We start from the raw sequence: 122,321 nt of genomic DNA, 5'->3' as shown, positions 1-122,321 counted from the left end.
AATTTGCTAAAAATGCGGACATTCAGGAAATTTGTGGTTCTGGACCTCTGGTTATTTATGGCATTTTGTCCACCCTATATGACTTTTGTAGAGTTATCTTTTTCCATGTATGCACGCAAGATAATAGATTTGCACATCTTTTAGCAAAAAATGTCATAAGTATTGATAATTTTTTTGCTTGAATTGTAGAAAATTCTTGTTTCTTAGAACAAACTCTTCTTTAAGATGTAATTTCTCTTTCTTTATCTTAATGAAATTCATAGTCTTCACATAAATAAATAATAAAAAAACAAGTAAACCCAATATTATTACCTTTAAAACTTCATATATTCAACCCATATGTTTTGGTTATTTTCTGATTTTTATTTTATGATATTTGTGATCTTTTTTTTTTTTTTTCTCTCTTCTTTTTTCTTTTTTGCTGATAAAGGTGAAACATCTACCAATGCAATTTTAATAATATTTTAAAATATTTCATCTCATTTTTTATTATTAACATTGAGATATTACGAGAAGCCAAAAATATTTAAATCCATGCTATAAGGATTAACCAACTTTTATCTTTGACTTATTTATTTTCATTGATTTATTTTGTTTATAAAATAAACTGAACAAAAATAATTGTACCTAGAAAAAAAAATACAGTTCTAAAAACTATACATAAGACAAATAATAAGCTAAATCGAACAAACTCTTAAAGTTCAAACTAATTATGCAACCAACTATTCTATGGCAAAACCACAATTTGCATGGACGGCCATACTTTAATATCAAAATATAATTAAATTATATACATACACACATACATATATATATATATATATATATATATATATATGAAAATTTTATGGTTTCTATGAAATGAATTATAACATTTTAAGTTTGTATTGAAAAATTGTATTATAATACTCACTTAACTTATGAAATTAGTTTGACATTTTTATTGTTTCTATAATATAGTTATTGCTTTTTTTTTTTACATAATTTTTGCTTCTTCGAAGTTTCAACCACTTAAATTTTTGAATTTAAGAGAAGTATATATTTATTTTAATGGAGAACTCATAACTTTGGAGGGTCAAAAACAAAAAATTAAATTTAGTTTTATTAATATCAAGAATTAGCAATTTTTTCAAAAGATGGGGCATTAGCTATCACTTTCATTACTATAAATAATAAATGAGCCATCGCTTCCTCGACTACTAGTCAAAAAGAGCATATTTATGTGTAGATGAAGGCATGCATTCTAATGCTATTCCTACCCGTCTTAACACAAATTTTCCTTCCATGACTTTTATAAATTTATTAATAAATAAGTTTTTTTATTAATAATAATAATAATAATAATTAACTTTTTTTTAAGTGCTGTCTTGTTGTCTCCCACCGCCTGAAAGTGAAGGCGCAAAACAACCAAAATCAATGATGGCTGAAATAACTTTTATTTAATTTTGTAGAATTGAATCGTCCAAATATATGAAGAGTAATTTACATTCATAATATTTTTACAAAAATTTCATAAATCATGATACGCCCGACCAAAATGGTAATCGTCCACAGAAGGCAAGATAGGGACGATCTTGATAAAATCGTCCCAAGAGAGAAGGTCGTCGCTCAAACATCCGGACACTCGTCCCTACCCTTCGCGAAGCGGTTACAAGACATTAATCAACCTTCAGACCGTTGGGAATGGCAGCTCATCATTAACACCCAACAAAGACGTTACCAGGCTAGATTAAAGCCTCCATCAAGACTCCACCAACGGCTAGAAGAAAGGACCTACAAACACACATATAAAAGAGCTAAACCCCGAGAGGGGCAGGGTAAGAAAACACTCTAGAAAATAACTCCCATTGTTCTCCTTTGTCAATCTTACTGACTTTGGCATCGGAGACCTTTTTGCAGGCACAACGCCGGCAGACTACCTCCTTTCGTTCGTTCACGAGTTGCAGAAGATTGGTCTGGCGAGGAACGGTTTCATCTGGACGATCATAAATCAACTGACGATCGAATCATCATCAGTTTGGCGCCGTCTGTGGGAACGGCGATAAACATAATCTGTCCCCAGTCCAAATGGAATCTAGTACAAACCCAGACCCTGCTGCGCTGGCCCTACAAGTTCAGTCGCTGTCAGCAACCGTGGAAGAACTCACAAGACAGAACCAAGAAATGAAACAACGACTACTACAAGAAAGCAATCGTGCGGATAGGGGAGACGATGAAGACAGCAACAGAAGGCGGACAAGCACTCCAGAAGAAGCAAGTTCGGACCTATTGAGAGAAATGAGGAAAGAGATGGACGAGCTAAGAAACGCCATAAAAGGAAAGACGGACCAAAGTTTGGAGAGAATCGTCCGGAAGACGGATTCGCCCTTTACCATAGCTGTCCAAGAGTGCCCTGTACCCTCCAAATTCCGTCTACCACAACTAGAACCTTTCGACGGGCTGAAAGACCCCTTGGATCACCTGAATACCTTCAGGACGACCTTAGGCCTCCAACAGCCACCTGACGAGATCTTCTGTCGCTCATTCCCTACGACCCTCAAAGGAGCAGCCAGGGAATGGTTCAACAAGTTGCCAACATCCTCCATCGACAATTTCGAACAGTTGAGCAACTCCTTTGTCCGTCACTTCGTGGGGGGGCAGCGACCAAAGAGAACTGCCGACCACTTACTTACCATCAAACAAGGAGAGAAGGAACCACTGAGGTCCTACGTGACACGCTTCACCCGAGGAATGTTGGAAATAGATGAGACGGATGACAAGGTACATCTCACAACCTTCAAAGCAGGATTGAAGTCCAGGGATTTTGTAGCATCCTTGGCAAAAAATCCCCCTAAGACGATGGCCGAGACACTGTTAAAGGCTCAGAAGTACATGAACGCGGAGGAAGCTCTGGCAGCTATTGATGGAGCAGATAAGAGCAGGGAAAAGAAGAAGGAAAAGGAGGACGATCGAAGAGGGCTAAAACGAGAACGTCATGACAGGAGAAATGACGACCGAAGAAGGGACGATAAAAACCCTCGTTCGTCAAAGTTCACCCCGCTGGCGATGTCCGTAGATCAAATTCTAACAGAAATAAGGGACGAACCATCCCTAAAGTGGCCAAAACCACTCCAGTCAGCACCTGGATTACGCGATAAAAGGAAATACTGCCGTTTCCATAAAGATCATGGGCACTACACAGAGGACTGCAGGGACCTGAAAGAGCAGATTGAAGAGCTCATCCGTAATGGGAAGCTACAACAGTATGTAAAAAGGGGGGATTTCAGCAGGTACGGACAGAAGAGCCAGCCAGTGAATGCACGAAGAGACGAAGATCGCCACCAACCTCGTCCACAGAATGCGCTAGGGGAAATAAAAACCATCGCCGGGGGACCAACTGCCGGAGGGTCATTCAAGTCTCTCAGGAAGTCATACCAAAGACAGGTAAACAGCGTCCACAGTGTACCACCGTCAAAGCAAAGACGCACCAGTGAAGACTTGCATTTTTCTGAGGAGGAGGCCAGAAGTGTGAAGCAGCCCCATGATGATCCACTCGTCATTATGATCATGATCGAGGGGTTCAACACGCGAAGAGTCCTGGTCGACAGCGGAAGTTCTGCAGATATAATCTATCTTCCTGCTTTCCAACAACTAAAGCTGGACCCAAAAAGACTTCGTCCTTTTGAGTCTCCCCTAGTCAGCTTCAGCGGAGACAAAGTGTACCCCAGAGGAATCACGACGTTAACAGTTACAGCCGGGTCATATCCCCTTCAGGTAACCAACCAGCACAATTTTCTAATAGTAGACTCACCATCGTCCTACAATGTGATCATTGGCAGACCAATGCTTAATCGTTGGAAAGCTGCTATCTCCACATACTGCCTAAAGGTGAAGTTCCCAACAGAGCATGGAATCGGGGAGATTAAGGGTGATCAAGTGCTGGCCAGAGAATGCTACCATGCCGTCCTGGCCTCAAAGGAAAACCATACGTGGACGATTGAGGAGAAGACGCCAGAAATTATGGAGAAACTTGAAACGATAGATCTGGCGGAAGGGAACCCTCCAAGGACGACCCAAATAGGGACGAGCATGAGCCAAAAGACGAAAGACGAAATCGTCAGCTTTCTGAAGAGCAACCTCGACATTTTCGCCTGGAGTCACAGGGATATGCCAGGAATCCCAGCAAGCCTCATCCAGCACCATCTGAATGTTGATCCCGAAAAGAAACCTGTCCAGCAGAAAAGGAGAGTATTTGCTCCCGAGCGAAATAAGGCAGTAATGGACGAGGTAAATAAGTTGCTTGCAGCAAAATTTATCCGAGAAGTTCACTATCCAGAATGGTTGGCCAACGTAGTCATGGTCAAAAAGTCAAATGGGAAGTGGAGGATGTGTGTCGACTTTACAGACCTGAACCAAGCATGCCCAAAAGATAGCTTCCCGCTGCCCAGAATCGACCAGCTAGTAGACTCCACAGCAGGACACAAACTTCTCACATTTATGGACGCGTTTTCAGGGTATAACCAGATACAGATGGCCGAAGAAGACCAAGAGAAGACCGCTTTTATCACCAGCCAGGGACTCTACTGCTATCGAGTCATGCCCTTTGGGCTCAAAAATGCAGGGGCCACCTACCAAAGATTGGTGAATCAGATGTTCGAGAAGCAAATCGGGAGAAATGTGGAGGTTTACGTTGATGATATGCTCGTCAAGAGCAAGGAAGAAGAAAACCATCTGGACGACCTCAGAGAGACGTTCAACACTCTCAGACGATATAGCATGAAACTAAACCCGTCCAAATGTGCCTTTGGGGTTTCCTCGGGAAAGTTTCTCGGGTTTGTAGTATCGCAGAGAGGGATTGAAGCAAATCCCGAGAAGGTCAGGGCCATCCTGGAAATGTCCTCACCCAGGACGGTCAAAGAAGTGCAGTCCCTGACAGGGAGAATTGCGGCCCTCAACCGGTTCGTCTCGAAGGCAACGGACAAATGCCTTCCGTTCTTCAAAACTTTGAAGAAAGCGTTTTCATGGACGGAGGAATGCGAAGCGGCCTTCCAAGAGCTAAAAAGTTATCTTAGCAACCCGCCCCTCCTGAGCCCGTCCAAAGAAGGTGAAGAGCTATTCCTGTACTTAGCCGTCTCAGCCACAGCTGTCAGCGCGGCATTGATTAGAGAAGATGGTGGTTTACAACTTCCTGTGTATTACGTTAGCCAGGCCTTCCAGGGCGCCGAGGCACGGTACCCGCGTATGGAAAAGATCACCTTCGCCCTGATTATGGCCTCAAGGAAACTCCGTCCGTATTTTCAAGCCAATCCCATCGTCGTGATGACGGATCAGCCCATTAAAAAGGCAATGAACAAACCAGAAGCAGCAGGAAGAATGGTGCAGTGGGCAGTCGAGCTCAGCCAGTTCGACATAAAGTATCGTCCAAGGGTGGCAATAAAAGCACAGGCACTAGCAGATTTTATAGCAGAGTTCACCGTCCCTGAAAACGTAGAGAACATCTGGACGGTTAATACTGATGGATCGTCCACCCAACACGAAGGCGGAGCTGGCATCGTCCTCACTTCTCCCGAAAAGAATGTTATCAAGTATGGAGTCCAACTTAAGTTCCCGGTGACCAATAATGAAGCAGAATATGAGGCACTGCTGGCAGGGTTAAGAGTGGCTCGAGCACTAGGAGCTGAGAATGTTGTGCTCAGGAGCGATTCTCAACTCGTCATTGGACAAGTAAGAGGAGAGTACGAGGCAAAGGAAACAAGGATGCAGAAATACCTCAAGCTGACAAACCAATTGATCAGTGCCTTCAAATACGCAGAGTTCATCCAAATCCCCAGAGAACAGAACACAGAAGCTGATGAGGTGGCCCGAAGTGCCTCAATGGACAGTGGAGGTAAGAAGTCCGATTGGAGGATGGAAGAACAGAACCATCCCAGCATACTGGAACTTCAGATTTCCACCGTCCACACAGACAGTGGATGGACGAATCCGATAATCACCTTCCTTCAAGAAGGACGACTACCGGATGATCCAGAGGAAGCTAAAAAGATCAGAAAACGAGCAGCCAGATTCACGATACTTAATGACGAACTTTATAAAAGAGGCTACTCTCAGCCATATTTGAGATGTGTGGAAAAGGAGGAAGCCAGGTACATCCTTGAAGAAGTGCATGGTGGGATCTGCGGAGATCACGCGGGGGCAAAGTCTCTCGCCAGAAACATCATGAGAGCTGGCTACTTTTGGCCAACAATGCAACAAGACGCAGCCGACTTTGTGAAGACGTGTGACAGTTGCCAGAGGTATGGGAATGTTCAAAGGCTCCCCGGAGAGAAGATGACCACAATATCATCTCCCTGGCCATTTGCGCAATGGGGGATCGACATCATGGGTCCCTTACCTCAGGCAAAGAGACAGGTGAAGTTCCTGCTCGTCGCCATCGACTACTTCACAAAATGGGTGGAGGCAGAAGCTCTGGCGACAATCACCGAAGCAAAGGTACAAAATTTTGTTTGGAAAAATATTGTTTGCAGGTTTGGAATACCAAGGACGATCATATCAGACAACGGTCGTCAGTTCGACAGCCAAAGCTTCAGGTCATTTTGCTCGAACTTAGGTATCAAAAATAAGTATTCATCGCCAGGGCATCCCCAGGCCAATGGACAGACGGAAGTAACCAACCGGACCCTGCTGAAGATCATCAAGTCCCGATTGGTGGGGGCAAAAGGAATGTGGCCTGAGGAACTGCCAGGCGCCCTATGGGCATACAGGACGACAGCACGGACACCAACTGGAGAAACACCATTCAGTCTAACATATGGCACAGAAGCAGTCATACCAGTCGAGGTTGGTCTCACAATCTTGAGGAGGGAATTTTTTGACGAACAAACCAATGAGAACCAATTGAAGGAAAACTTAGACAGCCTGGACGAGATCAGAGATCAGGCAGCTGAGAAAATGGCGAAGTACCAGCAGAAGATAGCAGAATATTATAATCAAAGAGTGAAGCTAAGAAGATTCAACATTGGTGACCTCGTCCTTAGAAAAGTCACCCCTGCCACAAAGGACCCAGCACATGGTAAGTTGGGACCGTCCTGGGAAGGACCCTACAGAGTCGTCCATTATTCGCGTCAGGGCAGCTATCACCTGGAGGATTCAGAAGGGAAAAGACTACCTCGTCCATGGAACGTTGAGCATCTAAAGAGGTATTACGAAAAGGAACCATAAACTTCATTGTAAAACCAATTTGATACTTCTATCTTATGTAAGCAATTGTTCGAGTTATGAGTATTATCCAGCATCCTTTGAATATTATCGAGCAAGTCATTCGTCACTGTTTCCAAAGATAAGCACAGGAGATCGTCCCTAAAAAAAAAAAAAAAAAAAAGCTTAATGACGATAAAATTCCTTAAATGGATGTACATCGTCCCTAAAAAGCTTAATGGCGATAAAATTCCTTAAATGGATGTACATCGTCCCTAAAAAGCTTAATGACGATAAAATTCCTTAAATGGATGTACATCGTCCCTAAAAAGCTTAATGGCGATAAAATTCCTTAAATGGATGTACATCGTCCCTAAAAAGCTTAATGGCGATAAAATTCCTTAAATGGATGTACATCGTCCCTAAAAAGCTTAATGACGATAAAATTCCTTAAATGGATGTACATCGTCCCTAAAAAGCTTAATGACGATAAAATTCCTTAAATGGATGTACATCGTCCCTAAAAAGCTTAATGGCGATAAAATTCCTTAAATGGATGTACATCGTCCCTAAAAAGCTTAATGACGATAAAATTCCTTAAATAGATGTACCTCGTTCCTAAAAAGCTTAATGGCGACAAAATTCCTTAAATGGATGTACATCGTCCCTAAAAAGCTTAATGACCATGAAACTCCTGAAATGGACGTACATGGCTTAGTAACGATAATGGATGTGCGTCGACCTTGAAAGCTAAATTACGTCCTCAATGGATACAAATCATGAACGAAATTACGTCGTCTAAAAAATAATGACGGCAAAATTCTTTGGACGAAGTACATCGAAGCACCACGACGACAAAAGTTCCTTAAAGAGATGGACGTCGCCTCTAGGGCTAAATTCCCTCGATGTCCATGTACATCACACAACATGGCCTCATCTGTACAAGAGGGACAAACCCTTCAAAGTGATCAACACGATTTTATCCATACAGGACGACCAGAAAGTCAGGTAATGAGGAAACATTTCCAAAAATCAAATGAGCAAGCACAAACATTTATAAATTCAAACATAAAGTTAAATTGTTCAAAAAGGGGCCCCAAAAACAGGAGGGGCATCCAAACAACTACTGTTCTTCACTTGGTGCATAAAAATAAAAAAAAATAAAAAAAAATATGGAAATTTCCTTAAGGCAAACTAGGCTGAAGGGGGAATTTCATCGTCCTGGGTAGCCTGAGGTGGTTCAACGCTGGTTGACACTCCTGTTTGAGCCGCCTCGTCCTCCTCAATCTCCTTGTCAACGGCTTCAAAGTCCAGATCGTCAAGGCTCACGGCAGGACCATGCTTGGCGAGATACCGTCGCAGCAGCTCGAACCCTTTAAAGTACCATTGGAAGAGAAGGGTGTTGTATTCTTCAGAAGATTGGAAGGCAGTGACGGCTTTGGCTACTGCAACCTTCATCTTCTGAGCAGCCGTCGCTATAAGTTCGTCCTTCTGCTTCACGGTTTGTCTCTCAGAATCCAGCTGCTCCGTCAGCACGCGGACTTGCTCCTTAGAAGCGTTGAGAGAATCCATAGTTGTGATCAAGTCCTTGCGCAAACCAGAAGCTTCAGCCTCCAAAGCGTCTACCTTCGAGTTGGCCACGACGGCCTTCTCCTCATTTGCCAGGTACTGAGTGGTGATGTGCATGGTCTCCCCCAACACCTATGGACGAATACAAAGTTAATAAAAGTTAGCTCAATAAAAAAAAACAACAAAGATGAAAAACGAAGAAAAAAAAAAACAACAAGATGTATGACGATTCACCTGCACGAGTTTGTGGACGTGGCGGCTCACCATCTCGTGTGAAGGAATGCTCGTAACTTCCCTCATCTCAGCAGGGGTAAAGAGCTCGGTAGCACGGTCCATGGCCGTCCCTGCATCTGACCAAACGCTGGCATCAGCTTTCCCTTTTCCTTTGCTAGCAGCTTTCTGCTTCTTCGAGGGACGAGCAACCTCCTCGATTGAGACTCCAGGAGATGCAACCAGACCTTCGTCCAGATCAAGGGTAGGTGTGGACGACCCTCTCTCCACTACCTCTTTCTCCTTCTCCCTGTCTGTGATCCTCAGCCGCTTCTGGCCTATGCTGGAAAGGGGCTCATTCTTTTTGCCCTTGATTTTAGCATACATCTCCTTGTTGAATTTTGACGTCATTTCTACCAAGGACAAATAAAAAAAAAAGAGGCGTAAGGACGAGTAAAAAGAATGCCAGCAAACGCAAAGAAAAAGCGTGAAGTGCAACTTACGTTTTCTCTCTTCACGGTCAAGAGTACTGAGAACGTAAAGTGAAGGTTCTGGCCCCAGGCAGTGACGAGCCAAGGTTCGCGGATCAATCAGCTCTCCAAAATCTTCTATCGTCCTGGCGTATTCAAGAGCAGCCTGCACTCGCTTGGCAAACCTGGCCTCTAGCTCCGGACGGTCTTTCACTGCAAAAGGACGACGTCAAGACACAAGCAAAAAAAAAAAAAAAAAAAAAAAAAAAAAAAAAAAGGGCCCAACAACATTGGGAGACACGCACCAATCAACGGGGTCTCCCATCGTCGCAGCAACCTAGGAACATTCCCCCACAGATCGTCGGGCAGCGTCTCCCAACCGTCCCCAGATACAAAGAAGTATCTTGACTTCCAGTAGCAAAAGGACGACGGAAGGTCAGCTACCAGACGGGCCTTCCTAGACCAAGGGACGAACTCGTAGTACCCAAACTCCCTGGACTCTTTCAGACGATACAAGTAGACAAACTCATTAACTGAGATCATATCCCCGTCAGCAATGGTCGTCCAGATCACCATGCAACTAATCACTATTCTCCAAGAGTTAGGCATAATTTGCCCCGGTGCAAGGTTAAAATGGTAAAGAAGCTCCATTATGAATGGATGGACGGGGAATCGGAGGCCACACGAAAAAGCTGCCTCGTAAAAGCAAACCTCTCCGTGGGCAAAGGCACAAGCTTTTTCCCCCTTCCTGGGTAGACGAGCCTTAGTTCCCTCTGGAAATTGAAATCTGTCCTTAAACTTACTAAAAACCTCAACTTTTAAGGAGCAATTTTCCTTCAGGGCATGAAATCGACGGGCCGTCGCCGGAACAGGGGAATGGGAGGACGAAGGAACACGGGAAGGAGTGGTGGTTATAGCGACGATCCCGGTCTCTTCCTCAACCACATTTGAGGACGAACCCCTCTCTATATCACCTAACCCTTCCTCTAAACCCAAATTTTCCCCTCTTAGTTGCCCTCTAATAGACCGAAACCAAGCCTGAGACTCCAACAGAAGGGGGTATAAAACACCCAATGCCGAACCTAACCCAGAACCCCTATTAACAAATTCCTCCACCACAGGGTACGAACCGGCGAGGGAAGGCGCACCCAATAGGTCACCAGAAAGCTCTACCAAGGAACCTAGGCGGGCAAGAAGAAAGGCTACGGAAGGGAAGCTACGCCTAACTTCGAAGGTGTCCACCATTAAAGGAGAGAAAAAGAAAAAGAACTAACCCCACCACTCAGTGAGAGGAGAAACCAGTACAGAAAAGGAAAAAGAATTCAAGCGACACAAATGCAAGGGTAAACTGAAAAGGAAAGAAAAGCGTAAAATGGGGTGGGCGTACCTGGAAGTTAGGAAGAAAACTGAGGAGTTGAGGAGCAAAATACGCGTAGGAGAGAACAACTGCACAGACAATGGAGAAATGGAAAAAGGAAAAACCAAAAGAGATCAAACGTTTCTGCCTTGGAAAGTGCGGGAAAACTGAAAAGACACTCACCGGAAACGAGGCACTCCTACCAGTAGAAACCAAACACGTGGCGCTAAGAGGATTCATGGCCGCCACTACGCAATCAATGCGGAGCAGAATTCCAAGCGCCATTACTGAAAAATAAATGAATAAAAAATGAATGGTCATAACAAACTCTTCATATTCCTATAATCGTCCAAATAATGAACGACCATGGAATAGGGGGCAACTGATACGCCCGACCAAAATGGTAATCGTCCACAGAAGGCAAGATAGGGACGATCTTGATAAAATCGTCCCAAGAGAGAAGGTCGTCGCTCAAACATCCGGACACTCGTCCCTACCCTTCGCGAAGCGGTTACAAGACATTAATCAACCTTCAGACCGTTGGGAATGGCAGCTCATCATTAACACCCAACAAAGACGTTACCAGGCTAGATTAAAGCCTCCATCAAGACTCCACCAACGGCTAGAAGAAAGGACCTACAAACACACATATAAAAGAGCTAAACCCCGAGAGGGGCAGGGTAAGAAAACACTCTAGAAAATAACTCCCATTGTTCTCCTTTGTCAATCTTACTGACTTTGGCATCGGAGACCTTTTTGCAGGCACAACGCCGGCAGACTACCTCCTTTCGTTCGTTCACGAGTTGCAGAAGATTGGTCTGGCGAGGAACGGTTTCATCTGGACGATCATAAATCAACTGACGATCGAATCATCATCAAATCATAACAAATTTTCGTTAAAAAAATTGTTATTGATTGATAAAAAAATAATGTCATTCACAATGAATGGTAATCTCATATTAAAATTAATAATAACCTAACACTTAAAATTTATTATGAAAATATTATTAACGTAACATTACTCGTAAATCAATGTCAAGGGCTCCAATCCAGGGAAAATACTTGGATACTTCCGGAACAGATTAAATGGCTAAAATGTATTCTAACTTCTAAGCATTTATAGCCATTTGGTCCAGTAAATGTCAAGAGCTTCATAGCCTAGTTATTACATGGCTGTACTGTTTCCTATACGAGGATAATCCAACATTTGGGCATGTGTAGCCATTTGGTCTGGTCGTTTTGATCGTCCCTGTGGGCTGTGTCCTTATGTCCAGAGACAAGATGAAGTTACAGGACAAGGTCCCATTGTTACAATTTGGCAGAACGGACCATAAAAGATGAGATTAAATAATGAATTTGATAGTTAATGGTGCAGTAGGTAGTGCCTTGGGTCCCCTTAGATCACTCAAATATTGGTCCTTAGACGGATTAATTTTGTTACTGTGATGCTCCGTAAACAATATTTTTCGCAACGAACTTTATAATGATTGAGTGTTACAGTCAAGATAAGAATCATATCAATTATGATTATTATCCTGACTCACAAGTGATACAACTTTATATGTGGTTATGTACAGTTAAAAAATTTGTCGTCTAAAATGCTGCGAGTCTAGAGTTATTGACATGTTAGTCACTTATCGGCAGAAAAGTGACATTTACTGACATGTTCTAGTTACTTAACCCAAAATAACTGTCACTTTTGCTTTCGCTTTCCCTACTGCACACTGGACCCTTTTCTTTAATTTTCACTTATTGCGAGAATAGCTGCTTCTTTTTTGTCTTTATTTATGTGGGTTTAAATACTGTTTATTTTACTAAAAATTAAAAATAATAAAAAAATAATTTTTGATTATTGTTTACTTTTAAAATTAGCGAAACTACAATATTGGTCCCTGAAGTTTACCCTGTGTGTGCAATTGGTCCCTCAAGTTTGAAACAAGCATAATTAGTCCCTTAAGTTTTAAAACTGAGCTGTATTAATCTTTTTACTAACCGTTGTTAACGGTGTTACTTATGTGGCTAATGAAATAATGACTTGGCATTTTTTTTAATGATGTGACATGTTTTTAATTAAAAAATTACAATCTAAATTAAAAACGTAAGAAAAAATATTCACAATCGGTACCAAATTAAAAACCCACAACGAGAGAGAAGAGGAGAGAGGGAAGAAACCAAGCTCTAGCCGCCGCCTAAACTCCCACGCCCTAGCCGCCGCCGGCAATAGCACAAGTCATAGCTGCCGCCAGCGATAGCACTAGCCCTAGCAGCCGCCGGCAACAGCCACTAATCCACCTCCCTTCTCCTCTCGCATAACCACTTTCCTGCCTTCGTCCTTCCATCTCAGGTATTACACTTTTTCCTGTAAGATTTGTTTTCCCGTGTTTGTATCTATGTTAGATTCAAAATATGAAATTCGGTACGAGAAACATCCAATGTTGTAATTGTAATGTGTTGGGTTTTTTTAACAAGGAAAAAAAAGCTGCAAATTCGGTGTTTTTTTTTAGGTTTAGAAGTTGAATATATGAAACCCCGGGTTAGAATCAGTTCAATGTTGGAATATTTAAATGGGTTTAAAAAAAAATGCAAATTGTATTAGTTTGGAAGGTTCTGATTGATTAGTTCATGTGTTTGAGAATCCAAAAAAAAAAAAAAAAAAAAAAAACCCAACCTTAATGTTGTTTTTAAAACCCAAGTGCATACAATTTTATATTTTTCCACTTTATTGAAATTATAAAGTGTAGGACCTATATGTGTCATGTAGGTCAGAAAGTTTATTTTTAAATAAATCTATACACATTTTAGTACCACATCTCAGTAATGGTGGACCCATTTGTGTTTGTAAGTCAAATAATATCACACAAGGAGAAGGAGTAGGACCACATATTGTTTATTGTTTAAATGTTGTATTCATGCATAGTATTAGTTAGAATTTTATGGCCTGCATACATAAAAAATAACTTCACAGCTCAAATGATGATTTTTTATTTTATTTTTTAATTTGTATTCAAATTGTAGAGTAACTTTTTAAAAATAATCCAGCCCTTTCCTATGAGAAGGAGTAGGACCACATATTGTTTATTGTTTAAATGTTGTATTCATGCATAGTATTAGTTAGAATTTTATGGCCTGCATACATAAAAAATAACTTCACAGCTCAAATAATGATTTTTTATTTTATTGTTTAATTTGTATTCAAATTGTAGAGTAACTTTTTAAAAATAATCCAGCCCTTTCCTATGTCTATTTTTAATGGTAAATTCCTTGCTCTTGTTGTAGGGATGGATGACTTTGACTTCACAATCACCCTTTATTATTGGGGGAAGATTAAGAATAATCCATACAGATACGAAGGAGGGGAGGTAAAGATATATGAAGATAATAATTATGATGAAATGTCACTTGTTGAGATATGGAATAAGGCCAAAATTTTTGGGTATGGTGAAAATGATGTATTTATGTATAGAGTGCCTACTATGCCATTTGCAGGTGGTTTAAAACCTTTGGAGAATGATGTTGATGTAATGAACATGGTGAAGTGTATTAGGGGTTATAATGAAGTGGAAGTGTATGTTATGTTCTTGGATGATTATGAGAATGCTATTGGTAGTGAGGGAGATGGGGAAGATGGTGATAATGAGGGGGGTAATCTTGATGAGGGAGATAAGGTAGATGGAGCTGTTAGTGAAGAGGATAGTGCTCATAGGGTTCATTTTGGGTGTAGTGAAAGTGATGACGATGATATGTTTGCACAGTATATTAGCAGTGGTGAAATAGCCTCCAAAGTAAAAGGCTTACTTGATGAGACCTTGTGTCTTAGAAAAGATAAGCAGGTGAAACTCAAAGAGGGGAGAAAGGGAAAGGTTAGTGCATGTGGGATTAGTCCTAGTAGGGTTGGTGGCAGTGGGGTTGATCCTAGTGGTGTTGGTCAGAGCGAGGTTGGTGCAAGTGGTGTTGGTCCTATTGGGATTGATGCAAGAGGTGTTGATCCTACACGGGTTGATGCAAGTGGGGTTAATCCTAATGCAAGTGCGCTTGTTGCATTTGGAGTTGATAGAGATGAAGATAAGTGGGAGTCAGAGACATCTGCAAGTCTGGTTAGTTCATCTGATGATGAAACTAGGCCTAGGTATCCTCAATACCATCCACCAAAATCCTTCTCTGAGGTGCACTTTGAACTTGAGATGCAGTTTGCCACCAAAAAGGACGTCATGGATGCTATCAAACTTTACTCTATTTTCAAAGGGGTTCCAGTAAAGTTTAAAAAAAATGACAAAGTAAGGGTAAGAGTAAAAGTAAAATGCACAGATAGATGTCCTTTTGAGTTGTATTGTGGAAAGATGAAAGATGAAAGATGAAGATACTTGGATAGTGAAGAAATTGAATCCAGAACATAATTATGGGAGGCGATTTAGGAATAGATTCGCATCTTCAAATTGGCTTGGGAAGCATCTAGTGGATGATGTGAGGAGTGACCCAAATGTGAAGATGTCCGTTATTAAAGACCGAGTTGTAAATAAGTTTAAGGCTCATATTAGTAGGTATCAAGCATCTAAAGCAAAAGGTAGGGCTAAAGAATTAGTGCATGGAACTTTTACAGAACAATATGCCCAATTGGGGGATTATCGTGAAGAATTGTTGAGAAGTAACCCTGGGTCTACTATACTAATTTCTACCAATAGACCTCAACCACACTTGCAACCGAAATTTGAGAGATTATATGTATGTTTGGATGCTTGTAAGAAAGGCTTTTTAGTTGCTTGTAGGCCTTTCATTGGTGTTGATGGATGTCATTTGAAGGGTGAGTATCCAGGACAGATCTTGACAGCAGTTGGCAAGGATGGCAATAATGGTGTTTACCCAATTGCATTTGCCGTGATTGAGGCAGAAACAAAGGACTCATGGACATGGTTCATGAAAAGGTTGCTTGATGATATTGGAAGTTTAAGGGATGAAGGGTGGACCTTCATGTCTGACCAGCAAAAGGTGAATTGAAGTTTCATTTTATTTTATTCTTTAAATTTGGATGATGTACCTTGCTATAAATTCACACCAAATTAATTATATTCTAATACATCCAATAATTTTGTATTTTATGTCTTTGTTGTAGGGATTAACACAAATGTTTGATGAGCTCATGCCAGGTGTGGACCATCGATTTTGTGTTCGAAATCTATATAATAACTTTAGTAAGGATCATAAGGGTAAGCTACTAAAGGATCGCTTGTGGATAGCTGCTAGGGCCACTAACATGTCTGAGTTTCAATTTGAAATGGGGAAGATCAAGAAGTTAAACATAAAGGCATGGGAATGGTTGGTTGGAAAGGAACCTAGGTTTTGGACCAAAGCAGCTTTTAGAAGGTATCCCAGGTGTGATGCATTAACTAACAATGGATGTGAAAATTTTAATTCTCAAATATTGGAGTATAGGGATAAACCAATAATCACTATGTTGGAGGAGATTAGATTGCATCTGATGGCTTATTATATTAAGAAGAAGGAGAAAATGACAAGGCATCATGGTCCTATATGTCCTAGAATCCAGAACAAGTTAGAGATTGAAAAAATTAATAGTACAGATTGGATTCCAGTTTGGTATGGGGATAGCAATGAGTCAAAGTTTGAAGTATCAAAATTGCCTAACAAGTATGTAGTTGACATAAAGCAATGTACATACTCATGTGGATCATGGGACCTAACTGGGATTCCTTGTGCATATTCTATAGCTGCATTGGGATATATGGGTCACACAATTGAAGATTATGTGCATCATTGCTATAGTATGGAGTCCTTAGCCCAGAAAAATGGGTCATGTGTATACCCTATTAATGGTCCCAAGTTATGGCCACAAAGTGGTAGAGAAACCATACTCTCTCCTAAAAAAATAAGACAAGGGGGAAGGCCTAAAAAGAAGAGAAAGAAGGAACTTAATGAGCTAAACAATCCATATAAGATGAAGAGGGGAATTGGTCATGTTAAATGCAGCCAATGTGGGAAAGTAGGCCATAACAAGAGAAGGTGCAATCCCGCTACGAATAAATCAGCAACTCAAGCTAGCAAACAACAAAGAGTAAGGCTTGAAATAAATAGAATTTTTTTCCCCTTGTTGATAATGCACTACCTAATTGTGATATAACATTTACAGGTAAGAAAGCCAAATGTAACAACTCAGAGTTTGGAAGACCAAGATCATGGGACGTCTTCAAGCCATGTAGAACCTACTAATGAGGCAGCACATCCATCACAAATAAGCCATGAAGCACATGCAAATCAACATATTGAAAAACTACCTGTGAGTTATTGCCTCAAATGAAAACAAGTACATATTCATATTAGTTTGTCTCATATGAAAACAAGAAACCACATATTTCTATGGAATTTAATACAACACAAAGTTATTACATATTTCAGATTAGGACAGGAAAAGTCACAACACAAAGTCAGCCAGCACCCCAATGTGAAGGAGTGCATCGAATTCAACTAGCATCTCAGGTTATGATCATTACATCTATATGTTACAACCAAATTGCCTATGTTGTTTCTACTAGATTAATATCCTTGTGCACTTTCTCAGGTTAGACACAAAGAAGTTACAAGAAGTTACAATTTTGGACTGTCAACGGAGACAATGGCTACTGTAAGTGAGACATCCAGAAGAATTACAAAGTTTTATATGAACGCACAATTACAGAAGTGAACAAGATTTTTTGTGGATAAATGGGCAGAAGTGAATAAGATTTTTTGTGGTCATTTATTGGAAACCTGTCAAATTATGGAGATTTTAGTATTGCTTATAGAATCAGAACTTTGGAGAAAGATTATGCTCAAAACTGGAAATTCTTTGGGATGAATGATTTGTTAAGTTTTTCCTTTAGTATTGGTGGAAACCATAAATAAATTGATTAATCAATCACATTGAGATCTGAGAGACCTATGGTGTTTTGAGTAATTGCGTTACTGTATGTCTAAGAATTGTAGGCAAGAGACTTTGAGTAATTGCATAACTCTTACATGTTATGGTTTTGTGGGATGAATGTGAGTCTTTAACTCTTTTGTATATTGTCATACCTTTTTCTTGAAAGATTCGTGCATAATCTCTTTGTTCATTCCTTCACATGCTCTGGAAAATACACCACTTTCTACATTTATAACAACTTAGTTTTGACTCTTTTAAGGCTGAGTTGAAGTTTAGAATGTTACATGAAACTGATTTGATATATATATATATATATATATATGCCAGCAACAAGTTATGCTTACAGGTTTCCATGCCATTGGAAATGCCTGACATCTTAACAACGATAAATAGCAAGATTATGAAGCATAGAGTGGGTGCAGGGACAATTTCATGGCTGCACTCAAAGCTGGAACTTTTCAAGTATACTTTACCAGCCTATCTTGGAAAGAATTAGAATCTAGCCTCAATTGTGTAGGTATGATTCAAATAATATATCTAAGAAGCAAATAAAACTGAGCTGCCAAGGTGGTGCTAGGTTTTAGCAGTTGCAGCAGCTTTTGTCATTTGGTCATGTTACTAGTATTATCTATATAATCTATAGGAGCCAAAGACGCTTGAGGTTTTTTGGACTTCATAAAATTTTGTCACCTTGCTTTGGAGGCTTTACAATTTTCCACATCAACATTAATAATTTATTAATACTAACAAATCACAACTATCTATCTATCTATCAAAACAAATCACAATTACATACTAGATCGATGATGAATTAATGAACCATCATTATTTCCAGTGAAAAGAATTAAAGAAAAGAAGAGTACATCTATGAATCTGCTTGTAGAACACTCCAAAACTATAAATTTAATATTTGCACCCTATATCCCACAACTAATGTACATCCCTGTAGCGGTAGCATCTCCAAGTCTTTGAACAACTACATCTATGCATAGCATATGCTCAGAGAGTGTATTGATGAGCTTTGCTATTAACCCTTTATGTGTGTAGCATCCAATTAATGTAGTATAAGTCACCCATTGAAACAATGTCTTCCTATAACAGATGGCATGTTCTAAAGCCATGCTTTCTCCTCAGACCAAAGCCATGACTTCTGAATTTACATAAACACAACCAGCTGCCAAAATTTTGAACACCAACTAAGAATTTTCCAGAACATAAGAGGAAAACAAAGAATGTGATACATAATTTCAAAACCAAGAAGTTATCAACATATTGATAGAAATCTGTCATGCCAACATGTGATCAATATGTACAAATAACTAAAAAAATACAAGGAAGTGATCCAAGCTAAAAACAAATGGAATGATTTCCTAAATCTTCATTCATCTGTTTAACATAAAATTTAGCATTAGAAAGAAAAAAAAAATCTCATTTCATTAAATCACTTGATGTATTCATATTAAAAATCACGCCTGCAATTTGCTTAATCAACAACTTCATATGTAGGTCTCTTTTAGATATTGTTCACTACGAATTGCCTACAATCTCTCTCTATTCATGTGCGTAATCTAATTTCTTCGTGTAGCACAAAGAAAGCACATATGTTTTCTCTCCCACACTCTCTCCTAGCATATATATTTACATTTCATCTAAAGAACTATAGAATCAACCAACACATCTGAGACATTAAACACTTTTCATTGATAAGACAGGCAACAAAGGATCAAAAAAGTCAATACACACCGAGTTCATAGTAGAAGTCATCCCTTATTTTTATTTATTTTTTTTTTATTTTTTTTCTGATTCTCAAACACATGAACTAATCAATCAGAACCTTCCAAACTAATACAATTTGCATTTTTTTTTAAACCCATTTAAATATTCCAACATTGAACTGATTCTAACCCGAGTTTTCATATATTCAACTTCTAAACCTAAAAAAGAACACCAAATTTGTAGCTTTTTTTTCCTTGTTAAAAAAACCCAACACATTACAATTACAATGTTGGATGTTTCTCATACCGAATTTCATATTTTGAATCTAACATAGATACAAATACGGGAAAAAAAATCTTATAGGAAAAAGTGTAATACCTGAGATGGGAGGACGAAGGCAGGAAATTGGTTATGCGAGAGGAGAAGGGAGGTGGGTCAGTGGCTGTCACCGACAGCTGCTAGGGCAGTGGCTGTTGCCAGCGGCTGCTAGGGCTGGTGCTGTCACCGGCGGTAGCTATGACTTGTGCTATTGCCGGCGGCGGCTAGGGCGTGGGAGTTTAGATGGCGGCTAGAGCTTGGTTTCTTCCCTCTCTCCCCTTCTCCCTCGTTGTGGGTTTTTAATTTGGTACCGGTTGTGAATATTTTTTCTTACGTTTTAATTTAGATTGTAATTTTTTAATTAAAAACATGCCACATCATTAAAAAAAATGCCAAGTCATTATTTCATTAACCACATAAGTAACACCGTTAACAATGGTTAGTAAAAGGATAAATACAGCTCAGTTTTAAAACTTAAGGGACTAATTGTGCTCGCTTCAAACTTGAGGGACCAATTGCGTACACAGGGTAAACTTCAGGGACTAATATTGTAGTTTCGCCTTTAAAATTACTGTTCATTTACCTATTTGCACGATTCATGTTCCATGAACAATGTAAGAGATGCTGAGCTAAAAAAAAAAAGGCAAACGCAACAGGACGCAAACGCCAATCCAAACAAAGCTTTTGTCTTCTACTAATAAGTGTAAGTTTGGATTGCGTTCCAAGCACATCACGTTTGGTGTTTGTGTTCAGTAGCTGGATCCCATATACTATTCATAGAACATATGTGTACGAAAAAAATACAAATTATGCATCATTTAAAAAAATGTTCATGGGACCCACAGTCACTATTTATTATTTAAAAATTATTTTGCTACAATCTTTTCAACAATAAGTTTTCAATTTTCAGTAATAAGCGGTATACAAACAGACCTTAATTCTCATTAGCATACAAAGCCTTTGTAGCCTATAAAATAAATATAGTTTATAATAAGTCATAAATTAACATAGAAAAAGTAATAAATAGGAAAATCTGAGAATACTTTATTTTATATATATATATATATATATATGTATATATTAAAAGAATTCAGAAAGTTAGTTATTGTTTTTTTCCTGTCAAAAATACCCTTAAATTAATTAACCAACAACTTAAAAATGGGGTTAAAATAGTAAATTGGAAAAAGAAAGTTAGTTATTGTTTTTTTTACTGTCAAAAATACCCCTACCTAAAACTTAAAAATGGGGTTAAAATAGTAAATTGACAAAAATAATAAATTCCTACTTTTACGTTAAAATGCCTTCTTGCTTCTAATAAACTCCTACTTTTACGTTGATTTTAATTCCTACTTCTACTCACTATCTTCCTACAAAATAGGATTACTCTTTTGTTAGTTTTAAAACTCCTCCAATCTACAAAACGCACTCCGCGTTTTTTTTTTTTTTTTTTACTTCATCACAATGTATTTGTTTCTTCTGTCTTTTTTTTTTTTTTTTCAATTTTTTTTTAAAATTTCATTACACCCTTAGTTTTTTTTTTTTTTTTTTTGGATTAGAAAAAGTAGAAATTCCAAATTATAATAAATGTAAATTATTAATGTTTACCCAAAAAATAGAAGAGCCTCTGGTGCTCAGATGCTAGTATATTTTATGTGCATCAAATGTCTTTTTTGAAAATATTAGCACGTGTCGGTTGAGTTACAAAACTTTTGAATACACTGTTTTATTTAATAATTAAAAAAAAAAAACCTATAATTACCTTTCTGATCTGTTCTTCTCTTCTTCAAGGCTTTCAGGGACCCTTCATCACTATTTGAAATTAATTAAACCTAACACTTAATAATGTCTTCAACTAACCCAAAAAAAAAAAAAAAATCACAACTTTTGTATAAGATCGTATAATAATAACCAACTAACTTTGGACCCCCCCCCCCCCCCCCCCGCCGCCGCCCCTCCCTCCAAACTCTTTTTAATGAATAAAGCCTCCTTTATTTATTTATTTATTTATTTGAAAATATATAGACCTCTATCATTAAATCAGAAAAATAACTTATGGTGTTGTTAATGTTTTGCTGGGGCTTGTTTAAGCAGTGCCTTAAACCAAGAGGTCTTTTTTTTCCCTAGCTGGTTAGTCAAAATTTCACCTCAAATTTAGTTAAATGGCCTTTTTTTTTTCTACTTTTGCCACATGCTTTCTTAAAATAAAATAAAAAAAAAAAAAAAATTCACACTCAATAGACTCTTTATTTGTTCTCTATTTTATTTAAATGTCTATTTATTCTTTCTTTTTTTATACACATTACACACGCAAGCACTTTCTCATTTTCTCCTTTTTCATTTCTTAGTTGGATTCTCCCATTCAACTCATTATCTTATACATTTTATATATAAAATATGTCATCCCTCTCATATTATATATGGTCCACAATTGTATGAGATCCATATAGTGTGAGAATGATGATGTTATGTTAGATGCATTAGATACCTTCTTTCTTCCTTGTCATTTCTCTTTCACTCGTGATGGCACAAGGATGAGGATCTATTGACTTCAAAGGCTAGTAGGTGGAATGGGTTTGATGGTAGCTTAATGGAGCTCGAATGGCACAGAGATAAGACCTTGGTACCTCTCGGTCTTCATGTGACTAGGAGGACTACTAGTCTCACTAAAGATTAAGAAGCTTGCCCTCTCTCACCACCACGCACCCTTAGCATGATGGTTACTCCACAAGTATAAATGCTTGTGGGGTGTGAGAGACAAGAGTTGGAGTTCAAGTTTTCAAAAAGGAGCTTCACACGCTTATACAATTATATTAGTCTAAAGTAGAATTCTATTTTAGAGTAAAAAAAAAAGAGCTTGCCCTCTCCTATGCTCCTTTCAAGTCATCCTAAAGTGAATGATTGAAGTTTTGGATCTTTGAATTGTATGGTGAATTCAAATCCGGACATTCGTCCAATATATATATATATATATATATATATATATATATATATATATATATATATATATTTTTTTTTTTTCTTTTTTTTTCTTTTTTGAGTTCAATAATGTTAATATGTTTGACTTTTGTTGTAAAATTTGTATGTACAAATATAATCTTTTGAATGTAGATTAGAAATTGAGTTTGTTGTTTGTTGATTTAGATAATTTGGAGTTCCGATTAGTATATTTGATTTGGGTGAGGGGGTGGGGGGTTGAAATGATTGTTTAATTAGAAGAATTGGTGCTGATGAAGGTAAAGAAAGTACAAGAGAGAGAAAAGGTTACCAGCAAAACAAAAATAACAAAAATATGATGCTTAAGCTAAAGTGACAAATGGAATTTTTCCTACCTTTAGTCACAATTAATTAGGTGACACATAATTGGTGTATCTTAAAGCCACAGATTACCTTTAGTCACATAATATCAATAGTGATATTTTACTAATTATTATGGATGAGCTCATAAGATAATTTTTCTAATGTGAGAGTAGTATTTTACCAATCACTCACAGCCACAGGCTTGTGAGAAGCGCACTTCATAGGACAAATGCATAAGATATTGTTCACCCAAAAAAAAAAATGCTTGGGGTATTTTTTTTCTCATGTGGGAGTGATATTTTACTAATCGTCCACAGGCTTATGAGAAGCATGCTCCATAAGACTGGCGCAAAAGATAATTTTTCTTGAAAGTTATATTTTACTCATCACAATCTAATTTGAAATTTTTAGTGCCTATAGTACTATCACTAAGTATGTAACAACAGGAGAAAACCTTTTATTTTTTATTTTGCTGAATTTGAGAGATTGTACCGTTGCAAATTGGAGATGTATAATGACACTTTATTATTTTAAAATGAAAACATGCTATATATTAATTTTTCTTCCATTGCGATCATAAGCCATAAAGAAATTGTATTGTGAAATATGATGTTGTATTGATCATTTAATCTAGAATTTTTTTTTTTTTTTTTTTTTTTTTTTTTTTTTTTGAGAAACGAAAGGCGTGCAACACGAGAAATTGTGGACACATCACAGCAGTATTTTATGTTGGGCTAGCTTTCATTTCTTTTTCTTTTTTCTTTTTTTGAAAGCGGCTAGCTTTCATTTCATATCTTTTCATGTTTATGAAAAAGTAAACAATAAATAAAGATTTCCATCAAAAAAAAAAAAAACAATAAATAAAGATAACTTTTTTCACTCATTGTAATTTGTACATAACAAAAAATGTAATCAATAATGGTTCCAATTGTAATATATCATATCATCGGTTATGAAAGCTATTGTAATTGCATCCCTAATTAATATTACTCAGGTGAGCTAATAATCTACATTTTCAAAATCTTAGAATAAACAAGCCAGTTATACTTTTTTTAGTCCCCCAAAATGAATAGGATTTTATAAATCAAACACAAGATGGAGGGGGAAATTTTTTTTTTTTGGTTGGAAGGCGAGGAGGGGTTCAGAATATCATCGATAATAAATGAGATGCTTAATGCATAGCACAAAGTATTCTTTAATTCATAGCGTGCATTGATTTTATTTTTATTTTTTTAAAACTTATTTAGTTTGAAAATTTTAGGCTTAAATGCAAATTTAATCCTTTAAATTTCAAATTTATTCAATTAAAATTTTTTGTCAAATTTTATATGCAATTAAATGAAAAACATATTTTTTTCAAAAAAAAAAAAAAAAAAAAATCTCGTGTGAAAAAATCTATAAGATATTTTTATTAATTTTATAGATTATTTTCATGTGAGAAAAATATTTTTTTAATGGCAATTTGTTTTAAAGAAAAATTAGAACTTAGAGAAGTCAATTGAACCAATTGAATAAATTTGAAACTTAGGGAACTCAATTGGACCAAAGTAAACTATAATGAATTTCAATCAAATTTAGAGAGTACAATTTGCATTTTAGCCAAAATTTTACTTGAAAAAAAAGAAAAAGAAAAAGAAAGTAGAACTTCAAAAATTGTAATTAGTCAAAGTAACAACAAAATGAGTTAGAGAAGCCTAGAGTTCAAATATATTCTCCCCTAACTAACCCTTTTATATATATATATATATATATATATATTAAAAGATCATAGGGCATTGCACAGTTGTGCCCATTGCATTCATAAAGGATAGTTATTAATCCCTATTCTCATCCCATATCAGCCGCCAAACTAAGATTTCATTTTTGGGTCCAAATCATAAAAATAAAATAAAAAATTCACTGTTCAAGAATGAGGAATATATTAAGGTTGTAGGATACATTTATGTATGAAAAATAAAACTAGCATCCATGAACATTAACAAAATATAAATAAAAGATGGCACAAAACAATATTTCAACTAAATCATTTATCAAAATGAAACTCAACGTTGTTTTAAATCCCAAAGATCATCTATATGATTGAGACTTGAGAGACTAGCAGGGTCTAGCACTTATTTCGGCCCTCTACTTACATAGTAAACAAAAGCTCTTACTCAAATGATGATTGAAATTTGAGAGACTAGCAGGGTCTATCACTTACGTCGGCCTTTTTATGTACATGGTAAACAAAAGCTCTTACTCAGATGAGTGAACCCGGGTTATAAAATATATGTCAGGTTAGACAGAGCAAGAATATTGCAAGTAAAGGTAACATTGAACGGAATTGCGGGACTACTAAATACATGTTACTATGTTAGGTTAGGTGTAACAAAAATATTATGACTAAAGGAAACATTGAATGGAATTGAAGGCATAGTCTCAGTAAAAAAGAATTGAACAACAGTTAACAAAGTCACATAGAAGAGCTGGCCTAGGACAAATAGGAACAAAGCAAAATCATATCAGGACAGCTGAGATTTTTAAGGAATTATAGTTAGTGTTTTGTAGGAAACTGGTTAGAAAGTAGTACAGAATATAGGGTTCCTTTTTTCTTTTTCTTATTATTATTTTGGATAAACTATGTATTCGGTCCCTAACATTTACATTATATGTCAATTTGGTCTATGACCTTTCAAATGTGTTAATTTGGTCCCTAATCTTTTAGTATCGTGTCAAAATAGTCTCTACCGTTAAATGATGGATGAAAAGTGCTGATGTGGCTAACAGCCAAATAAAAAATCATTTTTATGCCACATCAAATGACATGAGTAATGCCACATGGAATAAAAAATAAAACTCAAAAAATTTGGTCGCAAGAATCTGCTTTAAATGTTAAAATTATAAATAAATAAAAAAATCATTTGAATCCCAAACACCCTTCAAACCAAAACCCATGACAACCCTTCACCTCTACTGCTTTTCAAACCCTAAGAAAAGGGTCACCATGTAGTTGAGACTTTGGCATCAAATGACAACCCTTCACCCCTACTGCTTTTCAAACCCTAGGAAAAGGGTCACTATGTAGTTGAGACTTTGGCATCAAATAAAGCTGTACAAATAGCATGGATGACGGGTGCAAGAAAGTAAGGAATTGTTTAAGGAGATGAGGATGGAGGCTCAAGGTATTCATGCCTCTATCGCCAAACCCGCTCACACTGTCGCCTTATTTTCACTCCCATATTTTAGTTGTGTACACCACATCGTCATTGTCTTTACAGCTTGCATCGTCATTGGGCTTAATGCGTTGTCCCTGTTGGGATGCTAATTGGATTGAGCATCAACGCTAGCTAGTAGTTCCCTTGCTTTGTTGCCCAAAGCAAAGGACGAAATTGGTCATAAAATTGCATATTTTAAATTTGAGTCATTTTCCTAGTAGATCAACAAGGAAGAATGTTTTTCCTTGGTTTTGAAAAGTGGTGTAGGAGATGGGTTGCCGGGGGTCTTGATTTGAAGAGTGTTTGGGGTTCAAATGATTTTTTGTTTGGATGCTGAGAAAGTGATGAGAATATTCTAGAATTATTTTACTTTATTTTATTTTTTTAATTTTTAAAGCACATTGTAATTTAATATGCTGGAGTATTTGATATTTCAACAAATTCTTAATTTTATTTTTTATTCCGTATAGCATTATGCATGTCATTTGATGTAGCATAAATATGATTTTTTATTTGGGCTGTTAGCCACATAAACATTTTTCTTTCATCTTTCATTTAACGGCAATGACTATTTTAACATAATACTAAAAGATTAGGGACCAAATTGACACATTTGAAAGGTCAGGGACCAAATTGACATATGATCTAAAGGTTAGGAACTAAAATGTAGTTTATCCTATTATTTTTTTTCTTTTGATATAACGAAATATACGGTTTCTAAGGGTGAAAAGGGATCATAGGACTTGGGATGAAATAAAGGGGGAAAACTAAGATTTAAATTATTGTTCCAAGGATGTGAACGGTAACCATAAACGGCCTTTTAGCTCTTTATGGGGGTATTTGAGGTTGTTTCAAGGATGTCCCAAGGCAGTGAGGCTGCCTCTTCAGCTTGAGACCCAATTTTCCTAGCAATTGGAATCTCAAGTAATATTCTATGTCAAGAGCCATTTGAAATGCATTTTCCACACTATCAACAGATTGTCTAAACATATCCCTTGGTATATTAGCTCTTAAACCAATCTTAAATCAAATTAGTGTTTGGCAAGGCTCTTCAACAACTTTACCCTGGTCTTACCTTAAAAAGAAGAAGAAGAAAAAATTCAAAAAAAAAAAAAAAAAAAAAAAAAAAAAAAAAAAAAACCCTAGCTTTTAACTCATCAAATCATGATGATAGCATAATCTTCTCTCAAAGTTTAAACTTCATCTCTTGACATGTACCTATGGTGATTGCCCCAATCTCCTTATATTGTTTTCAACACCAAACCACCGCAGTTTTGCCAAGCCTACAAGCTTTTTTTTTTTTTTGATAGGTAAGATAAAGTTTAAGAAAAAAATACTACTTCATGGAAAGGAACATGCGATAGCCAAAAACATACAGTAAAGACTCAAGACAATGCACAAGAACAAAGGGAACAAAGGGAATCTATAAACATCGGGAGAGAGTCACTAGATGCGAGTCCCCAAGCCTACAAGCTTTACTCTCCTGTCATCTGCCAATTCAATGGGTACTATACCCATTGAGTGCTACAAGATCTAATTCCTTTTAAAAAGAAGGTGGTTTGAACCATATGATATAGCTGGTGACATCACAAAGAATGTTAAGATGGAACTTTAAAATTTCAAAGGTATGGTTGGTTATTTTCAGATAGTATTTTGATATGATCAGAGAGTAAGGTTTGCTAAGATGGTGCTTGTATGCCTGAGAAAAGTGTGGTGGCCGATTGTGTTGGAAACGATATGGGGAGATTGAGACAACCACCCATAGACACAAGGCGAGATATGAAGGAAAAACTTTGAGAGAAGTATATGCCATCTAATTAGTGTGATAAGTAGTGTTAACAACTTGCTAACTTGAAACAAGGCAACATGTCAATGCCTGAGTATACACAAATTGTTAAGGAGCCTTGCCAAACACTAGCTCAATTTAAGATAGGGATGATATACAAAGGGAGATGCTTCGACAATCTATTTCTAGTGTGGAACATGCATTCCAAGTGGCCCTTGACATGGAGGAGTACTTGACATATCCAATTGCAAGAAAAATTAGGTCTCAAGCCCCATGGAAGCAACATTTAATAAATCCGTTGAATTGCCAAAAATAAAATAAAAAATTGGTTCTCAACCTTGGGAGGCAGTATTTAAGAAATTAGTGGAGGCAAACTATGGTGATAAGGCTTCATTGTCACAAATGTTTAAGCAGTCGAATGGGTCAAAACCATCTTTTATTGGACTACTATCTTCATTCTAAAAGAGTTGTGAATTTAGTTGATCCGTCAAATGCTTATTTAAGAAATGGCAATGCCTTTTGTACCTCAAAGGGAAGGATAATTGTAATGAAATTTGAGCAAAGCTACAATCTTGCAGCATAATATCCGTTTGATAAGTACTATAATTTTATTGATACAAAAACTAGAGCAAGTATACAGGAGTATACAACAGGGGATTATACAATGAATCACACAAACTACATAAATATATCAAATCAATAACAGACTATCTTGCAGCATAATACATCCGAATTGGGTTGCAGGAAATCCAACAAAACCAGGCCATTTTCTTATGCACATTGTAGCTTAAAAAGATTCAATTTTTCATTACACAGAAAAAGTAAGTCATGCCCATATCACAAAAACGTTCCCCATAAAATAAAATCCCATTAATCTGATAATATCTTCCACTTAACTAATTCCACCACATAAAACTTCACTATTAAAATTTCCCAAATAAAATTTAACCCAAAACAAAACCCTAATTCTACAGAGTTAAAATCAAAGACATATAATCAACAATCAATCCCATGAATTGGAAACCAAATACACATCGAACAGTAAATACGAAACTCATCCACATACAATAAACAAAAACCCTAAAATTTCAATTCAGTGTCCACATACAAGAAACAAAAACCCTAGATTTCAATTTTTCCAGAAAATAAGACAGCGTATAAGGGTACAAAGTACTACTTATCTTTGGTGGAGACACCATACTTTTCCTGAAGCTTGGTAATCTCGTCCTCCTTCTTCTTGTGATCGAACTTCTTGCTCATCTTGGCTTGCTGGTAGTACAGCACGATGAGGTAGCGGTTGGCGACGTTGAAGCCGGAGAGGTGATCGACGGCGGTCTTGGCGTCGTAGATGTCCTCGTAGACGACGAAGGCGGTGCCGCGAGTGTCCTTGCTCGTGCCGACTCGGATCTGCCGAATGGCGCCGTACTTGCCGAATATGTCGTACATCTCTTCGCTCGATATGTTGAACGGCAGGTTCCGAACGTAGAGTACGCGGTTCACCTCCGGTGGTAGCCGCGTGTTTCCCTTGCGAAGGCTTATGCTCGCCATTGTTGGTTGCTTGGTTTTTCGTTTCTGGCCTTCTCTGGCTCAAGACTCAGAGAGTGGAGAAGTGTTTGTAGGATTTGGATTTTTTTTTGCTTCTTTATATGTAGCAATTGGGCTTTGGAGTTGGACCCAATCATAACCGACATACTAAAGGGTCCACTAAGTCTAACCAGCTTTTTGTTTTTTTGTTTTTTTGAGAATTTTAAAAAATTGTTAGAGTGGGGCGATCAGTGTAACTTCCTTACTTAAGCGTAAGACCTACACCCATATTACCGTCTCCAATAAATGCATGTTGGCTCAAGTCTTACCACTAGGGCAACCAATTAATTGTTCATAAATTGATAATATATCACAAATAGTGTGTTCTATTTAACTCAATCGATACCCAAGAGTCTCTTAGCCTAATTGATTGCCACTTGGCATTTCCTAGTGTTCCAATGGAGTCCATCTCACATTATAATTGTAAATTTATTATAAAAAAATTAAAAAAAAATAGTTTAACTGATAAAGTCTCTTGTTATTAAATAAGAGACATAAGTTTAAATCTCAATTACACCCAAAACCAATTGATACCTTGATCAAATAATAAAGAGAAATGATCACGAAACAAACGTCATATGTTGACATTCTATTGTATCTATAAAAATAAAATAAAAAATAAAAAGCTATGTCACGAATCACCCAAAAAAAAAAAATCAAGGATTCATTTATTAGATGGTTGAAGTCCACCAATTATATTCATTGTCACATTAATTTGTAACTTTTATGTTGTAAAAGTTCTAATACCTTTAACATTTCCTTTTTAATTTATAGGTTATATTAGGTTGACATAGACACAAATCGTTTAATAAACATTTATGGCTTAATTTGAAGATGACTCATTTCAACCCATTTTAAAACTAGACCCAAAATGAAACTTACACTAAACATTAACCTACAAAAATTCAATCATGTTCACTAGTTGTGTCAAATATTATCAACCTTATTCATAAAAGAATCAACCCAAAAATTTTGGAGTATCATACTTGATGAGATGAGTTCCCTTCAATTACAGTACATAATCTCTACATTTTAGTAATTATCCAATGCCTCTAGGAGTACAACGACATAGTACTCTCTTCTTTCACATGATACTAGATCATACTAATTAAATTCATGATGAAATCTATTATTCACGTGAGATGAGTGAGTATTGTGTTACTCTATACTTCAAGAGTACCTGATAATTTTTCACCATAGAGTCTTGGTCCACTCATGATCCTCATATGAGATGGATCTTGGAATTGAGATAAAGATCCTCTCCATTTGTCTTTGAAAGAGAAATGATCAACTTAATAGTAAAGTTTTCAAAAATTTACTCTTTGTTTGATAAATTGAGAATTTAAATAATGTGGAACCATGTACATAATTAAATCTCTAAAAGACATGTGGGCACCACACCTATAGGGCCCACATGTCAATGAAAAATAAGTCTCATGTGCCAGACTCACGAGATACCATCGGCCTTATTACATGTGTCTTGTTGTAAGAGTTTCTGTACTTTCTAGTAAAAAAAATTGTAAATAGATTTTTTTTTTTGTGTGAAAATAAACCTTTTCCTTTAATTAAAAATTATTTGAAATCTCTCTCTCTATATATATATTATTTATTTATTTATTGTGTGTGTGACAAACATTAATATACTTATTCAATGATTTCTTGGCTGTTAAGAATCTTAAGATCTAAGTTTGGTCATTTATCTATTTATTGGACATCTGACAATTAAACAAATAGTTCTAACAGATCTCATGCAACTGCATTGGCTGTCTAGCTACAATTTTATTGGCTTTGGATCTCTCTCTCTCTGTTGCCTCGTACTTACCAAGAGTTTCTAACTGAAATTGCGTTATGTGAATGGCTAAAAATAAAATTGATGTTTATTCTGCCCAATAACACCATGCCATGTTGTAGAGCAACTTTCAGTATTTCTCTCTGCATAACACACGCATTTTATAAAAATAGAGTTTGTGAAAACTATAATACCAAGCAATACAATCTGTGCCAATCCCTCTACCTTCTCCTCTGGACTCGACAATGAGTGATCGGAAGGAGGTACGCCCCAAAATTATCTTCAAAAGCTAAAAACACAAAAACATATCTTTTTCCCTTTTGTTTGAGTTTCTGATTGCTAAGTTTTCAACCAGCATTTATTTATTTATTTTTTTCTTTTTTTAATGATCTATTAGGCTAGTTTGTGTCTCTTGCTTGTTGTAGCATATTTTGGCAATATTCACATCGAAGGCTCTTTTGATCATCTTAAAGAATAATGATTATCGCACGTTCATTATTTTATTCTCTATACATATTCTCTCTGAAATCGTGTCCATTAAAATTAAAACCTGTGTTATAATTTTTTTCTTGTTGTCAAGGTGGTGTTTCTTGTTGTTAAATCAGTGTGTATTCATGTAAGTGTGATGCTTTTCATGTCAAATCCATTTACACCACTACAAAATATTGATAAAGCCTTCACATGTAATGTAAACATGCCTTTTTTTTTTTTTTTTTTTTTTTTTAAATTTTCAGATCATTTTTTTTACTTTAACCCCATTTTAAGGGGTTTCCTGCCATTTTCATCTTCAATTTCTGTGATGACACCCATTTTCATGCAGGCAATTCATTAAAATGAAAATCATCTCTCTCTCTCTCTCTCTCTCTCTCTCTCTGTGCATGAGATGAACGTTGTATTCCATTTTATTTGCTCTAAGATTGAAACAAAATGCCTACTTATTAATCTGAAGAAAGAAGGGTATTGATAAATCAAAGCATATAAACATGTTTTCTTCTCTTCTTTTCTTTTTGAAAATTTTGGCATGCGGGGACAAAAATGCTATTTTTGGGTAAATATTTAGGATTTACAAGAAAATATACATAGAAAGCAACATTGTATCTTGGTGACATTACCCATAGAATTTGAGTTCAAATCCTTCGTCCACACTTACTGACAGCTTATTTAACTTTTTGTTGAAAGTGTGTTAAAATATATTTGTATTTTGAAAATGTAAGAAAAAGTAAAATTTTAAAAAACAGTACATAAAAGCTAAAATCCAAACTTCTAAGCTCTGGCCAAGCTGTACATAAGACTATTTAAGCCCCACTTGCTCTGACTAGTAACATGCCTCTTCATCTTCATGAAGCGGTTGTCAAACCACATTTAATTGTTTTAGCAATACAACAAGAGTTACAAAATGAGTTGCATTTTAAATTGCTATTTTTATCTTCTTTTTGTCTTCATTTTTATGAATGTAAAGGGAAGGAGGGAGGGAGGGAAGATGGTGGTGGGTATGGTCTTTACCACCACACCAAAGCAGGTGTGGTGCTCAGTATTGAAAACAATCTTCTAACTTTTAAGTCTTCACTGATTAAGAAACAATCTCCTAATTCATCTAAATGTGTACCAATCCTACTTTTGTAAATTTTGTCTTCATTAAGCCAGTTTCCTATTCAATGTCATATTGTCACTATGACTATTTGTATCTGAATTGTTTCTTATTTTTGCTCAATGTTGTATTTATGTTTGTTATAATGTAATTTTATTTTGACAAACAATATTTAGCAATTGAGGACCAATTCTTCTTGATCAGGTAGTAAAAGTTCTCTTAAGACCAATACAATCTCAAGATGGCATACAAATTGTTTTTTAAAGAAGTTTTTTTTTTTTTTTTTTTTTTAATGTTAGAAGAAATTTTTCTATAATTACAATATGTATTGGTCAATGTGCGTTGACCAAGGGGATGTTGACCAATGCAATCTCAAGATGACATACAAATTGTTTTAGGATTGGGATTGAGGGCAAAACTCACTTGGTACAATTACCCCTCTCCACTCACATATTGTTTTTACTACTTTCACTTTTTAACCTTTTCTCACTTTTTTAATTCAATAATTGCAATTGAAAGTTGCTTTTTTGAACTCTCAATCTCAATCATGAGTTATTGCACTTGATCTTGCTCCTTGTTTTTAAAGAAGAAATTGCTTTGTAATTGCAATATCAACATGATGCTCATTGATAGCCTTGTTGCTCATATGAGTTTCTTTCCTATATAAGATATATTGACTATTTAGATATTCTCCATTTGCAGAAGAATGGCTGGTTGTCTGTGACTGTTCCTGAATTTGGAGGATGGGATAAAAAGGCCCCAGTTTCTCCCAACTATTCAGTGGTATTTTCTCAAGCTCGAGCTAATAGAAAGCATCTGAAGACAGACTTGAGTGACTTGAGATCAAACCTTGAAAATGAAAGAGAGCTCATTAATGCTAATCATCATCATCATCATCATCAGGATGATCCGGTTATGGTGAGTCTCCATTTTACTGAATCAAAGTTATAGAATGATCTTTCTTTTCCACATAGGTAATTATAGAATGATTGTTATTTAGTCTTTCTTTTTCACTATCACTCATTGCAAAGGGAATATGTTTTCTTACTTGGGCAAATACCATACTCACATCCCAAAATGAAAATATGATACTCACCTTGTTTTGGTCCATATGGTCAAAGCACATGGATCATTACATTGGTAGAGTATGCCCTCACAAAGCAAATAAATTGTGAAAATGACATAAAATGATCCAGAATTTATACCATTACTCATCTCCGTTAATCTAAAGCAATAATGGAGCAAAGGAATGTAGGAAATAATTGATTAAACTCTGTGTTTCATCTAAGGTTGTTCATAAATCAATTTGGCAACTACCGAACAAAAATGGTAAAAAGAGAAGGCTATATTTAGAGAGACAGTTTCGCTTAGTGTGTAAATAATTGCCAGAAAATTGAAACTGGTTACTTGGTGAAATACAAAGAATAATAAAATATTTTCCCATTTCCTCTGCTCATTAATGCACAATAACAAAAATGAATAGTAGAGATGGACAGAGGATTCAAATTGAAACTGTTTCATAAGTTTGAGACTTTAATTGGCAACAATAAAATCATGGTACTGATGCAACCTCACATTCTTCTTTCTGATCATTCTATTTGTATTGCCATGCAGAGGAAAAAGAAGATTCTGACCTACATCAATTGCTGCATTAGGCCTTGATTTCTAAGAACACAAGCCTTTCAATCTTGTACCATCAAACTAAATTTTGGGTTCTGGCCTATAAATTTATAGATGGCACCAGTTCTAATTTATATTTTTCTTCAAAAAAATCTGTAAGTGTGCTATATATGTTATATGCTATGTAATCTAAGTGTGCTACATAAGCCAGATTCCCATGCTTATAGTTCTTCAGATTTGGCAAAATAAAGAAATGAAATCAGAATATAAGAAAATTAGAAACAGTGATATTAGAGTTCCATTAATTGTACACCCATAGATATACATTTCGCTCTGTGAGGTGATGCTAGTAGAATGTTCTCATTTATTTTTCTTTTATTCAAACTCAAGGCCATATATACTTGAGTATTGTGTATTCTTAACCCTCCAGGCAATAAGAAAGTAAAAAGATCATAAAAATGATAGAAAGTGAAATTTAATCTGTGGATTTAAATCGCTTTACTGGAGCTTGGAGGGAAGACAGGTATTTAGCATCTCCCTTGTCAATTCCATTAAATAGATAACTGAAAGGTGGCATTTCTACATACTTTCCAGAACCAGGAACAACCTTCAGCTCATCATTTTCCCAAACAATTCTTCCGCCAGCAATTGTCACTTCAACCTTTCCCTAAGAGAACAAATATGAACTTTTAGAAACCTTAAATAAAATGGCAAAGTTTAGGAGGATATATGAATGTGCATGCTCTCACAGTGAGAGAGAGGGGACTCTGAAATTTTACAAATTCAAGCAAATATGGACCAGTTAATTGTGACCAAAGAAGTTCTGATGGGAGTGCAAAATATACAGAATTATGTAAGGAAAAGATGGTCTGCAAGAATTAATAACCAAGTTGAAGTGTAGTTAAAAATTATGGTTGACAAGACTAAATATTAGATAGTTTTTTAAACTGCAATTTCTAGTGGTATATGCATACATATACATTCATTTATAGTAGTAATTGTTGAACGTTGCAATGGCATGACTTTGCAGTCATGTTTCTGCATTAGGAAGTAAAAAAAATAAAGACAAATGGATATGCTTAAACCACCAAATAAGCAAAGATTGCCCCAATATCAATGAAAATACAGAAATATGTAAAACATATGTTAAGTTTTAATCCATATCTCATGGTAACTGATCATGAAATAAGCTTTGGTCCTTACATGGTATAAGAAATGGCAGTGGGGACTGAGGAATTATAAAAGTAACATTATTGTCTTATTATAGTTCTTTTGTTTTCTTTGGCCAAATTATACAGTAATTAACCCAAGCTCTCCTACTTATTATAAAGGAGGAAACCAACTCTTGACTAGCAAAGCTCGTGGTTACTCTCATTGGCTAACCCATTGAATAATATGGAATCTATAAAAGATCCCTTAACACAATCAAATTTAATGGTCATATCATATCCCTTTAATAAGTTTTTCAAAATTCAAGCATCTTCATTTCACATCAATGCAAGTGAATCTGCCAACACTCTGCACCCTCACATGACAGCATAATTTTTCAATTAAACCAAAAATCAAATTAGAAACATCAATCATCTCATCTTAACTAAGTTACATTCATCCATTCATTCTAGAACCTTTTTTTTTTCTTATTTTTAGGGGACAACTGAAAAGCATTAGGTGGTAAGATTACTTGCAAAGGTTTCAGAAACACAATCTGTACATGCATATAGCCCTATCTATATTGTTGAAAGTTGCCATGTCCATGACAGACAAACAACTGCGTATTTGTCCACAGATTATAGCCCACTGGCCATGCCTTCATAAGCACAAACCCATTATTTTAGGATTGTTCAATAATTGAAAATTTGGCATGTCAGACATTTAAAGATGTGGCAATCATGCCACTGGTGCCCAACACTCATTCAAAAACTCAAAAGAATTTCAGAGCTACGTTTTTTTCAAACTTCAGCAATTCTCATTGTGATATGCTCAGCAGTATTACGAGTGTGTTACACATTTTGTCTAGTAACTCAACATAATAATTACTTTCATCACCTTCTTACCATTTATTCTTCTTTTGCATGCAAAAATATATTTCAAAATACAATAAGAAATATGTGATATGTTCAATACTATCAAGTCACAAGGACAGGTATAAGGCTGTTTTGTGAGTTGCTGTGTCTACAAATGATAGGTGCAAATAAAATATGAATCAAACTGATATTAGATCTTTCACACATTACAATTGCTAACCTATTTCATAATGCATTCGTTATCAACAGATCAACTACATTAAAGATACAAATATTACCTTTCCTCTCCTTCCCTCGTAAACATTTGTATCTGATCTAGAGTGGTGGGACTTTGCAGTTATTTCAAAGCTCGAGTTTGGGTTGAGTATGATTATATCTGCATCAGATCCAGGAAAAATCGCTCCTTTCCTTGGATATATATTGAAAATTCTAGCACTGAAAAAATTGCAGATGGTGAGATAACTTGACATATGTCAGAAAGCTTAAGTGGGGATTAGATCATAAAATGCATAATCCCACACATACTCATTCAGTTTTCTTACATTATCTAAATAGCCAGAGAGCATACCATTCTGTGCTTGTTATCTGAACATAATCAGTGGCAGAAATTTGTCCAGATTCCTGCATGAATACACAAATCTGAGAAAAGGAGCAATTTCTAGAATAGCTTCTAATTCAAGCTGAATATTTTGAAGGAATGAGCAAGAAATCCATTGCAACTTACCACCATTATATCCCATACCAAATGCATTCTCTCCTCAATACCTAAAAATTACCAATTGCCACAGAGAAGCATTACAAAGTAGAATAGCATAAATTGGCCCCAAATAATGACTCAGAACCATACATAAATTCAAAAATTGCAGGGAACAAAATACATGATTACCATTTACACCATTTGGAATTTTTCGGAAATCATCAATCCCTAGAGCTTTCTGTGTAGAATTATAGGTAGCATGATCAGTTCCTACAAGCTGCGAAATGAAAAGGTTTCATGAGAAACAAGTTCAAAGATCTCCATAAACCAATATATTAAAGGTCACGGCTTAGGCAATCTGACAATCAAAAGAAAATATTCTGAATCCAAGGATATATAGTCTGCTAGTAGCACCTAGTTATAAGCCAAAATTTTGGAGACTGCATGTGTATTAAACAGATAAGAACACCAATATTCTTCCTGGCAGACTTTCTTAACTTTCATATTACTTAATAAACAAAATGATCACATATGTCTTTCAGGTCCTAGAAGTTATGGTTGCACTATCTTCTCTAATGATGAGGTAGAAACCTGCAAAATTCCTGTCGAAAGGGCAGCTTGAAGAGCCTTGTCATGTCCAGATGCCCTAATAGGGGGACTCATGACAAACCTGAAACAAGTAAGATCATATTGTTTGAATTTCTTAAAGCTGAATAAATCTATCACAAGAATGAAAAAACAATAAAAACAAAACAAAAATGAAAGTAAAATGGGTTCTTGCTTTGCTGCAGTGACGAAGTCAGGATCCCAAAGCCCAGATTCATCAAGGGCTAACCCAGAAACTATTGGCTCTCCAATAACCCTCTGCCCTGCAGTTTAAACACGAGTAATTAATCTTCTTTAAACAATAAATCATCTAGAGCAAAGAAAAAGCATCAGGAGATCAGCATTAATAAGTTTTAGAACTGAAAGCCAACATATCGTATTTCTCTGCCTGTTTGAGTGAATGTCTATATCAGTGTCTGTGTCTGTATTTCTCATTTCTTTCAACTTCAGCCTTTCTGGCCATATTGAGGAGGCTGATTCTGGTATGTTAACAGCCGGTGTTAAACTTGTAGTCACATCCTATGACAATTATCTTTGGTGTTTTAGATTAATATTTTGTTAAGGGAAGATTGCAGAGAATGTTACCCATAGGATTAAAAAAAAGTGAATGAAATAGAGAAAATTTGGAGTATTGTGTGATTGTAAAAAACTCATAAAGTAAGGAAAAAATTTTAGGACTGCTATAAGGTTAGATATAATCTAAGGTGCAGATGTTGGCCAATTGAAAAGCCATGTCGACAAATGAGAGTAATAAGATGGTGATAAGTGGTAACAAAAGGAAAAGTAGGAATAAAAATGAAGAAATTCTTAAGAGGGTGGAGGTAGTGGCACCAATCTAGGATAATTTGAAGGAAAGTAATATCAAGTGGTCTGATCACTTTCAGAAAAGCTATGTTGGCACTGATGGGAAAAAAATTATTTAACTTGAGTGTTGTGAAAAGGGCTAAAAGAAATGAAAGTGCAAGTTTGTCAAAGATTTAAATGAAATATATGGCTTCAAACAAGGTTGAATGGCCAGAAGTTTAGCAGAGCACAATTAATTGAATATTTAAGTTATTTGGGACTTATTGCAATATTTGCACCATTCGATAACATTGTAATTAAAGAACTAGTTCATTATTAAGGCACTCGTGATTTATTAAAAGAAATGGATCCATGGTCAAGAGGGTGTATAACTCCTAATTCCATTTCCTTCTATCCAAATCTATGGTAAACACTTATCTACACTCATCTCAACTTGTATCACCCTATGAGGTTGTCATAGGACATGAATAGCATCTTGAAGTTTGCCAATATAAGCATCCCTTAACTTTGAAAATCAAGGATTTGAATTAATGAGCTATTATTAGGTCCTCCTAAATAGCATTGATTCATCATAAACATTTCATTTCAATTGGAATTTGGTTAGCAATAAAGAAAGAGAAATCTTGGTTCAATTCTCCACCTTAACAACAGGGGAAATAAATTGATCAAAGAAGTTCCTGTGGGTCGAAGTGGAACAACAACTGAACCTCTCTCAGCAACATGCTATGGGGTGGCAGTCCTGCTTATGGGATCAAATCAATGCGTTCAGGAAATATTTGAAAGTGGGCTTGTGAGAGCATCCATGAGGCTGAAATAAAGTCAGCAGAATATGTACAGGTGATATCATGGCTTCTTCTAGAGAACTCTATGGGTATTTTTTTCATCATTATTAGGGCTATTTTATGCAACCAACAAGCTGCAACGGAAAATAACACTAGCCCATAATGCTGTAGGTTCCTAACTAGGATGTTTAGTGGAGGAATTTTAATTTTGGATATAGCATTCACATCATATACCAAGCTTATCTTTCTTTGTAGAAAGCTATCTTAAGACCAACTATCTCTAAAATGATAAAACCTATCTTGTCTCTTCTTCTCCTTGCAGCCAAAGCGTAAAGTTAAATCTTTAATTTATCATGTACATCTTCTCTATCTCAAAATTCAGTTGGAATGTTCCTCTATAGTGCTATTAAAGAATCAAAATCTATATATTTAAAAAAAAAAAACCTGGTTTTTTTTTTTTTTTTTTCAATTTTCTTATAATTGTTTTTAACATTTATTTTGTTTCATCTTCCCACTACTTCTTCAATCTTTCTCCCTCCCTTACCATTTCATCTCCCCACTACTTCTTCAATCTTTCTCCCTCCCTTACCTTTTCATCTCCTCACTACCCTCTACATTAATATCATTTTTCCTCTTTCCCTTCATCTTCCTTTATTTTTGTCTCTTTTTATTCACACTCTCTTACTATAAATTTGTCACTATCTCTTCTATTCTATGCATAGTTTTCCCTCACAAAAAAAAAGGTTCTCTCTCTCTCTCTCTCTCTCTCTCTCTCTCTCTCTAAATTTTTTGGTGGATTTTTTTTTTATTTTTCTTGCATCTCTACTTTAGGTTGATAATTTTTTATATTCTTTAAAACTTTATTTTGGGTTAATGCGATTTAGTTTTGTTTTTTAAATTGTGATTTTGTTTTGTTTTTTAAATTGTTGTTGTTTTTTTTTTTTTTTTTTTTTTAATTTTATATATATATATATATATATTCTCTTTGATTGTTAAATGTTATCCTATTGCGTTCTAAAGAATTAAGTATAACATATAAAAATATAATATTATTCTATTATATAGCATGATTTGGATAATTTGGTATTTATTCTGTTACATAGCATAATTTTTTATAGTGCTCAATTTAGATGTTAAACTATGAGACTTTACTAATTTTTGTTTATTTTCTAATCCTTTGTGGTGGACAAAATACTCTTAATAGTTGTATTAGAAGTACTCTATAATGTCATTTATTTAAAGAAAAGTAAAGGTTAGCCAAACGAAAATAATTGGATAGGTGACAAATTTTAACTTTTGCAATTTTATTTTTATTATTAATATTTTATAACAATGCATGTATAGAAATTTAATTCTTAGATTTTGCTAATAATTTTTTATTTGATAATATGTTTTGGGCGGCCGAAATTATAATTTCTACAAAGAAAATAACCTTAATAGATTATCAAAAACAAAATTTTATCCTAATATTGGTTCAATTAATCATTGTTAAGTTTTATTAATTTTTTTTAGTTTACGTTTTTTTGGTGTTTTGGATTGTTCCTATATTACATTTATGATTGTTCCTATAATAAATAAAAATATAATTACGAAAGGCATTACTCATTATTAGATTAGTTTAAATTGTAAAAAAAAAAATTAATAAAACCACCATAAAAATAATTATCATGCACAACGTGCGGGTTCGCAGCTAGTGTATTATAAAAGTGAAACCAAAAAGGACCAAATAATTGTATTAAATCTTCATAATCCTGTTGTCTGTTCTTGCTCTTTTGAACATTGTGGGATGCAATAAGTTTGAGGCTATCAGATTCCAACTAAGGGGAACTGTGTTACTAATGCTCAATCCAAAATTTATAATTGCTATAAGAATTAGCCTCTTCTCCTACTTGTATTATATTTCTATGAGGTAAGAAAAGATTCCAATATTAATTACATATGATTCTCCATAATTGTAGCTTAATTCTGCCATCAAATAAATTTATAAAATCAAATAAAATTTAAAGATAAGATAGTTAAAGACCTTGTTTTCTTGCTGTAGCTATTTCTTCCATAGCATCAATGCTCATTACATGAACCACATAGAGAGGAGTATTCACAAAACCTGCCAAACGAATTGCCCGAGAAGTTGCCTCTCCTTCCAGCTGTAAAGGTATTAAAGCCAAATCATGCAAGGAGAATCTCTTCAAAGATATTCATGGTACATCGATATTTTTCCATTAGACATTTAAGTAAGAAAATAGCTTCCATGGTACATATATATATATATATATTTACAGAACATAATTCTAAAAGTTACCATGGGGGGTCTCGAAAGAGCATGCCCCTCTGGACCAATAATGCCAAGTTCTATCATTCTTTTCTGTCCTTCATATACAGCATCTCCATTTTCCGCATGGACCATAGCCAAAGCACCAAGGGACTTGCACTTCTTCAATCCTTCTAATAGAATCTCATCATTAATCATTACTGCCCCCTTGTATGCCATGAAGAACTTGAAAGAGTTTATACCTATAAGTTGGCACATACATGAAAACTTAAACAGATTTCACATGAAATGGACAAAAAGGAAATTAAAGAAGAGTTCACAAAGGTCCAATGTAAGATAAAATCCGTAAAATACAAACAGAAGATATAAGAAAAGCAACCTTTTTCCTTAACCATGATTTCCATTTCTTTTGAAACAACTTCATCCCATTTTGTAATTGTCATATGGAAACCATAATCCATGCAAGATTTTTTTGCTTTCTTTTTATAGGCTTCTAAACCTGCTGTTAAACTATCACGGACTGGAAAAACAAAGTCAATATGCATTGTTGTTCCACCAGCTAATGCTGCTGCCTGACCACTGAAGAAGTCATCAATTGACTCCAAACCCCTATGCTCAACAGCTAGGTGCGTGTGAGGATCAATTCCGCCTGTTGAGGTAACAAATGTAGTCGTAGAATATATCAGGATCAGATCTACCTAATTACTAATCAGTTTTGCAAATGGAAATGAACAAAGCAATTAAACTCAGATAAAATAAACAGGAAACCCAAATGATAGCTTATGATTGTTAATAATAATTCTTGTCTTTGAGAGCATGTGTGCAAACAGACTGAAGAATAAAAAGAGGACCTATTGCCAACATGCAGGGACTATAACTCAACAAGATGGACCCCACCAAGGTTGAATGCAATGCTCGTCGACCAGATATTATTGATCCAACTCAAGAGTATGGCAATAGGGACATTGTGTATCTAGAAGCCTATTTACCATGAGGTTCAAAATAAATACAACAAAGGAGAAATAGTCTGCCTCTGCCATTTGGATTGCAGACTGTATGGCTTTATTCTGAAACTGTAAATGTCATTGAAAAGAAGTAATACATAGTAGTATACTTGGGTTCCAAATGTTCTCACCATACTCCTTTTTCTTCACTAGCATAGTCAAAAGAGTGAAAACACATACTGATCTATTCAGTAATTATAATATGAAAAACTAACCTGGCATGACAAATTTTCCAGTGGCATCAAGCACAGTAACATCATCTCCAACCTGCAAAGGGCAATCAAATGTGTCAGATGTAAATCAAACAATAGAAAGCATAAAATAAAAGATAAAAAAGGAAACATAAAGGATTAACAACAGGCCAAAATAATGAAAGGGGTAAGGAAACCCAGAACCAATAAAAGGGCATATATGTATGTAACAAAGGGTATTTATTGCAAAATTAACACATTTTCTGTAAGATATAGAATATATAAAATCAACTTTTAACCGTGTTCTTGTGAATGGAAAAGCAATGTGTTGATAACGCACAGTAGCTTGAAATCTTACTCTGGTAGAAACCTAGAGCTACGGTGCGCTAGAAATGGTTTATAATGGTAGAACTTTTTCAGAACCCCATAAAGGATGAATTCCTTTTTTTTTTCTTTTTTTTTTTTTATAAGCACGAATTCTTATTTTATAGTATACCAAAAGTGTGGTTCTACAAGGGCAATTGTCAAATATCTGGGCATGGTTGGCTGAACTAACCAGTATGATTTTTAATGCAATGTGTCTGCAACCTTTTTCAAAATTAATTACCCTGAACTCCTAACAATGCCCCCCTAATAAATTAAATAATTAAATTTAAATTCCAAGAAATTCAAAACTGTTTGATGATCAAATATTAGCCTTAATTATTGTCACGTATATACAAGTGTTTTAAGTTTTAGCAGTAAAATAATTAGTTCCACTTCGCACATATACAAGTTCGGTAATCTTCGCCCTTGTATATTACCTTGAAGTAACGAAACAATTAACAAACTTCTTGGTTTTTATTTGATTGAATAATTTGTAACAATCTTGCTTCCCTTCTATTCCATAATTACCATTACAATCACATGCATTATCCGCAATACCAAAATGATAGAATTGCCAAAGCATTAAATTGGTTTAAGACATGCATACATACACCATAAAAATAACACAATCTCTCCATATATTCCCTTACATCTCACACAAGAATCTTGTGGATGTCCTTGGAACTCTTAATGTCATCATAAGGATATCCTATAAGAATTTACCATAGAAGCAGTGCATTAATCCAGCTCATCCCACACCTAAAACCCACAACATGCCCCCAAAGTGTATGTCTCACTATTGCAAACCACTACAGCAGTTTCCCTAAGGAAATTTGATTATGTGTAGTGTGTACAAACTTTTATAGGACCTAAGTTTCTTAACTGAAGAAGGTAAAAACCGCCTTCCAGTCTACCAACTGGTATTTAAACTCAATTCCCAAACATTCCAAACAAGTTTTTATTATACTTTTCTAGGCTGTTAGCCAACAATATATGCATCAGGAAAATAGAAAAAAAGTAAGGAGGAGAGCTCAATAATGTTTACTTTTTACTTAATAAGAGTGGCTCTGCCCCATTTAGGCAGATATTATTTAGTTCATACAGCCAACATCCTCTTTATCCCCTCTAATGCCAAATTCCACAAGCGTAGGACATAATTGAAGGGCCCTGAGGTTAAGTCCAAATATAACATACAGAACAAACCCCATTCAATGTCTAACAGCCCTTTACCAATGTGATTGTGATATGATCCAATTCCACCATTGATGACACCAGCCTCTCATCAGTTAACAACAAATCACACAATTTATACTAATTCAAAACAAAGTATAAATTAGATTTACTAGATTACAAAATTTCATGAAAGAGAATACCCTGATATTAGGCTTCACAGCAATGATGATCCCATCTTCCACATAAACATCAGCAACCTCCTCTTTATGAGCATTCACAACAGTTCCCCCCTTTATCAATATCTTCGACGACGAAGATGAAATCCCACATCCCGGTTCACCATACTCAATCCCAGCATCACAAAACTGAAACAAAATTTTTCAAAAAATTAACAATTAAGGAAAATATTAGACAACATATTCATTTCCTCTGACACTACCACTAACATAAAACTACAGTTTGGTTACAAAAGAAAAAACCCAGAAAGGAAAAAAAGAACAAAGTCATATTTTTGTTTGCTTTTTTCTATTTTTTATTATTGCATATAAGTGATCGGCATGTTCAACCTCATCTCTTTCTGAATAAAAGCACAGTTGGCTTGAGCAGTATTTCACTTTAATGAAACTAAAACAAGTAAACCATAAAGATCAAAAGGAAGCAAGTTTTATCTTTTCTTTTCTGTTCCTTGGTTTTCTCAACAACCCAGAAATTTTTTTTGGCTGAAGAAAAAGAAAAGTTGAAATGGAACAGGGTATAGAGATGAGAGTTGAAGAAGATGTAACTACCTGGTTTGATTCAGAAACGGAAGAGAAGGTGAAGAGAAGTAGAAGAAGAAGAAGGAGTGGTTTGGTTTTGGAGCTCAACTCCATGGCTGATATTCTGAGAGTCTCAGACTCAAGACTGACTGAGCTCTATAAGTTCAACGAACAATACTTTTCAATGAACCAAGCCGAAGATTAAATAAATAAACAAACATGCTTTCAATGTCTTTTTTTTTTTTTGAAAGATGCTTTCAATGTTTTCTTATTTTAAGGATAAAGAAATTGAATGCAACTACTACACCTAAAAAGGTATGTATATTACAAAGATTCTCTCTTTTTTTTAATGAACACAAAGGTTATCTTATTGACTTTAAGCGGGTTGTGAGCTTCGATATACTTTAGAAATCTCATGAATTTCCAAGGTTGATCACGTTTGCATGTGTACTCTCCTTTCATAAATAAAAAAAAAAAAAAAGTATGTGTACTCTCCTTACTTGATAATTAAATTTTTTTTTTTTGATAGATAATGTTTGATTCCGTTTATATATTGGCTCAGCCACCAATTTTTGTAAATAATATGGTTGAGACCTGATATTATATGCGTGATGTGCCTCACTGATTACTAGTTACTATCAGAAATAAACGGTGTGACTAATATAAAAACAAAATAAAATATGAAGGATTAAAATGAAAATTTTGAAACATAAAAGTTAATTTGAAAATAATCTCAAACTTTTAAATGCCAAAAAAGTGGGTTTTTTTTTTTTTTGCCAAATATTTACTTTAAAAAAAAAAAAGTATTGAGAAAGCTTCTACCCAAATTTATTTAGTTATGTAACACATTTTTGAAACCCAAGTCCTAATTACGGTAAACTTTATTTGAAACTTGAGTTTGGTAAATTTTCAAATCTCTATTATTTCATTTAATTTTACGTTAGGATTAACTCGAAAAGTATCCATTACCATTGCCTTCATGTGGCCATGTACCAGCGGTTAGAAAATGGCTTGAATTGATTGTAGCCATTTTATTTTACTATGGAATTACTGGTTGGAAAAGCACCATAAGCCAAATAGTTCTTGCATGTGATCACTTCTCTCATTTGCATAAATTGCATGCATTGTCAACACAGGTTAATATATATAGGGGTGGCTTTAGGTGCATGCTAAGATCTAGGAAGCATCGACGCAGTTGGGAGGGTGCCACATTGAAGTCTGACATGGGGTGCGGCCACCAATGCGACTACTTGCGCGTCGGTGCAAGGTTCGAGTTTTTTTTTTTTTTTTTTATTTTTTTTTTTACGAATTCGCGCCGACTTAGCTCTGATTCACGTTGACTCGGCTTCGATTCGAGCCTATTCATGCCGATCTGGGTAGATTCGGCCAGAATCGGGTCGTATCGACCGAATAGAATCATATCGGCCTTAAATCATGTTGGAACAACCAAAATTGGCTTTGAATGAGGCCCAAACATCTTAAATCTGTCCTTCCTCAATTTTGTTCTAAATATTTGTTGCTTCTTTTGTGTTTCTTGCCTTTGAAAATATATTTGAAATGAAAAGGATAACATATAGAAAATATATAGAAAAGGATGCTATTTGCATGCTTTCCCAGCAATGAAATATATTTGTTATTTGCATGCTTTCCCAGAATGTTGTTTTGCATGCTTTTAAAGGATGTTGTTTGCATACTTTCCAAGAATAAAAATATAATATTGCCTTTGAAATATATAGAAAATATATATAATAATTTTTTTAATAATTTTTTAATCACCGCATCCATACCCTATTTTTTAAAATATTGTCGAGTCCCGCACCATCACTCGCACTTGAATCCAGAAACGCTTCATAGGCTAAGATCAGCTTTTGTCTCCTTAAGTATGTGAATTTGTTGCATGGTAAAGCAAGTGAATCACGCCTACATTAAATGTGTTAGATTTGCTTCATGGTCTTTGCCGAAGTTGTTGACTTCTTTGTTGCATGGCTTTCTTGCTTGCTTGCCGACACTTAGGTATTGTTTTGCTCTAATATATATATGGAGGTTGTTATTCAAAAGTGGTGTGGCGCGAGCAGCAAAATGTGAGCCAGTGGTGTGGCAAAATGAAGGGGCTTGTTGGGGGTTGTGCAGAGAAGAGAAAACTTCTATTTGTATTAGGTGCAACCCCAAACTTCGTATTGAGTTCCAAACTTTTGTATTGAGAGAGAGAACTTCGTATTTGTGTGAGAGAATAATTTGGGTGTATTGGGGCTTGGGCATTGTGGGAGTACCTATACACCGTCTTTGTATCTCCATATTTGTTAGTGAAATTTGTTCTCTTGCGGTCCGTTAAACATAGTCTAAAAGACAAACCAATTAAATTCTTGGTTTTCTCTCTTGTCTGTGTTTGTGTCTATTTTCTTGTCAAGTTTTCTTCATTCCCATTCCTACGACAATTTGGTGATAGAGTTTCCGCTATTTACAACACTAGCAGATTCTGAAGGGAAGAAACCTCTAGGAGGAACATCATACAATATCACATGATCAGGCAATGCCTTATCCAGACCATTCTTGGGGGGCTTTCATACGGACTATGAAGACGAAGGTGATCTCCACTATCCTGAATTGAGCACAAGAAGATTTTTTTTCAGTCTACATTTTCAACTCAAAACGGACGCACTTATTAATCAATATAACTTATTAACTTTACCTTCTACAGGCTTTCATTACTACCAAAGGGAGAATTCAAAGGAGAACTTCTTTGTGTGTTTGTTCTAGGACAATTTGCTTCGGAAGAAATCTCATCACTCCTTGATGCTGTTCTCCATTTCCGGTGATGACTACGTGAAGTTAAGGCTTTTAAACCACTAAACCATATTCAGCTTCATCTTTATCCTTGCAAATCTGGTCCAGGAGACTCAAAACCAGATTAGAAACTACTTCAATAAACAGTCTTAAACCTCATAGACATGGATAAAGGAGAGAAGATGAATTAAGAGGACAATGGAATCAATCAAATGGAACCAATAATAATAGAAATGGAAGGGAATGACTACTATTATAAAGGAAATTCTTGCCAGATCTAGTGATCTTTCATTATATAGCAGAGAAAATGACTGACATTCCTTCTCAGGCCGTGGATACCTTTGAAAGATTGGCTGGAAAAAATTAGGACATGTTCAATCAGTACACAACACAAAAACTTATGACATAGCATGAAGCCATCACAGATGGTTAAAGGCAAGACATGGAGCTGGAAAATAGACAAGAATACAACTGGAACACATAGGTAGACACACACAAACATAGTCAATGACATAAGCTCATAAGAAATTATCAGTACCACTTCAGTCAATAAAATTGCACCGAAACGGAAAGAACTACTATTTTAAAAATAAAGCAAATCAATAACCAGCTTACATACTGTCTGCATTATACATGTGTGTTGTGTGGGCGCATGTGCAGGGACAGAACTATGTTCAAGAAGAGGGGGGCTGTGGCCCCTCAAATTTTTTTAAAATATTAAATAATAGGTATATATTTAAGATTTTAAAAAATAAGTCCATGAAAAATTATATTTGTCCCTCTCAAAAAAATTATATTTGCCCCCTCGACTTCGAATCCTAGTTCTGTCCCTGCGCATGTGTGTGTGTGTTTATGTATGTTTAACTTGTTTAAAGGTGAAAAAAATCCAATGGATTGGTTGGAAGGGAAATGATATACAGTATAATTCGTTGGTACTTGACTGGACCTGATAGGAATCATTTTGATGAAATTTTCAAAATATCCAGACTAAGGTACATGTTAATGTTATTCAACCTTCATTTGCTGAAGCCAGTATTAAAGCCAAACCAGTTAATTTCTGTTTATTGTACTTATTATGAACCAATTACATAGACAAGTAATTCAAACAAAATGTGAACCAAAACTAAACCCTCAACAGCTCAATAATAATTTTGAGTTACAAAAGAGAGAAAATATAATAAAATCCAAATGTTCCAAGTGAAAATTTGCAAAAAAATATTCATGTAAAAGGAATTAGCAAAAAACAAACCATTTGTGAACACAAAAGAAAATTACATCAAATCAAAATACACTCATAATGTGACAGTAATCACTTAACCATGTTCATGATAACCAATAAATATTATTAGCCCAATTCACAAGACTACCATACACACTGGTCCAAATGAATTCTACTCAGGTATAGCAATCAAAAGTCATCCTCCCATTCTGTGCATACCCATTGATCATCATGATATATACCTACAATTAATCATTAAATTCTACGATACAATATCTCTTTCAGGTATTTCAATGAACAGTTCAGTACCTTAGGTATATAATTAAACATATTACAAACCATGGGTGTGTATCTTTTCTTTTAGAAAACAAAAATCTAATTTAGTAACCTTGCATCTGTTTATAATAAATTTAGTGATTTTTTATCAATAAAAAATTAATATGACTATTGTAGGGGTGATAGGCCCAATAGTATGTATCTATGCATATATTGGGCCGGGGGCCCAATCCAAGGACATTAAGTAGTCCGAGGACATTAAGTAATCCGAGGATAGGTAAAACACTATCAAAGGAGTTTGTGTTAGTGAATGAAGAGGTGAGGTTTAATCATAAGAGTCCAAGAAGGTGGTCCAAGGATGAATGCATCCTTGGCTAAGCAAAGTCAAGGTCTGAAGGTGTGGTCTGCCATCCAGGGCAACATTCTAGGAGAATTTGTTGATAAGAACAAGCATCCTGGGATCATAGGACAGAGGAAAGCCATATAATATCTACCGCCGCATTGAATACTCTGTAGCTAACTTTCTAGCCACATTAATGAGGAAGTGATACCTAAACGATAATTTTCAGCCTTACAAACTGCTCCTCAAAGACTTCAGGAAGGTGCTAATGGAACAAGAATCAACACCAGCAATCTAATCTACACGTGGAGGGTAGATATGAAAGAAGGAAGATAGTATAAAATAGAAAGAAAACCCTAAGGAAAAGGGGGGGGGGGGGAAACAAAGAGAAAAATATTGTAACAATAAGAACTGTGTTTGTAATCAAATTCAAGAGATATATATAAGAACTGATCTCATCGGATTGTGTGAGGACGATTTTCTTTAGATAAAATCAATCTATCTTTACTTTATTATGATCTGGATCTATTATAATTGTTACCCAACTCATAAGAGCCTAGTTTTCGAATCCACTCTCTATAAATTCATTGTATTAAACTCTTTGGGGCAGGATCCTTTTACCTTTTGAGCTTAGAAACCAAATTGTGTCCTTAAACTATATATTTTTTAATTTTAATTATTAAATTGTATGTTCTTTATATTATTAACACACATGAAAATTTTAAATTTTGTGCCAATTGGATATTATTTACTATTCAATTTATATTTATATATATAATTTTAAACTACAAAAATTTAAACATTTAATTAATGACATAACTATTAACCTTTGATCTTCTGAAAATTTACAAGATATATATAAAAAAAAAAAAAAAAAAAAAAAAGAGGTAATTTAACAGTGAATTTGTCAAAATTAACATCCAATAAAAAATATATATTAAATTGAGTTGTAGCTTAACAGAAAGGACTCCAAAAATATAAATAGTTTTCACAGATATATCTTCTTCCACATGCACGGGGGAATCTTTGCGTTGATTTACTAGCTGAAAAGGGTTGAATATTAGCTGTATTTTGCTATGTTCTATATCTACTCCTTCCATTCCATTGTATGTCAATTATCAAGTAATACTAGAGGTGTAGTTTACTTGAACTATTAACTTTAGTTATAAGTTTTTCTTAAACTTCAGTTATAATTTAATGCACCTTTTTAACCCCCACCAAAAAAAAAAAAAAAAAACAACTTTAGTCTTCTATTCTTTAATTTGTACTAGCCCACGATCCATGAACTACACATTTATAAATACAAACTTGGATAGTTTCATACCCCACACAGAAAAAATTGAAGAAAAAATTTATAATCTACAATATTCAATATTCATGATACTTATTGATACCATTATCAATATTCAATAGATGGGAGACGTGCATACAAAATAATTAACTACATCATCATTCCACATATTCCACCTTCTTCTCCCTTGAGTTTAAGGCTGAGAAGAAACTCTGCAGACAAGTTTCTTGATTCTACAAAAATTTTCTTAAGACGATTAGTAAACCAAGTTGGCCAAAAGAAAGGAAAAACTTTTCTGCAATTATCCTGCAGTGGTACAATACCACCATTAGATTGTATCGAAACCTGCTCCAGCTACTGTTGAACTAGACAGTAGACAAGGACACTGTTGCCCAGCCTTAGGAAAACAAATTCCGGTTCGTGGAAAGCCAGAAACAAGGGAACGTTAGCAAACCTTTCATTCTGAAGAATGCTCTTGTTTAAAATGAGGTCACAAGAGCTCATTAAGTCTGGATACAAATGGTGCAGTAACATAAAACTCAAGTTGTGTCATAACCCATCGCGGAGATATTATTCCAATTATAGTCACACAATCTTCAAGAACCCATACCCTGATTCCAAAGCAATTACTTCTCCCATATTGGAGTTGCCCATCCTTAGACTCCCCTAACATGGCGGATCGCTCTGCTACATAGGGATTAGTTTCAGGCAAAGGAATACAATAACAACGACGACAACTATATTCATATGCCACTATACGATTATTGAGTTACAACCAGTAGAAAACACCACTAACATGCACTGCACACTCAAACGGTCTTATTGGAAAAGTAATATGTAAATGTGAGGGAATGCTTTTTTTCCATGCTCGATCTACACAAGTAATTATCTCCATATGACGAGTGGAACTATAACTAGGAAAATCCGACAAGCCAATGCGTACCAACACAAACGTTTTGGCCGCATAATCAAAATGAAATCCCATTGCAACATTTTTGTGGGTATTTCGTGGCTTGGGGAAGAGGTGAAGCTTTCGTTGTGTGTAATTGCTCAAGTAGTAATCACTCCGGTAATGATTGCCAAATGTCATGCAGCCATTTGAAAAGGCAATAAACGAAGAACGATCAATATAAATAATTTTGAACCAATCTGAATCTGGTACACAAGGTGAAGATGATATAGGAAAAAATGTCTCTAACCGAGATGATGTAGTGGGAAAAAATGCTTGTTCTATCCCACTAGTTATGTAGAAGCCTAGCAAAGACGATAAGTCATTTTCTTCTATCCTGTTATTTCTCTTTCTATAAAGTTCCTTAAAATAAGAACTAGAAATAATCTCATACCACCTTTTTGAAACCCTTTTAAAATCATACAAAGGCAGCAGTGGCAACCAGAGTAGGATCTCAATGAGAAGCCCATCAGTTAAATACTCATCCATTTACCTGCTTGCCTTGCGTTGTTGTTGTTGTTGTTGCTGTTATTGTTCTGCTGATAATAGATAGGTCAGAGAGAACAACAATGTTTTTTTTTTTTTTTTTTGGCTATGAATCAGAAAGGACTTTAAGAACCATTCTTAAAAAAAAAAAAAAAAAGAGACTTAACCATGTTAATAGCATAACCTGGTTTAATAATAAGGATTTTTAAAACCATGTTAATAAAAGAACCTAGTTTAGTGGTAAATGATATTCTTTTAAAAAGTTGAATGGTTGAGTCTAAAGGCAGGGCAGGGGGCTTATGCATTTTGTGGAAAAATGGTATGTCTATAAAGGAGGTAGAATTTGACAAAAATCTTATAGCCGTCAAAATCTTTGACTCTATTCTGGACAGGTTGCTAGTCTGTTTCTATAAGCCTCCCTATCATTCCAAGAAAAAGAAAGCGTGGGGGAATTTATTTGCTCTCTTAGAGGCTCACCATGGACCTTGGGCTTATATCGGTGATTTCAATTTCATCATCAATGACGATGAACAATCAGGAGGCAAAAAGGGTAGCACCTTTGCCACAAATTATCTCAAAGAACTTCTATTCAAATTTAATGTAGTGGACCTAGGTTACTCAGGGAACAAATTCACTTCGGCCAAAGGAAAATGGGGTAGCGTCGCAATCAAAAGGAGGCTAGACAGAAGAGTTGCCAGTACCTCATGGAGACTAGCCTATCAAAAAGCCTCTATATCCCATCTTGGTGCCATCAAGTCTAACGACACCCCCATTCTCCTTGACACAAATCCTTCTGATAGCTTTGTCCACAGACCTTTTCAGTTTGAAGCAGTTTGGCTAAGAGATGAGAGTTGCCATTCCGTAATTGACAAGGCGTGGAACATGGAAGCGTTGGGTTCAGATTTTGTAAAGCTTTATAAAAGACAAGCCTTAACTAGAGATGCTCTCAAAAAATGGAACAAAGAAGTCTTCGGCTGCTGTCAGGACAGAATCAACAATCTTATCCAAAAAATCAAGCAGTCCTAGGACTTGCCTCCATCTCAAGCCAATGAACTTGCGAAACAAGCCCTTCAATTTGAACTCACAGAATGGCTCTTTAGAAGCAAAGTCCTCTGGCATCAAAAATCTAGGGAGCTTTGGCTTAAGCTCCGAGATAAAAATTCCAAAATTTTCCACCGGTCCACAATAATCTACAGATGAAGTAATGACATCGATGCCATCAAAGAGGAAGATGGGTCCTGGATTCATGACCCAAAGCAAATTCATGACCTTTTCCGGGCCAATTTCATCAATCTCTTCAGAGAAGAAGACACAAGCTTTCCAGACCATCTAGAGCACTTGGTCCTTCCCTGCATCACAGAAGATTTAAATGACATCCTTAAGCAAACCCCATCCCCAGATGAAATTAAATACACATTATTTTAGATGCAAGACTTGAAAGCCCCTGGTCCCGGCAGATTCCCAACCTTATTTTACAAGAAACTATGGCCTACCGTGGGAAACGATGTAGTCAAGGCAGTGACCTTCTTCCTAAAAGGCTCTATGCCTAAAGAGTTATACAGTTCTTTGATTGTGCTCATTCCAAAGATTACTAACCCTACATCTGTTAACTATTTCAAGCCCATTAGTTTGTGTAACATTGTGTACAAGATTATTTCCAAGCTTCTCATTACCAAGCTTAGACCCCTCCTTGACAAGCTCATCTCTCCTACTCAATCAGCCTTAATTCCCAATAGATGGATAGTTGAGAACCAAATCATTGTCCAAGAAATTGTGCATAGCTTCAAATCCCAAAAAACAAGTTTGGGACTTATGCCATCAAGCTGGATCTCCAGAAAGCGTATGACAGAGTTAATTGGAAGTTCATCAAAGCTATCCTCCTCCACTTTGGCTTCAATGACACCTTCACAAACTAGATTATCTCCTACATATCTTCTGTTTCATTTAAGGTCCTCGTCCATGGAGGTAAAACAGAGTGTTCCAAGCCTAGCTGAGGCCTCAGGCAAGGTGACCCTTTGTCTTCCTATCTTTTTATTATGGGGCAAGAAGTCTTATCCAGATTGCTAGACTATGAGCTCAGATTGAAAAATATTAGTGGCATCAAAACCAGCATCTCTGGCCCAACCATCACCCATGTCATGTAAGTGGATGACGTTGTATTGTTCACCAAAGCAACCAGGAGAGACGCAACATATCTAGTTAAGGTCTTGGACAAATACTATAGCTGGTCAGGGCAAGCCATCAACAAGAACAAGTCCGAAATGTTCTTCTCCCAACACACTCAAAGACACAATCGCAGGCTTGTCAAAAGCATACTGCGAGTGAAAAATTTAAAGAAAGATGTAATCTATCTTGGTGCCTCAATGTTCCTTTCAAAAGCACCTTCCAAAGATTTCACCTTCCTCTAGGACAAGCTTGAAGCCAAGCTCATGGGGTGGAGAAGTAAAAGTTTGTCTTGGGCTGGCAGAAGGACTCTAATTAATTTAGTGGCTCAAACCATACCAAACTACACCATGTCTATCTTCAACATCCCTAACAATGTTTGTGATAAACTCGACTCCTTCACTAGAAGGTTTTGATGGAAACCAAAGCAACAAGACAGTAAATTTATCGCTTGGAAAGCCTGGGATCATCTCTGCCATCCTATAAAAGAAGGTGGTCTCAGCTTTAAAAAATCCAAAAACATCAACAATGCTCTTTTAGCAAAGTTAGCATGGATGGTTGCCTCTAAAAGAGACAGTTTGTGTATGAAGATCCTATGATAAAAATATAAAGTCAAGGATGATTAGCTTCGGTCTGACACTTTGAAAAAGGCATCCCCTATTTGGAAGGCTATTGAAAGAACTAAGGGTATCATCACTAAAGGTGCCTGCTACATGATTGGTAATGGTAAATCTGTGGACATATGGCTTGACCCCTAGGTGTCGTGGATTCGAGGCTTTATCACATCCCCTAGGTTTGCCTCATCCACCTTATCACCTCTGACTGTGTCTCATCTCATAAATCCAGAGCTGCATTGCTGGAAAGCACCTTTAATTCATGACCTTTTCACCACATCAGATGCCCAGGCAATTCTCTCCATTCCCATTCCCATCAGACAAAACCCGACAAGCTTGTATGGATGCCAGATTTGAAAGGTTGTTTCTCTATTAAAGCATCCTACAAACAGATTGCCTCCTAAGACAACCCTCCACCAAGCATAGATATAGACTAGGAAATACTCTAGAAGCTCTATGTCCCTAAAAGGATCAAGATGCTGCTCTGGAGAGTAGGCTCTAATGTCCTACCTACTAAAGATAATCTCATGATTAGAATGGACATAAATAACCCATGCAACTTACTTTGCAATCATGAACTCGAATTCCCCCTCCACCTTTTCTTCAAATGCCCCGCTGCCAAAGCTCTGTGGTTCACCACTTGTTGGGGTTTCAAGGCAGATCAGGTACCTTTAAACTCCCACCTTGACATAATTAAACTGATTCTTTGCCCCCCAGCTTCTTTGTGCCATACCCAAGATCAGTGGATTGTTTCTTTCAACACGGTGCTCACAATTGAAAAAATTTGGCATATCCGCAATGCTATGCTCCAACAAGCTTCCACAATGGACCTTCACCAAAACATCCTGTCCAACTGCCGCAAATTTGCTCTCATCATCTCTCAACTTGAGCCCTCCAAACCCATGCTCAATGCTCCCAAGTGGTCACCCCCTCCCCCCCCCCCCCCCGGGGGGTCTTATCAAGGTCAATACTGATGCTGCACTTTTAAGTTCTCGTTCCTCCCTAGCAGTCATTGCCAAGGACCCTCATGTTACTGTTCTCAAGGTCTGGACTAGATCTACCCCTAAGCTTTTGCTCCTCCAAGTAGAAGCCATGGCTCTCCACTAGGTAGTACAACTGGCAACCTGCGAGAGATGGAGCCATGTCCAGTTCAAAAGGGATTCAAAGGTCTGCTATGAAGCTATCCTTTCCAATGGTCCTTGTCCCGCCTGGTCCATCTCCCACTTTGTGTTCGACATTCGGGATTCAGCTTTGAGTTTTGTTGCTTGTAATTTTGTTTGGGTCTGTAGAAGCTGTAACTATGCTGCTCATACCACAGCTAAATTTGCCCATGCTTCCAATGAGTCTTGCTTTTTCAATTCGACCAATCTTCACCTTGTCTAGTTGATGTTTGCAAGGAAGAAACCCCCTCATTGTTTCCAGTTGTTTTTTTTTTTTTTTTTTTTTTTTTTTAATGAATTCCAGTTTAAAAAAAAAAAAAAAAAAAAAAAAAAAAAAAAACCTCTACAATTTATCATATTCAAATCTAAGTTATAGCTTGGAAGTTTAAAAGTAAAATTTTAAACCATCATATTATCTCCACCTACCAGTCAGGCCACATGACCAAGTCTATTAAGTACTTTTTTTTTAATAAAAAAAATCCCTAAAAAAGTAATTTTTTTTTAAATTAAAAAACAAAATTTTAGAAATAATGAAATTAATCTATAGCATTGTGTGCTTGTTTTTTAAGAAATATTATACCCTCATAACTTGTATGAGAAACATAATTGTGCAACTTTGCATCTCATCATTCTCAAGTAACAAAATTACAGAACTTCATGTATTTGCATAATTTTTCATGTGATGTAGGTATATTCAAATTCTAGATTTGGAATAAAACTAAATTCTTATTCTCATAATTTCTTCATCTTTTTTTTTTTTTTTTTTGGGTTAAAAGGAAATATTATTAAGAGAACTAACTGGGTACAGTGACCAACGTTGGGCTTATCAACCTACAAAAAGACACACCATACACATCTGTGTATAGTAAAGGAAGCAAATCAATAGAGGGGGGTTGATCATAAACATCAAAATCAGCTTGCAAGTAGCAACCCCTCTTAGCCAAAAAATCCGCACATTTATTAGCCTCTCTAAAAACGTGCGCTACTCTGACCTGCTGAAGTTGGCTTAGCAGCAACCTGCAGTCATGCAATAGAGGAGTGTAAACTCTATTAGAAATGCTGTTAGAGTTTATGAGATCCATAATCACCTTGGCATCAAGCTCAATCTCCAACTGCTGGTAGCCTAGTTGAATAGCTAAGGTAAGACCATCTCTTAAAGCCCACCATTCTGCTATAATACTAGTAGTATACCGTATTGATCTAGAAAACCCTTTGACCCAATGACCATGGCTATTTCTGATATTGCCTCCACCCCCTGCCTTGCCAGGATTCCCAAAGGAAGCCCCGTCAGTATTAAGTTTAAACCACCCAACAGCTGGTTTATTCCACTTTACCTAAATGGCAACTTTAGTACTTGGCATGGAGGTTTTGCTCATACAGAAATAGTATTCCCTTGCCTGGTGGATACAGAACTTATGAAGGTTGGGATTAAGAGTAGTGGCCGGTCTCAAAAAAAAACTTGTTCTTGTTCTTCCACAAACACCACAGAGCAAAGAGAAATAAAGTGCGCCGTTGGACCAAGGCTTTATGCACAATTCTACTTGTGCTATTAACCTTCAACCAATCCTCAAGACTATCAAAAAAGGTGCTAGTAAGGGACGGGGGAGGTTCCAGCTTCTTCCAAAAATCACAAGCTATAACACAATCACATAGTAGATGAGAAATAGATTCCTCACTACATTTGCACAAGGGACAAAGCTTATCACCATTTATACCTCATGCAACCAAAACACCATGCACAGGGATTCTGCCATGGAAGCTTAGCCACAAGAAGTGGGTAATCTTTGGAAGAATGTCCAGCTTCCAAATCCAAAAACTTTGGAAAACATTCCCTGGGATTTCCTTTTGTCTAGCCAATTGATAGGTTGATTTGAAAGTAAATTCCCCATCCTTTGAGGCTTTCCACATGATGAAATCACTTCTCACTCCACAACTCCGAATTGGGATGGCTTTAATTTTATCCGTAATATCCTCAGGAAAAACAAAGGAGGCAACCTCCCAATTCCACCTACCCTCATTCCTTAAACCAGCAACCGTAAGATCAATGTCACCCTGGTTAAGGGGTCCTTCAATCAATTCCCTCAATGACTCACCCTTTATCCAACTATCTGACCAAAATCTGACCCTCGACCCATCTCCTATACCCTAACAAACACCCTTTAGAAACACAGGGAATCTTGCCTTAATGGCCTTCCAATTAGGTGATGATGGAAGACTATCCGGATTACTAGACTTAGCTCTCGAACCAGAACAATATTTCTTCAGAATTATTCCAACCCAATTCGCATCCTGTTCATAGTACAATCTCCAATTTAACCTTGTAAGCAAAGCAATATTTTTTGCTCTTGCAGCTTGAATCCCAAGCCCACCCTCTTTCTTAGATTTGACAATTTTGTTCTAGCCCACTAAGTGAAACCTTTTTCTGTCACTAATGGAGCCTCATAGAAAGTCTCTATTAACCTTGTCCAATTTGTCACAAATATGGGCTAGGAGGGGCCAAAATTGGAAATTAACACTATTTTCCAAACAATATAATTAGTAGACACTGTTTCCAAACTATATATATTACTAGCATCTCGAGTTTAAAAGACTTGATTTAGGGCTATGAATAAACTCTCAAAAACTCGGTTTCCATGATCTGATCATGTCCAATGTGGCATTTTTTCCACGTGGCGTCCACTTGGAAATCGAGTCTCTAAGACTCGATTTACAAGCCGACCCTTTTTTTTTTTTGGACCGAAACAAAGTAGAATAGTATATTTAAATAAAACAAATACAAAAGGTGTAAGGAAGGGTCCTGAGCCATGCAAGCCTACCCAATAGCCTGGGCACAAGGACAAGGACAGACTACCCACTGCCAAAAGCAAAAAAAAAAAAAAAAAAAAGTATAAAATACAGAACAAAAGTTGGGTAGTCACAGAAAAATGTATAAAATACAACTAAAAGTTGAGTAGCCTGAAGCCTCAAATGTCATGTTTTAACAAGAACTTTTCTTCTTAATCTTCTTCTCTTTCTCTCTCTGTCTTGTTTTCCTATCTCTTGTCTCAAGACGTTGCATAAACTGGTTTAAGAAAACTTAAGAAAGGTAAAAAAAAGGGTGTGAAAAGTTGGAGTGATGGAAGAAACAAAGGAAACTTAGATGAAAGAAGAAAAAGATAGGAAGAAGACTAGAAGTATAAATGGCTAACTTATTGTAGAGATTGTTTTAAAAGGTGTGGTGCAGAGTAAACTTTGGGAAATGGAAGCCTTGGGGAAAAAAAAAAAAAAATGGGTGAAGTTGATGTCTTGAGATGTGATGCTATCAGGTGAATGAAGGGAATAAAAAGAAAAAGGTTTTTAATTTGTTTTGGGTTAGAAATTAAGATATTTTTACACAATATTTTATAATATTTTTAAAATAAATTCTTGTATCGAATTAATATTTAAAACAACGTTAATTCTATAATAAATTCACCATAAATCTTAAGTTGAAAATGTTTATTTGCAAAATAAATTTCTATATTTATTTGAACTATTTTAGTTAAATTTTCAATTTTTACTAATTTATTATATTTATTTATATTTTAAATAATTATTAAATTAATTATAACATTTTTTTTTTTGAGAATAGAAATTAATTATAACATGATTGTGACTACTCAAATTTTAGTTGTATTTTTTATAGATTTTTCTATGACTATCCAACTTTTGTTCTGTATTTTATAGATTTGTTTTTGCTTTTGGCAGTGGGTAGTCTGTCCTTGTCCTTGTGCCCAGGCTATTGGGTAGGCTTGCATGGCTTAGGACCCTTCCTTGTCGTTGTGCCTAGGCTACTTTGTTTCGGTAAAAAAAAAAAAGGGTCAACTTGTAAATTGAGTCTAAGAGACTCGATTTCCAAGTGAATGCCACATCGGACGTGGTCAGACCATGGAAACCAAGTTTTTAAGACTCGATTTATAGTCCTAAATCAAGTCTTTTAAATTCGAGATGTTAGTAATATATATAATTTGGAAACAGTGTCTACTAATTATATTATTTGAAAAACAGTGTTAATTTCCAATTTTGGCCGTCGGGAGGGCAGCACCCTGCATCACATGATTAGGGATGGCAAACATGACAGACTTAATCAAGACTGACCGACCTACAAAGGATAAAAATTTTGCTTTCCACCCTGCTAATTTATTCATGGCTCTTTCCACAATATCATTATATTGCCTCCGATTGGCACCCTTATGTAGAATAGGGAAACCAAGGTATTTTCCTATATTCCTGGTTTCACTAACCCCTAGTTTCTCCCAAACCTCCTCCTTCATCTCCTCACTAACATTAGGAGAGTAATATATACGGGGTTTTCCTTGACTAATTTTCTGTCCAGACTCTTCACAAACTTCAGCAATTGCAGTAATAATTTCATTATTTGGCACTCTAGCTAAGCTAAAAAAATTAGAAAAAAAAAAACTATTTATCTCATTATTTACACTAAACCAAAGTTGCATCTGGCACTGGCTGAAAAAGACAATTTTTTTTTTACTATTTAGCTTATTTTTGCTACTATTTATGAGTCCTATTACACTTTTTAGTACTATTTATAAATCTCACTGTACTATTTTCGCTAATTTTTAGTTTTATTTATAGTACTTTTAACAAAATATTTTTAGTTTCAACTAAATAAACTATTTCCAAATAAAGTAAAGCCAGTTATATTCCCTTATTTTCTTTGAAAAATTTAGCTGATTTTTTTTTTACTGTAGAGCAATAGTAGATCAACAGAGCATTAATTGCTTTGTTTCCAGTCTCTTTGTCTCTAGAAAGTTTACCATGTTTCGGTAATATCAACTCAGTATCTGTTTTGGTATTTCCTACCCAATAAATGAGTGACACCTGTTTTAAAAAACCACATCAGACTATCCTAATAAATTAATCACAATTTTCTATACTATCGAGAAGATAAATTAATCATTTATTGGAGTAGTTTGATATGATTTTTTGAAATATGTATCACTTATTTATTGGATAGAAAATATCAAAGTAGATACTGAATTGATATTACCAAAACATTGTATTATTTCTCCCAGCCGGAGATTGTAGGGACACGATAATTCTCTAAAGTAGAGAAGTAGCTGAGAAGTCACACACTGTGAGTCACGTGTTCATCACCTAACAACATCTAGGCTGCTATATATGTAACGCATCAAGGCACCGCCTTATGTCACACAGCCCAATCCTAGTACTCATTGTAGTATTGTTACATAGCCCTTCACTACACACACGCACACACCATGGCCTTAGATACATTTCTTCTCAGAGAACTAGCTGCTGCCATTGTTGTCTTCTTTATCACCCGCTTTTCCATTCGTTTACTCTTCAAAAACCCTTCTAGGAAACTCCCACCAGGCCCTAAAGGCTGGCCTATCGTAGGTGCACTTCCACTTCTAGGAGCCATGCCTCATGTTGCTCTTGCTAAAATGGCAAAGCAATATGGACCTGTCATGTGCCTTAAAATGGGTACTTGTGACATGGTCGTAGCATCTACACCAGATGCAGCACGAGCATTTCTCAAGACGCTTGATATCAATTTCTCTAATAGGCCCCCAAATGCTGGTGCTACCCATTTAGCCTATGATGCTCAGGACATGGTTTTTGCTCATTATGGACCAAGGTGGAAGTTGCTTAGAAAATTAAGTAACTTACACATGCTTGGTGGGAAAGCTCTTGATGATTGGGTTCAAGTTCGAGTTATTGAACTAGGACACATGGTTCAAGCGATGTATGAGTCTAGCAAACAAGGTGAGCCAGTGGCGGTGCCAGAATTGCTGACTTATGCCATGGCGAACATGATAGGCCAAGTGATACTAAGTCGCCGTGTGTTTGTGACACACGGTGAGGAGTCTAATGAGTTTAAGGACATGGTTGTGGAGCTCATGACTTCAGCTGGGTTCTTCAACATTGGTGATTTTATACCATCCATTGCATGGTTGGATTTGCAAGGTATTGAGCGTGGAATGAAGAAGCTGCATAAGCGGTTCGATGTGCTATTGGCAAAGATGATTGAGGAGCACACAGTTTCTGCTCATGAGCGTAAGGGGAAGCCAGATTTCTTAGACATTGTTGTGGCTAATCAAGACAATTCCGACGGAGAAAGGCTTAATTTGACCAACATTAAGGCACTTCTATTGGTGTAGTATTTTTTTAGCTGAATCTATTGGTATAGTATATATTTTATCTCCTTTTATTACATAAAATATTCTATTTTTCTTTCAGGTATGCATTATCAATTTTAGGAAGCATTCTTTCTGTTTTTTGGCCATGCCGTATATGTCTTTTAAAAACAAGACTCATAGTTGGTTGACTATTATTATAGTCACATAACACTAGTCAACCAACTGTGAGTCTTGTTTTTTGGCCATGCCGTATATGTCTTTTAAAAACAAGACTCACAGTTGGTTGACTATTATTATAGTCACATAACACTTTCCGCTTTTGCTGAAATAATCACATAACACTTGTCAAGATTTTGTTTGACGACAAACATGTGAAGTACTGCATGATAATGACAGTACCATATATAAACTAGCATTTCTAACCCAATATCATAGGAAAATATTCTTTCACGTGATATCTATTATTATTTCATACACATATTCATAGGACAAAGTTTGGTTTTAACACCCACTAATTAAATTAATTAACATAATTATATATTTTGAAAATCTAACCGTTGAATTGTATATTCTTTATATTTTTAACATGCATATCAAATTTCATGTCAATTAGATGTTATTTACAATTCGATTCATAAACTTATTTTTTATGCATAATCTTATATTACAACAGATTTGAAATTTGAACATTTGTTGATAAAATAGTTATTAATATTTGATTATTCAGAAATTTTACAAGTATAAAGAATATTATAAGAAAATGTAATCTAATGGTAGATTTGTCAAAATTCACATTCAATAAAAAGATATTGAGTGAAGTTGGAGCCATTGGCTCCAAAAAAGTTTGGAACCAAACTTTGTCCTATCTATAATTGATGCGGGCATGTCACATTTTTACATATAAAAGAGGATGTAAAAAATATGTAAAATAGTAGGTGTTAGATAATCAAATTCCTAAGTAGAAATAAAAAAGTGAAACTACACATCATATTTCACAACATGTGATTGAGTTGGTAGGCTGTGATTGTTTGATGGGTTGTATAATAAAAATTATATTAATTGTAGTTCTATGTGAAAGTGATTTTTACTAATCACAACTTGTCATATCAACATATTATGAAAAGTTATTGTAAATTTTGAGTTCCAATTAACTCAACTAGTAAATTCTCTTTTCGTCGAATATGAGATTTGAAATTCAATCCGTGCTTTACCCCAAAAACCAACTAATGTCTTGGCCTGATGATAAATATAAATTATTATGAAACGAACGCTATAAGTTTGAAATACTATCTATAAAAAAATAAAAGAATATATAATCAAATATAAAATCTTTCTATGACACCTAAAAAAAAATCATAAACTCTGTTAATAAAAGAATATATATAATCACATATAAAATCTTTCTATGACACCTAAAAATATATCATAAACTCTCTTACCCCCCCCCCCCCTTCCCCTCTTTTGGCAAAAGATCATCTCAATTTGAGATGGATTTTTCAAGGTTCAAATTAAATAATATAGATTTTACAGATATCCAGTGCTATGTTATTTAATTACACTATATATGTGTGTAATATTTAATTTGAACCATAAAATAAATTTATTTTAAATTTTAAATAACGTGATACTAGCTTAGTGGGCTCAAGTCAACATGTCTATCAAATGAGAATGTGTTAAATTTTCAATGAATTTATCAATGCCTGTAGACTTTATGTGACCAATTATATATTTATGATATCGTGTCATAAAAATAATAATATGATTCTTTTATATTATCTAACTTTGGCTTAAAAGATAATATTAAAGTTATTATCAACTGTACTATAAAAGTCTTACAAAATAATATAGCAATAAATGTGATTGATGCAATTTCAATAACATAATAAATAATTTTTTAATTACTTTTTTGTTTTATATTTAAAAAATTTGACGCATCAATTTATAAGGATTATAAAATAAAATTTGTAGTGTCTCTACTATCATTGTATTGAATATAACTACTATTTTTTTATATAAACAAAATAATCTTTTCTGTGCTTTCCTTCTCAAAGAAAATTAGTACTTTTTTGTCATTTCTCTCATCTTTTTCTCTTCTAAACTAACACTTGTAAAAGATTCTGCCATTTTCTTCCTTCTAGATTTCTGATGAATTTCTGTATGTTTTTGAAGAACTTGTTCACGGCGGGCACCGACACATCATCAAGCATAATTGAATGGGCACTTACGGAGATGTTGAAGAACCCTAGCATCCTCAAGCGGGCACATGATGAAATGGATCAAGTAATTGGAAGAATTGAAACCGACGTCTAAAGGAAGCAGACATAGCAAAGCTCCCATATCTTCAAGCCATATGCAAAGAAACAATGCGAAAGCACCCCTCCACGCCACTAAACTTACCTAGAGTCTCAACCGAGGCATGTGAAGTGAATGGCTATTACATTCCAAAGAACACCAGGCTTAGTGTGAACATATGGGCAATAGGTCGTGACCCTGATGTATGGGAAAACCCATTAGATTTCACACCAGAAAGATTTTTGAGTGGGAAAAATGCAAAAATTGATCCAAGGGGAAATGATTTCGAATTAATTCCATTTGGAGCTGGAAGGAGGATTTGTGCTGGGACTAGGATGGGAATTGTGCTAGTAGAGTACATTCTTGGCACATTAGTGCACTCATTTGATTGGAAATTGCCAAATGGGGTTGTTGAGCTAAATATGGATGAGGCCTTCGGACTTGCATTGCAAAAAGCAGTACCCCTTTCGGCTATGGTTAGTCCAAGGTTGTCTTTAAGTGCATATGCTTTTTAAGCTTAATTATATAGAGTCAAGTCATGGGTTATCCTCATCATCCTAAGCTTTAGCTTAAGGATGCTCTCTATTTTTATGTCAGCCTAATAAGTCGATCTACTGATCTTCCTTAATTTCTCTCTTTTTTTTTTCTTTTTTTTCTTTTTTTTTGTAAAAAGTCATGTGGCTTTATGATCATAATGCTGCTTTATCTATGCCTATCTTATTGTAATGTTATGTTTCTTTATGAATCATAAATTTTTAAAAAGTATTGTAAAAATTTGAATTCCTTCTGCTTTTAATTTGAGGACTATGTGAACTTTATATCGACACTCTTTATTGGCAAGAACTTAGAATCTAATAATCTCAATTGATAAAATCTTGTCTTTAAATTAGGAAATTGAGTTCAAATCTGAATACAAATCCTGTTGGCCTAATAGTAAAAAGTAATCACACAATATTTTGCCATGAAAGTTTTAGCTTGTGTTTGGAGGAGTATATTTTTATTAGACTTTAAAAAATTATATATAAATTAAGGACTAAAATAAGTTGAATAACCTATATATGATGTGTGATTGGATTTTTATATATTGAAGATTCAGGAAATTGTCAGAGATAACTAGTAGCTATCAGCTTGTTAGTCATGCTTTGATACCTATTAAAGATATTGACATTTTTGCGAAAAAAAAAAAAGGATATTGACTAATTTATTCACCTTATCTAGTTTCGTGGGGCATTGGTTAATGTTGTGCGACACTCTGATATCACTTGATGTACAATAACCTCATGGATTTTAACAAATAGTAGAAAAGGTAAATAAACCAACAAGCACAAATGTAGAGAACATGAGAGGTTTTGAAGTTCGATAAACAATCTACCTCCATGTTACAAGAGAAATCAAATCAACTATATTCAATAAAGATTAATTAAAAGCCTAATCTTACTTACATGTTACATAGCTCTCATCATGAGTATCCTTTCAACCTCAAAGGAACTATCAAATTATTATGTTTCTAAGAGTCTTCTCTTCTATGAAGTTCTTCTTCTTAAAGTTTTCTCTTTTTCTAAAATTTCTTTTCTTGTCATATGTTTAAGCCAATATTATCAAACCTTTTACTGTACTATGATACTATAAGCTTTCAAAATCTTTTTCCTTAATGAACAAGAAATTTTTTTGCTGAATCTTAGTGAACAAGAAATATTAACTACTTTTCTTTGACAATGAATGCATTACTTTTTATAAGAAATAGACTTTCTTTTCAAACCAAAATAGTATTTGTGGGGTCATGGGCCCAGATCATACAATAGGGGTTTTGGGCTTTGGCCGAGAGCGTGAGTTCTGAGTCCGAGGAGGAATATCTCCTCGGATAAGCTAAACATAGATCGGGTATAGATCCTAATGATCAAAGTGACCTTTCAGGAAGCTCTAGTGATAGGGACGTGCGCCATAAACGTACAAAGAAGATGGGAACCCAAAAATATATAAGGGAAAGTTGCTACCACCCCATAAGACTTCTAGAGGGGGTTGATGGGACAAGTATCAGTGTAAACCATCAACTGTCCACGTGTAGGGTTAAGATGAAGGAGAGATGTAGTATAAATGAGGGTAGATACCCCAGAGAATAGAGGGGAGGAAAGAGGGAGAGAAAACGCTGTAGCAATCTCAACAACTCCTGTAACCATTGTTATCCAATACATACTAGACAAGAGTTCCTCGGATTGTGCCAAGGACAAACTTTCTTGTGCAAACCTGGTTCATTTCTGTTTGATTGTCTTGGAAACTTATTATAACCGGTATCTCATTCACTTAATCCTAGTTCTTCTACCCACTCTCTACAAATTCATTGTTTTGGGCCTAGGATCAAATCCAGTCCTTACTGTATTAGTTGTTAATATGAATTATTCTTACATGTATTGATGTAATTGAAATATTTTTTTAGTTTATTTAAGTTTATTGACTTATATATATAAATATATATATATATATATATAGACACACACATTGGGGTCAACGTTATTTATATTCATTGCAATCTCATTAGTGATGTATTGTATAAACTAATTACTTAAAATAATTGGACAATGCATAATTTTCTCCAAAAAATAAAAATTAATCATTCATAAAATTATAATTAACACATATAAATATAGATTTGTATTATTATTATTATTATTATTATTATGTACTTGTCAAATACCTAAATGATTATTGATTAAAGATAGGTTAATTTCTCAGTATTAGCACAATTTATCAAGTCTAATAAATATACTTTTTATAATACATATATTGAGTTATAAAGTAATTAATTTACATTTTAAATTATTTTATAGTACTCTTTTATATTACAATATATACTAGAAATATAGTGTGTATATAAAGAAGAAGAAAAAAAAAACTTGTTATCATATTTTCTCCAGCCCCTTTAAGGACTAATAATGCTAAACTGCCACCGGGAACCATTATACTTTTATTAAACTTTTTTGATTTTTTTAAATCCAATATGTAAATTCCAAAGGATTTGAAATGATAGGTGATCTCATATTAAACATGAACCAAATTTATCCCAACTATTAACAAGAGGGTCCTCTTTTTCACCTATCAACCAAGATCACCACGTTCCACACACCTACCACATTGTGAAGGTCAAAAAACAAACCGCATTAGTAAATGAAAGGGTAATTATTAATGCACAAACGATATTAAATATATAGTACACAATTTATTTTTAGGTAAACTATATATTTGATTTTTATCTTTTATAACATATTTCAATTTAATCCCTAACTTTTTAATTGTGTCAATTTGGTTCCTAACTTTATAGTACCTGTAGGGTCACGTTCCGGAACGAACCGTAATAGTAGTTTGGTCCGAACGTGAACGGGTCCATACAATATCATTTGTAGAGAGTGGGTTCGAAAGGCTAAGTCGTGGTTACCCGGCGGTGGTTTCGTTAAGGTGTTCATGCATGGTTCAGGGGTGTTCACCTCTGAAGCCCTTTTCTCCCAGTGGGACTTCAGAGACCTCGAGAAAGAACCAGAGAGACCCCTCTTTTAGGTTACATATTTTTTCTTTTATACTAGCATGCGTTCAATTTCCTTCGTCCACGTGTAGGGTCGACCTTTTCAAGACTGATACTTGTCCCATCAGTCCCAGACCTAAGTCGTTGAGAGTAGTTGATAAAGTTAATGGATAAGGCTCTGTTAGGCGCAGAGATATGCATGGGGAAGATGGCAAAGGAAGCCTTTCTTAGATATTTTAGATTTCCCTTCAAGCATGTTCCTTTACCTTTTTGCCCTTGTTCTTGGGTCAGCCGAGGACTGCACTGTCCTCGGCTGCTTCTCTAGGCCAATTGGGCCATACTATTCTTGAGCTCGGGCCATGACCTTTTTCGGCTTAGGCCTTTGGACCCTCCATCAGCAAGTGGGCCTGGCCCGTCAATTATTGGACCCCACAATAGCCCCTCAAAACCCTGCTGTCCGACCTCTTGGTTGGAGAGGGGGGTTTTGGTAACTCCGAGCCTTTATTACGGCTCATTTAATTCGACCCTTCCCTGGCGTTGGCAATTATCCGAATGCCCAGAAAACGCTCCTATCTATGAGATATCCTTTTTTATTTAGCCTTTATACGTTCTGTCCGTTTGGCTACCCGAAGTAGGTCTTTAATGTTTTCCCTTCACGAGACCTCTCAAATTCAATGGCTACTGATAATGTGGGGGAGCGGAACAGGCGCATTCTTGCTGGCAGATTTCCTTAAAGATCAGGACACATTTAATGCCATCCTCTTCGTCCCTTATATAAAGAGGGTGGACATGAGTTGTTTCTTTCATATGTGAATCACTTAATCCCCCAGAAAACTGAAATCCTTAGATTCCTCCCAGCATTCACATTTACCCTCTGATTATATATCGACTCGTAATACGTTCGCCACAGTCCTAGGTGATGAAGAAACTTTCTCCCTCCCAAAAACACCTTGTTCTGACCAAGCTCGAGATGGCTCGGTCGGGGCAAGGATGGCAGAGACTCAAGATTTATCTCGCCTACCTTTCAGCCAAAATCCGAAGCAGGAACTCGTCACGTCGCACCTTCGACGTGATTGAGCCGAGGACACACAGCATCATCACCACCCGCTCTCTCATGAGCATATCTAATGTGGTACCGGTGTGCTAGGAGTCAGGACTGGGGCAGGGACTAAATGCCCCTGCTTCTTCCTCTCTTCGTTCACTGGCACCACCCTTTTCTTTCCTTTCTTCTTCTTTCCCCCACCAGATCCATCCTGGTGCTTTTCCTTCTCCCTCTTTTGCTCCTTTTACTTTCTTTTCATTGCTTCCCTCTTCTTCTCCTCCTTCTTTTACTCATGTCCTCCATCTTCCTCATTCATCTCCTCCATCTTCTGCTCATGTCCTCCATCTTCTTCTTCCTTTACGCTCCTTGATGACAAGAGCTTGCTGAAGTGCTTCCATGTGTTCCAATTCTTCTTCCTTCTCCTTCATTTTTTTTTTTTTTAAAGTAGGTTCTTCTCCGGATATGAGCAGTACTGAGGCAGAGATTGGAGAGACTTTGAAGGCGAGTTTAGAAGACACCTGACTGTTTACTTATCTGTATTGCGGATGCTATTGTTGCTTTGGCAGTTCATCTTTTGTATAGGCTTGTTTAAGCCCTTCTTTGTACGTTGTAATAATTTTTCATATTAATAAGAGTTGCTGTTACCTTATTTCGCATGTTATGCTTTTATGTTTTTACGAGTTTACAAACGCCGCTCGGCACCATAATATAGCATTTGAATCAATGATAACTAAAGCTAAAATGTTTGCTAATAAAAAGGTGTTACCATAGCTTTAATAAAATTATTTAACATAGCAAAGCCGACCAGTGAGGAACGAAACTCACCTTAAAATTAGCCAAGATGAGGACTAAGTGCTCGATACGGTGTATGAAGTAACTATCCGAGGACATGTCACTCGCCGAATGGACGGCTTCCTTAAGTTAATAAAAGTTAGGTCGTTTCGCCATCTTCTTAACACACTAGCTTTAACCTTTTACAGTATTTGAGCCGAGAACCTTCCCCATTCGAGTAGTCGGTTTTCCAAAAGGCCTGAGTCCGAGGACTTCGTAACGCCTGGGCTCTGTCTAAAACTTAGATTTTTTCTCAGTACTTGGTTTCCCCATAGGCTTGAGTCCGAGGACCATGCAAGCCCTAGGTTCTGTCCTAAACTCAGGTTTTCTCAGTACTTGGTTTCCCCATAGGCTTGAGTCCGAGGACCATACAAGCCCTAGGTTCTGTCCAAAACCTTTTGAATTTAGTTTCTCCCTCAAGTAATTCACGAGGTGCCGAGCAAGAAGTTGTCCTCGGCAACAGTTATTCCTCGGTGTGGGCCATTGCCCCTGGGCCCCCATGCAGAACAGGCCTGGGCCGCGAATCCGCTTGGCCCACAACTTAAAGGGTATTTATGTAGTTTTTGGTCACGTAGTACTTTTTGGCGTCCCAATGTTCGAGGTGCACCTTCCAGAGACTCCTTTAATCCCCTGGTTGCAGGTGGCGTTGGAGATTGAGCCTAAGCCATCTTGTCTGTAGTGTTCCTTGGGACGATGCGTGAATTAAATGCCCCCACCTCATCTCTTTAAATAAATAGGAGAGAAAGTTATTTCATCCTCGCACCAATTCTTTAGTTTTCTCCCAAATCACAGCTCCTATACTCAGTGCTGTCCTCCCTTAGCACAATATGTCTGAGGCGAGGATTGGGAAGAAGGAAATCTCTCCGCCACAGAAGCGCCGTGCCCTTATGAGACTAAAAATGGTGAGGTATGGGCACAGGAAGCATAAGTTCAAGAGAGTGCTCCATTTCGATCGAGGGGAAAGGATGTCTCTCACTCTTCTAGTCAAAATCCGAAGCAGGTTCTGTTCATGCCAGAGCTTTGGTGTGTCAGAAGAAAGATTCTCCGCCATCAGCGCCTCTGCCTTGTGGCGGGCGAATATTTAGAGAAAACCCCTCAACTTCCAACTCCCTGCACCTTTCCTTCAGCGGTGTCAGGCTCAAGTTGGGTCTCTTTTGCTGTTTGAGTTGTGGGCAAGTGAATGCATTGAGGAAGAACATGGTCTAGGAGCTGTAGCCAACCTCTCCTCTGATCTACTCCCTCGGCTTTACTTTATTCTCTTGTATCTTCCTTTCTTTTCAGTTATGTAGTGAGCTTTGACACAAACTGATTCTAGCTTTTCATTGTACGCTGTACTATTTCTTTGCTTTAGTAAAAAAAAAATGAAAATTTCTTTACTTGTTTTGAATGTTGTTCCTTTGATAATATTACTCCGTGAATGGGTGTGCTCCATGTGTGTGTTTCTCCTCGGCGGTATTTTAAAGCAAGAACTCTTGAAACACACTCCAGCTAATTCTAATTTACTGACACTATCGAGCATAATAATAATAACTCATAGTAAGTTAAACTTAGGAAACTAACCGAGATAACGGTTGAACGTTCTGTAATAAGCGCGAGAATACTGTCTGAGAACAGCAACTTCTAAATAATTCATCCGGGGGAGTGACCGAGCATTGCATGACTTCGATTATGTTTTTGGAAACGCGTTGCTCCATTCCATACTGGTCCCTTTAGTGTTGAGGATCCAAGGGCAAACTAGAGAATCCATGTAACGCAGTTTTCCCTTTTAAGTAATTGGCTTCCCGAGAGGCTTGGGTCCAAGGACCATACGAGGCCTTGGTTCTGTCCAAAGCTTGTATTTTCTTTGTAAGTAGTTGGTTTCCCCAGAGGCTTGGGTCCGAGGACCATACAAGGCCTTGGTTCTGTCCAAAACTTGTATTTTCTTTGTAAGTAGTTGGTTTCCCCAGAGGCTTGGGTCCAAGGACCATACGAGGCCTTGGTTCTGTCCAAAGCTTGTATTTTCTTTATAAGTAGTTGGTTTCCCCAGAGGCTTGGGTCCGAGGACCATACAAGGCCTTGGTTCTGTCCAAAACTTGTATTTTCTTTGTAAGTAGTTGGTTTCCCCAGAGGCTTGGGTCCGAGGACCATACAAGGCCTTGGTTCTGTCCAAAACTTGTATTTTCTTGTTCATTTATCCACTTCTTAAAGGTCAGCTCCTCGAATAAAGTGGAGGAAGCTATCTTGGTGTTTGGAGCCCCTAGACTTGCCATGCCACTGGCATTATGAGGCGTAGCCCCTGGTGGGAACTTGTGTCGGAACAACGACAAGGTGTCGCCGGTCATAAAGGCGTTCTCGTAGACCCCTGTTCAACAGAAACTCAACTCCATCGCCGTTCGAGTTCACGCGTAAGCCTTCCCACAGACGGCGCCAATCGTAGGGTCACGTTCCGGAACGAACCGTAATAGTAGTTGGGTCCGAACGTGAACGGGTCCATACAATATCATTTGTAGAGAGTGGGTTCGAAAGGCTAAGTCGTGGTTACCCGGCGGTGGTTTCGTTAAGGTGTTCATGCATGGTTCAGGGGTGTTCACCTCTGAAGCCCTTTTCTCCCAGTGGGACTTCAGAGACCTCGAGAAAGAACCAGAGAGACCCCTCTTTTAGGTTACATATTTTTTCTTTTATACTAGCATGCGTTCAATTTCCTTCGTCCACGTGTAGGGTCGACCTTTTCAAGACTGATACTTGTCCCATCAGTCCCAGACCTAAGTCGTTGAGAGTAGTTGATAAAGTTAATGGATAAGACTTTGTTAGGCGCAGAGATATGCATGGGGAAGATGGCAAAGGAAACCTTTCTTAGATATTTTAGATTTCCCTTCAAGCATGTTCCTTTACCTTTTTGCCCTTGTTCTTGGGTCAGCCGAGGACTGCACTGTCCTCGGCTGCTTCTCCGAGCCAATTGGGCCATACTATTCTTGAGCTCGGGCCATGACCTTTTTCGGCTTAGGCCTTTGAACCCTCCATCAGCAAGTGGGCCTGGCCCGTCAATTATTGGACCCCACAGTACCTTATCAACTTTATAGTTCCTAAATTGAGGTTGAGTCTCAATCTCTCTCTCCACAAGTTAATAGACATCTTAATTTGGTTAACATGTGAAGCTTATAAAGTAAACTAGTTACTAACTCGTGCGATACATGGAAAAACTTTTAAAAGTGAGATTTGAGAGAAATTATTTACAAAATTATGGTATTAGAATGTATTAAAATTCATGTAATATAAGTACCCCTCTCAAATAAATACTTAATAAACACTTTTTCTACATATTTTATAACACTATTAATGTGCATTCGGGATAAGCTGAATTTTTCAGCCTATCTCCACTTTCAGCTTATTTTTACTATTATTCATGGGTTTCATTGCACTTTTTGATACTATTCATGGGTCTCACTGTACTATTTAGCTTATTTTTTTAACTTTTTTTTTTTTTACACTTTCAATAAAAAATTTTTAATTTCAACTAAATGAGCAATTTCAAACAGACATTTAGGGTCCATTTGGATATAATTTATTTTACTGAAAACACTATAACAAAATAATTTTTAAATTTGTGAATATTGCCATGAGACCCATTTTTAATATTTTTTCTGAATAAAGTGATTGTGGATCCAGTAAACAGTGCATAAACAATGCACTTTGTCTCCTAAAAGCTGAAATGCATGCATCAAAAAAAAAAAAAAAACGCAAAACGCCAGCCGCGGGAAAATAATTCCTATCCAAACATATACTTAGTGATGTAAATTTTCAGTTAAGTTCATATATTACCGTGCAGAGAAGTGCATAATAGTTGCCTATCTAACTTCTTAGGATCTATGCATAGCCATATATTTCTTTATACATTGTTATATATTCTACTTACACACAATCTATATAAGTAGGAAATTGTCTAAAATCAAAATAAATTAACCACTGTTTTTTTTTGGAGAGAAAGAACCTCTGAAATTAATGAATTGACTATAAAATAATATTAAATTCTTGGTCAATCACATTGACCATCAATCAATTAATTATAACTTGTTTCATGACCATATTTAACAAAAAGAGAGGAATTACTAATAGCAAATTTCATAATTTAAATCAATAATAAAATCTACATTATGCATAGTAATTTTAAAAAAATCAAAACCAAATACTTTTCACAAACTTCAACAACAAATCTGTTTCTTAAATAAATAAAAACTTCAACAACAAATCTTACAAACCTCACAACTTCACAATTCATTAACATATTCTAATATAAAAATTGATAAGTAAAAGTGTAGAGATTTTTTTTTTTTTAATCTTCTATACTATTTATAAGAGAATTCTCCTTTTTGAACCAGATTTTTATGTGGTTCAAAAATACCTTCATTAACAAAGGGTAACTTCTCTTAGAAATAGAGTCATAAATGTTAAATAACAAATTTTATTTTGAATTCAAAAAGAAAACACCTAAAATTTAGGATTTTTTTTTCTTTCACATTCATCCTTTTATTCCCTAAAATTTAGCTTTTTTTATTCCTTTTTCATCCAAATAAAAGTAAAGCACCCGCAATTTTAAAAAATAAAAGCCTAAAAGAACTCCTAAAATTTAGCCTTCTTTCCCCCCACTTTCATTTTGTTTTTCCTACCCAAACTTTTCTCTTTATCACCCACATTACTTCATTGGATTGATTTTGAGCATTATAAGTTGTGGCTACTTTCAAATTATCGATAATAGTGTAATTACCCATAATTGACATTTGTCAAGCTTTCTCTCAAGGGCCGGGGACTTAAGTTGTAAAAGGGTATAAAATGAGATGTTACACCCTAAACCAATGACCCCACCGCTTGTATATCCCTATGGGGATGATACACTCTTAGTAATTATTAAATCTTATTAATGGTTAGGATAGTTTTTTTTTTTTTAAGTTTCAAGAGTTTAAAAACCATAGTGACTAAAATTCTATTTATCTTATTAATTGTTATGATAGTTAAATTTATGTAATTATTATCTAAGTTTCAAGAAATTTAGCTAAGAGTCTCAATTAGCAATTTACCACCTCCTACCGTTTCAAACAGAGACTACACATGATTCAAATTCCCCCTTCTGTCATTATTGAATTATCAACAAAATTCAAAAAAAATTATAATTTTATTCCAACTAAAATTCTAGAACCATAAATTTCAAGAAATTAAGATTTTTTTTTTTAAAGATCTAAACTAATTTGTCTTATTAATTTTTAGGATAGCTTAGCTCAACTAAAACTCTACTACTTAAGTTTCAACAATTTTAAAAATTATACTTATACCGAAATTCTATCTATCTTAATAGTTGTCAAGAGTCTTATAATTTTTTTTTATACAAAATAGAATTTCTACTCTAGCCTAATCTAAGTGTATATATGTGTGAAATTCTCTCTTGGAGAATTGAACCCCGACTCTTGATCCCCACACCCCACAAGTATTTATACTTGTGGAGTGACCACTGCACCGTCTTATAACTTAATTGACACCTTCTTGTGCATAAGATGTTTGGAATGTAGGGGAAAAATTATTTGAGTTAATGGGTTAACTAACTTTATCAAAAAAAGAAATCTTAAATGATAGGAATTTAATTCAAGTAAAAGTAAATTTTAAGAAATTTATAATTCTACTCCAAACTAAAATTTTATTGCCACAAATTTCAAGAAATTTAAAATAAAATTTAATACTATTTATTTTAATCATCTGACCTAATTTTTTTTTTGGTAATACCAATTTTTATATTTTAATATCTTATTAAATATTAATTATTACTCGACAACATCATGATTTGATTATCCTAATTTTATATTGTTAAGATTAGCATCAACGCCCTTTATCCAACCGCTCAATCTTCTCAAGTTACTTCAAAAACAAAACATTGTGTTAAATACAAGTATCCACGAGGTCCAGTGCCTTGGGGTCTACTCTTTCCTCCTCAGTATTATACCTTTCTTTGAATTTGGTCTCTGCCTCTATACTGCCTTAATAAACATTAATATTTTGCCACAACAAAACTGCTCGCATGATCATACCTCGCTCTCCTCAGCATGGAAGCAAATCACAATTCACAAAAACTACACAAACAATTCATTGTTATGAATCATTCTAAAATTGCTTGCTTTTTTCTTTTTTGATGGGTTGGTTTAAATTAGGTGGGAAGTTTTGGAGGGTGATCTGATTGATGTGATTACTGTTAATGTACATGATCATGATGGCCCTTGAACACAAAGGTATGTGCTTTTTTAATGTTTCATGGAGTTTTTGTTTGTATTTACTTTTTCTCTCGCCGCTGGGTCATGCCTTGTGGTACAGTTTTGATGGGATCCTAAAGGTTGAGACTTTCATGTGGTACGTTGGTATTTAGATTCTATGATGTGATAGAAAAAATGGGTTTTGGATTTTATAGTTATATTTTTCTACCCATTTGACTTATGTGACCAGTCTGTTCAGGGCATTGTGGACCCAAGTGGAGTTTTTTGTTTTTGTTTTGTTTAGTTTGGTGTAAGAATTTTTGGGTTGTGTTCAATTTGTGCTATAATGCTGAAATCACTAAAAAGCTTGAGCATTAGAGAAGAAACACACGAAGATTTGGTTTTGCATCTGCCATGTTAATTACTGGGAGTAGTGTAAGGCCGTCTAGCAATCACCTCTTCCAAATTCTGCAGAAACGGTGTCCTTGTGCCTTGGGTACAGTACAACCATGTTAATTTACATCATATTCTTTGTTGTTTGATATCTCTACAATGACACTATGGACTTGGTTTTCTGGGTAGGACTGTATAGCACAAGAATATGCACCTTTTTCTGTGTAGATGTTGATGTGATATTACAGTTTAGGAGTATTCTATCTATCTATTATTAATTTTTAAAATCAAGATTTCAGATGGTTGATGATTTTGACTAGTCTGTTGATGAGTCCATGGACTTGAAACTATACATGGAGTGAAAGTTTGTAATTAAAACAGGTTATTATTTTTTGGAAACACAAAACAGGTTATTGTTTGGATAATCCTTTTGAATCTTAGCCTCTTAGGATTTTGAATAATTATAGACAAAGAATGATTTATGGAATTGGACTTTTAGTCAGACCATGGCTTGGGGAAGTGTTAGAGATTCCCTAATTCCATTGGTCATTGTGGCATGAGTCTCTACCGTCATTATGTGTAGTTTCACTGTTGATGTGTTTTCTCATGTATACGATTGATAGCAGAGAGATGAATAAAGGGCATCCCTTTCTTTGACTGCTTAGCTATCTCAAACAAAATATAGAATGCGAGCAGCTGAGAGCCAATTTTAACAATTGTACATTCTTGGGAATTCCTCCCCTTATATGCAAATTATTATGTTGAGGTCCATCACTAGCTGAAAATTCTTTGAAAGCCTGCCTTTCGATATCTCAATTAAAAAAAAAAATGTATGGTTGGTTGTAGGTGCTCTATGAATAACTGAAGCTTCTAGTGAAGGGAAAGTAATAACAGAGGTTTTAATAGGATTTTGAAGTTGGTAGAGCTTAATTTTATAGGAGTTGGAATGGTTTTCATTTAGTATTCGTGTGAAGCTCCTTGTGGATCAACTGGATTTTATTTTAGTGAAATGAGGGCCACATACATATATTTTAGTGGTGTGACAATGAAGTGACACTTGTTACAACCTAATGCCACAAGATCAATCTTTTTGCTCAAGTATGCTGAACCAAAAGTTACGGTAATTGGAATTCAACTTGCAGTAATCAGATACGAAGATCTAGTTGACATCAGTATTTGGTCCTACCCCTGGCCAGATCCTGATGAAAGAGAGAGAGAGAGAGACAGAAAAGAGGAATCTAGGCAATGGTCAAGTATCAAAATGTTTGTTTTGAATATTTGTTGTTGCTCTGGATTTTAACAGGATCTTAACTTTGCATTTGAGTCCCCTTAATTGGTTAGGGTCCACTGTAGCTAAGTATAAAAATGGAAATACTGCAGTCTTGCATCACAGTTTAAAAAAAAAGAAAAAAAAAAAGGAAGATTGTAGTCACTTATTGTCTGAAATATATGATTGCTAATTTAGTATTAAGAGGAGAGGTGTATCTTGTGATTATAATGGATACAATGTTCAATTGTATTTGATGTCACTTAACTGGGGTCAACCTTAAACAAGAAATAGAGATATTACCACAGCCTCTTTTATTACTCACCTATCTTCATTGTTCCTATACCAATGCCTAATGTCTTGCAAAACTCCCTACCAACTATGTCCCTCTTTTCCAACATTGAAGTATATTAAAATTGGAGTTTGCTTGTGAAAAATAAAATTTACTACTTTTCTATGCTTGCTCCTTTATTATCTTAATATGAATATTCTTGGCACTGTTTCATTTAAGCAATGTCTCGTTGAGGAGTTATTTGATTAGTTGTACCTTTTTGTGACAGAAACAATGCAAAATTACTCTGAGGCATACATGAGTTGCCTCTGGAGCAAGACAGTACCATACAAGCTGCAATATAATAGGAAATTTGTGGAAGGTTCCCCTCAGGCTAATGATGAAATCAGTAGGCACTCAGGAGTTGGTTTCACAGAACCTGACAGGTCATTCCACGCCCCGCTCTTTGTGCCTCCTAATGAAGGTTATTATAGACCAATTCACCTACAAGACTTTTATGTTTGGTCTGCTTTTCATGCCAACGCTCAAATGGCACAAAAGAACCCGTTTTATGCGCTTGAAAGCCATTTTTATCCCATGAATCACGAGCACAATTTTCCTATGTATGATCGACTTGAACCTGTGCCCTTCAGGATGTCATCACAAGGTTACCAACCAGGTTTTCAATTCCAAGAGTTCCAATATTTCGTGGTCATAGATTTTGAGGCAACCTGTGACAAAGAGAAATACCCACACCCCCAGGAGATTATTGAGTTCCCATCTGTAATAGTAAACAGTATGACTGGCCAACTGGAAGATTGTTTTCAAATTTATGTGCAGCCTACGTGCAATCAACTTTTAAGTGATTTCTGCAAGGAGCTTACTGGCATTCAGCAAGCACAAGTATGTTTAAATTTAATCCCATGATCTTTCTTCCAGTTTTTTGTCTCAATCAAAGGACAGCCTGTAACATATTCTAAAAAGATTTGTAATTTGTAAAGAAGGGTGGAAGAATACCTGATGGTCACCAGCCTAACCTGCAAACCCTGCACCTTATCTTTCACTGGCCATTCTTGCTGCAAGCTCTCTGCCTTCACCTTTCTGACTAGTTGATAGAATTAGCAATCTGATCTTGTTACTGACCCAGTACATACTTTACTGCCTCATTCCTGAAAAATCACTATTCTAGTTGGGTAAAGCTTTGATGCGCTATTTTACATATTGCATGCAATATGAGCTTGTTTGGTTTGGAATTTTCTAAGAATAATCGTTTATCTGATCTGATTGTGATTTTATTGATTAACTGGTTAAAAAATTTTAATTTTAATTTTATTTGAATTAGGCTAACATTATTTTGAGATATGAAAATGGATTAATCATTTTAAGATTTAATCTACTTGAAAAATATAAACCAAACAAGCCATACATATATCACAATGTCTGATTTAGATGTGTTCTATGGTTATAATTCTTGTTGCATTATTGAGATGAAAATATAACAAGTTTACTACAGTTATAGAATTAAATTAGCATTCTTCAAGGAGTATAATGATTTTACTATGTCTTACATTGTTAGATATTTTATCTTTATAGTGGACATTGTGAGAAAAACTGCAATTTCCATGCTTTCTAAAGTCCAATTTTATATAGTATTTTATTTTGCATGTCATTTGGATCTTACCAATATGACTGCTTTATAAGTTTTGCCAATGAGTTGTGGCTCAAATGACACTTCCTCAAAAAATAAAAATAAAAAGTTGATGGAGGGTGAGGTCGTGAATTCAAAACCCATTAAATGCATATGTAACTTGCCAATCATAAAGGGAAAAAAGATTGCTTTATAGTCTTCAGTTGGACATGACTTTGAAGGTTAAAATTATGTCTATGATGAAGTCGAATTTTGGAAAATTAGGAACATATCAAAGAGCTCTCTCTCTCTCTCTCTCCTACTTCATTTTGTTTGCAAACCCGCTTCTTTTAAATATTGAGAAGCTTGGAAGATCACATTGCATCATCTCCCCCTACCCTCTTCCTTTTTCTTTCTTTCTTCTCTTCTTACAACTCCTTCCTCTTCATAAATTTCTGAATCTTCTACTTTTATTCCCCATGTTACTAGTCCATCGTTAGTTTGAATCCTCCACCCTTTGGGGCCAATACTTAAAAAAACTTTTACTTGTTCATCTAGGTTACTTCAATTCTTATTGAGAAGCAAGTTAGTACAATACATAGGATATGAGGTGGTGAGTTTCAGCCACAAGTAGTTGAAAAGTTTGAAAATTTTATTGAAGAAGTTTCAAATTCCAAATTTGAAAAAAGCTGCTTTAGAATCTCAACTTAGTTTAATTGAATAATCGCATGTGATTGATAGTGCATATCTATTTTATTACTCAATCGAAGTTGGAGACGCATTGTTTCACTCAATCACCTTGAAAAGCAAAAAGAAAGAAAACATATGTGAAAAAGATTAAAATGTTTTAACATTCTCCAAAATGTCTTGCTAAGGGAATCGGGAGATGCAATTCATGTGAAACTTAAGGTCAAGTTTCCTTCTTCCATGGGGAGAATGATCTCACTGCATGTTGTATCATTTTGTTCTTTGTTGATACACACACACACTAATTATTGTAATGATTGTTAAAACTAGGGCCTCAAATGGTTACATCTGGAAGATTTATTAGATGCATTCTCTTACTAGGTTAAGACAAGGATATTAGTAAAAAAGGAGAAAAGAACAGAAGAACAGGATTACAAAATATTGAGGAAAATGTGATAGGAAAAGACCAAAGCCTTAACTATACTTCTTTTGGTTAGTTGAGTTGTTTTCGACCATTTAGTTCCATCAAGGGCCATATGCTTTGTGTTATTCTTGGCTACTACATCCTTTCTCATTGCCTCTACCTGTGTGTGTGTTTTTCCAGTATTCATCCCTTTTGGTGCCTTCAACTTGATTTGAAGCTTACCTTTCTGGTTTTGTGGTACAATATAAAAATGGTGCAGATAAAGAGTGAGATATTTGTATCAGTATCTTAAGAAACATGGGCTAGAGAAAGATGAATTTGATTAGAGGAGCTGAGGGAGTATATCCATGTTTTATGTAAACGTCCATGCAGTACAGCTGGTGATGGTGTTATTATCACTGTGCACCTTGTTAAGGTGAATGGTATGATGAAGATAACGGTGCAGAGCTGTTGAGTTTATAGCAGAGGGCTTAGGGTTGTGTCCTAGGACCACCTTTGGGATTATGATTTTGGTGGTTACTTTTCAGATTATGATGATGTATTGGGGGTCATGAGGGTCAATGTGGAACTGACATATTAGTATTTCTAGCTGGCTTTGATTTGCAATTGATATACAATATTAGCAGTATATGCATGTGGCGATCCTTCACCACTTTAGGTCCAGTTGAGCAAGGGCAAGGTTAATGGCAATTTTAGTGTACATGTAAGTATAGCTTGTTAATAATTTCTATATGCTCAAAATAATGAAAATCATTTTTGAGCAATAATTCCTACTTGTAGAAATATGTTTTAGATTATATAACAAACGGTGCATTCTGGTGTTCATTAATATATGTATATATATAATGAACTGAACTTAGGTAGGGCTTATTGATCAAGTGGCATTTCATGCTTAAATCACAAAAAAAGTGAACCAAGTTTTATCATAATTTTGATAGAATTCAAAGGAGTTTTTTTGGGCTTGGAAGAGAACCAGTAGGATTTACATGGTGCTATTTTTCAATTCCTCTCTCTTGAAGAAAAAAAATTATGATAAAAAATAAGTATTCATTTGGTGCTCGTTTAATATGTGTTTTCTTTAAATAAAATTATTATCGCTTACCAAAAGTTCATTTCTTTGTTTTTTTTTTTTTTTTTTTTTTTTCAGTATTATATTTTATAATTAACAGTTAATCTAGATATATTTGTTTATTTATTTGTTCATTGGATATTGTCAACGTAATCCATCATTGCTTCGCTGAATCAATTATTCAATTTTTCTATTTATTTGTTCATTGGATATTGTCAACGAAATCCATCATTGCTTTGCTGAATCAATTATTCAATTTTTCTGAAGCACTATAGACATGAAGCTTGTCAATATTCACACTGATCTGGTGGTTCCAGGTAGACAAAGGTGTTCTTCTAAGTGAAGCTCTACTTTTGCATGACAAGTGGCTTGAGGGGAAAGGGATTAAACATACCAACTTTGCTGTAGTTACATGGTCAAATTGGGATTGTCAGGTAATGTTGGAATCTGAGTGCAGATTAAAGAGGATCCGCAAACCACCATATTTCAACAGGTAGCTGATTTAAAAGTTTTATAAAATTAAAAAATTGAAACAAAATTTAACTGCTTCCTTTTCTATCAGATTGTTTGGGCTTCTTTTGAGATTAGCTTTTTCCGTCCGTGCATATAATACATTATTTAAAAAAAATTGGTGGTGAGATGAAATTTCTCATAATAATTAAGTGATGACATGCTAGAAATAATTTGATTTGTTGATATCCAAGTGGGCTAATTTAATTGTGTGGGAAATAAAATTTTATGGTTCGGTTTCATAGATGTTCAAATGCTCTCCACGAAAATGTCTTCGTCTTTATTGTAGGGATATCTGTATATAATTTCTTCAGTACTTCTGTAGACAAGAAAACTGATAGCAAGCAAGACCACTACTTGTTACTCTTATACTTTATTGATGAGAGAAATATGTTTCTCACAACTTTAATCTTTACAGCAACAAAAAATTCTCTCTGCTAATATAGTTATAAATATATTCTTTATGGTGTACTTTTAGTACTATTACTCTCCCGTGCCCAACTGCAGTGTCTGGGTGTGAAATGGGACAATGTATAATGAAGAAGAAAGAATATCATTTTACGTAACTGCCCATGGGCGCACCACTTTTATTGAGTGTCTTGGTTGATTCTCTGAATGCATAAGTGTTTTGACTTTTTTGAATGGTGACAATCATATTGTGACTTCTCACAAAAGAAAACAAAAGACAATCAATATAGAATAGAAGTATGAAGGAAGTGAGATTGATGTTTTCTCTCCCCAGGGATCCTGTTTTCTTTTTGTTTTGACCATTAAAAGATGGGCATTGCAGTGAAATAGTGACAATAGGGTGTAAAAGCACCTATATGGCATACTAACATGCACTGCCATTTCTGTACAGCCTTTTCTTTGGATTATGCCGATATTGATGTTCATTCTTGTTTTTCTCTCAAGCTGTGGTTTTATTTGGAGAATCAAATTCTTAGATATATATATATAATACATTGACAGTTGAATGAGTTTATTTTTCCTTGTTTGCATTATTGCTAGATGGATCAACCTGAGGGTCCCATTTCACAAGGTATTTGGTGCGGTTAAATGTAACCTAAAAGAGGCTGTTCAGCTGGCTGGCCTGGTATGGGAAGGCCGTGCTCACTGTGGCCTAGATGATGCTAAGAACACCGCTCGTCTGCTTGCCAATCTAATGCACCGTGGACTTAGGTTTGCCATAACTGACTCATTGATGTGGCAGTCTGCAAATTTCCCGTTCTCAATGCAGCTGGATCATCAATCTGGTGTTCCTCAGCAATCCTTCAGAATTAAGCACCCATCACTGCCTTTCATCCAAGGTCACCGTTCCCAGGTTGACCCCAGCAAAGAGCGAGGTGTGTTCTGCTATTGTGGGGTGAAAAGTAGCAAACAAATGATTCAAAAACCAGAGCCAAAGCATGGAAGCTGCTTCTTTGTGTGTGGTAATTGGACTACCACTAGAGGAGCCCAATGTTCTTATTTCGAATGGGCTACCCCTGACTCAAAATGAAAAAGGGTTGCGATCCTTTTTCGAAGAAAATAAAAGACAACAGGAAATTACCAACAACAAAAAAGAAGAAAAAAGAAGAAGAAGAAGAAGGAATTGGATTAGAAAGGAGATAGATAGATGGTCTCCTAAGGAAGTAAATTAGCCTTGACTACTTCAAGAGATAGCTGCTTCTTTCAGTACATATTTACAAGCCTTGAAAGGTGTCTCTTCTCAGTTCCTCTTAAGAAGTCTAGTAAGGAAAGTTAACTCTAACTTGTAAAGTTGACTTCTTATTGATTAAAAAGAAGTGGGAAAAAATGGTATAGCAATTTTTTCATTGGAGATTGAGAAAGCTTTTACCATGCTGGGACATGGGGTTTGACTATCTAAAATAATCCTTGAGATACTTGCTTAATGCTTTTGACTGAATGGGAATGAGCAATCATTGATTGCCTGTTTTCCTCTCTGCTGTGTTTATTTTGTTTGTGCATTTTGCAATTCCAGTATTTGATATTTATTTCATTTATATTTTTACTAATTATGATAATATTGATTCATTTGGATTTGTCATAAAATGAATCAAATTTTAATCAATATATTCATCAAATAAATTTTTTAAATAAAAAATCAAATTTCAGAATAGGAAAAAATGTGAATCTTTTTAACACAGATAAAAGAAAAATAAAATTTATAAAAAGAGGGGGAAAGCTCCACACCTCTGTGTTTTGAAACGGAAAAACAATATGGGTTAATATTTAAAAAATGGTTTAAAAAAAATTATTTTTAAAGAACAAATGCATACTACAAACAAGATGTTTAATGATTTTTTGTCCCAAAATGAAAACAAAAACTTCAGGAGATATTGTCCATTTTGCCTCCTAGTGTTTAATTTTAAATTATTAGATGTAGGACCTTAGATTGTTGGTTAGGATATGAGGATATCACACTGCTTACATCTATCAAATGCAAAATTACAATATTTCATGAAAAGTATTGAAATGTCAACTTTGACCCCATTTGACCATTTGATAAGAGTAATGAGATATTGAAGAGAAATTCCCTTCCTCTGCACTAATTATATGTTCAAATTGGTTTTGAATCGTGAGATATCACAAATGAAATTGTTGATCCATATATTGTCTTTTTATTTTATTTTTATTTTTTAATACTAAGTGTCGAAAAGTTCGAAAGGTCAACCTAAGGTCAAACAATGTTAGATTTGGACAAATGATATATTATTAAAAAATAACATAACAATTTTCAATTTGAAGGGATCCAACCCAAGGACCAAAATTCCAAAAGATTTGTTTGAACTCACAAAAATAAGGAAAGTGAGATTTTCATTTAAAAAGCATTTAAAGGTGTCAAGACTTTCATACTATGGTGACTTATAGGATAAGAATCTCAAAGCTACAAACTCAGTAATAATAATAAAAATTGGTGTCATAAGCTTTCCAATGATACATACTTTGAGTAGAAAGGAAAAACCTGTTTGGTAGTAGCTTTCAAGTATTGTTGTTCAAAATGATGCAAAAATTGTGGTTTAAAAAGTAATGTGAAAATACGCGTTTAAAGTAGTCATAGTGCAAAAAATGTGTTTGGTACCATGTTTCAAACAATATATTTTAAAATGTGAAAAAATATAATTATGTGTTTTGTATGTGTATGTATGTATTTTTTTTTTTAAGTGGTAACTTTTTGACATGTATAATTATTTTATTAATATTTATTAGAGGAGGATAGGAATATGAAAGAGAAGGGAGGAAAAGAAAGAAAGAAAAAAAAATGAGGTGTGCACGAGAGAGAGAGAGAGAGAGAGAGAGAGAGAGAGAGAGAGAGAGAGAGAGAGAGAGAGAGAGAGAGAGAGAGAGAGAGAGAGAGAGAGAGAGAGAGAGAGAGAGAGAGAGAGAGAGACAGAGAGAGAGAGAGAGTTATGTTAGGTCTTATCAAGTGGGTCTCACACTTTTCTAAATATTTACAAAAGTGTCATTAAGTAATGTTATTTGAAAATTCAAAACTGGTAGGAGAAGTTTTCTAAATTTAGTGTTTAAACACTCTAAAATGAAAAACGTAACTCAAACACTCCTAAATGAAATTCCTTACCAAACGTGTTGTTTTTTTAGGAGTCCACAGTTTTTAATGTTTAAACACTAAAAACTATTATTTAAACTACCTCTTATAGTCTTATATCTCATGAGACAAGCTAACATGGGGTGCCAATTTCCAATTACCCAAACTTTGTGTCATTGGAAATTATATACTTCATGAACTTTCTAATGACGCCAAGAACAGAGAACCTACAAAACGAAGTTCAAGAATGTAATGATTAAATGTCTAGAGGATACAAGCATATCAAGAGTTTCAACTTCAGAAGTCACAACTTTACGCATAGATGTCTAAATCACTCGATTTTAGCATCATTAGAAAGAATTCTTCATGAAATTTCTAATGACAAAAGTAACACACAAAATGGAGATTCGGAAGACTACCAAAAAAAACTTTTCAAAGTTGATTGCACAAATGGAGGTCATAACACAAAAAAGGGAAACATAATATCAAATGGTTTGTGGTGTAGTGAGGATTTGAATTAAGATCCATTATCTAATACTAAACAGAAAAAAAAAAAAAAAAAATTCTTTCTCTCTTCTGTGTTCATATATTTATTTTGGGATAAGATGAGTTTCAGAATTAGGAAAAGATGCAAGTCTATAGAAGAAAGCACTATATTTTTCATGTCTAAAAACTTGCCCTGCAAGACTAGGTCTGAATGTCTTCAAGGCTTCACCTTGTATCTATAATGCTGAAGATGTTCCTGAATGTGGTGAAAGTGGGATGTCATTTTGTTTGATAGAGGAGATAATGAAATGTTAGAGCATTCGTATCAGTTCATATAACATTTTTTTTTTATTTTTTTAGATTAAGAGCCTTTTTTTTTTTAATTTTATACAATCACTTAAAAAAAAAAAAAAAAACTCACATCAAATTATCTATTCTACATTTTATTTCATTATAATATTAATTTTTCTTAATTTTTTAATTGTTTATCTTTCTTCACTCATAACAATCATCATTTACTCTTTTCTTTCATTCTTGGAATATGTAAAAAAAGAATAAAAAACTATATGCAAAATGAATAGTATTAGTGTCAATTTATATGATTACTATGGGAGTTTTGCAAATTTACACATTTTTAACTTGACTGTGTAAGTGGTTTTGAGACTTTTTTTTTTTTTTTTTTTTTTTGAGAATCAATTCGAGGAACATTTTATTACGAAAGGAGAAAACTTTTGTCAAGAGTTACATAATCTGTCACATCCCTATGGATGTCTTCTATCCAAACTTGTGGTTCATACAAGTATTTTGCTAACTTGGCAAGCTTGTCAGCTACTCTATTTCCATTCCGCCGAACATGAGAGAAAGACAGACTTCTCAAACTTGTGGTTAGCCAACGTGAGTCCTCAATGATGTGGTCAAAAGCTGTCATACAGGTTGAGTCCGAAACAAGGTGGCTGTAAATGATCTCGGAGTCGACCTCAAAGATTACATCTTCTAGACCAAGCTCGATGGAGAAGGAGATAGCTTTCCTGCAAGCCAGAGCTTCCACATCTTCTACTGTGGATGGAAGTAGAATGCACTCCGACAGCGCTGCAATCACCATACCTTCAGAGTCTCTTATCACCACTCCAATGCCTGCTAAGCCCGTGTCCTGGAAAATCGCACCATCGTTGTTGGCTTTGAATTGAGGTGGTGGGGGGGGGGGGGGGGGGGGTAACCAATGCGCTGGGTGCACCACCAATCTTTGCTGCACTGGGAAGTCTTGGGCTGCATGGAATTCTTGTAGGCGTTCCACCGCATCAGCATATAACTTCTCCAAAGGCACCGTGACCTCACCCATTCGCTTTGAATTCCTATTATGCCAAATACCCCAAGCAATGTAGGCAAATGTCTCTGCCAAATGCGGTGATTTCTGAGCAAGCATACCTTGACATAAGTCACGGAAACTTGCCAGTTTTTCAGCCAAAAAAGGTAAACACCACACCAGCTCCCACCAAACGTTCTTCACCTCTATGCAGTCCCAAAGGGCATGGATTGTGTCCTCTGTTTCACAGCCACAGCGGTCACACAGAGAGTTTGCTGTGATGTTCCTCTTCATTAAATTCAGTTTTGTTGGAAGAGAATCATTTGCTGCCCGCCAGAGGAAATGCCTTATTTTGTTTGGCAGATTAAGGGCCCAAATATCTAACCAAAAATGCTTTTTGTTCGCTGAATTTGAAGGACCTGGTGCTTTCATTTCTGCTTCTTTTTTAAGGAGCTGATATGTTGACTTGGTTGAATAAACTCCCTTGCTTGTTGCTGTCCATATGAGTCTATCTTCCGCATACGTGGAACTCAGTGGTAGGCCGAGAATTGCAGCTACTTCAAGGGGCACAAATTCATTCTGTATTCGATCTTCAATCCATCTCCCATTTTCTTCATCAATGAGGGCACACACCCGTGCATTATTGGGCAGGTTTTTTTGTGGTGAAACCACCCGGCTTGAGTGCACATCCGGCAGCCATTTATCACCACGAATCAAGACTGACCTCTCATCCCCTATTCTCCATCTCGCCCCCAACCTCATAACCCTACAAGCTTTAAGAATGCTTTGCCAAGCATAGGATCCCTTCACTCACTCCCTCATCTAGGATAGAGCAATTAGGGAAGTACTTTGATTTAAAGACCTTATAGAAGAGAAAGCCTTTTTTATGAAGCAATCGCCATACTTGTTTCCCCAACATTGCTAAATTGAAATTTTCAATATCCTTAAAACCTAACCCCCCCCTCCCCCCCTTGGCACTTCGATTTACACAAATTTTTCCAAGCCACCCAATGTGTTTTCCGCCCCTCCCCTTTATAGCCCCACCAAAACTTCCTAATTAGAGACTCAATATCTTTACATAAGCTCTTTGGGAGTTTGAAACATGCCATGGTGTAAGTGGGCATCGCTTGGAGCACTGCTTTAATAAGTACTTCCCTTCCCCCTTGTGATAAGAGACGTTCTTTCCATCCTTGCATTTTGTGCCAAATCCTTTCTCGAATGTAGCTAAAACTTTGCTTCTTTGCTCTACCCACCAAGGACGGTAATCCAAGGTACTTTTCATAATTTGTGGCGGCTCCTACTCCAAGCAGATTTTTAATTTCTTGCTGCACATGGGGATTGATGTTTGGGCTGAAAAATAGTTGAGATTTTCTTTGGTTAATTTTCTGTCCTGAAGATACTTCATATTTGTTCAGAATATCAAGTATGGAGCTGCATTCTTGTGTGGTTGCCCGACAAAATAGCACACTATCGTCTGCAAAGAACAAATGGGAGACCTTTGGACCTGCATTACAAAGAGAGACTCCTTTGATAGTGCCTGCAAGTTCAGCTTGTTTAATAAGTGAGTGTAATCCTTCAGCACATAAAAGAAATAAATAAGGTGATAGGGGGTCCCCTTGACGGAGGCCTCGGTTTGGTGTGAAGTGTCCATGTGGTTCACCATTCACCAAAACAGAAAAGGAGACTAATCGGATGCAAGAACTGATAAGGGATATCCATCTAGTTGCAAACCCCAACTTTTCCATTAGTTTTTCTAAGAAAACCCACTCCACCCTATCGTATGCTTTGCTCATATCAAGTTTTAAAGCCATGAGCCCTTCTTTTCCTTTTCTCTTATTTTTTAAATGATGTAGTGTTTCAAAGGCTACAAGAATATTATCTGTAATCAGTCTATCTGACATGAATGCACTTTGTGACTCCAACACCAATTTGGGTAGAATTTTTTTTAGTCAATTGGCTATGGTTTTAGACACAATTTTGTATAGGACATTACACAAGCTTATAGGTCGGAAATCAGTAGGTTTTTCAGGATTTTTTGATTTTGGTATGAGTGAGATGAAGGTGTGGTTGAGGTTTTCTGGCATGACACCTGAATTGAGAATAGTTAAAGAGGCAGCAATGACATCTTGGCCAACAATATCCCAACAAGATTTGAAAAAGATAAGGGGTAGACCATTGAGTCCAGGTGTTGTTAGTGGTTTCATTTGGTTCAAAGCTTGTTCTACTTCATGTGCAGTAAAATCATGGATTAAATCATCATTCATAGAGGGGGTAATTTTTGAATCAATACCTTGGAGGATCTAATCAAAATTTGAAGGAGTGGATGAAGTGAAAATATTTTTGAAGTAGTCCACAAAAGTCTCACCGATAAGCTTTGGTTCTTCCACCACTGACCCATCATCCAAAATTAGCTTGGATATAAAATTCCTCTTGTTTCGTTGGGTTGCTCGGCCATGGAAATAGCTTGTGTTCAAATCCCCACTCTTCAACCATTCTACCCGTGACCTTTGCTACCCTAAGCACTCCTCCTTTACCAAGAGCTCGTACACCTCACCCTTCAGAACCTACACTTGCCCATGATTGGTCCCTGCCATGGATAGCTGTTCGGCTTTTACTAGCTCCTTCTTTTTTTGCGTTAACATTCTACGTATATTACCAAAAGACAACCTGCTCCATGACTTTAAACTTAATCTGCAAGCTTCCACCTTACCCATTAATCTGCCCACCGAATCATCTGAATTTTCCCCTTGCCATGTACTTCTGATGATGCCCTCACATCTTTCATCTCTCAACCATACAGCCTCAAAGCGGAATGGTCTGGATTTGTTGTAGAATCTAACATTTTCATCATCCGAACAAACCCATAATGGACAGTGATCTAATAGCGTACCTTGTACATGGTGCACTTGCATTGTGGGAAACATTTGTATCCAAGAAGGTGTTGCCACCCCTCGGTCTAAACGAATCCAAGTCACCTCTCCATCAAATTGGTTGTTACACCATGTGAAAGGGGTACCCACAAAACCCAAATCTCGAAAACCACAAAAGTCCAAGGCTTCTCTGAACTCCCTCATCTGTCTCTCCCTTCTTATTGCACCACCCTTCTTCTCTTCAGCTTTGATTATTTCATTGAAATCCCCCATACACAACCAAGGTATATCCATTTTCAGGCAAAGGTGTTTTAGTAGCGCCCAAGAATGTTCCCGGTTGGTTGTTATTGGGTTTCCATAGAAACCCGTTAACCGCCAAGCGTCATCCATTCCAGGGTTAACTACTACGTCGATAAATGTTGGTGAGGAATCTAGTACTTTGGGATCAATCCCGTTCTTCCAATAGAGTGCTAATACACCACCTGTATTCACCCGAGGCTCAATGTGTACATTTTCTAACTTAAGCTTCGAATAAAGTTTCTTCAAATACTACTCCTTTGATTTTGTCTCATAAGGAAGATGATTGAGGGCGGCTTTTTTTCACCAGCTTGGTGAGTTCTAAAACTGCACGTGGTTGCCCCAAACCACGACAGTTCCAACTTATGCAATTCATTGCGTCTGGTGGGGCTGATCCACAGCCTCCACCACTTCAAGAAAATCATCATTGTCACCATGGGAAACTTGTTGGCGTTTGGAAGGTAGATGTGACTATCTGCCCTCTGCCTCGACTTCTCTTTTCTTCCCTACAATCTGTTCACAGTGTGTTACTGTATTGTTTGTTGCCTCTCTTACTTTCCTGGTCCAGGTTGGTAGCACACAACGTTGTGGTGTTGGAGTTGAAACCCTAGGGATGTTTTGGAGGTCACGTGCTTCATTAACTTGGGCACTGTTTGTAGGACTTAAAGAAACACGTGCGCTGGGCTTAATACCGGATAAGCTGGACTCTTCATGACTTTCCCGACTTGCTACCTCAGCATTTATTTGGTTTAAATGCGTGACTACCTTCTGGTGAATTGTATTCATCGTACCGTTATGGGAATCAGATGCATTTGAAGGCCCATGATTTGCATCATTGACAGTTTGGGGATTTGAAACCGTAATCTTATCATTGGGGCTGTCCTTCATTAACTCTGTCTACACCACCTTAATTTCATTAATTCCAGATTTTTCGTTACACCCCTTGTCATTATTGCCCCCTATTTCATCAACGGTTCCCTGTTTGCTACTCAGACCGCCTTGTTCTGCCGTATCCCGGAGGTTCACCGTCGTTTAGCCAGCAGTCTCTGTTTCCATGGCCACATGAGAGGAGCTTGAAGCTGATTTTATCCTAGCCTCGTAATAGCTCGGCACTGTCAACCCCAGCTTCCGTGTCATAACGAAAGCTGGAGCTCGCAATCCCGATCCAAATTGCCTGTCCTCAATCTTCAGAGTTCCCTTACTTTCAATCCACATTTTACAGTCCCTATCGTCATGAGTGAGGCACCCACACCAATAACACATATTCGACAATCTTTCGTACTTGAAGCCTACCCAAACTTGCTTCCCACTTTATAATGAAATTAACCGTCCATGGCACAATGGGAGAGATAAGTCTAGCTTCACCTTGAGTCGCAAAAAATTGCCTCCATCAATTTCATTAAAATCCTTGGGACGTTCTACTTCTCCAACCACATTAGATATTTTCAAAGCTACTTCCAAAGTCATGTATCGTGGCGGGATTCCATGGAGTTGGACCCAAAAACTTGCCCTATCAAACTTCGCTTCGCTAACCGGTGTTTCTTTATCATACTGCTGCATCACCACCAGATGCTTATCAAAACTCCAAGGTTCACTTGAGAGGATTCTGTCAACCTCTCTCTGGTTGTCAAAATTAAAGAGAAGAATATGGTCACCAAGATTTTGAATCTTGAAACCATTGCACGCCCTCCACAAAGGGTTGAAAGTTCTTGCAATTACCTCCATATTGAGCGCTCTTTTAGTAAGAAACTTTGCTATAATGGCGTAGTTCGAGTTCTGATCCTCATTGGTAAGATTGCAACCAGGTCTCTCCGTCTCAGACAATGAGAGATGGCTCCAACTCTGGGTGATATCGTCCATGTATTCTACAAAAAAATGCCTTCCAGCTCTCTTTCCTGTTTCCCTTAACCCTTGAAAGAAAACCCCACTAGCCTAGGAGTAATCTTGTTACCCCAAGGAACACTTTTACCACCTTCTGTAAGAAGGGACAAACAAATTCTTCTGCGCAATAGATGTTGGAAGTCAACCTCAGATGCAATAGAGAAACCTCATATTCCGGTTTTGAGACTTAAATATGTAAAATGGAGCACTTTTTCTATTTTATATTATCCAATGCCAATGCTCTTGTGGAAAGAATGAATGTAATGTTATAATTCATGGCAATCTTTGGCTGAAGCTTGTGGCTATTAAATGATTAGTTGTTGTTGTTATTTATTATTTAAAAAATATATATTTCTTATTTAAAATTTATAATACTTTTCCTAAAATAAAATTATTTTAATAATAGTTACATACTCATATTAAGAATAACATTTTATTCACAAATAGAAGGACCACATTGACAATAAACACAAATTTTGAAGATGAAATTAACAAAATTTTTAAAATTTAATCACGAAAAATACAATTAACCCAAATTTAAAAGCAAAATTTAACTTTTCAAAAAGATTTTCATTTTTCATAAAAAAAAGAGAGAGAGAAAAAAAGAAAAAAAAAGAAAAAAAAGAAGCACTTTTAAAATTGCTCTTTGTTTTGAAAGATAAGTAAACCAAACAAGCCCTAGGGTTTAATAACGTTAAACCCTGAATAGCTCAACGAAACTTTGAAGCTCTCAGATATTGTTGCAATGGAATCCTCGTCAGGGTTTGGAGAAGAAGAAGAAGGAGAACCGAGATTCAATGATTTTCATCAAGAGGCACCATCATCACCATCTTCTTCATCTTCATCTTACAGTCACAAATTGGTGCCCTGGTTGAGCTGGGACGAATGGCTCTTCGTCAAGGACTGTCTCTTCTCAAATTCCCCAGACTCCGTAGCCACCGCTTTCCAAAGAGTATGAACCTTCTAATTCCGTCTCTAGTTAATTTGAATTTCCAGCTGAAATCACAGTTTCTCAGGGAAAATATTTACCATGGAAAATAATAGAATTTGAGGAATATATAGGGAAAGTAGGAGTGTATATACCTAATTTAATGGAGAGGATAGTTCTCAATGCTATGATTTTATTATCATTGTTTTAAAGGGTGTTTCTGAGCTATTTATTTATATGGTAGTGTGTGTGTATTTTGGTATTTAGTTAAACGACAAAGTTGGAGGTAAGAGATGTTATCAATGGAGTCATTCCCGGTGCCGATGTTGGTCCTATACTGAAATGATTTTAGAGGTTTGCTACTTTGTTTGTTTCAACTGTCACCAAACAAAGAAACAGTTCGAAATTGTAAATGCACGAGTTTGATGTATTAAAAGATGAAATGAACTAGTTTCATGTCTGCTTAGCCCGTCAGGGATGAATGCCTCTGGATTACTTGGTAATTGGTTCTGGTGGGTGGGGATAGTTGCCCGTAGGTTTAACTCGCTAGAGGCGAGTCCAAAGGGATCTTCTGTAGAAAGGTTCCCTATGTTCATTGGAAATACTCATAATAATGACTCTGTTTATCTCTTAATGATAAAGAGATTCACAAAGTCTCTATTCCATAGTAATTTAAGCACAAAGATCTATGAACTAGCTGACATCCCGTTTTGAGAAATAATAACACTTCATAGCATTGGAGCTAAGATTTGAATGATTTAAGTTGGCGGGATTTCCATGGTTTTTTTTTTTTTTTTTTTAATTTTAATTCTCTTGCAAACCAAAGAAAGGATCTGTGTTTATATGTTTGATTTTTTTTTTTTTTTGGGAGTTTCAGATATCGGCATGGCGTAGTAGAGGATGTCTTCCAGTGGCAATTGAAGTCACAGCTTCAATTATTGAAATTCAGCAAAAGGACCCTCACTTTAGGTAACCTGTTTACATCACAGTTTTAAAATCTTAGGTCTTGTCCGAATTTTACTTTAATATCTGTTGTGCTTCATTTGGAAGTGTTCCTTTTTTATTTATTTACTTATTTCAAAGGAAACTCAAATGCTCTGGAATCTTGGCTTTTCAACACTTGATAAAAATTTTAATGGGCCAGAAATCTGAAAGAAAAGTTAGAGAAGTTTGTAGATAGAAAATAGGAACACTTCAATGCAGAATAGTTGATAAGTGAGCGAGCAAACCAGTGCTGTTTTGGTTGTACATTAAATATCTTTGTGCTTCTTTTTCACAGTTTTGCTTTTCTAAGATATTATGTTTCATATATGTCAGTATGTAATGGCCACAAATTAGTTAATTTGATATATATTTTCTATGGTTTTGGTTGATTGTAGAGAGAACCAATCAAATGGTGCTTTTGATAACTTTAGAGCAGACCAAACTAGTTATGTGCCACTTTCAGAGGACATGTTAGCCATGTTGTATTGCATGGCAATCATAAGGTAACATTCCTTTTATTATTTCATGTATTCTTTCTTTCCTTTTCTGGGTGATGGGGTAGAAGATGGTTATTTGTGGGGTGACAATCGATGATAGCCACTAGCATCTATCTTTAATTTAATGTTATTTGTGCTATTCTTTGCACCCCTTTGGAACATTTTAACAAATTTTTATTACTTGGTAAATTTTTTTTTATATTCTATATACGTTGTAGCCAGTATGATATACCTTTTGCATTGAATTTAATTGTCCTTGGAAAAGAACATACTATTTGTGTTTTAATGGTCAATGCAACTAGGTGTTTGAATACAATTGTGGAACCTAATGTACTGTACCTAAGTTTTACTTGTTTTAAAACATTACAAATAGAACTTGTACCAGTTCAAAAGCACATACCTTGGGTGAAACAAGTGAAATCGATCGAAATGATCAGTATAGGCTAAAACATTACAGTATTTAAACTGGTATGTTTCAAAAGGCTAAAGTACACCAGTTTGGTAACCAGTATGAAATTTTCCAGCTGTACCTACCAGTACAGTACAATTTTTATAACTTTGTTCACAAGTCACTGCCTCAATCCATTTGGCTACATCTGCCCTATACGCTATGCAGCACAACTTAAGATTTCAGTTTCTACTTTTCATTGATTGATTGAATTATTGTTTGAGTGGAAGCTTACATGCTTGTTTTGTGTGGGGACAATCCGAACAATATGTTCACATTTTAGTCTTGTTTTTGAAGGCTTGTGAATGGTGTTGTGGAGAAGACACGAAAGAAAACAGAGGTCTCTCTTGCTGTGGCTGCTGATGCAATTGGTATTCCACGTATGCTGATTGATATTCGTCATGGTAAGCAACTTCAACTATTTAAAAATTTTCCTTTTTATTTTATTTTTTGTGATGGTTAAGCCCTCAGATTAGTCCACTGTGTATGCTACCCACCCATCCCCACCCTAATTATATGGGACAGAACACTCAAAGCTAGGGACACAATGTGATGCACCAGACTGTGAGGCCTATGAGGCTATAAATTTCCATGTCAATTTTTTTTTTCTAATAATTCTTGGTTTGACTTGTATTGAGATTTTTTTTTTTTTAATTGCTATAATTGTAGAGGGATCTCACCGTGAACTTCCTGCTCTTCAGATAGTACGTAGTGCCTCACTTAAGGTGTGTTTCATTCTTGATGTTTCTGTTCATTTGTTTGAGCCATCTCTTTCTTCTGAATCTTCTTATTATTACTCTAGTAATTAGCATTTGTACTTGAGAGAGCTACCGTCTTCCCAGGATTTGCTTGGTTTATTGACAAGGCTATAACTTTAAATGTAGGTAACACAATGATTGATTGGATTTTGTGCAGGAAAAGGTATTTTAGTTTAGATGTCTGCAATCCAATAAAATTTTAAAAGTGGCTTCTTTTTGCATTATTAGGAAGGCTTGTTCTAAAAAATGGAAGTGAGGCAAAGCATTACTCAATTTCTGTTGTGCAAGTTTCCCATTATGTAACTTTCTACTGATACTAATATCATGAAAGTTTTCATCACTAACAAGTAATAACATGAAAATATTCCTGGTTCTATCTCCTATTGTAACAAGGTTAGTGAAAACTTATACTGGTTTTGGAAGCTGCCAGTTTTACATAACATTTTGAGACTTGCGACTAGAACTTCATTTACTTTATGCCAGATTAAAGTCTGAAACTGGTTAGAATAGAAAATCATGCTATATGGTTTTTTTAATTTAAAATTTGTAAAAGAAAGATTTTATCAATAAAGAAAATGCTGAAATGGGCAAGTCCCAAATACACAGGAAGTATACTATGGGACACTCTAATGGTGTGTTTGGATGGCTGGATTTGGGCACATGGATTTGGATTTGGGTGATTAAAATCCAAATACCTTGTTTGGATAGTTTACAATGGATCAAGGATTTGGATTTGACAAATCTGCCAAGGATTTTAAACCTTTAAATCCTTGAATTTGAAATAACTTTTAAACCCATAGAATTTTAGAAATCCTTATGACATACTTAAATATTTATGAATTTGGGATTAAAGCATTTCAAATCCATTACTTTGAAATTCAAATACAAATTCAAATTCAAGTATCCAAACGCAACCTAAAGGAAAAATAAAGAAAAAAGAATCCAGGAAATTCAACCAAGATACAAGCTGTCCAAAAAAGACAGAAGATCCAAATTAAAGGCAAAAAAAGTTGAAGTAGCTTGTTCCCACTTGGGTAAAGTTCTCACCATCTCCGACTTAAGATGGACTGCTGAACTTTCTTTGTCTTTGACATCAAACAAGAGGGAATAGCTCCTCAGATTTTCAACTGCCCAGCTGGATAGTAGATCTAACACTCTCCTAGGCATCACCCAACTCATTCCTACAAGGCACAATATAAAATCTCACAACTCTATAGCTACACTACAATGTTGGAATAGGTGGTCTATATTTTCCAATCAGACTTGCATGTGCAACTTCAATCTGGAATAATAATATCTCTTTTTCTCAAATTGTCTGTTGTTAAGATTTTTCCCTTCACTGTAGTCCACATTAAAAAAATGACATGAGGATCTTTGATGCGCCAAACAGTTCTTCAAGGAAAATGCTGATCCCCCATTCTAAAAAAAAATCTCAAAGCTTTATAATAGGTACTGACTTTGAAGCCCTGAACCTTGCAAAGAGTCCAAATCATCATGTCCTCCTGAAATTGATGTACCTTAAAAGCATACAAATCCTTCAAGAAAGTGTCCACGGATTCTAATTTCTAACCCTCAATCACCTAAATGAATTGGGGCTTCCAATTCCAGTGAATACACCCAGTTGACACATCCAAATAATCAGCCACCTTTACCTCTCTATTCCTTTAGTTCCTTGCAATCAGTAAAAGTTCCACGTTTCAATTCTTGAAAGCCTTGTCTCCCCACCAATGGTCATACCAATATATGATGCAGAACAGATAGGAAATAGGAAATAAAAGAGGAACAAAAGGAACAACAGAACAAATCCTAGGCTTCACCACCTAGAACTTGCCTGCAAACCCTAGGCATCACCACCTAAGGGCGTTTGGCATCACCACCAAACAAAGGGGACAAAGGAGGAGACATTTCTCAACTCATAATAATCATATTCTTATTCAAATTCCTCTCTCTTTCACCATTACAGGAGTACTAGTTAAGTAGGGTTTAGGAGATTACACCAATATGGAAAACATCTAATTTAACTCCCTAAAAAGCCTCAACATTAATAACCAAATTCAAAATTCAAATTCAAAAACAATATTAATTGCAAATTAAAACATAAAATCTTGGTTCCCTGCATCAGTAAAGATTCCCAAAGATATTTGCAATCTGATTAAATGAAATCATTGAGGCTGTTCTGCAACAGAGATAATATTCCCCCAAAGAAACTGAATAAGGAAAAGAAACAGAGGCCTTCTCCATTTACAAGGTCAGGCACAATAAAGAAATGGAAGCCTCTGTTTGTTACACCTGCTTGCTAATTCACCCATACACAAATATATACATGTATCTACTAAGTTTTCATTTGAGATTGATCATCTTTAAAATTCTTGTTGTTGTCCACTTAGAAGCTGAAGTATGGGATATCAGTGAAATCTCAACCCAGCCTTGTTGTGGACTTTATGCCAATAACAAAAAGAAAGACAGAAATGAAGATAATGAAAAAGAAGATTATGAAGGTTCCGTTGATTAATTGTAGAAAAATATTTGATTTTGCATTTATATAACTTGTTTTAAACAGTGTATGACCTAGACCCTGATCTTATGTATCAGTTTTGTTATATTTATAAATTATAGTTTTCTGCTGCAAGCCATATGCTAAAAACAATGACAAAGATTCATTTTACGTCATGGGAATCTAAACAATATTATGTTGGTGATTTTAGGCACTTGACTGGTTGATATCCTATTATTGGGAGCCTCAGAAGAAGGCGATTCCATTTCAAGGTGGCAGTACTGCTAGCATCAGAAAAGAAATTAAATTTAAAATCCGTGAATTGGCTTCCTGTCTGCAAGTTGATCAAAGTCCCCTACCAGATCCTTTAGTAGTCAAGGGAAAACGTGAGTGTTGAACTCCCTTTTCTTCTTTTCCTTTTGTTATGCTGTGATTAGAAGCCTGTCACTAAACCTTTTTGATATATGTTTGATATATTAGTAGATGTTACCCCAAGGATTTTGCATAAAGGATTGTAATATGCTGATGCATCTATGGCATTTGGAACTTTGCATGGCTTGTGTGATCTCACATTCTTATGAATTTATTTTTTTGGTAGTCAAATAACTTTTTTTTTTTTTTATGTGTCTTTGTCAAATAACTAAAATATGATGGTTGAAAAACTCTGGTTCCATTTAAAAGATAATGCCTGCACACGCGCACACACACACATATGTGTACATATTTATTTATTTATTTATAAGCAAGTGATGCCTTATCCATGCCCCATATATAAATAGCCTTAGCACTCTGTCTGTAGACAAATATGTTCTTGCATAACCAAATCCCTTTGAAAATTTCGTGTGATGTCGTTGCTTACTGAGTGTTTGAGCTCATCAACTCCCTCCACCTTTTTAGATTACCATTTTGGACTTTTTTAAGGGATTTAGTTGGTGATTATGAGTTATACAAGTGGAGACTAAATTATGTTAGAGAAACTAAAATTGAATGTTCTATTATGATTTTGGGATTGTAAACTTGATAATTTTGAGATTATTTCACAATGTAGTTGTGAGGTTTATTTCATTATATATATTTTTAAGTTTGATGAAATGTTGATGCATTTGGATGCAACTTATATTTTTAAGTTAGATGAAATGTTGATGCGTTTGGATGCAACTTTTTTTTTTAATAAGTTTTTAAGCTTATTTGTTTATGTACAACTTTTTTAAAGCCTCATTTTCAGTATAACTATACTTAACCAACTTTTAACAAATAAGCAAATCAACTAAAGGTCATCCAAATGCATGCTTAATGTTGAAATATTGGAATGAAAATTTTGGTTATTTATGATTTGGAAATTTAGTTATGCTCTATTCCATAAGCACTGGTTACAATTTGTTGTCATATTAACATTCCAATAATTGATCAGAGTGTGACTAAATGCCCAAAATATAAGTAACCCAAACTGTCATTACAATATAAGTAACCTCACAAAAGTGGGAGTTTCCCATAAGCAATGTTTACAATTTGTTGTCATATTAACATTCCAATATTGATCAAAGAGTAACTAAATGCCCAAAATGTAAGTAACCCTAACTATCATTACAGTATAAGTAAACTCACAAAAGTGGGAGTTTTGTGCACTGGATACAACATTTTTATAGTGTTTTATAATTGCATGGGAAAGTGAGTATCTCTGAGCATTAAATTAAGGAGGAAACCATGGATTCAGTGCTTTTTTGGGGGTGCTAAAATATCACTTATGTATTGCTAAGCCATTGCTAAAGAGGCCATGGCCTTGTGGATTGATATTACATGTGTATTGAACACATTTTGCTTATATAACTTACAACACTTTCTATTGCTCCAGAATAAGTTGATTCCATTGGCTTTCACTCTTTCATAGGTAGCAGACATTCTGAATTGCCCTGTGGGCGTAATAAGTTTTTCCCACTTGTGGCTGGCAAGCACCAATCATCAAAATCTGGAGGTAATGTCAATTAGATGATAGTTTTTTATTTCCGAGAACGTTGAATATGGTGGAAATTTTCATTGTACCCTGTTTGCAATGCATCGTCTAAAATTTAGTTTTGGCGGTGAGTTCTTGTCCTTATTAGATAGGTATGGAACATGTGATGTTAGAGAGAATGGTGATTTAGGAAATTTGGATGTGGGAGCCAATGAGGGCTAGGCATGTGAGAGATTAGCAATGGCACAGAGAAGAGGAGAGCAAATGGGAAATCAGATGAGTGCTTGAGTAGGTGATAATGAGGGTTGGCTGGTTGGTTTTGGGAGAGAATTGAAAAGAGAGAAAAATGAGAGACAAAGAGACTGAGAGTGTTTTCAAGGGATTTGCCAATTAGTTGGTTTTGGGTGTGTTCATGTAAAACCCACCATGACAACCACCACTAAGAGTAAGCCATCTGATATTATCCTTCTGATCAGGTAATATTGGTGTTACTTATTATAACTGGACACCAAAAACCTATACTGTTGGGTTATTAGATCTTAAGTCTGATTCCAACCAATTTAATTACAAGAGCTACCAGAAACCTCAGTTCAGATCTATTGGTTTTTTTTTTTTGTTATTCAGTGGGCACAAATGGTTCCACAAAGGGAAACGTATACAAATCTAAATATGATCATTTCAAACTGTACAATTTACAAATATAATAAGTAGAGTTGCAAGCTGTCCATATGAGCGTGGATGCAATGACATTTAAAGAATAAGGATGTGCCATTTGGCAATCAAACTTTGCAAATATGCATTGCTAACCATTTCAAACGACAGATACTCCCTGTGTCCCTAATTGTTAGTCCTCTATTCCATTTTGGACATAGTCATCTTTGAAAAGTTAATAAATACAATTCCTAACTTGCCCTTTGCTTTATTTAAAAAGCCAATACACTCTTTCTCTAGACTCTGGAGTATAAATTAATGAGGGTAGTTTTGGAAATTTATACCTTATCATGTAAAATACAAAGCACTAAATGATTTCCCTTAAAAAGTTGGATTTTTTTTAATAGGACTAACATTCAGAATCGAGGGAGTATTACGATTTGAAAGAAGTTTAAATTCTGTAAGAGTTTTTATATGTATGATAATAATGCATTAGTTTTAACTTGATATAGATCTAAGTTAAAAATCCTTTTTTTTCCTTTGGTCCAAGGGGAGGGAGAAAGGTAGATTTGAACCAGAACTCCACTTTATGAGGCATGGCCTCCAGTTGATTGTGCTACCCCTTGAGGTTAGATGATCTAAGTTGAATGATAGAGTGAAGCTATTGCTTTAATCCTAAATTGTGGTTATTGATTTATTTAGGGGATCAGGAACAAGTTGGTTGTATTAAGTTATACATATAAAAAGTTGATTCTATTGAGTTGAACTTGAATATTTTAACCTCCTCTAAGTATTTGGAAATTCAACTATTCAAGTCTTGTTGAAATGAGGTTAATTCATGGATTTGACCATATTCTATAATTCACATATATGGATTTGACCATATTCTATAATATATATATATATATATATATATTCGAATTGAACCACATATATACATCCTCTGTGGAAATTGGCTTCATAGCTTAGGCATGGTTTTCTTGTTGATCTAGGGTATTGTTATTGTTCATGCAACATCAAGTTTAGATGTGCCACTTTGGGAACTTTTAGAATACTAAATGTTCTGTTCAAAACTTTTGATTTTGCAGTCCCTTTTTACTTCTGGTGCTTTAACTTGGTATTGAATTGGGTCCTGAATTCTTAATGAAATATTTGAAGTGCTTTCTCATGGCTAGTGGCTCGTGCCACTTCTTGCATATATAAAATTGAACATATATTCATATTTGCTAATGGATATACTTTTTGGTTCAGGTTCTAAGAAACAGGTTTCCAAGAACTTGAAAGTTCTCGTTCGGCTATATTCTTCTTTCTCCTCAGAATTTGCATCTATGTTACTGGATTTCTTGCTGAAAGCTAAAATCTCCTCAGACATGGTGGAGCTTCCAGAAGATTCTCAACTTGGCCCTAGTATACACACTATGTTGGATGATTGGAAGCTTGTAATAACGAAACTCTCAAACAAGGAACCAGAATTACTACTGACCCTTCTTAAAGCAGTTCTTGATAGGATTGAAACTCAGGAAGCCACGAAATATGAAACAGGTAACCACCAATATTGCCTTTATGTTACATCTTTTCCTTGTATTTATTCTTTGTGGACCATATTAAGATATCTGCTGGTAAATTTGTGATGAGGTTTTGTGCGTTATATTACTACATTTAATTGCTTACAGTTAAGAGGAAGTATTTTGTACTGGATTCAAGTCATAAAATATACAGTGTAATCATGAGCAACTTATTCCATCGTTTATTATGTTATTTTTAACAGAAATTACTGTACTCATAGATTAATTAAAGTCACTACATCAGATCTTAAAACAATTTCTAAAAACTTATGAGCTCCTTTCCACATACCATACTGATTTGAGCTACTTGTCATCAGCCCGATGTGGGCATAGGTGCATACCTACTTTCTATTTACTTTTTTTTTATATTACTCATCGTTATATATATAGCCAAATGAAAAGAAAAACAGATTCATATATTTAACTTTTCTTTTGGAACGTGTGGTCCATCTTCCTGCTTTAGATCAGAATTTTTATTTTTAATTTCACAAGCGTCATGGAACATGGTCAACCATAAAATTTACTAGTAGATCCATACAATAAATGCACATACCATGTGTTCTAGCTCTAAACATGGAACTTACCTTCTTCTATTGAAAAATGGCTCCTCACATGTAATAATCTCCAAAGCTCAGATAGCTATAGATATTTATTTATCCTAGTTGTCTTTTCTCTTTGGCTCATCCTTTGTCTACACCCCGTAAACTTGGGTTGCACCTCTTTTTGCGCTTTAATGAATTTATTACTTATCAAACAGTATTATTTCAAGGTATATTTGTTGACCCTTTTGTGAATCTTCAAGTAGGTGGAAAGAATCTCACATCATCAGACTATAGGTCAGTGATCTGCCAAATTGAACACCTTTCTTCTTTGTTTGAATGGCTTGTTGAAAGGCTTAAGGAACTAAAGCCTCGTCTCCACAAAGATTCAACAGCTGAAATAAAAACTTATTCGAGAGAAGCAAAAATATCAAAAACAATTCTGTTAGAACTCCTGCATAAATGCCTTTTGGTATCAGCTTCTGGCAACAAGCATCTCATGGATTCAGCCATGTTTCTTGCCCAGTTGATGGGAGACCGCTCTCTGATGGAGAAACTCAACAAACTCTCACTTAATTTATCAAATATGGATTTTACTGAAGAAGAAATCCCTTCTATGACAAACCTTCTTACCCGGCAAGAGCAATCCATCAGTCAAGCAGCTAAGAAGCTAGAATTGGTCAAACTCCGCCGAATGAAGAGCAAAGTTGTGGAGGCAACTGGTGGTGATATGGGAAATTCAAAGAGATGGGTTGTGTCAAGGTCATGGAACCCTTGTCCAATTGGTATGTTGCCCCATACTCTTGGTACGTCTGGTCTTCTTCCTGTTCTTGAACGCAAAGATGACCGTGTAAAGGTTCCAGAGGTATCAGAACAGAAAGAAGAGAACTGGGAATTGAACCGGTGTAGTGGCAAGAGAGAAGCTAGTAGTGACATTCAGCAAATAGACAACTCAAGTGTTAAGAAGAGGAGGGAGAAAATGGAGGTTTGTGAGTCAGAGACAGTAGATGCACTTCCATTTGAAGGTGTCAAAGGCCATCTGATGATTGGTGGGATTTGGAAGGAAGTTAGAGAAGATGAGCTACTTGCCATAATGTCTGATGTAAAGATTTTAGTTTGATCACTGTTTTATTTAATCCTTGCAGTTAAATATGGACATCAAATCTGATTTTTGCTATTGGTAAAATTGCTTAGCAAGAATTTTTGTTACTGAGTTGCTATGAATTAATTGCTTTCTAATCGATGTTCAAAAATGTTTTGTCAATTGACATTGGTGACAGCGAACCATACGATTAATCAGTTTGAGGGTGTTTATCAGTTGGTTGGGGTGGGTTAAGCATTTTCTTAATATCTAAAAGGGGTAAAAAGAGAAAATTTAGGAGTGAAAATTTACTCAAGACTAAATCAGTAAGTCTAGGAATACACCATTTTTCTATAACTTCTTGTGATTAGTACATGATAAAAATGGTGTTAGCAATGAATAATGGATCTTGGTGAAATATGATGCTTTTATCCTAACATGCCATGTTATATATATAGCCTAGCAGCACACTTTAAAATTCCAGTACTTCGCTACAATGTACAACACCTCAGTACTTGCAATAGATTTTTGATAGTATTTAACAGTTCGTACAACTTTGTACTCCCATTTATGCAAACTCTAGTACTCACTGCGTAGTTAACATTGTTGTTATTTTTTTTCTTTTCTCTTTTCAATATGTATTTTCTTTTAAGAACTAAAATCCAGCCAGACTCTATACACCTCTCCTAGCCAGATTGAGTCTTTCTCATGGAAGTCCTCTGCATTTTTGGTTGAGCAAGCCACGCTTTATACGTGCCCTCCAAACCTTTCCTGAGAAGACGATAGCCAACAGCAGGCACAGTAATGCTCCCATCACAACTTTCAACTCCAGCTATTATTTTGCTCTTTCTTATCTCAAAGCTGTTACCCTCAGACTTTGAAAATGTGTACCTTTGCACCAAAAAAAAAAAAAAAAAAAAAAAAAAAGTCATTCACACCGTTCAATATAATATCAACTTTTAAGAACTAATGAACTTACTATGCCATTGCCCATATCAATGGCAAGAGTGACACCAGTAGTGCTCCCTAGAACAAAGATGTGCTCCATCACAAATTCATCCATTCCAGTGATCAACTTGCAAAGCATCTCTGGACGGAAGAACATCACGGATATGCCGCCACTCACAAGATGAAGTTCGTTGATTCGAGCAGTCAAGTTTTTGTACACCAAATGGTACTATAGATCTGTAAAGTACACAATACGCTCTACCTCGAGGTGAATACATTGGTGCACACCTAAACAAACAAACAAAAAAAAACACGCATAATTTGTAAAAAGAATTTACAGAAAATTTACATGGAAATTACTCAAGAAAGAGTTATTGCATGCATGTAATAAATGAGTATCCTTTATTAGTAAATTATCTCAACACACACATTCTCTTCCAAAGACTCCCAAATTCCAAAAGTGACACAAAGATCCACAAAGGGAAATTACATAGAAGCAACTTCCAATATCTCATTCAAATTTTTACTCATTCATCATGAATAGACTCATATGTGGATGGTTTTATCAACAATAAAGACCAAGAAAGAATGAGTGCCATCAGATGGTCAACTACAAGCAAGCAGTGGTTAGTTTTAGCTTTTAGCCTTTTCACATATGAAGTCATAAAATAGAATTTCTTTGTGGAATGGACTTGCATAGCTAATAACATAGTATTCAAATGAAGATATTTATTAATCTTTTTACAGGTATATATTCAAAAGAATTCACACAAAATAATAATAATAATAATAATTGTAGGGACACGATTTGTTTAACGGTCCAAGAGTAACGTTGGGCTCGTATGCAATGGACCCCAACAATATGATTTGTAGAAAGTGGGCTTAAATGTCATGTCATTGGGCACAGGTGGACAATTTGATCGTGGCGTTCATGGAAATTCTTGTATGGGCGGGCCTTGCTTGACTAGCTTAGCCTTCCATTGGAACAGGTTGTAGGACTTTTGTCCTCGGACGCTGTCCAAGGGTCCTTGTGCCCTTCCCTCTCTCTTCTTTTTCAGGGGGGAGAGAGTCCCCCATTCCTTCTGGGGAGTTCTTCCTTTTATATCCGTATTTCTTCTCTTCCTTCAAGTTCACGTGTAAGTCTCACCCTTTTTTCGGGGTGCAGACCTGTCCTATCAACCCATACTCCAGTATGGTTTGGGGTCGCTGGGAACGTTAAAGGGTATGGTTTAGAGCATGGACTTGTCAGATACAGGGCTTGATATTATGATGTTGGTAGTTTTTTCCCTTACCCTGCCCCTGAACTCAGTTTCCCCCCTTCCTCAGGCATTTCGTGAGGTGTCGAGCAGGAGGTTGTCCTCGGCAATGACTCTCCTCGGCATGGGCCCTAGCCTCTGGGCCCCCATGTAGAATGGGCCTGGGCCGCGAATTCACTAGCCCCACAATAGCCCCTCAAAATCCTGTTGCCCGACTTTTAGTTGGGGATGAGGATTTTGATAATGCTGGGCCCACATCACGACTCATTCAGATTATGTACTTTTTGATGTTTGGGCTTTCTCCATTTGCATAGGAGATGCACCGGATTAAGAGGCATTCCTTTAGTCTTTGGTCACGTGGTACCCTTTGATGTTCCAGTGTTCGAGATGCGCCTTCACGAGAGTCTTTTAATCTTATGGTTGCAGGTGGCGTTAGGAATTGAGCCGGAACCATTTTTTCTATAGCGTTCCTTAAGATTCTGCGTGAATTAAATGCCACCTCCTTGTCTTTTAAATAAATAGGGTAGGAGGTTGCTCCACTTACACACAAATCCTTCCGTTTCCTCCCAAACCACAATCCTTCAGCCATAATCACAACTTCCATATCTGGTGTTATCCTCCCTTAGTATAATATGTTTGAGGCGCGGGTTGGGGTGAAGGAACTCCCTCCGCCACAGAGGCGCCGGGTCCTTCCGAGACTCAAGGTAGCTTGGTCTGGGCATGGGAGGCACAGATTCAAGAAAATACTCCGTCTTGACAAAGGGGGAAATGGTGTTTCTCCTTCTTTTAGTCAAAATCCGAAGCAGGTACTGGTCGCACCAGATTCTTGGTGCATCAGAAGTAAAGTTTTCCGCCATCACCGCCATCTGCCTTGTCACAGGCAAATTTTTGTGTAGGCTCTTCAACTTCCGGCTCCCTGCACCTTTTCTTCAACGGTGTGGGCTTCAAGTTGGGTTCCCTGCACCTTTTCTTCAGCTGCGCTAGCCTGAAGCTGGGCTCTCTCTGCACCTTTTCTTCAATGGTGCAGGCCCCACACTGGGTTCTTTTGCTGCCTGAGTTATGGGCATGTAAAAGTGTTGAGGAAGAACAAAGTCTTGAAGCAGCAGCCAACCTCTCCTCTGTGCTACCTCCTCGGCTTTATCTTATTCTCTTGTATCTTTCTTTTCGATTATGTAGTTAGCTTTAATATAAGCTGATTCCAGCTTTTCATTGTACGCTGTACTATTTCTTTGTTTTAATAAAAAGGGAAATTTATTTACTTGTTTTGTATACTTTTCTTTTTTGCAACACTACTTTATGAATGGGTGTGCTCCATGTGTGTTTTTCTTCAATGATACTTAGAGCAGGAAACCTTGAAACATAATCCAACTAATTCTAATTTACCGACATTACCAGGCATAATAACGATAATTCATAGTAAGTTAAACTTAGGAGACTAACCGAGATAACAGCTGAATATTCTGTAATAAGTGCGAGAATACCGTCCAAGAACGATAAACTCTAAATAATTCATCCGAGGGGGTGACCGAGTAGTAAGGGACTCCGATCGTGTTTTTGGCAACATATTGCTCTATATTGCATCAATCCATTTGGTGCTGAGGATCCGAGAGCAGACTTGAGAATCCATGCAGTTTAGGAATTAACCCAATTGTTAATGGAGAGTTCTCCTCGGATAGATTCTAAGGTCCATGTAATGTAGTTTTTCCTTTTAAGTACTTGGCTTCCCCATAGGCTTGAGTCTGAGGACCATGCAAGGCCTTGGTTCTGTCCAAAACTTGTAGTTTTCCTTCCTAGTAGTTGGTTTCCCCAGAGGCTTGAGTCCGAGGACCATGCAAGGCCTTGGTTCTGTCCAAAACTTGTATTTTTCCTTGTAAGTAGTTGGTTTCCCCAAAGGCTTGAGTCCGAGGACCATACAAGGCCTTGGTTCTGTCCAAAACTTGTATTTTTTCTTGTAAGTAGTTGGTTTCCCCAGAGGCTTGAGTTCGAGGACCATACAAGGCCTTGGTTCTGTCCAAAACTTGTATTTTTTCTTGTTAGTAGTTGGTTTCCCCAGAGGCTTGAGTTCGAAGACCATACAAGGCCTTGGTTCTGTCCAAAACTTGTATTTTTTCTTGTAAGTAGTTGGTTTCCCCAGAGGCTTGAGTCCGAGGACCATACAAGGCCTTGGTTCTGTCCAAAACTTGTATTTTTTCTTGTAAGTAGTTGGTTTCCCCAGAGGCTTGAGTCTGAGGACCATACAAGGTCTTGGTTCTGTCCAAAACTTGTATTTTTTCTTGTAAGTAGTTGGTTTCCCCAGAGGCTTGAGTAGTTCTGTCCAAAACTTGTATTTTTTCTTGTAAGTAGTTGGTTTCCCCAGAGGCTTGAGTCCGAGGACCATATAAGGCCTTGGTTCTGTCCAAAACTTGTATTTTTTCTTGTAAGTAGTTGGTTTCCCCAGAGGCTTGAGTCTGAAGACCATACAAGGCCTTGGTTCTGTCCAAAACTTGTATTTTTTCTTGTAAGTAGTTGGTTTCCCCAAAGGCTTGAGTCCGAGGACCATACAAGGCCTTGGTTCTGTCCAAAACTTGTATTTTTTCTTGTAAGTAGTTGGTTTCCCCAGAGGCTTGAGTCCGAGGACCATACAAGGCCTTGGTTCTGTCCAAAACTTGTATTTTTTCTTGTAAGTAGTTGGTTTCCCCAGAGACTTGAGTCCGAGGACCATACAAGGCATTGGTTCTATCCAAAACCTGTAGTTGTTCATTTATTTATTTATTTTCCGAAGGTTAGCTCCTCGAACAAGGTGGGGGAAGCTAGCTTGATGTTTGAAGCCCCTAGACTTGCCCATGCCATTGGCACTGCGAGGCGTAGCCCCTAGTGGGAACTTATGTTGGAACAACAACAATGTGTCGCCGGTCATAAAGGCATCCTCATAGACCCTTGCTCGACAAAAGCTTAACTCCACCGCCGCCTGAGCCAACGCGCAAGCCATTCCCACAGACGGCGCCAATTGTAGGGACACAATTTGTTTAACGGCCCAAGAGTAACGTTGGGCTCGTATGCAATGGACCCCAACAATATGATTTGTAGAGAATGGGCTTAAATGGCATGTCATTGGGCATAGGTGGACGATTTGATCGTGGCGTCCATGGAAATTCTTGTACGGGCGGGCCTTGCTTGACTAGCTTAGCCTTCCATTGGAACAGGTTGTAGGACTTTTGTCCTCGGACGCTGTCCAAGGATCCTTGTGCCCTTCCCTCTCTCTTCTTTTTCAGGGGGGAGAGAGTCCCCCATTCCTTCTGGGGAGTTCTTCCTTTTATATCCGTATTTCTTCTCTTCCTTCAAGTTCACGTGTAAGTCTCACCCTTTTTTTGGGGTGCAGACCTGTCCTGTCAACCCATACTCCAGTATGGTTTGGGGTCGCTGGGAAAGTTAAAGGGTATGGTTTAGAGCATGGACTTGTCAGATACAGGGCTTGATATTATGATGTTGGTAGTTTTTTCCCTTACCCTGCCCCTGAACTCAGTTTCCCCCCTTCCTCAGGCATTTCGTGAGGTGCCGAGCAGGAGGTTGTCCTCGGCAATGACTCTCCTCGGCGTGGGCCCTAGCCCCTGGGCCCCCATGCAGAATGGGCCTGGGCCGCAAATTCACTAGCCCCACAATAATAATAATAGCATTTTGATTCTAATAAAAAAACAAATAATTACATAATATTATTATATAGTAATTACTTCAAATGGACATCTTTAAATGGTAATAATTATCAATCTATCCAGACTAAGGTACATTTTTATCAATCTATTATTATTTATTATATGTAATTACCATATAATTATACTATATACTAATTACATTATATATATGTTTATAATTACATATTATATTATATAGTAATTATACTAGGAGTATATACTAACCTAATTAACTTCTTCTTCTTTTTTTCTTTTTTTCTTTTTTTGAGAAAGTACAAACCTAATTAATCTAATATATTTTCCTCAAAAAAAAAAAAACCTAATATATACTAATATATACATTGTTGACGTTGAGAATCCAAACACTTTGAGGCTCAAAAATAAATAGTGGGCCGAGAATAAAAATAACTTGTCTTTTTACCCAATATTTGAGACAACGAAATTGTATCCACATGGACACACACACACACAAAAAAAAAAAAAAAAACCTAATTTATATCAAAATTAACCTAATTTTAGACTAATAATTAGATTAATAAAAAAAATTACTTAATGAAATTCGGATAATAATTCAGATTTCAGAGTATATATTATAAAAATTACCAATTGAATCCTTATCAAAAATAATAATAACAACAACAACAACAACAACAACATATTATTATATAATAATTATACTAGGAATATATACTAACCTAATTTATATCAAAATTAACCTAATTTTAGAATAAGATTTTTACACTAATAATTAGATTCATAAAAAAAAAAAAATACTTAATGAAATTCAGATAATGTGATTCAGATTTTAGAGCATATATCATAAAAATTACTAATTGAATCCTTAATAATAATAATCTTCATCAAAAAAAAAAATACATAATATTATATAGTAATTATACTATATATTAATTACGTACTATATTTTTTATAATTACATATTATTATATAGTAATTATACTAGGAATATATTCTAACCTAATTTATATCAAAATTAACTTAATTTTAGAATAAGATTATTACACTAATAATTAGATTTAAAAAAAACAAAATTAATTAATGAAATTTAGAAAATCATTCAGATTTCAGAGTTTATATTATAAAAATTACCAATTGAATCCTTATAAAAAAAATGACATATTATTATATAGTAATTACACTAGGAATATATATAACTAACCTAATTTATATAAAAATTAATCTAATATTAACAAAAGATTAGACTATCACCAATTCAATCCAAAAAAAAAAACAATAATAATTATTAAAAAAAAACAAAAAATTGTACCTGTTCATTTATTTCTTAGTCTCTCTTCAGTCTCTTCAATCTTTTCTTGCTCTATTTTTCTTTCTCTTGCTCTCGCTCTCGCAATTGCATGCTCTCTCTCTTTCTGCTCTCTCTCTAAAATTTCCTTTCTAACATGCATGAGAAGCGGGAACATTTGAATGTATTTATAATCTGGCGGGCCAATAGAATAGTGTGAAGTTGTGAAGATTTGATGACTAGGATTATTTAGTTTATGTTTATTTAGTTTTTCAATTGACAGTACGTAGTTCATTTTATGATTAATTAGGGGGGAAATGTTTGGAGAGTTTGTTATATAATGTTTTAGTGGGGAGAAATGTTAGAGATTGTCATATGATATATTGTTTGCAAAGTTTGCTATTCTAGTTAGGTAAAGTAATCAACCTGCAAAGCATTCTTGGATGGATGAACATCACAGATCTGCCATTCACAGGGTGAGATTTCTTGATTTCAAGAGTCATGTTCTTGTACACCATATGGTAATGCAGAAGTCAGATCCATAAAGTATACACTATGGTCTATATCGATTCTTTTGGTGACTACATTGGTGCACATCTAAACAAACAAACAAACAAAACACGCATAGTTTGTAAAAAGAATTTACAGAAAATTTACATGGAAATTAATTAAGAAAGAGTATAGTATGCGTGCACACCTATACTTTTTTTTTTATAATTACATACTATAATTACACCTATACTTTTGTACCTGCTCATTGATTTCTCAGTCTCTTCAATCTTTGCTTGCTCTGTTTCTTTTTCTCTCACTCTCGCAATCGTGCTCTCTCTCTCTCTCTCTAAAATTTTCTTTCTAACATGTATGAGAAGCAGGAACATTTGAATGTATTTATAGACTGGCAAGCCAATAGGGTAGCGTGGAGTTGTGAAGGTTTGATGACTAGGATTATTTAGTTTATGTTTATTTAGTCTTTCAATTGATAGTACGTAGTTCATTTTATGATTAATTAGGGGGCAAATGTTTGGAGAGTTTGTTATATAATGTTCTAGTGGGGGGAAATGTTAGAGATTGTTATATGATATATTGTTTGCAAAGTTCGTTATTCTACTTAGGTAAAGTAATCAACCTGCAAAGCATTCTTGGATGGATGAACATCACAGATCAGCCATTCACAGGGTGAGATTCCTTGATTCGAAGAGTCATGTTTTTGTACACCATATGGTATTGCAGAAGTGCAGATACATAAAGTATACACTATGGTCTATATCGATTCTTTTGGTAAATACATTGGTGCACACCTAAACAAGCAAACAAAAACACATAGTTTGTAAAAAGAATTTACAGAAAATTTACATGAAAATTAATCAAGAAAGAGTATAATATGTGTGCACACCTATACTTTTTTTATAATTACATACTATACTTTTTTCTTTTCTTTTTTTATAATTACATATTATTATATAATAATTATACTAGGAATATATCCTGAAAAGACGATAGCCCATAGCAAACACAATAATGCTCCCATCACAGTATTGAACTCTAGCTATCACTACACCAAAATAAGTCTATTACATCAAGTGTTAATACAACAAAATTATTATAATGGTATTAGACATAATATCACATCTAATACTTAAAAGTCATTGCAATTGTAACTAGTAAATTATTACATTAATCATAATTATTTGCAATAATTTATAATTTTCAATTACAATAGAGGCTTTAATACTAAATTGAAAAGAGAAATTTTTTTGCAATAACTTAAATTGAAGAAATCAAAAATTTTTATTCAATAACTTAGATTGAAGAAACCGTTGTAATAACTTAATACCAATTATTTTGCGATATATTACAATAGAAATTTCAAGGAGACAACTTATTGTAACAAATATAACTTTGCAATAACAAAATATCAATTATTTTATAATCTATTGCAATGACAAACGTGAAGCTGCAATAAATATATTATTATAATGATCTAATTTCAATTATTTTACAATTTATTGTAATAAAAAGTGTAGGGACACGATTTTCAGCCTAGGCCCAAAATGTATGGGATATTAGCCGAGTGAATCCAGTACAATAAATTTATAGAGAGTGGGTAGAAGAACTAGGTTTTAGTGAATGGGATAACAGTTATAATGAGTTTCCAAGACAATCAAACAGAAACGAACTAAGTTTGTACAAGAAAGTTTGTCCTCGACACAATCTGAGGAGCTTTGTTCTAGTATATATTAGATGATAATGGTTACAAGAGTTGTTGAGATTGCTACAGTGCTTTCTCTTCTCTCTTCCCTCCCCTCCCCCCCCCCCCGGATCTCTGGGGTCTTTACCCTTATTTATACCATGTATCTTCCTTCATCTCCACCCTACACGTGAATAGTTAATGGTTTATGCTGATACTTGTCCCATCAGCCCCCTCTAGAAGTCTTTTGGGGTAGGTATAAGGCTGCAATAATACTGTGCAGAGATCACTTCCTCATTAATGCGGCCAGGAAGTTAGTTAGGGCGCATTCAATGCGGTGATAGCAGCTTTTCCCAAGATATTTTGGGATTCTTCTTTGTCTTTTGTTTCTGCAATGCTTATCCATATTTCCAAAACTTCATGGATCGCACCTCTAGATGGCAGGCATCCTTTATGGACCTCGGCCTTGGCTAGCCGACGACAAATTCATCCTCGGCACAAACTCCTAGGCCATTATGTTCAATATTGTCTTCCTTATCTACTAGCATGGGTTTCCTTGGCTATACTTACCCATCCTCGGACGGCCCCTTATCCTCGGCTTAGGCCTTAAGCACAAAACCCAATTGTATGATCTGGGCCCATGACCCCACAAAAATTATGAAACAATTATCTATTACAATAAAGATACCATTGCAATAATTTGATCCAAATTATTTTTGTTAATTCTTTGCAATCTATTGCAATAAAATTCGTGAAATAATAGCTTATTACTACCGCTCTGATTGTTTCAGCATTAATATTTTCTGAAAAATTACTCATTTTCCAAAGAGAATTTTCTAGAAAACTGTCTCATTTTCCAGTGTTTGGTAACGACCTTGAAAATGAGTTTGAGAATGTTTTCTAGTGTTTGGTATGCAATTTTTTTAAAAATATTTCTTTTATAATTTAAAACATGTATATTATATAAACTAACTAATATAATTATTATAAATAAAAAACTAAAAATGAATTTGGTTTTCATACTAAAATTTTGACAATAGATACAATCAAAATTAATTAGTTGTCAAATTTTCATGATCTCTACCACTCATCTTGCTCATATATATAGACAGTAACGTACGTACATACACACACACATATCAACCATTTGTCTATATATATATATATAAATTTGACAAGGGAATACATTTTCAATAAGTATAAATAACAATAACTTTTAATTGTCTACTCTTTTTGTTGGTATACTAATTGTCTACTACCATAAGTCTCCAATATTATTCTAAATTATGTATTTACATAATGTACTGTATAATATGTCGTAATTGCATAGTATCTGCCAACAAAAAAAGTATTTGCCAACAAATGCAATTCTCCTAAACAATTATCATTCATTATATAACAATATTATTAGTCCACAGTAAAGATTGTCCCATGTAAAAGCAATTTAGAGCAATATAGCTATTATGTTTAAAATTTTCATCTTTTACTTCATTCTTTCTTTCTTCTTCTTCTTCTTTTTATTTTATTTTTTATTTTTTTGCACTTTATGTACAAAAATGAAGTAACTTTTTCCTGAAATCCATCAAACCGAAAATTTCTTAGAGAAAAAAGAAAATCAAGCTTGAAATTCAAAGTAAAGAATTGGGATTTTGGTAGAGAGAAATGAAATAAATACCACTGCAAATTTGTTCTCCTTTGCAAGTCGGAGCTATTAACCGATTAGTGAAGGAAAAAAAAAATCTAATCAGAGAATTGCGTTACAGAGGGGAAGAGAAATATGGAGAAAAGAGAGAAGAGAGATAGAGAGAGAGATCTATGGGAAGAAGAGAGACCAGAGTTAGTGATAGTGAGGGTGTGAGGAGAGAAAAAGCAAAGGAAAGAGAGAAAAAGTGAGAAAACTTACCATGAGAGAGAGAGAAGGGGCCAAAAAATTATGTTCCCCATGGCTATAGACGAAGATAATATTTATAGGAGATGCAACGCGTGAGAGGGAGATTGTTTTCCAAATTTTTTTTTTGGAAAACAACCTATAGAAAATAAGCCTTATTTTTATTAGAGTTTTCTATTGACCAAAGATAGTTTTCCATTGACCAGGTTTTTTTTGTACTACCAAACACTGGAAAATGTGGAAAACTATCTTTACAGAAGGTTTTCCAGCGAAACAAACAGAGCGTACAAAATATTCAAAGTAATAAATTGTTTATTGCAACAACAAATATATTATTACATCAAAATTGTCATTAAAATATTTAAGGTTTATTGCAACAAAATTTTTTTTAGCACAAACGTATTTGTTGTTAACTGCCATGTCATCTTGCTGATGTGTGTGTGTGTGTGTTTTTTTTTTTTTTTTTGCCAAATAAGCCCCAAAACGACATAGTTTCAATGGAAATGATGTGCTGACCTTGCACATACTAAACGGCACTGTTCTGCCCAAAGAGAAAACAATTTTTTTTTTTGTTACGACATCGTTTCCCCACCAAACAAAAAATCTCAAAACTTAGTCCTTAGCTCCCTAACCCACGAACCCAACCCTTGCAACCACCACATCGGCTCTGCAACCAGCTCTTGCTTCGTGAACCCAGATGTGAGTAAGATCCAAGGCGGCAGTAGTGACGGCGACAGGTATGACTATGGCTCTCTCTCCCTCTCTTTTTGGATTTTTCTTGCCATTGCTAGATTGGAATTTTGGGTTTTTCATTGGGTTTGCTAGGGCTTTTGTTGTTTGGGTTTGTTGAGATTTTTGTTCAATTATTTTTGTTTGAGATTTTGTTGTTGGATGCACAAAATGTTTGGGATTTTTGTTCAATTATTTTTTGGGTGATGGATTTGTTGCTAGAACTCTCTATGTGTTTGTGATTTAAACTCATTTACTTTGCAACCACCACATCGGCTCTGCAACCAGCTCTTGCTTCGTGAACCCAGACATGAGTAAGCTCCAAGGCGATAGCAGCGACGGCGACGAGTATGGATGGCTCTCTCTCCCTCTCTTTTTGGATTTTTCTTGCCATTGCTAGATTGGAATTTCGGGTTTTTCATTGGGTTTGCTGGGGCTTTTGTTGTTTGGGTTTGTTGAGGTTTTTGTTCAATTATTTTTGTTTGGGATTTTGTTGCTGGATGCATAAAATGTTTGGGATTTTTGTTCAATTATTTTTTGGGTGATGGATTTGTTGCTAGAACTCTCTATGTGTTTTGATTTAAACTCATTTACTTTGCTATTGGAACTTTGAGTGTGTTTATGGTGGAGTTTGTTTATCTTTATTGTAATTTTTTGGGGGGTTTTGTAGCACTTTGATATTGTTTTTTCTATGTATTGGGACCCCATTATGTTTGACGGATCACTGAGAGAATAGGGGCTAAATTATACGATCTTATATATCTGTATTTGCAGTCAACTTAGAAGTCTATTTTTTATTACATATGTAGCTGCATGACATCATTTGATTGTCTTTGTATTGATTGTGACATTCGTATTGATCAGGGGCTATTTTTTCATGTTGATGCTAGTTGGGAAAGCAAAATAATGAGAATTTTTTTGTTCAAATGGACAGCAATTTCAAATGGGCAGCAATTTCTAATACAAAAGCAAAAGCCAATGCCTATCAAAATGCTGAATCTGAAATTTGAGAAGTAATTTTCTTTCCCTTGCTCTTAACCACATGTTAAAACTTTGTTGCAATAGATAATGTTACTTACAATAACTGGTTGGAACTGAGAATTTGTCATGTCGTCTTGCAACTTTGTTAAGGATAGAGATTATGATCCAGATTGTGAACGGGTTGAGAAGAGAAAGTTGCAGAAACAAGTAAAACATGAAGCTAAGGGGGCAGCTCATGAGTTGCGGAAAGACGCATTTTTCTTACTTGAGGTTAAGGAAAAAAAAGAGCACTATGGGAAAAAGAAAGAGCAGAGTAGTATAAGAAGGCATTAGCTTTCCTTCAAGAACAAGAACATGGTATAAAATCTAGACAACTAGGAAAAGGCAAGAAGAGGGGAAGATGAAGCTGACTTCTGAATCTTGTATTACATGCTATCATTATTTAGGTGGTATTTACGTATACATAATATTCTTGGAATTGAAGTGAATTGAAGCCTTGGAATTGGAATCAGAGGCGCAATTTTGATTTCGTTGTATTATTATTGTTAACTTAAGAAATTATAAGCAAGTTTTTCCCTTCTCGTATTTATTTCATTATATTATTATTGTTGACTTAAGAAATTATAAGCAAGTTTTTCCTTTCTCATATTGAGTCATGCTAAGTTTACTCTAAGCGCATTCTGAGACCCTTGATCAGATTTCTTGAGATACATACTCCAACAGAGTCGGTTAGTGTCTTTTGAGATAGAAATATCAATCTTTTGTGTACCCCTGCCTGGATAAACTAGGATAAATTAAACTGAAATATGAAGTTATGAGGCAAATTAAGGGCATAGAGAAGGATCCATTATTCAATATTCTACTCAAAGTCCAACCAGCAATCTAATTTGTAATTACTAATTTTGTATTGTGTCCGTTTGAAACTTTTGCAATACTACAGAAGAAGCCATACCATAGTTGGTCTGCAGAAAAAGTTGTACTGCAGAAGAAGCTATACCATTGTAAAAGTGGGTGTTTGCAATTTGTTTAAAAGAGAAAATAGATCAAATGCAAAATATGTAATGGTCTGTTGATAAGGGATTCAAAATCATTTTCTTGTTTATTTGATTTAGTTGCTCAATGTAGCCGCTCTGTCATTACCTGACATAGCTAACAACATAGTCTTTTTGTCATTAATTGGCACATTGCCAAAACTTGATATATGCGATACATGACCAAAATGTTAATCATTCTTCCATAACAACTAACAATACAATCACTGTCATTACCTGGCACATGCCAAAACCTGATATATTCAATATATGACCAAAATACTAATAATTCTTCCATAACAGCCAACAGTTGTTCTCATAAAGTTTCTATAAATTATTGACCAACGCAAAATAGGATATTTATGTCCAGTATCACCATCATATAAGCTTATGAAAAGCTTTACAAAACAGTGACCACAAAAAGGTTCTAACAATTAACGGTCCTACAAACTACTATTGTTATTACTTCTCAATCTTTTCCAGCTCCACTTTTAGCTCTTCCTTTTCCAGCACTAGCTCTAGCACCTTTTTTAGATCTACCAACTCCATTGCTTCCAGCAACACTTGTTTGGGTTGAGACCTATAATAATAGAAACATGGTAAGTATGCATGCACAACAAACTAAATGACCAAATATTGGCAATTTGCAAATAATAACCACAATGTATATAATATAGTATAGAAAATACTATAGTTGATTGGCTTCCAGCAACACTTGATGGGTGACAATCCTTTTCCACTCTTAAGCCCATAAACACATGATTGCCTCCTGTTCTCCTAATCTACAACAAGCTCAAAAAAATTGCAGTTAGCAACTATAATAAATAGCATATACCAAAACTTAGTTAGCAATAAGCATGTATTAATACATGATTTTGTCTCCCTATAGTAGATGTTGCTCCTTATCTCTACTCAGTCTGGCCCTCACTAGCATCATTAGATTTAGGGGGTACTTTGCATCCTCTTTTGTTGTGACCTAATTGTCCACAATTGGTACATTTTTGTGTGGCAGATAACTTTTTCAACTTATGTGAAATCCTTCGTGCATCATCAACAGCTTTCTTCCTCTTGTTCTCCTTTGGTCTTCTAGGCTATACTAGCATCTTTGGAGGTAGAATCTTATCACTTACTTCCTTTGGCCAAAACTCCTCACCATTGGTAGGCTGGATAAGATGTAAGTTCTAAGGTAAGTCTTAACCTTGTAGTAGTGATGCACATAATTTACTGCCTTTTCTTTCTTGTAATCAATTACTGAAACCGCATGCTTACAAGGGATGTCTGTTAAATCCCATCTATAGCAAGCACATGTATGCTTGTCCAGATCAACTACAAACTGATTTCCCTTACAATGCACTTCAAACTTTGATCCACCAGACCATGTAGATATGCAATCCCTAGTTGCTTCCTTGTTAACTTCGAATTTATCTTGAATCCTAGGACAAATTGGGCCAAACTTCTTCAACACTGTATCCCTATTTCTTGGGATCCTTTTCATAAGATACCTCCTAATCATCTCACACATAGTCAATATGGACTTATCCCTAGCATCAATTATCTTGGAATTAAATGACTCACAAAGGTTGTTTAACAACATGTCACACTTAGTCCAAGTACTAAAAGCATGTCTACTTCAATGTGCATAGTCAATACCCATTAAATGCCCATAAGCATTGACATCTACATTTCTCATCATCTCCATCTTTCCCTCAAACCCAGATTTGGTTGTCTCTCTTGCTGCTGCCCACATTAAATCCTTCAATAGTTTACCCTTGTGCTCCTTGAAGTTGGCATATAAATGCCTAACACAGAACCTTGTATGTGCTTCAGGAGCAATTTTTGCAAGAGCAGGAAGTAAGCCCTACATTAAAAAAAGAAAAAAGTAAAAAAAGAAGAGGTTATTATGTAGGTATTAAATAATTTGAACACTAAATTTAAATTTAAATATATACAATGAATACAACATTAAACTTGCACAAAAAAAAAAAAAATACATACCTTCTGTTGGTTAGAAGTAAAGGTTCAGTCACGTTCCCTCACAGGACTAATATCAGCTAACAACAACTCCAAAAACCACATCCCGTCATTCCCATCAATCCCAACAAATGCCAATAGTTGCCCCTTCAAAAACCCTCTTAAATGACAAGCGTCAAGAATAATAATTGGCTTACATTCCTCTAGAAATTCAGTTCTACAAGTAACTAGGCACACATACATTCTCTTGAAGTGCAGTGTGGGTGTATGCAAATTAATTTTGGCTGTAGTGCTCGGATTAGAAACTCTCAACTCTTCACAATAATCTCTAGTTCTTTCAAATTGATAGGCAAACCTTCCTTTAAGCATTTCCAATGCAATCTGCCTAGCCCTAAAGGCTTTGTCCAGGGAAATGTCTACTTGAAACTGATTTTTTATACCTTCCTTTATCTCAGCACTTTTTATGTTGGGTTTTTCTCTAAAAACTTCTAGCCATGCAACTACAATCCACCTTGCAGAAACCATCCTACTATGAAAAGCCCTAGAACATGTATGTTTTTCCCGATAGGTTTTCACAAGCAAAGAGTTTTCTTCATGGTCCCATGAAGCATAAATATCCCACTCACAATTCTCACATTTGTAACTCACCTTGCAAGACTCATTCTTAACAATTAACAATGGATATCTGTGCTTGATTCTATAAGACTGCACAACCCTCTTAAACTCCTTGTGGTCACTAAACAACATCCCTGTCTCAAAAACGGGGTTAGGCATATCCACCTCAGCTCTAAATTCAATGTACTTAGGGTGCTCTTCATCATCCTTAGAGTTGACATGTGTGCACAAAACGTCAGAGTGCCCATAATCGCTTTCCCCACTTTTTATATTATGCTCCTCATCACTAAAGCAAGTGGGTACCCAATTTGATGTGTTCTGCTCATAAGGGTGTACGTTCAATTGGTCATAGGCAATAGTTTGGACAATGTGAATGGATGAAGTAAGTGGATGGGTCAATGAGGGAGGATGGTCTTTCATATCTATCAAATTCACTATTATTGACCAAATCAGCATAGTCCTCATCAAAAAAATTGTCATCTACTCCAGCTCCTTCATCAACTTCTTTATGAAACTCATGCTCATCATCACCTTCATTACCTTGATTCTCATCAACTTTTTCCCTAATAGCTTGTTCAACATGCTTCACATATATGTGTATTAACCTTTCAGGTGCAAATTCTAATCAGTCATGTACAACCCTAACATCATCATCTTTTTTCAATGGAAATAGGCCATTATGAAGTTCCATA

The 122,321-nt window shown here is 35.8% G+C and overlaps 6 protein-coding genes and 1 pseudogene across 11 annotated transcripts in view; 4 read left to right on the top strand and 3 right to left on the bottom strand.

The window, feature by feature from the left end:
* Positions 1-29,066: 29,066 nt before the first annotated feature.
* On the bottom strand, positions 29,067-29,635 carry LOC126723747 (splicing factor 3B subunit 6-like protein). The gene has a single exon (XM_050427534.1). It carries the CDS (start codon positions 29,549-29,551, stop codon positions 29,177-29,179), a length of 375 nt encoding a protein of 124 aa, XP_050283491.1. The 5' UTR covers positions 29,552-29,635; the 3' UTR covers positions 29,067-29,176.
* A 1,934-nt stretch (positions 29,636-31,569) lies between these two features.
* On the top strand, positions 31,570-34,862 carry LOC126723756 (uncharacterized). Its single transcript, XM_050427544.1, has 3 exons — positions 31,570-31,639; positions 33,667-33,882; positions 34,579-34,862. The coding sequence occupies exons 1-3, from the start codon at positions 31,622-31,624 to the stop codon at positions 34,624-34,626; spliced, it is 282 nt and encodes a 93-aa protein (XP_050283501.1). The 5' UTR covers positions 31,570-31,621; the 3' UTR covers positions 34,627-34,862.
* LOC126723725 (dihydropyrimidinase-like) lies at positions 34,852-45,466 on the bottom strand. Its single transcript, XM_050427505.1, has 13 exons — positions 45,286-45,466; positions 44,701-44,865; positions 42,986-43,037; positions 42,146-42,415; positions 41,797-42,008; positions 41,521-41,641; positions 38,087-38,174; positions 37,897-37,975; positions 37,495-37,582; positions 37,333-37,373; positions 37,177-37,229; positions 36,887-37,043; positions 34,852-35,251 (listed from the first exon to the last, which is right to left on the bottom strand). The coding sequence occupies exons 1-13, from the start codon at positions 45,367-45,369 to the stop codon at positions 35,060-35,062; spliced, it is 1,602 nt and encodes a 533-aa protein (XP_050283462.1). The 5' UTR covers positions 45,370-45,466; the 3' UTR covers positions 34,852-35,059.
* A 16,277-nt stretch (positions 45,467-61,743) lies between these two features.
* LOC126723729 (flavonoid 3',5'-hydroxylase 2-like) lies at positions 61,744-65,668 on the top strand (annotated as a pseudogene).
* A 10,574-nt stretch (positions 65,669-76,242) lies between these two features.
* Positions 76,243-84,756, top strand: LOC126723711 (uncharacterized). Of its 2 annotated transcripts, none has more exons than XM_050427496.1 (4): positions 76,243-76,604; positions 78,786-79,399; positions 82,621-82,796; positions 83,822-84,756. In XM_050427496.1, the coding sequence occupies exons 1-4, from the start codon at positions 76,571-76,573 to the stop codon at positions 84,309-84,311; spliced, it is 1,314 nt and encodes a 437-aa protein (XP_050283453.1). In that variant the 5' UTR covers positions 76,243-76,570; the 3' UTR covers positions 84,312-84,756. The 2 variants fall into 2 exon arrangements, with proteins under 2 accessions (XP_050283453.1, XP_050283448.1); XM_050427491.1 differs by lacking the exon at positions 76,243-76,604 and adding an exon at positions 76,647-77,061.
* A 9,104-nt stretch (positions 84,757-93,860) lies between these two features.
* On the top strand, positions 93,861-105,221 carry LOC126723697 (uncharacterized). Of its 5 annotated transcripts, none has more exons than XM_050427443.1 (10): positions 93,861-94,149; positions 95,003-95,094; positions 95,505-95,612; positions 96,352-96,458; positions 96,724-96,779; positions 99,200-99,310; positions 99,518-99,692; positions 101,195-101,278; positions 103,160-103,450; positions 104,276-105,221. In XM_050427443.1, the coding sequence occupies exons 1-10, from the start codon at positions 93,943-93,945 to the stop codon at positions 105,130-105,132; spliced, it is 2,088 nt and encodes a 695-aa protein (XP_050283400.1). In that variant the 5' UTR covers positions 93,861-93,942; the 3' UTR covers positions 105,133-105,221. The 5 variants fall into 5 exon arrangements, with proteins under 5 accessions (XP_050283400.1, XP_050283417.1, XP_050283411.1 ...); XM_050427454.1 differs by having other exon boundaries at positions 93,862-94,149; positions 104,279-105,221; XM_050427460.1 differs by lacking the exon at positions 101,195-101,278.
* A 15,452-nt stretch (positions 105,222-120,673) lies between these two features.
* The window catches only part of LOC126725434 (uncharacterized), a 1,848-nt gene continuing 200 nt past the window's right edge, over positions 120,674-122,321 (bottom strand). Inside the window, exons 2-4 of the mRNA XM_050430220.1 lie at positions 122,075-122,250; positions 121,081-121,947; positions 120,674-120,901 (exon numbers count right to left, since the gene is read on the bottom strand). Coding sequence (XP_050286177.1) covers positions 120,674-120,901; positions 121,081-121,947; positions 122,075-122,250 — 1,271 coding nt within the window. The remainder of the gene's footprint in view (positions 120,902-121,080; positions 121,948-122,074; positions 122,251-122,321) is intronic.

Source organism: Quercus robur, chromosome 1 (assembly GCF_932294415.1).
Source record: "Quercus robur chromosome 1, dhQueRobu3.1, whole genome shotgun sequence".
NCBI lineage: Eukaryota > Viridiplantae > Streptophyta > Magnoliopsida > Fagales > Fagaceae > Quercus > Quercus robur.
This window is presented reverse-complemented; position numbering and strand designations above follow the sequence as displayed.

Coding starts and splice junctions, on each gene's coding strand:
- LOC126723747 (XM_050427534.1), bottom strand. CDS start 29,551: ATGGCGAGCATAAGCCTTCGCAAGGGAAACACGCGGCTACCACCGGAG.
- LOC126723756 (XM_050427544.1), top strand. Junction 33,883..34,578: donor ATCAGGATGATCCGGTTATG/GTGAGTCTCCAT, acceptor ATTGCCATGCAG/AGGAAAAAGAAGATTCTGAC.
- LOC126723725 (XM_050427505.1), bottom strand. CDS start 45,369: ATGGAGTTGAGCTCCAAAACCAAACCACTCCTTCTTCTTCTTCTACTT. Junction 37,374..37,494: donor AATTCCAAATGGTGTAAATG/GTAATCATGTAT, acceptor GGTAATTTTTAG/GTATTGAGGAGAGAATGCAT. Junction 37,044..37,176: donor CAGATAACAAGCACAGAATG/GTATGCTCTCTG, acceptor CAATTTTTTCAG/TGCTAGAATTTTCAATATAT.
- LOC126723711 (XM_050427491.1), top strand. CDS start 76,980: ATGTTAATTACTGGGAGTAGTGTAAGGCCGTCTAGCAATCACCTCTTC. Junction 79,400..82,620: donor CTGGCATTCAGCAAGCACAA/GTATGTTTAAAT, acceptor TGGTGGTTCCAG/GTAGACAAAGGTGTTCTTCT. Junction 82,797..83,821: donor AAACCACCATATTTCAACAG/GTAGCTGATTTA, acceptor CATTATTGCTAG/ATGGATCAACCTGAGGGTCC.
- LOC126723697 (XM_050427443.1), top strand. CDS start 93,943: ATGGAATCCTCGTCAGGGTTTGGAGAAGAAGAAGAAGGAGAACCGAGA. Junction 95,613..96,351: donor TATTGCATGGCAATCATAAG/GTAACATTCCTT, acceptor TTGTTTTTGAAG/GCTTGTGAATGGTGTTGTGG. Junction 99,693..101,194: donor TTTAGTAGTCAAGGGAAAAC/GTGAGTGTTGAA, acceptor ACTCTTTCATAG/GTAGCAGACATTCTGAATTG.